Source organism: Rhinopithecus roxellana, chromosome 5 (genome assembly GCF_007565055.1).
Source record: "Rhinopithecus roxellana isolate Shanxi Qingling chromosome 5, ASM756505v1, whole genome shotgun sequence".
NCBI lineage: Eukaryota > Metazoa > Chordata > Mammalia > Primates > Cercopithecidae > Rhinopithecus > Rhinopithecus roxellana.
The window spans coordinates 154,174,026-154,318,204 of record NC_044553.1 but is presented as its reverse complement, the minus strand read 5'-3'; the positions used below and the strand labels follow the sequence as shown (position 1 = coordinate 154,318,204).

The window sequence follows — 144,179 nt, the reverse complement described above, 5'->3', positions numbered from 1 at the left end:
CCAAAACAGAACTCATGCTTTCATTCACCTCCCCTACTCACATGAACATTTCTTCCACATATTTCTTCACCTCAGTAAGTGGCATTCCATTTATTCAATTAAAGAATGCAACTTTATCTCCTTTCTTTCCTTCACACCCTCATCCAATCCATTAGCAAGAATGTTAGCTCTGCACTCGAGATACACTCAGAATCTGAGCACACATCATTTTTCCAAGTTTACTACTGCCTCCATGGTCACCTGGACTGCTGCAAAACCTCCTTACCAAACCCCTTATATGAAAATCTCCTGGCAACAATTAGAGTGACTTTAAAAAACTGTTAATCTGTCATCTTAATCTATTACAAATAAAATGTAAACTCTTTATCATGAGCCACAAGATTCTATATTAGAGATGGGCATCTGATTTTATTCTTCTGTACATGGATATCTAATCTTCCCAGCACTATTTATTGAAGAGATTCTTCTTTCCCAAATACATGTACTTCACACCTTTGTCAAAAATGTATTGTACACTTCAAAATAGCTGGAAGAGAGGATTCAGAATGTTCCCAACACAAAGAGATGATAAATGCCATCTATTTTGAGACGATGTACATGCCAATGTACATGTAAGAGGCGATGTACATGCCAATTACCCTGATTTGATCATGATACATTGTATATGAATCACAATATCACTTGTGCTTAATAAATAAGTACAATTATTACAAGCTAATTTTTAAAAAGATTCTGTGTTAGGAGACCTAGCCCATGCCTATTTCTGTAAACTCGTGTTCTAAGACTCTCATCTTATCCTTCTACTAGAGTCACATGGATCTTCTTTCTATTCCTTGAGTACATCAAGCTAATTCTGACCCCAGGGCCTTTGCCTCCACTCTTCACCCTGCCCGGGGAGCTCTTCAGATGACTTGCTTTATTATTTTGTCTCTGCTCAAAAGCCATCTCTACAGAGATGTGTTTCTCAGACAATCTCACCAAAGTACCTCCCTAGAACCATCACTCTCTCTCCTACTAACTCCTTCTGTGGCTTTGTTTTTTAAAATAGTACTTCTAAGTCTTTGATGTTATCTGTTTGCCTACTTATTTATTAGTTTGTCAGTTCCTCTCTCTCCCAAGAATAGAAGCTCATAAAATCAAACCCTTTATCACGTTCATCACCCTGCTCCTAATGGCTTAGCACAGTGCCTCACATGTGATAGGAACTTGATAAAGAATGTGCTGAAAGAATGAATGTGTGGCTTCGTTGTCCACACCAGAACCTGAGAAGCACTCTATCAGGTGTTGTTCAATTGAGAAGACAACAGGATGTGGCAAAATCAGCCCTCTGGGAGGAGCCAACAGTCCTAGGTCCTAGTTCTGGCTCTGTCATTAGCTGTGGGACCACAGGCGAGACACACCCCTGGTAGAAGCCTCTGTGTCTCATTTGTGCAATGAAGATGCTAATTTAGATATTTTCTCAGGCCCCTTCCAGCTTGGATGTCAATGTATGAAATTGAACTGAGACACTCTAATGGAATTTCAGGATCAGCAGGAGAGGGCCACAGGAAGCAATTCAGTAATACCTTTCAAATGACCCCACATATTCCGAGCAGTCTTGGAGCTTGTGGAAGCAAATCTCCTTAATGACAACAGCACCTCAGGTGGGCAGCCTGAGCCCACATGGCAGTGAACCCTGTATCAATGAGGGAGAATAATAATGACTTCAGCCCTTCCAGATAGAAAGCCACATGCACCCAGCTTTTGCAATGAATCTTGAAGATCATGAAGTGATTCGAGTTGCTGCCAAGAAAGCTTTTGTCCTATAAATATGGCTCAGGAGTACAGGTGAATCAGCTGTGTGCCACATCTTCAGGAAAATAAAATACAGTGCTCAGTTAGAGTTTAAAGCCTGCAATTGAAGTGAACATGTCACTTAAATTTATTTGCTGTGATATCACCACCAGATTGCTATAAAAATGGGGAAGGAATGTCAGTCAGTGCAGTAGAGATCACCTTCAAGAAAAGCCACAGAAAAATGTCTTGGCTCTCCTTATTAAAACTGTAAGTTCTGACCGGGCACAATGGCTCGTGCCTGTAATCTCAGCACTTTGGGAGACTGAGGTGGGCGGATCACGAGGTCAAGAGATTGAGACCATCTTGGCCAACATGGTGAAACCCCATCCCTACTAAAAATACAAAAATCAGCTGAGTGTGGTGGTGCACACCTGTAGTCCCAGCTACTCGGGAGGCTGTGGTAGGAGAATTGCTTGAACCCGGGAGGCGGAGGTTGCAGTGAGCCCAGATCGCACCACTGCAATCCAGCCTGGTGACAGAGCAAAACTCTGTCTCAAAGAAAACAAAAAACAACCTGTAAGTCCTGGCATTTCCAGGTTTCTGAGGATTTCTCAGTCCTGCTGCTTGTCAAGGCAACCTTTCAAAAGGATGAACTCAAGGAGTGGACTCAAGGCCTATTACATACATGTGTAGACAGCTTCACACACATATGTAGACAGCTTTACAGTTTACTATGCATGTTCTCACTCATCATCTCATGGGCTGTAACTTTTGATGTCTCGAGGAAATGTCTGACCCTAAGCTTCAGTGTTTTATCTTCTTTGCTATGTGGACTTGGGAAAATCCCTTCCCCACTCTGGGCTTCAGCTTCCCCATCTGCAATCTGAAAATACTCAGAGTCCCAAGCGGGCCTTCCCAGACCCCCAGAGGCATTTGAAGGTCAAAACTGAGATCCAAGAGCTGTTCTCAGATTTCAAAACACCCCCCGAGCATCCTGCATATGCCCATGACCAGGCCAGACAAGTTAATTAAAATGTCAAGCTTCTTTGCTTTGGATGGAATGATATTGGCTCAGGTGTTGGCTCCGATTATCTTGCAATGATCAGAAGCTCTGATAGGCTGTAAGTGATATCACAGGAAATCCTGGGATGTTGTTTTATTGCCTGCTTGGCTGCTATGTGTCGGGTTCATAAGGTGGGGAGGGAGAGAAATTAGCCACTACACACCTGCAGACTTGTAGTCAAAACCTGCCAAGGAAAAGGTGTGTGAAGAAGAGTGGGTGGTGGAAGTATCATGGACGCTGAAAACGTCCCCCCTCCACCATGCTGATCCCCAGATAGTCTCTGAAATTCCCTTTCCAGTGCTAAATGCTATGATTCCAACATTGTGTTCATTTGAGAATGCATTTTTTTCCATCAGGGAAACGTATTGAAGAGGACATTGCTGTCTGTTTTTTTAAAATAGCCCTTTCTACGATAAAGTCACCCCCTGGTACAAGCGGAAAAAGAAAGCAATTCATTACAGTGTATAGGATAGAAGCAGCAAGGACAACGTCCTGAAAAAAAAATCAATATGGCACCAGTTTTAAAGAGAAATCTTGCAGCATGCCCTGAAGTTCAGCAGTTGTTGGCTACCGAGAAAGGACAAAGAAACAGATTGCACCAGTGACACCCTTTGGCTTCAAGGATCTGTGGATAAAAATAAGGGACTTGGTGACAGTAGAGCTCCAAACTCAGGAACTGAGCCATGTGACCCTCAGCAAGTCCTTTGTTCTCTCAGGACCTCAGTTTTCCCCTCTGTGGGGTACAAAACAATTGGGTGGTGATGGAGGCTGTGTGCACCCCACCAAATCCCCTCTACTCTGCCATGCCTCCAGCTCCTACCTTCTCCAAGAACTGGCAGCTAGCAAGTCACAGCTGTACCTTCTCTGGAGAGCTGTTTTCAGTTGAAGGAAGCCACCTGCTCTGAAATGGTAGCTCCCACCCCACTCCCCAGGAGGAGCAGCCTGCAGCCATTAACAGACTGATAAGAGAGTACAGCAGTCCAACCTTTGCCTCGAGGTGGGACCAGCTCAGCAGAGCCAACAACTGCTGAACTTCAGGGCACGATGCAGGATATCTCTTTAAAATGGATGCCATGTTCCTGAGCTCCCCATGGGACTAGAGGAAGCTAGACTTCAGCAGAGGCCACATCCTTGCCTGTTTCCTTCCACCATGTCCTACTTCTCCCAGTCCCTTGATCCCTCAATGTATTCTGTCTCTGAATCCCTGTCCCGGACTCCACTCTTGATCTAAAGCACCAATGCTTGAAAAATACTTGTAGCTATATTGACTGACTCCTCAACTATTCTAGGTGAGGACATTCTGGAGCATGGCTGGGCTTCCCTGGAAGCATGTCATCACCATCCTTTCTCCATGCAAGGTTTTATCTCTTGGCCTAGCATAATTCTCTCATCCTGAATACTTCATTGTACTCTAACTAGCTGGTTAATATCACTATGGCTGTCACCCCCTTAGGCTCTTCAGTATTTGCTTCCTATGTTTATGTAATTAAACTTTCAGATTAGTCCTCCAGAGAGGACACAACTTGCTCCTTGTCTCTCCAAAACCTGTTTTTCCCAGGGATGACTTCCAGCTCACTCAGACCTGGTAAAGTGGAGAGAGACCTGCTGTAAAGTTAGAAGGCACTTCAACCCATGGCCCGACCCCTCATGGATTGAATAAGCCTCAGCTTCATTATCCGTATGAAACAAAGAATAGGTCAATATCTGTTAGCCAATATTGATTGGATCAATATATATGGAAATATATAAAAGCCACATGCATTCAAGTCATCTGGGGAACGTATTTTAAATTGAGATTCCCAAGTTCCATTTCAGATCCGCTGTGTTAGAATTTCCAACATGTGCATGTTGAGGGGAGTGTCAGGAGTGCATGTCCAACAAGTACCTCCAGGTGACTGCTAGGAACACTGTTATAAGACCACCAAGCTACGTGACTTCCGAAGCTTGTTCCCACTCCTATATCCTCTACATTTACCATGGCCATTTCTCAGTTGGGTAGGGCAGATATTAATGCTACATTCACACAATAGTCTCCCTTTAAAGTGTTCAACCAGAAACTTCTTTTCTAAGCAGATCTTTCTTTAAGCACAGAGTCTCTAGGCTACCTGACCCTCATGCATCCACCCATTCCCACCTATGGCACTATCCACAAGATTGCAGCACAAGATCTCTTCTGCTTCAAATTCATTTGCTCTCACTGGAGGCTTTTGTGGTTGCAGAAATCCCATTCTGATACAATTAACTCAATTCTCTATGATCCTAGGACCTAATCACAGGACATCTTGAATGCTGGCCTAAGGAATGTGGACTTCGTTCTTTAGGCCACATTTCCCCACACTGTGTTCGATGGAATTCTACTTCCACAAAAGAGAGAGGAAGAAGGTGTTTCCAGTAAACTAGGGAACGGTGGCCCATTCTCCCCTTCTGGAATTTTCACCATACCACCTGCCTGGTAGTGGTGCTGAGAAGTCCATCTACGTGGAAGCTTGCCTTTGTTGCTGTGCCCAGCAGTTCCAATACAATTTGGGCATGGAGCCTGTTTTCCAAGGAACACTATTAATATTTTGCAGGAACTAGTTTGACCTGGAAGATCATTTGGCAGTGTCTGTAAGGAGACCAATTTGAAAGTTTACAAGCCAGTTAAAGACATACTGAGATGTGCCTTAACATGGCCCAGCTGAAAGCTGTTGGAAATGAATGGAGTAGTGGAGACTGCAGGCTGGGGGCCAGTGATGGGAAGCTGTTGTAATGCTCCTGCACTGGGCCATTTTTGTTTGCTATAAAGGAATACCTGAGATTGGGTAATTTATAAAGAAAAGAGGTTAAATTGGCTCACAATTGTGCATGTTGTACAGGAAGCATTGTGCCAGCATCTGCTTCTCAGGAGGGCCTCAGAAAGCTTCCAATCACAGCAGAAGGCAAAGGGGGAGCCAGTGCCTCACATGATGAGAACAGGAGCAAGGGGCATGGGAGAGGACACGCTCTTTAAACAACCCTCTTGTGTGAACTCAGAGAAAGCACTCACTCATCACCAAGCGGATGGTGCTAAGCCATCCATGAGGGTCTCGCCCCCACAATCCAAAGACCTCCCACCAAGCCCCACCTCCAACATGGGGAATAACATTTCAACATGAGATTTGGAGGGAACACACATCCAAACCATATCAGGTTCACGTGAACTGTGATGGGGCCTGAACTAGGGCAGACTGGGGTAGGAAGTCTGTGACAAATGGATGCAGGGAACACTGGAGAATCAGGATGCTCAAAGCCTGGGAACCTTGTGCTTTGAACCTCGCTGCCTGCACAGTCTTCAGGCCTCTCCTGGGTGCTTATTCCAAATGCCATTTAGCCTGACTCTGCTTACCCTTTGGTGCAGCAGGAATAGCATCACGCTGGTCCTCAGGGTCTATCCTCTGCAGGGATAATGGAAACCATGAATCCTGGACCATTGGCTCTGCCCTGACACTAGTATCTAGGGGCTCCCCCTCCCAGACTCTCATCCTCCTGATCTCTCCTCTCATCTTCTCTCTTAGCCCCTTTGTCTGGCTGCAGAGCTGAGCAAGACAGTGCACTGGGCTCAAGGTTAAGCCTGATGCCCTAAGTCCCCATCCACCATGCTGATGTCCAACTGCTCCTGGACTAGCTTCTCAGTGTGCAGGACTTTCCAGTCTGCCTAGCACCTTCATTTACCTTCTCCAAATTAACCCTTCCAGCAACACTTGAGAGAGGACTGTTATTCCCATTTTATAAATTAGAGGGGAGAGGGGAGCAACTTCTCTCAAGGTCACACCACCAATGAGTAGCGGAACCAGTCCCTAATCCCTACTTTACTTCTTGGTCGTATGCACTTTTACTGCAATTCTAAAGTACAACGAAGTCAGCCAGTCTGTCTTCTGACTCTATTTGCCCCTCTCTCTCCATTTCTCTCTTTCATTCTGAAGAACCACATAGGCCCTATGCCTCCCTTTACAAGTTTGAAGGTGCCACAGGTGTGCGGAGACCCCAGCTCCATCCATGAGTCTATCTCGCAGATGCTTTCAGATTGCGTCACTCCTCTAAGCAAGAGTCTACCCAGAACTCCTGCCTATGAGTTTCAATAAATTCTGAGTGTTACAAAACATTTAAAAATTGCTTCCCCTAAGAGATCCTCACTGGGATGGGGATGGGAGCTGCCACTCCCCATGGGGACAGAGGCATAGTTTTTTCTAGGCTGGGCAGGCCTGGCTCCATGCCAGAGCCTGGCATCAGTAGGTGACCACTGCTCTTCATCAGGTGGGAAGTGCTTTCTTGGTGCTGCAGGCTTACATGTCACACTGAGGAGAGGGGAGTACAGGGGACTCTTTATGCAGGTGGAAATTTCTACTGTTTGCAGTATGTACCATTAGACTCCACCAAGAGGTCAAGGCTATTGGGCCCAAAGTACTCATGGAATATATTTGAAGAGAGACAGCATGCAGTTAAAGGGAGCCTTGAAGGTCACGGCTGAGGATATGGAGAGCAGGGCAGGACTGTGGCAGGCTGAGGGCAGCTGTGTGCTTGTGCAGGTCATGGGCGATCAGGGGAGCCAGAGAGGGCAGGAGCGGAGCATGGGCAGTCAGGCAATAGCACCAGGCTGGCTCCTCTCTTTCCACTTTGCTAATATCAAACCCACGCTAGCTTGACCATGGCTTCTGCTTCTATCAGCTGCTGCCTGGCGGAGGGAAACCACAGAAAAACAGTTTGCACGAACTTGTCTGATTGGCATATTCGGGGATCCATAGTGAGTGCAGGAGGGTGGTCTGGGCTGGAGGGGGAGTCTTGCCATAGAGGTCACAGTCAGGTCACAGCACAGCTGGAATCCCCACTTGGTTCTCTGGACTCTTAATGAAATCTTTTCAGAGTGTAAGTGCTGTCTGCCATTCCAGAGATCCTGGAAGCCTGCAAACTCTCCCAAACCCGGCTGGTCTTCCTCAGTTTTGCAAAGTAGTAGAGTCTGTAGGAAGTGAATGGAATCCCTGTGGTTACAGACTGACAGAATTTGGATGTGTGTCTCTGCCCAAATCTCATATTAAAATGTAATCCCCAATGTTGGGGGTGAGGCCTGGAGCGGGGTGATTTGATCATGGGGGCTGATTTCTTGTGAATAGTTTAGCACCATCCCTCGGTACTGTCCTCATGATAGTGAATTCTTATAGATCTGGTCATTTAAAGAGTGCGGCACCTCCCCTCTTGCTCTCTTGCTCCTGCTCTAGCCATGAGACTAGACTAGCCTGTGCCCCCTTTGCCTTCTGCTATGATTAGAAGCTTCCTGAGGCCTCCACAGAAGCAGAAGCCACTACTTCCTGTAGAGCCTTCAGAGTCATGAGTCTATTACACTTCTTTTCTTTGTAAATTACCCAGTCTCAGATATTTCTTTATAGCAATGCAAAAATAGACTAATACAAAGTTCATGTATCGTTATTTTATGGGAATGGTACTATACCTTCCCTGCTCCCAACCACCATCTTAACATCTCCCCTCTTACCTGCAGTTGGAATTTCTAACTATGCTGCCTTCCTCTGGCCCCTCCCAGAATGCTGCTGCCAAGTCCTCAGCAGCCCCTGGAAATGCCCACTTTTATGGCCAACGGAGCCTCATAAGACTGTCGCGTTTGAAAGCCAGATCAATTGGACGAAGCCTCTGGTTCCTGAGCTCCAACTTTTAGCAGGTCTTGAAAGCCAACACCATGTGGACTGACAGCAGAGGCAGCCCGAACCCAACATTTCAACAGGCACTTACTGAGTATCTATTATGCGACAGCTGCTGTGCTTGGGACAAAGGAATGAGGCGTCTGCAGACACAAAATACTATGAAATGCCACATGATGATGTCAATAAGAGAAATAAGTTCAAAGTGTTTTTGAGAACCCAGAGGAAAGCACAGTGAACTCTGTCTGGAACTGACAGGGTGTTGCAGTGGCCTGGTGAAGAATCACTGGTGGTGTGAGCAGTCAAGGGGGCTGCAAACAGAGAGAAACAGAACATTTCAGAGTCATTAAAAAGCCAGACTGGCTAGGCCTGAAAAATTCGTTGAATGAGGTGAAGGGTGCTTGGGTGACTGGGTGGGTGAGTGTCAGGGTCATTTCTTGCTACAGGAAACCCAGGAAGGGGGAAGATTTGAGGCAGCAAGAGGGTTTTCTGTCACTTGCTTTGTGAGAGCCACCATAAGACCAGAGGCATTTGAGTCCTTTTGTTAGAATAAAGTGCACACTTCTATTTGAAATGACCTTAACACTTCCTTCTCAGGCTGTCAAAACCCCACCCTTTCCCAGCCCAGCTCAAGCTTCACCTTCTCTGAGAAGCTTTCCTTAAACATGTGGACCCCTCGTTCCTTGTTTGAGGTCATCTTGGTGCCATCTTTTTCATCAGTGACAGCACTGTGGCCTTGCTTGCCTGGGGATACAGCAAGCTGCACACAGGTGTGTCTCTCTCTCCAGGGCCCTGGACCTGTTTTTCTCACCCTTCCTTCATGTCTTCAGGTGCCCAGTGCCACACCCAGCACAAAACAGCATGAGCAAATGAGTGCTACATTAAGCCACATTGCAGGGCTTCTGCTTAACTAGGGCAAGGAGCAGTAGAAATTTCTAGACCTCTCACCTGAAGCTTCAAAAGAAACCAACCTGCAAGATGCAACAGCCAGACAGAAACTCCTCCCTCTGATGCACAAATAAAACCAAGCCTGGAGGAGGGAGCCTGGCACCAGGTCCACCTCTCCAGATCATCTGCCTTCCAGAGTTTTACTCTGTGAAGGGGGCTGGTCCCTAAGTGGAGGTGACAGTTGGCTGGCTCTGGCCACCCATGCACACAGTCTTTGCCCTGTTTCTGTGGCAGGCAGAATTTGCAGTCTGAATCCAAGCATTGGGGGCAACCCTGGGCCAATCTGAAGCAGTGAGGCTTGTCATCCTTCATTCTCAACTCGGCTGTCCCTGACCTTCGGTGAGTACCAGCTCTATCCTATCCTCCTCCTGTTTCTGAGCAGCCATCTGCCCCCATCAGTGTCCTGCTTCCAGTGCAGCTATCAAAGGATCTGTCCTCAGACCTTGCTATGAACCCTGCCCCTCACCTAGTGTTACCAGCCATGCCATTCAGCAACGAGTCTCAAGGGATCCTTTATGAAGCCAAGCCCCAAGCCGGGCACCATACAAGAGTGAGAGACCCCATCACACCCACAGAACTGCAGCGGCCACCATAGCATCTGACACATGCTGTGCTCAATGGAGGCACTGGATGCATGTCCGGTGCTCAATGGATGCATGTTGAATGAATGTTGGGTGCAATAATAGACAGCCCCTGTCCTGCAGCAGTCCAGGATCTGGCAGAAGAGACACTGGACAGAGAGGCTGGCTTGGGAGCTGGGGTCAAACCACAAGGTCTAAGTACACACTCTGCTATGGATGTGCGGGGTGGCTTTGATTTGTCTGTGCCTCCATTTGCTCATCTGTGAAATGTGGATAACTTTGAAACCTGCCTCCCGGATAGATGAAGAGAGTAGGTTACATCTGATAAGTGTATAGCACAGTTCCTGGCACTCAGCAAGTGCTCAAGAGACTCCCTGAGAGGATAGGTGGTAAATCAATGAGTGAGTGAGTGGGTGAGTGAAACCATGAATGAAGTACTGATGTAGTACAAAGTGCCGCTGGAACAGGCAGCATTTGGGGACCTTAGCGGAAGGTGGTGTTTGATGAGGAGGGTCTCTCTAGGTGGAGCTAGGGAAATGGCACCCCAGGTGGAGGGCACAGCCCAAACAGAGGCAGAGGTGGGAATGAGCAGGGCAGTTTGGGGAACAGGTGGCTCAGGCTGGCTGGGCCATGAAGGGCAGGGACGGGAGCCATGGAAGATACTGAAGGGGAAAGTTGGGCCCAGACACATGGGGCCCTGAATGCCAGGCTGGGAGATTGGCAAAGGAGAACTTTGCCATAGGGGAGGGAAGAGCATGCCCAGGACAGGAGGCAGATGATGCCTAGAGAGACACAGAAGGAGCTGAACATCAGTTCTGCCTCCCTCATGCTGCTCATAACCCAGTTCAAGCGGAGGTGCTCTGATGGGGATGAACCAGCACATGGGGAGAAAACCCTCAAAGCCTTTACTGCTTGTCCATCAGTAAGCGTTACTGGGTTTGCTGGATCCAAGAACATCCATAAGGCATAGAATTTCAATCTCCGTCTCATCTGACTCTCCCAGTTCCATAGATGAGAAACCCAAACGCAGGCAAGGGATTTGCCTGAAGCTAAGAGCTCCTGGGCCTCTGTCCCTAGGATCTATTTCCTTTTAACATGAATGCAACATCGGCAAGTTAAACCCATCTGAGGCAAGAAAAATGAAAATAAATGTCTACCAGTCATCCCAACACCAATCCTGAAGAACTGGTACTTTACTCTTGAAAAACAGAGGCAAAGAAAAGTGACATTGCTTGTCCCAGATGCTGATGGGGCCTGTCTTTCAGGGCAACATGGCATGAGACATTCTTCATTCATTGACTCATTCACTCAACAAGTGTTCATCGAGTGCCTTTGCCACGTGGGGCTCCATGCTGGATGCCGGGAGCCTAACTTTGGAAAGGCCACAGATTTGGCATCTGACCTCAGGCTAATTCTGGCCATGCCTGACCCATCTGTATGGCCCTGGGCAAGTCACATCATCTTTCTGAGCCTCAGCTTTGTCATCTGCAATGTAAGGATCCAGCATAGAGCTCCTGGCATTGCATTCAGTGTTAAACAGGATCATGTATGTAAAGTGCCCATTGCCATCCCACAGAAGGAGGTCCTAAGGCAGGTTCCCAGCCCAGATGCCTCGCTCAGATACATTTTTGTTACTACCCCCATGAGCTCCAAGGGAGATTCCAGATTCCGGGGGACTTAATTGTTTCCTTCTGATAAATATCACGGTGCACAAAAGCTGAGAGCTGCAACAGGTGCATCTGGCACTTTGAGACGTGGCATCTCCTTGCAGAAGCATCGCTCACAACTCTGTGAGCCAGGGAGCCCAGCCCACGCTGTTGGCAGAGAGGAAGGAGCTCTGACAGCAGCTGGGACACAGTGACTGATAAGGTGCTGTCACTTTCCATCCACTGCTGTGTTCAAGTATCAAAGTACTTGGTTGAAAATGCCAGGCAATTTCTCTCCTCCAGAATTCATCAAAGCCTGTGGGGGTTTGGGGAATAAATAGAAGAGATGCTGAAAACAATTAGAAATGTTCTGGGGAAATGATGCACTGGGGACTCCTGTACATCACACTTTTGCCTTTTCTTCCACCCCTCACGTGGCGGAGAGCTTTGGTCTCAGGTCTCAGATGAGGAGCACTTACAGACTGGATGACCTGGGCTGAGGCATTCAACCCTCTGGGGCCACTGTTTCTTCATCTGGGAATAAGAAAATCTATTTGGGTTTATTGTGAGTGTTAAATTATGGGGGGAGTCTTAAGTTTTTGTGCCGAAATGACCTTTGTCAGTCAGGGATTCTTAACCCTGGCTGTACATCTTACCCACCTGGGAAGTTAGTTATTTAAAATATCTTTGTCTGGGGCCCACCTCTGGGTAGTTTTATTTAATTGGTCTGGTCTAGGGTCTGGGTACTGTCTGTCAGGTTGGTTGGTTGGTTAAAGCTTCCCAAGGGATTGAAATCTGCAGCCAGGTTTGAGAACTCTGTCACTGAATCTGCCTTCTCATAGCAGGTCTTAAGCATGGAAACAACACTGTCAGTTTTATGCCCTGGAAAGATCACTCTGGGGACAGTGAAGATAATGGGTTGTGTGGTAGGTGTAAGACTACATTTAGGGACCCCAGTTAGAGCCTTTCTATTCACTGTGTGGTCCATGGAACTGCAGTATTGACCCTCCTTGTTAGGGAGGCAGAATCTTAGGACACATCCTGAGCAACTACTGGCTGAGAGTCTGCATTTTAACAAGATCCCAGGTGATGTGTACCATCATCCCTCGGTGTCCACCAGGGATTGGTTCCAGGACCCCAGAGGATATCAAAATCCACAAATGCTCAAGTACTTTATATAAAATGACATAGTATTTGCATATAGCCTATGCACATCCTCCAGTATACTTTAAATCATCTCTGGATTGCTTATCAGACATACCTAATACAATGCAAATGCTATGTAAATAGTTGCTCTACTGTGTTGGTTTTACATTTGTATCATTTGTATTGTTGTGTTGTTACTTTTGTTGTTTTTAAAAATATTTTTGGTTTGCTGTTGGTTGAAGTCACATATATGAACTCATAGATACAGAGGGCCAACTCTTCATTCATGAAAGCTTGGGAAGGTCTGGATTAGAAGACCATGCACTGCAGGAGTCCAGGCTGGAGATGGTCACAACCCCACTCAGAGTGGGGTTTTAGAATAGAAGGAGACATATGGGAGAAGAATTTACATGGTATAATGGCAGGGCTTGGTTTGGAGTTTGGGAAAGAGATATCGAAAACAAGAACATATTTCTCATTTGGCCCTTGGGGGAAGATAGTGTCTCTGTCTGCAGGTTATTAGGGAAAGGCTGATGAGTTATCTTCTTTAACTCAACTATTTTTGCACAGCATCTTATGCCAATAAGTAGCTTGTAACTTTTGTGCCTTATTTAGTAAGAAGCATCTACCCAAACATGCTCATTCTGGTGTAGATAGAAAAGGGCAGTTTTTCATTGCAAGTTTTCACATTTGGAAACATGCTAGGTGCTTGCTCTTGGTCACATACCTAGGAACTGGTGGAATGAACCCTGAACTCAGACCTTCTGCTGTTGTTATCGTCCATTCACTTCTTAGTGTCCAACTAAGTCAACGTAATAGATCCCTCATGGAATGCTTTTATAGAATCTCCTATATTAATCACTGGTCTTTTAAAAAATCACTGCATATAATAGGCACACAATCAACACATAACATCTCTGGTCACCAGAACATGTGAGATTTTTTTCCCACACTGATCTCACAAGACTGCCCTGACTTGAGATTCCACTCTTAAGTCCAAGCCTCCCGTATTTCTGGCCAACTGGCTATGAATTGGGGATTCCCATGACCCCCTCCTCAGGCTTGAACATACGAGTATATGATGGGAATTGGGAGAGGAGGGTGGAGAGGCAGGGAGGTACTCTATTTTGGGCGTCTCAGATGCCTTGGCAGAGGTTTGGACCTTGTCAAGGGCATGAGACTACTAGATCTGTGCCTTTAAAAGATCACTGTAGCAAAAAGATGGAAGAATAATTACATCAGGGTTAGAAAAACATAAGAAAACTTGGCTGAAGAAAAAGTCCATGTGAGAAATGAAGTCAGCTGAACCAGTGCCTCTGGCATAAAGAACAAGAGCAGTGGTGATCAACCTTTCAGGACCACGGACAGATCCCCCTCTTAGTTCAATCCCCTTTAACGAGAATATTGTATAAATATCCTATCCGACTATTTTCAAAATAGCCACCATTTACTGAGTGCCAGGATCCTTGCATACATTATGTCTTCAATCCAAATAACAACTCTGAAAGGCAATGATTATTGGCCCCATCCTGCTGGGGAGCAAAAATTGAGTCTCACTGAGGAATCCCTTATCAAGAGCACACAGCAGACCAACGACACAGCGACTTCATTTTGCTACACTGACCATTATATCAAGCTACCACCACTAAACATGCTCTAACTTTGAAGTGGCAATTAATTCTTTTTTCCATTTTAATTAATTAAAAGCACAGATCCAGCCAGGAATTTTAATTGGTCATCCAGAACTGCCACACAGTACTGCTTGTACTTCTAGCCCCAACCAAAGAAATTTGGCATCCTTGTTCTCTGTGCTGAATATTGTGAGTAACTGCAAGGATATCTATGTAGGATTTGTTTTGAATATTGGAATGGTTTCTAACACCCTTCAATCCTCCTTCAAGGATGCCTAGGGATGTGGGGAGCCAGGACATGGAAAGGTGAAGAAGGCAGACCCTGGGAACCCTGGCACCCTTGTTAAAGTTTTAAATGGGTCTTCTCCAGGAAGCTGAGAAAATACTCAGCCCTACCAGCTCCTTTCCCCATCTTGGGAACATTTCCTTTCATTTTCACAAAGTCAGGCTTGTGATTATTTTCAGTTCCAATATGAGTTTGTCACCGTGCGTGGACTGGAAATGAGGTGGATGTCAAATAAATACCTGATAGAGTTTCTGCCTCACAAACTGGGGAGTGTTGAGAGAACTTTCAACACCAGTGAGAATTCTATTACAGTATTTTCTGGGCTGCTGTTTGTTTCTTTGGTCAGAGGGTCCGAATTCAGGGCCTCACAACCTCCCCCTGGGAAGCTGTCTCTAATTTCTCCCCCTTTGATGTGTTGTGCATACAGCATTAGATTAATCTTCAGTAGAGCAACTCTATCTAATAAAGTTACTCATCTGCTCCAAGATTCTTAGTGGTTCCCTATCGCCTTCCAATATAGTTCATAGTCCTTACCTGGCTATTGAGGGCCCTTCACAATTTAGCCATAGCCTGTCATTCTAACCTCATATCCTGCTGCATCTCTCTGCAAACATTATGATCCAGTCGCATGAGTTTAATTTCTATTCCCCACTATAATAAGAGGCTTCCTCAAAATCACCATTGAAAGCAGTCTGCTAGCAAGACAGAAGTCAGAACATTTTGTAATTTTATCATGGAAGTGACATCCCCTCAATGATGCAGTGCTTTGTTTTTTAGGAGCAAGTCACTCAAGGGGAGGGGATTACATGAGGTTGTAGATATCAGAGGGTAAGAACCACTGGGGACCATCTTAAAAGCTGCCTACTACAATTCCTGTTGAAGACCTACCATCCCTTTAAGAGTTAAATCAAATCATATTTCTCAAAGATCTTTCTATATGTCCTAATCAGAATAATTCCTCTCACTTCATAATATCCTCGTTCTACATTGCTTTATTTGTCCTTCTAGAGGAACACTTGTCTTAAGGCACTTAAAGATGTCTGTCTTTACCACCATTTTGGGAGTCCCTGGAGGGCAGGAATCACATCTGTTTCTGTCTCTGCATTTTATGCAGCCTAATGGAAGAGAGGTGTTGTGTAAATGTTTGCTGAAGTGAGTTGGCCAACTCTTCTGTTCCTTTAGAAATAGCTTTTAGCCTCCAATTTCAAACACAGAAAATAATTCACTGACAGGGTGTTTGTCTTGGGTGATAAGGGAATATATGCTTTTCTCAGAGTTTACAAAATCCAAGATTTGACAGGTTAAGAAATAGGAGTTTACCGTAAACTGGAGCAGAGAGAAGCAACTTTCTCTGAAGGCATTCATGTATACAATATATGACCATATATAAAAATTCATAAGGTAAGGCCGGGTGCGGTGGCTCAAGCCTATAATCCCAGCACTTTGGGAGGCCGAGACGGGCGGATCACGAGGTCAGGAGATCGACACCATCCTGGCTAACACGGTGAAACCCCGTCTCTACTAAAAAATACAAAAATCTAGCCAGGCGAGGTGGCGGGCGCCTGTAGTCGCAGCTACTCAGGAGGCTGAGACAGGAGAATGGCGTAAATCCGGGAGGCGGAGCTTGCAGTGAGCTGAGATCCGGCCACTGCGCTCCAGCCCGGTCGACAGAGCGAGACTCCATCTCAAAAAACAAACAAACAAACAAACAAACAAAAATTCACAAGGTAATAATAATAATAAATAATGCTTACCATGTCAAGTACTGTATACTTCACCTACCTTGGACCACTTAATTCTCACAATAGTCCTAACATGTTGGACAACTTGTCCTCATTCTACAAACGAGAAAGGCTACACTTCAAGAGGTAGGTAACTGCCCCAGGATGACAGGGTCTGATGACAAAGGCTATGCTCCTCACTGCTCCCCTGGGTGCCTTTTTCTTATTTTCTTAAATAAAGAATTGCTTTTCTCTTATTACTATTTAAAAGCTGTAATTTTACCACAGTGAACTTAGAATTGCACTGGGCCAGTTCTGAAGCATAGCTTTGTGAATGACACATAGGTCTGCAAATCAGGAGCGCAGAATTTTTCTTTTGGTTATATCCCAAACTTGCAGTACAACCCTGGAAAGGTCGTTTGCTATCTCAGGATCTTCTTTTCTAAAACCAGATGCAAATTATATAATACCTAAGGTTCATCACAATTCTAACAGTATATAGGATTTAATTATAAATCATTATAATTTAAATTGTATTGCTAAAATGTACATTAAAATCAGATCATTGCTATTTTGTCAAAATCCCTCTTGTTTGTTTTTTATATATAAAGGAGTAACCATTTAAAGTTACATTTCAAAATGCCATCATGGAATAAAGAGACTAAGCCTCAGTAATATCATTTGGGATACTTTTTTAATGAGGTCTTTTTTTAGAAAATCTTGTCAATAAGTCATAATGGACTATATTCCCTATTACAGACCCAGAGGTTTCATTACGGACTATTTAGGAAGATGAAAGAACACTCCCTCTGGAGGGAACTTGAGTCTCAGAGCACCTAGGATATCACATTAAGCATCTGAAATACTCATTTTCGGTTTCTAACAGTGGATTAATGAATCTACAAAGAACACACTTATTAAAACCAACATATGCTGAGGGATAATAAACCTAGTCCACATTTTCATCTGTCTGTTTCTGCCTGTGAATGAAGGGAAAAGGAACATGAAAATTGAGTTGCTGTCCTACCCAACGCTCTTCTCTTCCTCCTTGTGCGTGATGGGGTAAGTAGTGTCATGGATTGGACACTGGTCTTGGGATCAAGTAACCAGGGTCCAAACCCTGACTAAGCCATTCACCTTGTACAAATCATTTGACCTTCTGTGGGCCTGTTTCTTCCTTTTCAAAAGAGGCTAGACCAGGGATTTTCAGAATGTGCCCCTGAGAGCTTGAAGCATTTCTTCCTTGGTGCCCGGGGAACGCTGCCGGGTGATGACTGGATGAAGGGGTTTCTCAACATTAAATGCTGTTGTTAAAAAACCACTGGCTGAGGCCGGGCGCGGTGGCTCAAGCCTGTAATCCCAGCACTTAGGGAGGCCGAGACGGGCGGATCACGAGGTCAGGAGATCGAGACCATCCTGGCTAACACGGTGAAACCCCGTCTCTACTAAAAAAATACAAAAAACTAGCCGGGCGAGGAGGCGGGCGCCTGTAGTCCCAGCTACTCGGGAGGCTGAGACAGGAGAATGGCGTGAACCCAGGAGGCGGAGCTTGCAGTGAGCTGAGATCCGGCCACTGCACTCCAGCCTGGGCGGCAGAGCGAGACTCCGTCTCAAAAAAAAAAAAAAAAAAAAAACCACTGGCTGGTTGATGTGTAGAGTCTTTCCAGTTAGATTTTGGAGGTGACAAGGAAATATCTATTGATGTTTCTGTATTCTTGAATTACTTTAGCTTATAATTCAAGTTTTTAAAATGTTAATACACATGCATACATGCTGTTATGGCTAAAATAACATATGAATAGGTACCATGTTGTCAGATTGAGCCTTCCTGGAGCCTTAGTAGAGTCAAGGTCAGAACTCTTTGGCATAGGTAATATTTTCTGATCCCAGAGCTTGAAAGAAACAGGAGATTCATTTAAAAAGGAAGCTGAGACTCAGAGGTTATGCAACAAAGAGAGGAGTGGACACCAGGTTTTCTGTCTCCTGTTTCAGGATGTTCTCTGCTGTCCCGTGCTCCCTGCCCTGCTGTTCTCCATCCTACAGCATCTCTGCATTGTGCTACAGTTGCTTGTGGGCATCATGCCATTCTTCCTAAACCATAAGGTTCTGGGGGGTCCGGGCTGTTCCGTCACAATGACCAATGGTGTGCATTTCATCCCATCATCCCCTGAGGGGGACATTTGTCATCATCAGGAGAAGAAAAAGAAAGCTTTAGGAAGATAAATCATGTTTTTTTTTTTTCTTCACTAAAGAACTCTTTAAACTGGAACCCATCTCCACAAATTATGGAACGTACATACCGAAGTGTCATTTTTTGCAGAAAACAATGATTCACTGAAGTTTTTCCTGACTGGAGATTTAAATTAGGCTGTCCATCAACTTGCTATCAATCAGCTTCTCCTATCCTGAGCTGCACATACAGTCAGAAATAGAATCACAAGGTCTTTTCTCTGAGGGGAAGCAGGGCTAAGTTTCATCCCTTGTGATTTGCCTCTGAATTTAGTCTGTTGGCAAACATGTGGCAAGCACCTACTATGTGCCAGGCTTTGAGAAGGTGGGAGGGAAGCTAAAGACGACGAAGGCATGGACTTTCCCTGCATCCATTTTCTATTTTCATAACAAATTACCACAAAAAGAGCAACTTAAAATAACACAAATTTATTATCTCACAATTTCTGCTGGTTGGAAATCTAACACCGAGCTAAAATCAAGGGTCATCAGGGCCACATTGCTTACTGAAGTCCCTGGGGAAGAACCTACTATTGCACTTATTCAGGTTATTGACCTGACTCAGTTCCTTTGCTATGGTAGAACTGAGGCCCTATTTCTTTGTTGACCATGACCAGGGGGTCTCCCTCAGCTCCCACAGGCCTCTCCCCAGGCCTTGCATGTGGTGGCCACTTGCACCTCAGAATCAGCCATGATGTGCCAAGTCCTCAGACCCAGGCTCTCTCCTTCTACTGTACCTCTGTCTCCAGCCAGAGAAGGTTCTCTGCTTTTATGGGCTCATGTGGTTAGCTTGGGCACATACAGATGGCCCAGAATAATCTCCCTGTCTTCAAATTTCTAATCTCATTTACATCTGCAAAATTCCTTCACAACAATACCTAGACTCATGTTTGCTTGAATAACCAGGAGATGGGAATTGTATTAGTTCGTTTTCACACTGCTATGAAGAAATACCCAAGACTGGGTAATTTATAATGGAAAGAGGTTTAACTGACTCACAGTTCCACATTGTTGGGGAGGCCTCAGGAAACAACAATCATGGCAGAAGGCAAAGGAGAAGCAGGTACCTTCTTCACAGGCTGCAGGATGGAGTGAGTGCAAGCAGGGGAAATGCCAGACACATAAAACCATCAGATCTCATGGGACTCAGTGACTGTCATGAGGACAGCATGGGGAAAACTGCTCCCATGATCTGATTACCTCCACCTGGTCCTGCCCTTGCCATGAGGGGATTACAATTCAGGATGAGATTTTTTGGGGGGCGGGGGACACAGCAAAATCATATCAGGAATGTCAGGGGATGTGACAGTTAATTTTATGTGTCAACATGATTGGTCTACCAGGTGCCCAGACATCAGTCGAACATTATTCTGGGTGTGTTTGTAAGTGTGTCTCTGGATGACAACAGCATTTGAATTGGTAGATGGAATATAGCAGACTGTCCTCCCAATATGGTGGGCCTCGTCCAACCAAAGGCCTGAATAGAACCAAAGGGCTGACGTGCCTGAGAGGAAGAGGGAGCTCCTCCTGCCTGACTTCCTTAGAGTTAAGACATTGTGTTTTTCCTGTCTTTGAACTCAAACTGAAATACTGACTTTTCCTGGTCTCAAGCCTACAGGTCTTTGGACTCATCGGCCCTCCTGGTTTCCAGGCCTTCCAACTCAGGCTGGAACTACACCATCAGCTCTCCTGGGTCTCCAGTTTGCCAGTTTAACATCTTGGGTCTTGTCCCTCCATAATCATGTGAGCCAAATATATATCTATACACAATACACACACACATACACATACACATACATACATATATATATAGGCACACATATATATATTCCCATTAATTACCTAACTCATGTATATATGTATATATAAATATATATTCCCATTAATTACCTAATTTATATATATGTGTGTGTATATAGATATACACACTCACACAAGAACTGTGCATACACACATATACACACACACACACACACACACACACACACACACTTGTTTTCTAATATATATCCATGCTGGTTCTCTTTCTGTGGAGAACCCTAATATACAGGCGCATACCTCTATGAACAACCTCCTTCAAAACTCTATCTACTGGAGCCAGGCCCTTCAACAGGGATTGCAAGCTCAAAAGCCTCCAGGGTCAAGGCGAAAAATCAAAATATCGGATGGACATGGTGTCATACAATAGGGCAGTGGTGGTTCTGTGGTAAACTGGAGTGTACAAGCTCTACCTACCTTTAAGTTTTCTAAAATCACAATGCTGGCCAAACAAAACACAGCTAAACATGGTCAGGACCCTTAGAGTTTTCAAAGAAATGAAAACTGTTATACTAGAGGCTTGCTGGAAAACCACAAAGAAAGGAAGGATAGAAATGTTTTTATAAAAAAGATGACATTTGCATTGAGCCTTGGTGGTGAATTATAAGTTCTCCAGGCCTGGGAGGAGGAAAGGCACTCCAGACAGAGAGAAGAGCATAGCAAAGCAGCAGAGCCCTGGTGGTGCCCACGTCTGCTGTGAAGTGGGTAGGAGCACAGGGCCCAGGCAAGCAGCTGGAGAGTAGGTGGGGGCCAGACTCAGGAGGGCTCTGCTGTTAGGAGAGCAGCCGTACCACCCACACACTCCCTGAGACTGGTGTCAGGTGCAAGGCAGGCCTGGGCTGGGAGCTTCAGATCAGCCAGAGATCCATTTCACTTTCTATACAGGGATTTCATCATGAGAGACTGAGGAACACAGCTTGAATAGCAATGAGGGCCTTACCTCCTTTTGTGCACAGCAGGCAAGGCTGCCCTGAACACCAGGGCCTGGGCTGGGAGAGCTGGACCCCTGGAGACTGAGGCCCCTGCCTTCCCCACCTTGCTCATTCTCACAACTAGTACCCCTTTCCCATTAATTACCTAATTATTGTTTAAATGTCTGAGGCCAGGTGAGCCATCCTCCAATTCAAGCCAAGGAAAGCCTGCAGCCCCCCAGGTGGTCAAGGGGAAGCACCTCTGGGGTAAGGCCCCGACTGGCAGGCAGGATCTGTGAGCTGCGTTCAGCTTCACTCTTCACCACCTGCCTTTCTGGGATCCCAGTTCCATCCTCTGAGGAACCACAGCATTGGGCTGGTTACTGCACAGTCCTGTCCAGGCTTCCGAGGTCTACTCTAAGTCCAAGTCCAGACTTCTGTAGATCTTCAGTCTGAAAAAGGTTTTCTTCCTTTTCTACCCCAGAGACACAAAGCCCTTAGAAGCAGCAAAAGCACAATGAAAAATTGCAGAAAGGAAACTGGGTATCACTTCTGGCTAAGGTTGGAGTTTCTCTTCCCCACCCATGTTCAGGATAAATGACAGGAAAAGGGCACAGGCATGAGGCAGGGGGAGACAAAACCTCCGTTGAAAAAAGTAAGGTTGGGGCAAGTGGCTTAATTGCATGGGGTCCCTAAAATTTTACCTCTGAATCAGACATCTGTGCCTACCCAGCTCTCAAAGAGGACCCAGAAGGTACTGATCCCAACATGCCCAGTTCCTTCTCCCAGGCTCACCAGTTCGGTAAATGCTGCCACCTTCCTTGGGGAGGCGCGAATAAGGGGAAGAGTGTGTGGCAGAAAGAAACCAAGGTGTCATCCTAGTCGAGGTCCCTCCACAAAGAAACATAAGGAGTAGGGGAAAAATGTCCCCCCATAAGAGATAGTGATAACAATAATGAATAATATATACTGAAGGCTGAATGTGCCCGACTCTAAAAATGTATTGTTTTGTTTCCTGAAGACAATTTCATGAGGTAGGTAGTGGAGAAACTGAGGCACAGAAAATGTCACTGGCCCAAAGGTCACACACTAGGTGATATAGTTTAGATGTGTGTCCCCACCGGAATCTCATATTGAAATGTAACCCCCAATGTTGGAGGTAGGGCCCGGTGGGAGGGGATTGGGTCATGGGGGCAGATTTCTCATGAATGGTTTAGCACCATCCCCTGTGGTATTGTCCTCGTGATAGTGAGTGAGTTCTTGTGAAATCTGGTTATTTAAATGTGTATGGCACCTCCCCTCACTTCCCTTGCTCCTGCTTTCACAATGTGATATGCCTACCGCACCTTTGCCTTCCGTCATGATTGGAAGCTTCCTGAGGCCTCCCCAGAAGCAGAAGTTGCCATGCTTCCTGTACAGCCTGCAGAACCATGAGCCAACCAAACCTCTTTTCTCATACATTACCCAGTCCCAGGTATTTCTTTATAGCAATGCCACAACAAACTAACACACCTGTCAGGCAGTGATACTGCACAGCTCTCTTTCCCAACTGTTCACTCTAGACCAGTTCTCTCCTGACAGCTGTGGGACCTGGCGCAAGGCCCTTGACCTCACCATGTCTTGGGTCTCTCACCTGCAAAGAGTCATGGCAGTCCCCAGAGCACAGGGTTTGGTGAAAATCATGCCCCAGATGTACTTCTATTTTGAACTTACTCAGTTTGGAGAGGCCGGATAATGTAGTGGGAGGGGCATAATGTGGTGGAATCAACCAGGAGGTTCAAATTATTTCCCCTTAAAAAGGATCATAATAGGCCTGGGCACGGTGACTCACGCCTGTAATCCCAGCACTTTGCTGGGCCGAGGAGGACGGATCACCTAAGGTTGGGAGTTTGAGACCAGCCTGGCCAACATGAAGAAACCCCATCTCTACTAAAAATATAAAAAATTACCCAGGCATGGTGGCGCATGCCTATAATCCCAGCTACTCAGGAGGCTGAGGCGGGAGAATCGCTTGAACCTGGGAGGCAGAGGCTGCAATGAGCTGAAATTGTGCCATTGCACTCTAGCCTGGGCAATAAGAGCAAAACTCTGCCTCAAAAAAAAAAAAAGAAGATCATAATATCTACATCATGCAGACAGACCTAACATCTGTGGTATAGACCTACATCTATGGCACAGGAGTCTTATGAGCTAAAGCTGCACACTGCCTAATAGCTGTTGTTTTGTTGCTGCTGCTGTCATAATTGCTTTGGGGCCTCCTGCTCTCCTTCCCCCACTAGACTCTGGTTTTTGTCTCCCAGAACCATCGCAATGTCTGGCATACAACAGCCACTTGTTGAGTATGAAGCGGGGTGGATAGGTGTTATTTCTTCCTCCCGCCCACCTTCCCACACCGCCCAGGTGAGTTCTCCACGCCTTGTTAACATCCTGAATGTCCCTGTTAGTGTCCTGTCAGCATCCTGAATTTCCACTTAGAAGAGCACTCATCACTCTTGAAATAGATTGTTGAATTCTTTGCTTTCCCTACTAGATTATCAACACCATTAGTGGAGGGCTGTGACTGTTTCATTCACCATTTACACCCACCTGTGGTACAATGGTGGGAATATGGAAGTCACTCAATGGATGTCTATAAGATGGATGAATGAGAAAATGCATTGAGTGAGCGGGTGGATGATTTCACAGAGCTGCTGAGTCCCAAACCAAATACAGGATCAAACCTTGACCCTGTGCAATTCCAGATATGACCAACAGAGGGTACTCTGCTCTGAGGTTCGTAAAGATAATGCGATTTCTGTCCTTAAAGCTTGAAAACCAACTAAGTGACCGATGCTATCCGGCACATGGCTTTAGGTAATGCCCTATTTAATGGCCTCAGTTGAAGCTGCCCACTCTCCACAGCTGAGCTCCCAGCCAAGCTGGGGCAGTAAGACAGCCCTGTTAGGGCTAAAAAGCCTTTTCTATATTTCGAAGATGTAGGTAAAATCCCAGTAAGGCATTCAATGGCATAACTTTATTGGCCGAGTCAGCATGTTTTTAAATCACGTATTAAAGGTGGTGGGACTCACACTGGCCTGGAAATCCTGATTCTGTGCTCACCTGTATAAAACCTTGAACAAGGGGCTTTCCTCATTCATTCACCCACTCATTTCATTTATTGGACAAACTTTTTCTGAGTGTGAAATATGCCAAAAGCACACAAAGGTCTGAGTTGAAAAGTCAAGTCCTTGTCCTTGGACAGCTCAGAGTTTAAAGGGGTGAGATAGGCATGAAACAGACATTTCAACACCAGAGCCATCATGTGGACTGGGTTGAATGGCACAGGGGCACAGAGAAGGAGCACCCAATTCATCCCAGGAGATGTGGTCAGGAAACAGCTCTAGAAAGAGGCAGCCTTCAAGCTTTGTCTGAAAGGACGGGTGAATGAACAGGTGCAGGGATGGAGCTCCTGGCAGGAGGACCAGCAAGAGCAAACACAAGGAGGTTTGGAGGTATGTGTCTTGCTTGAAGAAGTGCACTAAGGGCAGTTAGTGTGCAAAGTATTCATGCAGGGACCAGATAAGGGTCTTTTGTACTGACAGCAGAGGCCCTACTTCATCCAGATGGCAAGAGAGAGCTTTTGAAGGATTTTAAACAGGGAGGTGACAGGGCCAGTGTTGTATTTTGAAAGATCACTCTGTTGACCAAGCAGGCAGTTGGGGTGGAAGGTGGCTGGTGGCAGGAGGCCTCTCTGAGCTCAATTTTCTCACCTGAGATGTCTGAGAGTGGAAGAAGATGGCCTAGAAATTTCCTTTGGGTTCAATGTCCTATTTTTTCTATACACACAGATATAGACACTTTAGTCCTTCAGCATGAACAGAGGTTATCAGAAACACATCACAACTAGGGGTGGGGGGTGGTGAGGGGAAAAGGTTTCCAGCAAGCTGGGGTCTAAAAATACCATGATCTAACTGGGTCTGCCTGTCACCCACTTCAGCGGGTCTGACGCGGTGTCGAGAAGCTGTTGTCTGTATCTGTCTGCAGCCCTAGTTAAGAAAAGCCTTCAGGAAGCAATTAAGAAGGGAAGATGCCACTCACCTTGTTGGACGGGTGTCCTTCTGAGGCACTTTGCAGTTAACAAGGTGTCTAACAAAGTGTCCGAAGGCAGAATTCAAAATCAGACACTTTCCTGGAGTTGTCCCTGACCTTCAGAAAATGGGACCACTATGGCCTTTGTGGAACCTACGTTTTCCTGGTAATGCCAAGGAAAGAACCCAGAAAGAAATGCTCTCTGTTCCTCATCCCAGGAACCCCATGCTCAGGAGGGTTCAGTTTTGCTCATGAGGCAAAGGCAGAGGAGACAGGGAGATTTATGAGAAAGGGACACAGTCCTTCATAGGCAAGTTCACTAGATACGGATGGCAGAAAAAGTGTTCCTAGAAGAGGACACAGCCTAGATAATGACCTTGAGTCAGGAATCGTAGTAACTTAATGCAATTGTGTTGGAACAGGTCTTGAGCGTTGCTTTTTCAGTAATTGGAGACATCTCTAATGTCAAAGGGGACAGCTTGGGTCTCGATGGTATATTGATAAGACTGGCAGGACTGGTATCAACAAGGGATTCCCTAGCCCTTGCAATACTGTAAACATTCACCTGTAGAACCCCCCTGGGCCTGGCAGTGGTTATTTGTATGTGCACATTGATTTTAAAAACTTATAAGGGTATATGTAGTTGATACTATGTATGTGCATTTAAAAATATATAAGACAGTGCTGTCAATTGTTTAGGTATTTATCCTTAAATCATGAAAGTCTGGGCAGGAAGACTCCATGACAACTTCGATATAGAGGTAACCTCTGGGAAGAGGGAGGCAAAGGTTTTACAATATCTGCAACATTTTTCTACAAAGAGAATATGCTGTTGAATTACTTTTCTGTATGTGTTTTAAGTGTTTCATAATTGGGTATTAACATATAAAAATGGAAATCACTACCAGCAACAAAAAAACTAGGGCTCTTTTCTGGAATCCATTCATTCGGTGCTGGTTCATCAGGGCTCTGCCTCCTGCAGGCCCCACTCTCCAATCTGCCTCTCCCTGACCCAGACCTGCTCTCTTTCACCCAGACCGGGTGGCACCTTAGAATCAAGTTGCTTTATCCAGACCACTGACCCATCACTGCCATGGGCCTTCCTGAGTCTGATTGGTGCTGCAGAGATGGGATCTGAGGCCTACATTGCCTCTGGGTTCACTCTGCTACCTCCTACCCAATCCTGGCCCAGACCCTACTGTGGCCTTCTATCTGATTGCGGTTTCAGAAGTGGAAGAGGAGAAGCTGCCCCTCCCTGGTGTAGGATCACCTACCCACTGCAGGCTCAGGTCAGTCCTCCATGCCTCTCAAACCTGCCTGCTTGGTCACCATCCCCAGTGGAAACTCCTCCAGGCACCCAGTTTTTTCTACCACCTCATGTTGCTCCCTGACCCAAATTTCCTCTGCTCTCCTACCTGCCCCTTACCCCACTGTGCATTCCAGAATCCCGCTGTAGAGCAGGAATGCCCTTTGTATTAGTCTGCTCTCACGCTGCTAACAAAGACATACCCAAAACCCGGTAATTTCTAAGGAAAAAGAGGTTTAATGGACTCACGGTTCCACGTGGCTGGCAAGGCCTCACAATCATGGTGGAAGGTGAAAGGCACGGCTTACAAGGTGGCAGACGAGAGAGTGAGAGAAAGCAGAAACCCATTATAAAACCATCAGATCTCATAAGACTCACTTACTACCATGAGAACAGTATGGGGGAAAATGCTCCCATGATTCAATGATCTCCACTGGGTCCCTCCCACAACAACGTGGGAATTGTGGGAGCTACAATTCAAGATGAGATTTGTGGGGGACACAGCCAAACCATATCATTCCTCTACCCTGAACCTCTCATTCAGCTCCCTTCATCCTCCCTGCTGAGGCTCTGCTGTCCCCTGAGGGTGCCACTTCCTGACAGGCTTGTTCTCACAGGAGGGGCAGACACAGGCTGAAATTCCTCCTAATCCCCGCTGCTCCTCCTAGACCATTATGTCTTCAACTTCACATACAAAGCCCATTCTTTCAGGATCACATCCTCAGGCCAGATGGTCATATGCTGTTCCTTCCTGCTGTTGTCTTCAAAACCCTGGACATTCCTCTTTATCTGCAGAGCATTTTGGCACCTGAACGCTGGACCATGAATGCCTTTGAGTATTACAGGCTGCAAACTTGCCACTGGCTGAATCAGCCCGCACACATTATTTATTTGTTTGTAAATAGGAATGTGTATTAGCCAGCTCAGGCTGCCATAACAAAATAGTCCAGATTGAGTGGCTTAAGCAAGAGATTTATTTTCTCATAGTCCTGGAGACTGGAAGTCTGAGGCCAGGGTGACAGTAGGATTGGTTTCTGCTGAGGGTGCTCTTTCTAGCTTGCAGATGACCATCTTCTTGCTGTGTCCTCACATGGCCTTTTCTCTGTGTGCATGCAAGGGACGCAGGAATAGGAGAGGGAGAGAAAGAGAGAGAGAATAAATGAGCTCTGTCTCTTGTTATAAAGACACTAATCCTATTAGATTAGGGCCCCCAACCCATGACCTCATTTAACCTTAATTACTTCCTTAGAGGCTCTATTTCCAAACAGAGACATACTGGGGGCCAGGGCTTTGCCCTGTGAATTTTGGGGGGATGCAAGCTGATATGGTTTGGCTCTGCATCCACACCCAAATCTCATCTCAAATTGTAATCCCCACAATCCCCAAGTGTTGAGGGAGGGACCTGGTGGGAGGTGATTGGATCATAGGGGTAGTTTCCCCCATGCTATTCTCATGATAGTGAGTGAGTTCTCATGAGATTTGATGATTTTATTAGGGGCTCTTCCCCCTTCACTCCCTGTCTTTCCTGCTGCCTTGTGAAGGAGATACTTGCTTCTCCTTCACCTGCCTCCGTGATTGTAAGTTTCCTGAGGGCTCCCCAGCCATGTGGAACTGTGAGTCAATTAAACCTCCTTTATTTATAAATTACCCAGTCTTGGAGAAGTTTTTTATTGCAGTATAAAAACAGACTAATACACAAGCATTCATTCTGTAAAATAAGGTGGATGTCTTTGAGCATGCATGCCCTCTTGTTTGCTACCGTCCCTACCATTCCCTATTTCTTTCACCCTTCCTGCTGCAGTCTCTTGCATGTCTACTACGCTGAATGATCTTCACTCTCCTCTAACTCAGCAGCTAAGTTCAGCTGCATCCTGAGCCATGTTGTCACGCAGAACCTTTGCATCCCTGAAGCCAGTCCACAACCTTCTGGTTACAGTTTCCTAACTTTCTGTCCTGCTGAACTGGGTCCACTCGATCAGGTACAAAATCACACTTCTACATCTTGGGACAGTTTTTGAACCAAGAGCTCTGTTCCCCAGAGGCTCTGCCACACCTGAGGAAGACAACGAATCCAGCTCACACCCCAGAAGAGAGCATGGAAAGAACTGGAGTTAGAAAATGGATACAGTCAGGGGCAAGTAACTTAGCTTTCTGGGCCTCAATGTCCCCATCTGTAAATGGGAATATACCAATTCCTTCTTCCTAAGGTTTTTGTGTAAACTAAACTTCATGTCCATGGAAACACTTTGTGAACAGCAATCATGGAGCACAGGGAGTCAGTTGTCACCTGAGAAGCACATGTTCCCCTAATTGATACTGGAGACACCATCTCCTTGTATGGACGTATTAGTCAGGGCTCTCCAGAGAAACAGAACTAACAGGATATATATGTGTGTAAATATTATGAGGAATCAGTTCACATGCTTCCAGAAGCTTAGAAGTCCCAAGATCTACAGTTGGTAAGCTGGAGAATCAAGAGAACTGATGGTGTCATTCCAGGCTGGAGACAGGCAGGTGCAAAACCCAGGAAGAGCTGAGTTTCAGTTCAAGTCAGAAAGGCAAAAAATACCAGGGTCCCAATCCAAGCACTCAGGCAGGAGGAGTTTCCTCCTACTCAGACTTTTTGATCTTTTAAGGTCATCAGTTGATTGGATGAGGTCCCCCACCTGCTTTACTAAGTCTACTGATTCAAATGTTATCCAGAAACATCCTCCCGGATGCACCCCGGATAATATTTGACCAAAGGTCTGGGCACCCTGTGGCCCAATCAAGTTGACACATAAAATTAATTATGTGGACACAGATTTTTCAAGGTCAGGAATTTCCTCTCCTTTTGTACACGCAGTTGTAGTTGAGAATCCTAGTGATTTAAACAGCCCTGCAGGGTGCTTTGCTGATAGCCTTGGACTTTATCTGTGTCCAAGGATGACAGAATGAATGGATCCAAGACAGTAAAAGCAAGAATGTTTTGGAAGAGTGGAAAGTTTCATAGACACACTAGCAGGTGTTGGTATCATGGTTCAAATCGGTACAGCTTAATCATTATTTTCTGAGAACCAATCACAGGCAAGACCATGGGCCTGGCCCACTAGAAGCCCAGCAGGCGAGAGATGAGGGTTTTGGGATCCCTGAAGCATCCCAGTTCCATGTGCAGCATGAGTCTGCCTAAAAGCATGTTGACAGTGTGACCTTGGGCCTCTCCCTGGGCGTCAGTGTCCTCAACTGAACAAGCAGTTTCTGAACAAGGTGAGGATGTGCAGAATCATCATAAACTAAAGCCCTGAGAAATGGCAGGCAAGTTCCTTACATCTCTGAGCCTCAGTTTCCTGGTGGGTAAATGCAATGGTCATCGGTGCCCTCCTAGTTAGTGTGAGTGTTCATGAGACAGTGTCAGATGATGCTTACCATGCATGATGGGTGGCCAGGAGAATGTCACAGGTGCCATTTATTCATGAGTTTGGACATTGATACTTACTGAGGGCCTGCTACGAGCAAGGGCTGTGCCAGGGGCTGGAGAAACAACAGCAAATCAACGAGAAGTCAAGGTCCCTTCCCTGAGGGGGACAAAGAAGAATCAGCTAAGTCGATACTGAGCAGCCATCCCATGTGATTACTCATAGGCAGGTAAGACAACGCTATGGGGCCCAAAGGCAGTTATCAAACCTAGACTGGGGCTGCATCACAAGAAAGGCTTCCCAGGAGAAATGGACCTGGATCTGAATTTCAATAATGAGTAAAATTTAGGACCTAAAGACAACATAGTTAACTCCCCGTCCTGTTTCCTCTTCCACTTGTGCTGAGATAACTAAGACTTCCTTTCCTGGGGCCGTCTAATGTTAGACACTTTCAATCAACATACCTGAGAAAAAACCTCAGGATGCACTCAGGCTCACAGCAATGTCTAACTGTGTCCAGCTTTAACCTGCACTTGTGTAGAACTCTGTGATCACATGGAGAATGAAGTAGGGAGCCAAGAGAAAAGCTTCTTACATCACATATCAAAATACATTCCAGCTGGATGACAGAGGTTAGGTAAGTGTGAGAAAATCTGTACACCACCAAAACTAGACTTGAATATCTATGAAACATCTGGAGGGAGAAAAGGCTTCCTAAGCACAGCAGCACTGGAAACAAGCCCAAGGGAAAACAATGGGGAGAAGGGACGTCAGCAAATTTTGACTTGTCAAGTTTATTCACGTATTCTTCACCCATTCGACATTTAGTTATTGAGTACCTACTATGTGCAGGATGCAGAGCTATCAGCATTACTGGAACAGCAATGAAAGACAGCCAGGGTCTTTTAGTCAGCTGGTCCTCTGGCCAACTAGAGTGTGGTGCAGAAAACTTCCAGCAGCTTTGCAGTGTGCTAGAGTCATCCCCTTAGCATCTGAAAGACTTAGAGAGGCATCCAGTCTTGCAGAGCCAAGACCCTCAGTCATTAGAGTCTCTGCACTTGGAGGTGGGATGGGGAGAGGAGAAAAATAGTAGGAAAAATATTTGCAGCTAAGAGTTAATATTTTTATTATATAAAAAATTCATGGCCGGGCACAGTGGCTCACACCTGTAATCTCAGCATTTTGGGAGGCTGAGGTGGGAGGATCACCGGAAGTCAGGAGTTCGAGACCAGCATGGCCAACATGGCGAAACCTCGTCTCTATTAAAAATACAAAAATTAGCTGGGCATGGTGGCAGGTGCCTGTAATCCCAGCTACTTGGGAAGCTGAGGCAGGAGAATTGCTTGAACCTGGGAGGTGAAGGTTGCAGTGAGCTGAGATCACACTACTGCACTCCAGCCTGGACGACAGAGAGAAACTCTGTCTCAAACAACAACAAAAAAAAATACACATAAATAAGAAAAACTGAGCTTTCTGTAACTAAATGAGTAAAGGATACAATTTCCAAATTAGTAGGGAGACATAAAGGAAAATGCACCTCCCCTCCTCTGTAGCAACAAACCACATGTAAACTGAAATAAAGACGAACTACCATTTATCCTTAGCAAAGCTCTGACCATAGGAGAGTCCCAGGGCTGGCAAGGGATGGAGCAGAAATCTTTCTGCTCTTTGCCTGTGGGTTTGCAGATGGCATTGTCTAGTGGTACGACTTGTCCCTATTTAAAGGCCTTGATAAAGATGATATATTGAGGGCTTTACGTTATAGACAAGAGGGAACAACTAAATATCTTTCTCTAGAGTCCAGAGGGTTAGTTAAGAGGGATGCAGGGACTTGTCAAGGTTATTCACGTATTCTTCACCCATTCGACATTTAGTTATTGAGTACTTACTATGTGCAGGATGCAGAGCTATCAGCATTACTGGAACAGCAATGAAAGGCAGCCAGGGTCTTTTAGTCAGCTGGTCCTCTGGCCAAGTAGAGTGTGGTGCAGAAAACTTCCAGCAGCTTTGCAGTGTGCTAGAGTCATCCCCCTAGCATCAGAAAGGCCCAGAGAGGTATCCAATCTTGGAGAGCCAAGAGCCTCAGTCATTAGAGTCTCTCATTAATTTGGGATAACACACGCTCCTTGGGGACATTCGTCTAAGGAAGAGGCAGTGTCGGTGGCAGGATGTGGAGGCCACACACCTGGATGCTGGCCTTGCCTTGGCTCCTTTCCCACTGTGGTCTCGACTGAGTCACCGAACCTGCAGCTCCCACCGTCAGACCTACACAAGGGGTTAGCAGAGGAGGGTTCAGGTCCTCCTAGGTGCGAAAGCATCTGTCAAACTGACATGTTGGACAGACAAGAAGTACATTCATTACGTAGGACACCAGAGCTTCTCTGAAAGCAGGTTATCTATTTCAATTAGCAGCGCCTCAGAATCTTTCAACCCCTCCTGTTTGGGCTGCAGCATTCCAGGGGAGGGATGGGTTTCTCCTTGCAGTCTGGTGCTTGGAGAAGGACTGCCCCACGTGGTAGTGACTCCACCCTCCTTTCAGCAGTTACAGAAGTCTAATGACCTGATGGCTAATTTTGTTCTGATTCATATATTGCTTAATTAGGATTTTTACCCTGTAACAGATGGCTGTCTTCATTAAATCATGATCCATTCGCTCTGACTGGAAGCAGCTGGTTTGGGGGTAGATGGCAGTTTATTTTCTCCGTGTCAAAATGAGCCACGAGGAAAGGAATTCAGATGAAAATAATGCAGTTTGTTCCAGTTAGTTTTATCCGTAAAATTAGAAGTTTTTTTTGTTTTGGTTTTTGTATTCCCTTGAGTCTGTTAGAGGTCTGCACTATGATCTTTATAAACCTTAAGCAGTAGGGGAGTTAAGCAGGAAACTGGGTCACCCCCTGAGAGACCCCTAGAGGCAGCAGACCTTGCAGCTACCGTTCTGGTTCCCAGAGCTGGGTGTGCAGCTGCAGAGCCAGGCAGCGCCAGGCGGACCAATAGTATCACACCGAGAAGCAAATCTATGCTCTTGGAAAGTAAATAGTTCTTGTTTTTATTTTGCATTTCTTTGTTTTGTTTTACAGATGGGAGAGTAAGCGTCAGCGAGGGAAGCTCGCTTGCCCAAGAGCACCACGTGGTTTTGGTCAGCGGGAGCTCCACAGCCGAGGTCATCCCTACTCAGCAGGGACCCGGTTCAGCAGCGTCGCTATCGCCCAGACACTTGTGAGAGATGTGGCATCCACTCCCAACCCCCTCAACCTGTTGAACCAGACTCTGCCTTTTATCCAGATCCTTGGGTGATTTGTGCGCTGGCAAATTTTAAGTAACTCAGACAACTCCAATCGTATCCAAGGCAGGGTGCTGACTTGAATATGACTTTCTTGGAAGTTGTCATTTATGTAGCGCATACGAGGGACCAAGAACCTTGCAGCTTTTGCAAGGTGCTTCATGTATTGCATTTCATTTAATCCTCAGGAAAGTATTGAATGCAAAGCAGATACTTTATTCCCGTTTTGCTGGTGGAGAAATTAAGGGCCTGAGAGATTGAGTGGACTTATCCAAAGCCACAGCTGGTAGATGAGATTTAAACCCAGGTCTGTCTAAAGGCCAAGCCTGTGCTTTCAATGCTAAGCCAGTTGCTATCGTTTGAATGTGTCCCTTCCAAATTCATGTTGAAACAATCTCTAATGCAATAATATTAAAAAGTGAGGCCTTGTAGTCCCAGCTACTTGGGAGGCTGAGGCAGGAGAATGGCATGAACCCGGGAGGCGGAGCTTGCAGTGGGCCGAGATTGCGCCACCACACTCCAGCCTGGGCGAATGAGCAAGAGGCAGGAGAATGGCATGAACCCGGGAGGCGGAGCTTGCAGTGGGCCGAGATTGCGCCACCACACTCCAGCCTGGGCGACTGAGCAAGACTCCGTCTCAAAAAAAAAAAAAAAAAAAAGTGAGGCCTTTAAGAGGTGATTGGGCCACGACAGCTCCACTCTTATCAATGGGACTGGTGCCTGTATAAAGAGAATTCCCTGTACTAGTGTGAGGGAAGCAGCCCTTCACCATTCACCGTTCCTGCCATGTGAAGATGCGGTAAGAACCGCCATCTTGGAAGCAAAGAGAGAGCCTTCACCAGACGCTGAATTTGCTGGTGCCTTGACCTTGGACTTCCCAACCTCAGGAACTGTGAGAAATAAAATTCAGCTCTCTATATAAATAACCTAGTCTAAAGTATTTTTGTTGTAGCTGGAGGAACAGAGACACCAACATTATCACTAAGCACCAATGACTTGTCAACCATTGTGAGAGCTAAAGAAGTCTTCAGCATCATTCTAAATGCATTACATGCATCCCTGCTCTCTGAAACGAAATAGTCTGAAAGTGTCACTTTTTCAAAATCATAAACTTCAAAATGAATATGTGTTATTTTAGAATACAAGGAGACACATAGATTCTGAGAAAGAGTACAGAACCGTTTGTCTCTCCACTGAATGAACCCAGTCAGTGGAATTTTTAAAGTAAACTTTTAATTTTAGAATAGCATTAGATATAAAGGAAAAAAATGTGAAGATAGTACAGAGTTCCCATATCCTCCACACCCAGTTTTTCCTATTCTTAGCATCTTACATTAGTATGGTACATTTGTCACAGTTAATGAACCAACAGTGATAACTTATTATTTATTAACATCCATACTTTGTTCAGATTTCCTTAGTTTTTAACCTGTTGTGGGTTTTTTTTTATTTCCAGTTCCAAGATTCCATCCAGGATGACCCATGGCTTTAGTTGTCACGTCCCCTTAGGGTCCTCTCGGCTGTGATGGTTTCCCTGACTTTCCTTGTTTTTGATGACCTTGACAGTTTTGAGGATTACTCTCAGGTTTTTTGTTTTTTGCTTTTTGTTTTTTTTTAGATGGAATTTCACTCTTGTTGCCCAGGCTGGAGTGCAATGGCACGATCTTGGCTCACCGCAACCTCCACCTCCCAAGTTCAAGCGATTCTCCTACCTCAGCCTCCTGAGTAGCTGAGAGTACAGGCAGGTGCCACCATGCCTGGCTAATTTTTTGTATTTTTAGTAGAGATGGGGTTTCTCCATGTTGGTCAGGCTGGTCTCAAACTCCCAGTCTCAGGTGATCTGCCCACCTTGGCCACCCAAAGTGCTGGGATTAAACACATGAGCCACCACACCCAGCCTACTCTCAGGTATTCTGTAGACTGTCCCTCAACTGGGATTTTTCTGATATTTTTCTCATGATTAGACTGGGGTTATGAGGTTTTGGGAAGATCACAAGGGTCCTCACATCATACCAAGGGAGGCTGCATGCTGTTCTCACTACGCATCACTCTGGATGCTGATCTTGGCCACCGGGCAATGGTAGTGCTTGTTAGATTTCTCAATTGTAAATTACTCTTTCCTGCCTCCCCCGTCCATGCTATGCTCTTTGGAAGGAAGTCACTATGCGCAGCCCACACTTAAGGAGTGGGGAGTTGGAGAGTTATGTTCTACCTTTTTTTTTTTTTTTTCTTTTCGAGATGGAGTCTCACTGTGTTGCCCAGGCTGGAGTGCTGTGGCACAATCTCGGCTCACTGCAACCTCCGCCTCCTGGGTTCAAGCAATTCTCTTGCCTCAGCCTCCCAAGTAGCTGGGACTACAGATGCGTGCCACCACACCCAGCTAATCTTTTGTATTTTTAGTAAAGACAGGGTTTCACTGTGTTAGCCAGGATGGTCTCAATCTCCTGACCTCATGATCTGTCCGCCTCAGCCTCTGAAAGTGCTGGGATTACAGGTGTGAGCCACCGCACCCGGCCTTTTTTTTTTTTTTTTATTTTTGCTGCTCCTTGCAGAGCAGGGCTAACTCCTACTCCTAGGCAGTGTTCTCAGAGTCAGCCATGCTCTACCTTGTTAAAGGCAGAACATCTGTATAAATTATTTGAAATGCTGCATGTGAGATGTGCCTGTGATGTCTCATTCATTTATTTATTCAATCACATATTTATATCAGTATGGGCTCATGGGAAGTTATTCTATAATTTGGATTATAATTTAATACTTCTTTATTTATCACGTTGCTCAAATTGTTTGAGCATTGACCACTGGGAGCTCCTTCAGTTGGCTCCTGCCTCCCTTTGACACACCCTCATCACTGTGGGTTTCCTTTTGCACACTTCCTTGCTCTCTGACGCTGCAGGATGCTAAGATGCTCCAGGCTCATCTTGCATCCTCCTTTTCTAGCCCAAGAATCAGTCATTTCTGTAAGGGGCTGCTTTGTGGCTTGTGTCTGTGTGTGCTTTATGTAGCTGGTTGGGTTTCCCCTGACATCAGCTTCACCCCCATTACTACCTGCTGTGAGCTAATTCCCTGTGTTGAAATTTCCCTCTCCTAGTTCATGACTTCTAATCAGCTGCTGATTGAGAATTGGCAGCCTTGTCAGATCAGAGCCACTCCCACTTTGTGTTCCTTACCCTCTTCACTCACTGCACCCCATAGTCAGCCTTCTGTTGACTCCTCTCACACACCAAGCTTTCCACTGCCTCAGGCTGTCCCTCCCCCTTGGACACTCTTCCAAGGCCCCTTCTCACGCTTCACTCAGATACTTCCTCCTCAAAGAGTTCTCCTCTGACCACCCTATCTAAAAAGGGTCTCTCAGACTAATCCCTGTCTCAACACTTGTCTTCTTTAAAATTGATTTTGTTTGTCAATTGATTTTGAATCTCAGAACCTCTCCACCATTAGTCTGTAAACTCAAATGGAACCATGTCTATTTTGTCCGGGGTAATATGTTGTAGCAGTTAAAATGACGGCCTTTGGAATCCAGGTGCCTAGGTTCAGATCCTACCTCTGACACTTACTAGCTGTGTGATTTTGGACAATTCACTTAACCTCTGCTTGCCACCATGTCCTTATCTGGAAAATGGGTGTGATGATAGACTAATATATAATAAAAGGCTTAGAACAATCCTGAAATATAGTAAATGATTGCAATTCTGTGTTATTATTTTTTCCTAAGTGTTCAGATAGGCAATTTCGTTAGCTGTAGTGTCTTACTGACTGAGAGTCCATGGTGTAACAGAGCTGGACAATTAGCAGGAAGCATGCATTGCAACCACTTCAAACTGCACCTCGGATCAAACTGCTGAACACTGGACACTTGCGGTGAACGGGCACTTTACAGGCCTCACAGTGGCCGGGATGTGGAAGATCCTGTTTCTGAAAATGACACGATCCCTTAGGAACTCCTGGACATCCAGACTCCTTCAGACCACAGGGGAGTCCGTTCCTCCAAACATGCGTAGAGCATTCCTGCCCGCATCCCTCTATTTATGCTGTTCAGCTGAAACAGCTGCCACACCCATCTCTCCCTTCCATCCTTTCTGGGAACCCTCTTGTGCCTGGCACCTAGTTGGCCACTGAGCATGGGGGATGTGCAATATCAGGGCTTGTTCCTGCCCTTCCAGGGGCACAAACCTACTGCCTGATTCCTCCCCAACTGGGAGTCCTACTGGTGCATGGAGCTGGATCCCTAAATAAGCCCCTCCCAGCATGGTCTCTGGCCGTTCCTGCCTCATCTACCTGTATTATACCTTGCCTTGTATATCATTATAGTAATAACTTTATTAATACTAATAATGCACAATGCTCAAAATACTCCTTCAATCCCACCAAGTGCTTCCCAGACATCATCTCCTCAGAGCCTCATGTCAACCCTTGAGGCTGGTAGAGATGGGGCTGCACATCCTTGTTATAACGTTGGGGCTTACAAGCACCCCTCCAGCACACAGTCAATGCCCAACAAATGCCTGCCAAGTGAACGAGGGAATACACAAACACAAGAAATACTGGCTCAGGGGACTCACTCACTCTCAGCTGGTAAGCATGTGTCTGGGACATGACTCCCAGGCTTCTCCTCCGAGCCTGTTCCCCTTTGCAGAGAGATGGGGAGGAAAGGCTTCTAGGACAAATGGTCAAGCTACACGTCCACAATGGGGACAACGGAGGGACAATGTCAGGGTCTTGATTCTCTGACTACTTAAATGTTATTATTATTTAATAATAACTGTCACCCATTAAGGGGCTTCTGTGTGTTAGGTAGTTTTCCTATCCATCTTATGTCATCTTCTCAACAGCCCTGCAAGAGAGGCAGCCATATCCCTCCTTGCAAGAATGGATCAGAAGAGAGAGGTAGTGGGGAATGCGCAGCTAGTGAGGATGGAGTATTTGAATCAATATCTGCTTGCTCCAAAGCCTTTGCCATGTATACTGACTTGTCTTGTTGAAAACGGGGGCAATCTCTCAGGGTTCTACATTTGAAGCATCCAAGAGGCTCTTAGGGAGGCTGAACACACATACACACACACACACACACACACACACACACACACACACACACACCGAGACAGGGTAAGAGGAGAGAGGGGGTTTGATTAGAGTCATCGGGAGGTGAAAAGAAGATTGTGGTACTGAGATTCCTGTACCCACAGTGCACACACAGAAGCTTCCGTCTTCTTCAGCCCACTGTTCAAACCACTCTTCCATATCTCCTCTCTTAGCTCACCTTCCACGGAGCCCTGTAATTTCAGTTCTAGAAGACACACAGAAATCAAATCGTCAACTTTCCTCCTTTTACAAATAAAATAATTGAAGACCAGAGAAGGCAAAAGGCTTGTTCAAGGGTGAACAGCAACTTGACACCACAGTGGGCGGTAGGATTCATGCTCTCTGACTCCTAAGTCATCCCCCTGGGTGACCTTGATGTACACGGTAACCTGGTTTCCCCTGGTTTTACTTGGGAGTTGCCATGAGGTTTGGCATAATTCATCCCCTGTCTCATCTCTGTGCATGTCCTAGGCTTGCAGAGCATGTCCTCTGAAGATGGAGATCTTCAGCTCTTAGTCACTCAAGGACTCTCCCTTACCCCCACAGTTAGGCTTTAGAAGAAGAATGCGAAGATTTTTTTCTCGAAACTCACTCTGGATCCTCCTTCTGCATCGCCCTTTGATACTCCCCCAAATCTCGGCCAGAGCAGCGGGGACTTGGCTGCAGAGCCCAGAGCTCCAAATTACAGTTGGATCAGACTCCCTGGTTCATTAGCCCCTGGCACCCAGTGTTTGGTGGGGACAGAACGCAAGAAATGATGAATAGTCCCGATTCATTTCCAGCCTGATGGCAGTGGAGCCATCCACCTTGCCATTAAGAGAGCCCCATGCCTGGCAAGGGAGATGCAGGCAAACAGATATGAGTATTTTTATGATCCAGCTCTGGGTAAATTCATTTCAGGACCTGTTTAGTTTCAGGGCAAGCAGGAAGAGATTAAATAAGTTAATGGATGTGATAGCACTTTCTAAACTGTAAAATGGTTGTGAAAGCACTTTCTAATGGTGAAGTGTTATGTAAATGTGCGCTGGGAGGAGTGTGTGAGCCATCCTGAGAGGGTGTGTGTGCAGTGTGGGCAGCAGCATTCCTCAATGCCACCAACCTCTGCTCAACTATTTCTAGCTATTTCATTAATTTAGGTTTATAATCTTTGCTATCAAGCCAATGTTTTTTCTCCCCCTTTGAGGAACTTTCCCTTGCAGCAGGCTGGGCTGCCCTACTGCATGGCTTCAATTTAAAAGTGCATCACGCCTGTAATCCCAGCATTTTTGGAGGCCAAGGAGGGCAGATCACAAGGTCAGGAGTTCGAGACCAGCCTGGCCAACATGGTGAAACCCCCATCTCTACTAAAAATATAAAAATTAGCTGGGCATGTTGGCAGGCACCTGTAATCCCAGCTATTCGATAGGCCGAGGCAGGAGAATCGTTTGAACCCAGGAGGTGGAGATTGCCGTGAACCAAGGTCACTACACTCCAGCCTGGTTGACAGGGTGAGATTCTGTCTCAAAAAAAAAAAAAAAAAAAAAAAAAAGTGCACGCTGATGGAAGGAAGATTTTTAATCACTCCTGTCCTTAATCAAAAGTAGAATTTTCTATAAAATTAGTTAAATCTGGTAAGTCTTAGAAAATGCTGAATGACCTCATGAAGCTTTATAAAAGACAAACACTATAGAAAGAATTTGATATTTTTCTAATCAATAATTATTACTAGTGATTACATGACTGCATACGCTTGTCAAAATTTATAAATTATACACTTAAAATTGGTAAATTTTATTGTATGTAAATTATGCCTCCATAAAGCTGATTTTTTAAAAAAGGGATAAATACCCAGGGACACTGTGGCATTTCCAAACAATTATTATTAAATTTAACCTAATGCATTTCTAGGCACTGTAAGGCAGGAAGAATCTATCACTAAATTCATCTATCACTAAATTCGTGACCGAGGCCTCACAAAGACAGATTAACAAGAGAAAAGCATACAGATTTATTTCATTTAAGTTTTAGGTGACATGGGAGGCTTCCTAAGGAAAAGGAAGAACTGAAGAAATGTGTAAGGTTTTACAATTTTTATGCTAAGTTTGATGAAGACTTGATAGCTTTGGAGAAATATAATTGGACAAAGACGGTATGAGCAAATGGTGACAAACTGGAAGAACTTAGCAAGTCCTGTTCAGATTCTTCTCTGTGACCCTGTGTCTTCAAAGGTAAGAATGTTCCTTCCTTCCGGTACAGGGAGGGGCCTCTCAAAGGAGACCTGCTTCAGTGGGAAAGGGAGGCGGATGGTGAGAATGACCTTCCTGCTTCGGCCATTTTCTCAAACACCAAGGTGCCATATTTTGGGTTAGCATATCCTGAACCCATCAGTCTAGACTGTACCTTCCTACATTATTTCAAATCTTATCTTCAAAACAGACAGTCTTGAAAAGAGTCCTGAAACTTCAGGCAGGTTTGATGTGAAACTTCACATCATACCCCCCTAATAATTTTCTATTTTCTAGTTTTGCACTTCAAATTTAAAAGGCATTCTTTTCTGTCATAGCTTCCTGCTGATTACAAGAGAGCCCTTGTCTCCATTTTCTAACCCTAATCAGCTAGAAAATTCTCCCTGACTCTGCTGCCACAGTCCTCACTGGGCATATTCTCAGTGAGGAAATGTAAAGGAGGTCATTTTCAACCAGGGTGCAGGGAGAGGGTGTCCACTTTGCCAGCTGTGTTCTAGTTGGAAATTCCCAGGGATGTGTGACTTTAAAGTTAGGCAAGAAAAACATTTTCTTTGCAACAATACAGCATTGACAGTGGGTCCAGCATTTTCAGTGATTCTTGCTGTCACATGGGAACTCTTATTTCTGTTTCTTTTTTTTTCTTTTTTTTTTTTTGGAGACAGAGTCTCACTCTGTCACCCAGGCTGGAGTGCAGTGGAGTAATCTTGGCTCACTGCAACCTCTGGCTCCCTTGTTCAAGCAATTCTCCTGCCTTAGCCTTCCGAGTAGCTGGGATTACAGGTGCATGCTGCCACACCTGGCTATTTTTTTGTATTTTAGTAGAGATGGGGTTTCACTGTGTTGCCTAGGCTGGTCTCGAACTCCTGAGCTCAGGCAATCCACCTGCCTCGGTCTCCCAAAGTGCTAGGATTACAGGAGTGAGCCACCACACCCAGCCAGGAACTCTTTTTTTTTTTTTAATTTTTTTTTAATTTTTTTTATTTTTTATTTTTTTTCCTATTTTTTTTTTATTATATTTTAAGTTCTAGGGTACATGTGCATAACGTGCAGGTTTGTTACATATGTAAACTTATGCCATGTTGGTGTGCTGCACCCATCAACTCGTCAGCACCCATCAATTCATCATTTATATCATGTATAACTCCCCAATGCACTCCCTCCCTCCTCCCCCCTCCCCATAATAGGCCCCAGTGCGTGATGTTCCCCTTCCCGAGTCCAAGTGATCTCATTGTTCAGTTCCCACCTATGAGTGAGAACATGCGGTGTTTGGTTTTCTCTTCTTGTAATAGTTTGCTAAGAATGATGGTTTCCAGCTGCATCCATGTCCCTACAAAGGACGCAAACTCATCCTTTTTTATGGCTGCATAGTATTCCATGGTGTATATGTGCCACATTTTCTTAATCCAGTCTGTCACAGATGGACATTTGGGTTGATTCCAAGTCTTTGCTATTGTGAATAGTGCCGCAATAAACATACGTGTGCATGTGTCTTTGTAGTAGAATAATTTATAATCCTTTGGGTATATACCCAGTAGTGGGATGGCTGGGTCATATGGTACATCTCGTTCTAGATCCTTGAGGAATTGCCATACTGTTTTCCATAATGGTTGAACTAGTTTACAATCCCACCAACAGTGTAAAAGTGTTCCTATTTCTCCACATCCTCTCCAACACCTGTTGTTTCCTGACTTCTTAATGATTGCCATTCTAACTGGTGTGAGATGGTATCTCATTGTGGTTTTGATTTGCATTTCTCTGATGGCGAGTGATGATGAGCATTTTTTCATGTGTCTGTTGGCTGTATGAATATCTTCTTTTGAGAACTGTCTGTTCATATCCTTTCCCCACTTTTTGATGGGGTTGTTTGTTTTTTTCTCGTATATTTGTTTGAGTTCTTTGTAGATTGTGGATATTAGCCCTTTGTCAGATGAGTAGGTTGCAAAAATTTTCTCCCATTCTGTAGGTTGCCTGTTCACTCTGATGGTAGTTTCTTTTGCTGTGCAGAAGCTCTTTAGTTTAATTAGATCCCATTTGTCAATTTTGGCTTTTGCTGCTGTTGCTTTTGGTGTTTTAGACATGAAGTCCTTGCCCATGCCTATGTCCTGAATGGTACTACCTAGATTTTCTTCTAGGGTTTTTATGGTATTAGGTCTAACATTTAAGTCTCTAATCCATCTTGAATTAATCTTCGTATAAGGGGTAAGGAAAGGATCCAGTTTCAGCTTTCTACTTATGGCTAGCCAGTTGTCCCAGCACCATTTATTAAATAGGGAATCCTTTCCCCATTTCTTGTTTCTCTCAGGTTTGTCAAAGATCAGATGGCTGTAGATGTGCGGTATTATTTCTGAGGACTCTGTTCTGTTCCATTGGTCTATATCTCTGTTTTGGTACCAGTACCATGCTGTTTTGGTTACTGTAGCCTTGTAGTATAGTTTGAAGTCAGGTAGCGTGACGCCTCCAGCTTTGTCCTTTTGACTTAGGATTGCCTTGGCAATGCGGGCTCTTTTTTGGTTCCATATGAACTTTAAAGCAGTTTTTTCCAATTCTGTGAAGAAACTCATTGGTAGCTTGATGGGGATGGCATTGAATCTATAAATAACCTTGGGGAGTATGGCCATTTTCACGATATTGATTCTTCCTATCCATGAGCATGGTATGTTCTTCCATTTGTTTGTGTCCTCTTTGATTTCACTGAGCAGTGGTTTGTAGTTCTCCTTGAAGAGGTCCTTTACATCCCTTGTAAGCTGGATTCCTAGGTATTTTATTCTCTTTGAAGCAATTGTGAATGGAAGTTCATTCCTGATTTGGCTCTCTGCTTGTCTGTTACTGGTGTATAAGAATGCTTGTGATTTTTGCACATTAATTTTGTATCCTGAGACTTTGCTGAAGTTGCTTATCAGCTTAAGGAGATTTTGGGCTGAGACGATGGGGTTTTCTAAATATACAATCATGTCATCTGCAAACAGGGACAATTTGACTTCTTCTTTTCCTAACTGGATACCCTTGATTTCTTTCTCTTGCCTGATTGCCCTAGCCAGAACTTCCAACACTATGTTGAATAGGAGTGGTGAGAGAGGGCATCCCTGTCTTGTGCCAGTTTTCAAAGGGAATTTTTCCAGTTTTTGCCCATTCAGTATGATATTAGCTGTGGGTTTGTCATAAATAGCTCTTATTATTTTGAGGTACGTTCCATCAATACCGAATTTATTGAGTGTTTTTAGCATGAAGGGCTGTTGAATTTTGTCAAAAGCCTTTTCTGCATCTATTGAGACAATCATGTGGTTCTTGTCTTTGGTTCTGTTTATATGCTGGATTACATTTATTGATTTGCAAATGTTGAACCAGCCTTGCATCCCAGGGATGAAGCCCACTTGATCATGGTGGATAAGCTTTTTGATGTGCTGCTGAATCCGGTTTGCCAGTATTTTATTGAGAATTTTTGCATCGATGTTCATCAGGGATATTGGTCTAAAATTCTCTTTTTTTGTTGTGTCTCTGCCAGGCTTTGGTATCAGGATGATGTTGGCTTCATAAAATGAGTTAGGGAGGATTCCCTCTTTTTCTATTGATTGGAATAGTTTCAGAAGGAATGGTACCAGCTCCTCCTTGTACCTCTGGTAGAATTCAGCTGTGAATCCATCTGGTCCTGGACTTTTTTTGGTGGGTAGGCTATTAATTGTTGCCTCAATTTCAGAGCCTGCTATTGGTCTATTCAGGGATTCAACTTCTTCCTGGTTCAGCCTTGGCAGAGTGTAAGTGTCCAGGAAATTATCCATTTCTTCTAGATTTTCTAGTTGATTTGCGTAGAGGCGTTTATAGTATTCTCTGATGGTAGTTTGTATTTCTGTGGGGTCAGTGGTAATATCCCCTTTATCATTTTTTATTGCATCTGTTTGATTCCTCTCTCTTTTCTTCTTTATTAGCCTTGCTAGCGGTCTGTCAATTTTGTTGATCTTTTCAAAAAACCAACTCCTGGATTCATTGATTTTTTGGAGGGTTTTTTGTGTCTCTATCTCCTTCAGTTCGGCTCTGATCTTAGTTATTTCTTGCCTTCTGCTAGCTTTTGAATGTGTTTGCTCTTGCCTCTCTAGTTCTTTTAATTGTGATGTTAGGGTGTCAATTTTAGATCCTTCCTGCTTTCTCTTGTGGGCATTTAGTGCTATAAATTTCCCTCTACACACTGCTTTAAATGTGTCCCAGAGATTCTGGTATGTTGTATCTTTGTTCTCATTGGTTTCAAAGAACATCTTTATTTCCGCTTTCATTTCGTTATGTACCCAGTAGTCATTCAGGAGCAGGTTGTTCAGTTTCCATGTAGTTGAGCGATTTTGATTGAGTTTCTTAGTCCTGAGTTCTAGTTTGATTGCACTGTGGTCTGAGAGACAGTTTGTTATAATTTCTGTTCTTTTACATTTGCTGAGGAGTGCTTTACTTCCAATTATGTGGTCAATTTTGGAATAAGTGTGATGTGGTGCTGAGAAGAATGTATATTCTGTTGATTTGGGGTGGAGAGTTCTATAGATGTCTATTAGGTCCGCTTGGTGCAGAGATGAGTTCAATTCCTGGATATCCTTGTTAACTTTCTGTCTCGTTGATCTGTCTAATGTTGACAGCGGAGTGTTGAAGTCTCCCATTATTATTGTATGGGAGTCTAAGTCTCTTTGTAAGTCTCTAAGGACTTGCTTTATGAATCTGGGTGCTCCTGTATTGGGTGCATATATATTTAGGATAGTTAGCTCTTCCTGTTGAATTGATCCCTTTACCATTATGTAATGGCCTTCTTTGTCTCTTTTGATCTTTGATGGTTTAAAGTCTGTTTTATGAGAGACAAGGATTGCAACCCCTGCTTTTTTTTTGTTCTCCATTTGCTTGGTAGATCTTCCTCCATCCCTTTATTTTGAGCCTATGTATGTCTCTGCATGTGATGTGGGTCTCCTGAATACAGCAGACTGATGGGTCTTGCCTCTTTATCCAGTTTGCCAGTCTGTGTCTTTTAATTGGAGCATTTAGTCCATTAACATTTAAGGTTAATATTGTTATGTGTGAACTTGATCCTGCCATTATGATATTAACTGGTTATTTTGCTCGTTAGTTGATGCAGTTTCTTCCTAGCCTCGATGGTCTTTACATTTTGGCATGTTTTTGCAATGGCTGGTACCGGTTGTTCCTTTCCATGTTTAGGGCTTCCTTCAGGGTCTCTTGTAAGGCAGGCCTGGTGGTGACAAAATCTCTAAGCATTTGCTTATCTGTAAAGGATTTTATTTCTCCTTCACTTATGAAACTTAGTTTCCAGCCAGGAACTCTTATTTCTAACTCTTGATATTCACGCTGTTAAGAAATGAGTATGATTAACGTAACTCCCAATGGCTTCTGTTTCCTTCCATGTGGAGGGAATTTTATTAGAAGTCTTTCTCTGCTCCTTTATTAAATCTCTCTGGGGGCTGAGGTGACTTATTTGATTGGCAAATATGAAAAAGTAAAGCAGGCAGGCTGAGGTTGGTTCCTTGTCTTTATCTTGAGAGTGAAACTGTTTGTGGGAACATGAGTTCTCTGCTTCTCCACGTCCTAAAGCTAATCTGGGCAGACCCCTCTCCATATAGACCCAGTGTCCTGTCACACTCCAGCTGCTGGGACTGGGAAGTTAAGCCAGTCCAACTTTAGGGTTTAAGTTTAGTAAGCCTACTTACCCAAGGATATAAGCCATGCCCTCCAACCTAGGCTTTGTGACAGCTTGATGTTCCATTGACCCCTTTTGGACAGAGAAGGGGTTGTCATTACTGAATTACACTCAAATACCCCAAGACTTGGAAGAGAAGGCAATGGGCATGCATTGAATTCTCAGTCTTATCAATTAACTAGAGTGTGACTGTGGATCTGCCACCTGATCTTTCTGAACTCCATCTGTGAAATGATGGGAGAATCATTATGGAGACTAATGATACCAGCATCATCGAGCAGGTGTGAGTATCAAATGAGTAATGAATACGAGACAGCTTGGCCAACTGTGACAACCTTTATAAAGTGAGCCATGCCTAAAAACACTGTAACAAGATCTTTAGTAAACATATACAATGCACACATGCACATAGAGATCCAAGCTATTTACAGTGACACCTGTTCACTTAGCACTTCATTGATCATTGTCCACTTTGTAGTCTTGGCTCTGGAACTAGCCCTAGCAAGACTTAGTAGCAGGTGAAGGCACCACTTTGTCGGATGTCACATGAATGTGGTAAGGTGGCTGAAAGCATAGATTCTGATACCAAATATAACTAGTTTCACTTCCAGGTCTGCCACTCACTAGCTGGGTGTCTGTGGGTGAATTACTTCATACTTCACTCTTCTTAGTCTTGAATTCTTTTTTTTTTTTTTTTTTTTTTTTTTTTTTTTTTTTGAGACAGAGTCTCTCTGTGTGGCCAGGCTGGAGTGCAGTGGCGCAGTCTTGGCTCACTGCAACCCCCACCTCCCAGGTTCATGTGATTCTCCTGCCTCAGCCTCCCAAGTAGCTGAGACTACAGGTGCGTGCCACCACACCCAACTTAGTCTTTAATTCTTTGTCTGAAAAATACGAATAATAATAACTGATGGGGATAATGAAACATGCTTTGTAGGGTTATTATAAGGAGCAAATGAAGGAAGGCATGGGATGAATCCAATACAAGTCTGGGCACATCATAGGAATCCATTACATGCTAACAGGCATTATGATGTCTACCCACCGCCTCCACCATGGCACCTATGGCACACAACCCCAAGCTGGTCCAGTTTCTCACCATAGCTCCTTGTCTGAGCCCAGCCTCCTTCCCTGCCTTTGTTCCCCATTCCTCTCAGCAACTCATATGTTCTCAATTCCCCCAGTCAACCACCCCACCCCATCCCACCCCACCATGCCCTGTTTACCCCAAGCTCCTGGTAGGTTAATAGGAACTATGCTCACTTATTTATTTATTCAGTAAGTGCACACTGGGCACCTCCTCCATGCCAAACCCTGGGTGGGAGTTGGGGTCACAGAGGCATATCAGCCTCATTCTCCCATTCTTGAGGAGCTCACTCATGAGTGGGTAATGAACACAAATGGCTCCACTCCATGGCAAGGTGTGACGGGGCAACTCCAGAGGGACAGGCAGTGCATTGTGAGCACAGGACATGGTTCCTTCCAAGGAGGTCACATTTAACTAGAACTTCAAAGGCAAGAGGTGATGAAGAGGAGCTTGTGAAACAAAGGAAAGGGTGAGGAAAAGGACTAAGATAAACAAAGGCATGGAGGAAGGAAACGACAAGGATTGTGAGATGAAAGGTTATAGCAATCCAGAGCCTAGGGTGCTTGGGAGGAGACGACCAAGAAGAACTTTGTGATCAGAGGTAAGGTTAGGCAGGTGAGTTGAAGTTAGGCTTTGCAGAGCCCTGGATTTTGTCCCTAGGACTTGCATGTGCTATGGAAGTCCATTAAAGGTGTTTGCACCAGGGCATGCAGGAATGAGGGCAGCTCCTCAGGACAATGATGCGATCAAGTAGGAAGAATGGATTGTGGAAGGGTGGGGAGGATCAGAAACCTTCTGAGGTCACCAGTCGGCAGTAAGAGCATCATCACCTGTTTACTAACTTATACAAGAAGTGGCTGTTGAGTTCCCTATGTCAGGCAGAACCTGTGTCTTTGGATGGGACACTTGAACCTTCCTGGGCGTCTGTTTCTTCATCTGTGAAAGAAGGGTGTCAATATTCAGGAACAAAGGCTATGCCTCTGGTGTCAGATCTTGGGGATGGGTTGTTCCTGCTGCTTTCTGGAGTCTTCTGCAGCCTTTGAGATGCACTCCCTAGGACCCTGCTTGGCCCAGCCAACTCTTCTGGACTTGAGGACTAACAGTATCTCCTCATCCTTTCCCAAGCTACACTACACTGTCATGTCCTGAGGACAGAGGCAGACGTGTCTGTATTATCTGGACCTGCCTAGTAGGTGCTTGCCCTGAAATTGAATGTCACGTGAACATCAGCATTCTCTGAAAAGCCATATTCTCCAGTCAGATGAGGAACCTTGGGTTCCCGGGATTTCATCTATCGAGCCTTTACTTCATGCATAGAGACTGTGGCTGGGGTCTTTAATGACCTTTGCTTAGCCCTCCAAGAGGCTTAGGAGATAGGTGTTTGTGCTCTCATGTTCCCAATGACCAACTGAGGGCCGGAAAGATAAGACATTTGCCTGAGGTCACGAAGTAAGGACACAGCAGAACTGGGACCAAACACAGATGGGGCTGTCTCTTCACCCAGTGTTCTTTCAGCTACATCCCACCTCAGACTCACATTAGCCCCCATCCCCGCCCAGCACCTCTCATTCTCTAGGGCTTTCGAGTGGCCCCTGCATATCTCAGGATCCTCAGCATGATGGTTCTCTCCACCTCAAGGAGAATGGCAGCAACATATCTGGGGAAGAAATAGCACATGAATGCATCTCGTCCATCACCCACTCCAACAGGGAAACCAATTATTAAACATGCTCTGTGTGCCCTTTCCAGTCCTGGTGGAGGATTAAACAATTAAAACTTCTCATTGCAGAAGTTGCCCTAGAGACAAATGAAAGGAAATTGAATGTGAAAATGAGGGGAGAGCAGGATCTCCATAGAGGATCTGGGTAACTTCGGGACTGTTCAGAGAGATGATCATTTTAAAGCAGCCTTAGCTGGCGGTCTTCAGATGCAAACTCAGGAGCAAGCCCAAAAACATTTCTGGAGTGGTCAGTGAATAAAGGCTTTTCTAATATAAAATAAGTATGTGTGTATATACATATGTGTATATATGTCTACCCACACATATATATACTTATATATAAACACTTATATACATATATAAGTATGTGTATACATATTTACATACATATAAATGTTTATATTTATAAACTTACAAGTGTTTTATGTGTGTAAATACTTATATGTATGTACTTACGTGTATACACACACTTACAGAAATGCTTTCTAAGTTAAAACATAAGAGATGTTCATTAAAGAAAATCCTGGAAGTAAAAGAGGAGAAATCTTTGGTCCTACCCCCTTGCTTCTTTCCCTTCTTGCCCAGTAAACAGGTTGTATTAGTCTCTTCTTATATTGCTATAAAAGCTACCTGAGACTGGGTAATTTATAAAGAAAAGAGGTTTAATTGGTTCACGGTTCTGCAGGCTGTACAGGAAGCATTGCAGCTTCTCGGGAGGCCTCAGGAAACTTTCAGCCATGGTGGAAGGGGAAGAGGAAGCAGGCGTGTCTCACGTGGCTGGAGCAAAAGGAAAAGCCAGGGTGGGGGGTACCATACACTTTTAAATCACCAGATCTCCTGAGAACTCTATCACAAGAACAGCACTAGGGGGATGTGTTAAACCAGGAGAAACTGCCCCCATTATCCAATCACCCACCACTGGGTCCCACCTCCAGCACTGGGGATTGCATATCAATGTGAGGTCTGGGTGGGGACACAGATCCAAACCATATCACAGGTCCTCTCCAAAAGAGAATCATGGGTAACAACTGATTCCTTTCATTCCATTTCTTTTTTCACATAGTCAAAACTATGACTTTATAGGGAAAGGAGGTGTTTGTTTAACACCTACAATATGCCAGGCAAGTGTCATTGCTTTGCCTTTGCTGCCTCATTTAATTCTCACAGCAATGCTGGGAGGTTGGTATCATTATCCCTGTTTCAGGGTTGAGGAAACTAAAACTCAGAGTGGTTCAGAAACTTACTCAAGTCACACAGCTTCCAAGTGGTGAAACTGAGATTCCCACTTGACTCTAACTATAGGCCCCCCATTACCTCAAAAGAAGCAATGTGGAAAAACATGAAGACTTGACTGCTACTCCCAATTGCTCCCAGCATAACAGGGGAGGTCAGATGTGCATGGCATTGACCAGAAGCCCAGAAAAAAGGCTATAACTGTGTGAAGTTTCATTAAAGTCCTTTGAGAATTTACAAAAGGAGTATATTACTTTTAGTTGGAGAGAGGCAAAGGGAGATTAGATTAATGGAAGGGGTGACATTTGAACTGGTCCTAAACAAGGGGGTGGGATTTTAAAGGGCATATTGGGGGAGGCAGAAGACTTTCTAGGCAGAAGCAATAGCCCAAAGAAAGAAAAAGAGTTAGAACACTCAGAAGCTGCAGACAGGAGATAGACTCCTTTGGCTGGAAGTTGAAGATGTGTGGATAGAAGATACAGACAATGAAGCTGGAAATGAGGTTGGAGGCAGATATTGAAGGGCCTTGAATACTTGGTTAAGGGTTCGAACTTCTGTTGTTGAGCAGAAAAATGGCATGCTCTGAGTAACGGTTTAAGGGAATCACTGTAGGAGCACCTTGAAGGCAGAATGAATGGAGTGGGGGCAGCTTTCCATGGTAGGAAAACCAGGCAGGCTGCAGTTACTGTAATAGAGCAGAGGCCCATGAGGGTGAAGTGGTAATAGTATTGGGGAGATACAAAGAGGAGAGCACTGGAATATGAGATATATCAAAGACAGAAATGATGAGGCTTGTATTGGGGAGATTTCTGACTTGAGTTATTGAATAGGTGGTGGACCATTAATTGGGAGAGGGAGCCCAGGAAGGGAAGCAGGCTTCAGGGACAACACAATGAAATCAATTTTTTATCTAGTTGAGTTCACAGTGATTGTGTGACATCTGGGTGAGATGTTCAGAGTAGGTGGAGGTATACCTCAAGCGCTGAAAATGCTGGCTGACACCTTCCAGCACATTCTATCACAGACCCAGAGGAGGCCATGGAAGTCATCTATTCCAGCCTCATCATCCCTGCAGCAGACCCTGCAACACCTTTGCCTCCAATTCATTGACCTTTCACTAACTATTCCCTGAGCCACTTCCTTTATTTCCTCATCCCTGGGATCTTCCTCCCTCTGAAGTCATAATGTCTAGTATTCTCTACTCTGATCTAACGATCCCATCTTCTCAAGACTTTATTTCAGATTGGCCTTATCAGCACTCTTCCCCCTTCAGCCTGTCCTTTTTCTCCCAGTCTTTGGGATCATTTGTGCCCATTTTTCATCCCGCTGGTGCTTTTACCCCACATGGACTTTCTAAGCCATTCTTTAACCAACATCCTTAATTCCCTTGCGCCTCTCTTGTGCCCTGCAACCAGCTGATGAAACTCCATCACTCTATCAATGCAGGGCCCCACCCTCTCTATTTCTATGCTAGATTGCCAAGCAGGAGGAAAATCATGCAACTACATTGATCAAATATACTAAAATTAATGGTCTTTCCTCAGTTGGGCTCCCTACTCCATTGTCAAAACCTTCCACTTGTCCTTTTTCAACTCTCTAATTCCATCTTTGCTCTTGTTGTTCTATAAATTGTCCCCTCTTTTCCTGCACCTTTAGCCTCCCCTTCTTCACTGGCTCCATACTTAGATCTTTCTCACTTCAGTGTCATCCCATCTCTCATATTTTTCTCTTCCCAGCTTGTTAAAGGACTTGCCTTCCATGACATTCACTGACTTCCATTCACTTCCAAGTCCATTAAAATCAGCCTTCCTTCACACTGACCTCCTGGAACCACTCTCAGGAAGGTATCAGGGAGCTTCCAACATCCAATGGCCACATCCTTCCTCCATGCCTCATCTCACTGTGCCTGTCTCTTAGATTTGACTCTGTGAGTCACTGTATTTTTCTTAAATTTCCCACCCCCATGACTTCTATGGAGCAACAGCTTCTGGGTTATCTCATACCACTTTCATTCTTTCTCAAAATTCTTCATGGGTACCTCCTCCCCTTTCCGCCCCTTGAAGTTATTGCTTAACATTATAGTAGCAGACCATGACTCTTTTAACTTTACACATACCCTTGTCTGGGGGCTCTTATTCAAATCACCAACTAAAAACAGACAACTCCAAAGACTGTAACATCAACCCAAACTTCTACCATGAGCCAGACTCAAATCTATCTGCATACCTGACCTATTCCTTGACACATCATTGACTCCTCAAAGTTAACATATCAAAGTGCTCTTTCTCTTAGTTGGTAAAATGACCATCCACCTGATTTAACCTGGAAGTCATCCTTGACTCTTCCTTCCCTCACTCATCACATCCAATAGATTTCCAGGTTCTGATTGTTTTATGTCCTAAATATCTCTGAAACTGCTTACTTCCTAATATCTCCTAGTGTTGTGTGTATCCTTAGCATCTCTCCCCTGAATTCCTGTAACCCTTGCCTCACTAGTCTCCTATATACAGCCTTATTTCCTTCAAATCCATTCTCCACACTGTTAAAGATAAATCCTATAGAATCACTCTCTTCTTTAAGACCTTTCAAAGACCCTGGATTGCCCATAAGCAGTGTTTACCAAAGAGGTTTTTAAAAAATGGCTTTTCAGAATGTTAAAAATTGTTACCAAGTTAAGAAACTGAATAGTTTTCTTCATTGGAGGACTTCTCAGTGCCCAGCAGGCTACTGTTTATTGGGAATCTCTAAGATATTATCCAAACATACTTGGCCTCAGGACTCTTTCCTAAGGAGCATTTCAGAGGACTGGCTTTCTAAGAAAAGTATTTTAGGACTCATTAGTCTACATCATAAAGTCAGAGCTCCAGAGGTCAGCATCTAAGGATGCCATGATATTGACCAAACTGACCACTCCAGTCTGACTCCTACTACTCCCCACCTTACCTCCTGGGCTGTGGAAACAGCAGACACGTGCCCATCCCTACCTTCATCATCCCATCTCTCACCTCCTTACTGCTCATTCCATGCCCTTTGTTTGGATGGCTCTTCCAATGCATCTTCTCTTTGCTGATTCCCAGTAATTCTTCACATCTCAGCATAGCTATCATCTCCTCTGGGAAGCATAAAGATCATGGAATATACACAATGGGAAAGCCGGGTATGCAGAGCAGACACTTCCCCAAGCAGCTGAAGGAGAACTGAAACTGACTCCTACCTGATTAACCACAGAGGGGCTAAGAAAGGGGCTAATCCTAGCTTATTAATCATGGAGGGGCTAAGTCTTGAGTTGCCAAGACTGATTTGGGTTTCACCTAGGTTTGCTTACCCTATGGAGGACAGGAGCGAAGGGAAAAGCATATTATCTTAGACTGGATATGCTGATAGGGAGAGCCCAGAAGAACCCAAGACACCTATGCTCATTCCCTTTGCCCATTGCTCCAGACCAACTTCCTATCTACAGGAGTCATGAATTGATATGAGTGAACTAACAGACACAACCTCTTTCCATGATTTCCAAAAAGATAGAATTTCTTAGTTTAAGGACCAAAGTAGAAAATGTGATCAAGGAAGAAAATGAGTTATCCTCTACAGGAAACATTGCACATGCTTAATTACATAAAAGAAACAGGCCATTTGAGTGCATCAAAAGAGTTACAGAGAGACTGTGACCCTTCCAATCTAATTAAGGCAGCTGATGCCTTCAGAAATTCCTATGGCTCTGAGAAGAGAGACACAATGGAGCCTAGAAACAGAAAGTAAATAGAGATCCACATGGTCTCCTTTCCTGGCTTTGCAGAGAACTGGATTTCAAACATTCATCTCAATGAGCTTTACCACTGACTGAGTGCCAGAAATCACTGTCACTCCCCAGTTCTTGTTTTCTCTGAAATCTCTCTGGTTATTCTGGTTAGGCTGGCACTTAGACTGACATTTAGCTTCTATTTCTCCTTCTTAAAGGGCATCCTGGTTGCCCCCCATTTCACGCAGTTGTCTGCTCCCTGAGGATGTGTCCTCCTTCCAGTTCTCAGCTTCCTTCCCATCTTGCCGCTACCCACTTCTCTGTTTCCCAGAAATCTAATTAGTCTCTGTCTCCCTCACCTTACACTGCCCACAACCAAATGCAAAATGTCAGGAAATTGTTTCTTCATTGAATGCATCAGCAACCTGTCTCCCACGCAAAATGCATCGTCTATCTTTTGGCCTAGAACCCATTTCCGGTTGTTGCACTTGATTATGATCAAGGTTGAGATACGGCCTGGTGCCATGGAAGGGGCAGGCCTGGTTTTCCATACAACTTTCTCAGTAAACACTTGCTTTGTTTAAGTTTATGGCCCTTAACTTGTCTGGGCCTCAATTTCCCCACCTGTCAAATAGGGATAATAATAGACAAGTCTCAGAATTTGTGATAATCAAATAAAAGACCTCATACACCCAGAAAGCCCATAAATATGTTGGTTTAATGGAGACATAGGGGATTTTCAGGCATTCCTGGAGAGCAGCTCCTTATCATTGGGTGTTGAGAGGGTTAAACATGAAAATGAATGCAATGCCTATAGTTCAATTCCAGACTGATAGGAGCTCCCTTCCATCCCCCATTTTCCCAATAATCCACATATCCCATTGTCTTGCTGCCCCTGTACCTCCAGGACCATTGGAAAGATGTGGGTGACTCTTCCACTTCCCTTTGTGCTGGATCCCCCACCTCCATGCCCTCTATTTACTTTGTTATGTTGCCAGTTCACTGAGTTCTAATTGCTTGTCTCATTAAAAATTGCTAATCTAATAAATACTAATTACTCTGAAATAAAACAAGAGCATCCTCTGAAGAACAGCATACTCAAAAGCGTCCAAGGCAATAGGCGTGGGGATGAGCCACAGAGCGAGGGCCTCTCTTCTTTCCAGAACTAGTGAACTCTTTCCAGATTTTAATTACATTTCTCAAAAACAAAAACAAGACCTACTCCCCTGTGAGGGAATTATCCCTGTTTTATGGAGAACAGAACCAGCTGTGTTGAATAGCAGGATAACAAAACCGCCCTGGACAAGAACAATTGCACATGTTGTCCTCACCACATGCATAAGAACAAGCACCGCCACCCCACTCCTCAACCCCTCCCCTGGCCACTGGGTTCTTACCCATCCCCCAAGTATCCTTCCTAAGGGAGGATAAGAGGCATACATTTTCTGCAAACCCTGTGTCCTCACCAGGTTCATCATGGCAAATGGCTGGGAATCTAACAACTCCAAATTTCCACCTAAATTTGCATTATAAACAGCAGTCTGCAAACTGGAAACACTTGGGTTGCTTGGACTCATCTGGTCCATGATATAATGATTTGAGTTCTTGGGAAAAGTCACTCAACCTTAGTCTCAGTGTCCTCATCCATGAAATGGGGCCAATGCTTTCCAGTCTACCTTCCAAGGTTGTTGCTGAACTGAAAACAGAAAGGAGACACCAAATGTAGAGTCATGTTGCAGAGAACCCTTTTCCAAAGTAAGAGAGTTACACTGAACAATGCTCTCTTCTCTCTGAATTAGGGTCATGGGGCAGAGAAGCCAGGCGATGACCGTCCAACACCTGGTGACCAGGGAGGAATGCCAGCTTTTCTATCTCATGTTATGACCAAGTCCTCTCTACTGACCTAGGCCCACTGGGAGAGAGCCCCTTCTGAGATTCCATCAGAAGACTCCCTTTGTGGATGCCACCTGGTGTGACATGTGGCATGGAAAAATGTTGCTGGAACAGCCCCCTTTGAGGCAGCCTGAACTGCTCACCTCATCCCTCCAACCTGACATTTTGCTCTGTGCTGGGGCTGGAAAGTGACAGCTGAGATACTGTTCATAACCACGTTTTCCTAAAACATAACTGAGGTGCGTGCAAACGCCTTGTCAAAAACGATAGTGCTTGGTGATCCATGCCGCTGCTTACAGAGGGTGCGAGAGAGAGCTGGGAAACATGGTCCTTGCCTCTGCACCCTTCATCAGGAACTCTCTAGATTAGCAATTCTCAGCCCAGAGTGATTTTGACCTCCAGCGGGTGTTTGACAATGTCTAGAGAGATTTTAGATTGTCATAACAGTTGGAGAGCAGCTACTGGCATCCAGTGGGCAGAGGTCATTGACGCAGCTAAACACCTTACAATGTACAGGACACCCCCACAACAGAGATCCCAACCAAAATGTCAGTAAGGCTGAGGCTGAGGAACCCTGGTCTAGATAATATTTCAGGGCTTTTAAAAACATTGGGCAGCTGTTGTCACCCCCACTAACCTTTGCCTGTCTTTCCCTAATGGCAAATGACTCTTGAGGGGGCTTCCTGATCAACCACATAATGAACCCAATAATGACAGTCATTACCAAAGAAAAGGTTCTCTCTTTTGAATAGAACGATGATGTTTGCCATCCTATTTTATTTTTGCCAAAATAACACACAGGCTAGTTTACATAGTCTGTCTGCCATCCCATGAATAACGGTGCTGAGACTTGCTCGATCATCAGAACAAGTTGGTTTCCAAGGGAAAGAGGTTCTTCTTTTCCAAATTAGAGCCCTTCATGTACACAACTAAGTGTGACATTTGCAAATCACAATGCTAATCCAAAAGAATATAAAATTAGATGGAGATCCAACCCAAGTCTTCATTGATGCCTTCATCTGTCACCCAACAGAAATGTGTCAAGCTCCTTTTATGCCCAAGACCTTGTGTTCCAGCATGGGATTCCAGTGTGAAGTGGCCTCTGCCCTTTAAGGGCACACTCTGATGGGAACAGACATTTGCAGAGAAGCAATTTCAGGAAAATGGGATTGAGTGTGGAAGTGTGCAACAGAAACTTACCAGTTGTTCTCCAAACCTGCTCCCTTTCCTCCTGCACACATAGTCATACCCTATTTCCCAGCCTCCTCTGAAGCCAGGGTCTCTGCATTCTGGACATTGGACTATGAGTCAGAAGTGATGGGACTCACTCACAGCCTGGCCCATGGGAGCCTCCCATGGTTGGCTCCTGTCCTTCCCTGTCTCCTACCCAGATACAGAGGATCCAGCAAAGGATTCTGAGACCCCATGGGATTGCACAGCCACAAGATGAGAGGGACATGGCTACCTGGAGAGCCTTGGGAACGACCACCTCCAAACAAGAGTATCCACCATATTCATCAGAGTTCTCCAGAGAAACAAAATCAATACAAAATCAGTATGATACATACACACACACACACACACACACACACACATATTAATTTGTTGTTATAGAGGCTCAGAAGTCCCACCATCTTCTGTCTGCAAGCTGGAGAACCAGGAAAGCCAATGATATAATTCAGTCTCAGTCAGAAGGCTTGAGAAGCAAGAGAACCCACAGTATAAGTTGTGATCCAAACCAGAACTGGGGAGGCTGATAGTGTAACTCCTGGTCTTTCCAAAGACCTAAGAACTTACAGTGCTGATGTCTGAGGGCAGGAGAAGATGGATGTCTCTGCTCAAATAGAGATAGTAAATTCACCCTTCCTCTACCTTTTTGTTCTGTTTAGGCCCTGGACAGATTGGATGGTGCCCACGCACATTGGTGAAGGCAATTTTCTTTATTGATTCAAATGAGGGTCTCTCCAGAAACAACCTTCCAGACACACCTACACCCAGAAATAATGTTTAACCAGCTATCTGGGCATGGCTTAGCCCAGTCAAGTCAACACGTAAAATTAGCCATCATACCCACAATGGACTGAGACATCAATTTGCATTTGTTAACGTACTGGAACTTGGGACTTTAGTTGCTACAGCAGCTAATGTTACCAATATAAACTAACGTAAGTTTTGTGCCCAGGGCATCATCTTAAGTGGAGCTGACTTGCCTTTGTGTCTGCCTTATACGTTATGGAGACCTTTATCTCAACACATGGGAGGTTTTGATGCACTAGTGCATTTATCTCTCTGTCTCTCTACAGGGGTTGCCACAGACTTACTTGACAGAAGGGACTTAGGGATGGCAGTTAGACTAAAAGGGGTGCTAGGAGATTTGTCTTGAGGGTATAACTACCCAGAAAGAGTACTGTTGCACTCCTGATATAAAAATAAAAGAGTTTCTAGAGTGGTTTTGACACACTGCAAAAGAATGAGAAAATGGCAATTGCTCCATTTCAAAGAAAGGGTAAGGAGTTCCCCTACCAGCTTGCTGAAGAATAACTGGGTTGAATCTAGGGTCTGCCTTTTACCATTTGTGATGTTAGATAAGTTACTTAATCATGTTCAGCCTGCTTCTTCATCTGTAAAATGGGGGTAATGAGATCACCTGCTTCATAGAGTTAGGATTACATAAGATGATGCGTGAAGAATGCCTCTTGTACGTTCTGGCACCCAACGCCAGGCATCCTGATTATTATTATCTCCAAATCCCCAGCACTTCACCACAGTACTCAAAAGCATAGTAAGTGTTTGCTGAGAGAATGAATAACTGAATTTTTAAAATCACCCAAGTCAGAAGAAGATAAGAGGAAAGATATTGCTCATCCAATGCTGATTCAGCTATCATAATTAATTCAGAGATACATTTGCTGGCATCTTTTCCACAAGGATTCTCCCCTAGATTTAATTAGGAAGGCAAAGTCAGCATCCTACCAAGGTACTTATCCTTTTTTTTATGCTCCTCTTAAAAAACAAAGCAAAAACAAAAACAAACAACAACAACCAAAAAAACTGTGATGCTATTTAGTGCAATGAAAGGTATTGTCCAGGGTTCTCACTGTAGCAGTGCACATTGCACTGAAGAGCCAGTCAGCTGTGCTATCTACCTTTGCAGAGAGAAAAGAGGAAGGGCTCTGGGGATCTAAGAGCCAATGCAAGGTCAGAAGACAAAACGATGGGGCTCAGAGGCTACTAAAAACAAGAACCTTAGGAATCATCTCAAGTCGCAGATGGGTAAGCTAAGGCCCTGGGAGGGGCCGGCCAAATTGCCCAAGATTACAAGCCAGGAAGCAATAGGTGTGATTCCAATGGCTTCTCTCTTAAGCATCTCCAGAGGGTTTGGGTGGGTACATTTTGAGTCTTCTTAAGCATCCTCTCCATCCTCTGTCCCCAGGATCTGGTGCAGAGTAATTTCTTCTGGCTCCTCCAGAGGTAGATATGGGTATCTGAGGGCAGTGGACACAGTCTGGACCCCTTATGTCACACTGGAAGGCAACTGGACCAAGGAGCTGAGTAAGACTCACAGCAAATGCATCCACTCTTCCAGGAAAAATAACCTCCAAGTCCTTGGAAGAGTAGTCAGATGTGTCAGCTCCATCTGCAGAGAGCAGTAAAATCAACAATATCCTTTGGGGTCAAATTGGGGTTACAGTACATTTTAGGGTCCCCTTGGGGTCAAATTGCCTGCAGAATAACTCAGAGGGGGGCAGTGGAGGTAGGGGTGGGAGTTAGGACAACAAAAATCTTGCTTGATGAGCTGCCATGGGCAATATGTCCCATCAATCCAACCCCAATCCAACATCCAGCCCAATGCCCATTCATCCAGAGTGGCCACACATGCTGGAGGTGAAAGCACAACTCTGAGGGCTAGACTACCTAGGCTGGAATCCCGGTTCTCTTGCTTATCTGTAAGACTGTGGGCAAGTCACTTACCTGTGCATGACTCAGTACCCTCCTCTATAAAATGGAGATATGAATTGTCCCCACCTCATAGGGCTGCTGAGAGGGTTACATGCCGCCTAGCTCCTTGTGTATACCACCCTCTCCAACACACACACAAATCGTGATTACTGTTTCTGAACCATCTCTTCTGGGTCTGGCACTGATCTCAGCACTTCAGAGAATACAAAGATGAATGGTTCGGTCTCTGGACTAAGACAAGCGTCAGAGGACTCTTGTCAGAGTCCTGAGTGAGTGGGGCCCCAGGCAGGCTCACACCATGTGTTTTGGTCAAAGGAAGGTGCTGAGCCTGGTGGTCAAGAGCCAGGGCTGGCAGCTCATGGTTGTGGGTTCCATGCACAGCTGGCCTGGGCAGAGGGGATCCCAAGGAGAAAGGTGGCAGGTGGCAGGTGGCAGGTGGCAGGTGTGGAGGCTGGAGGAATTATGCTGAGAGCTGGATGACAGGGAGTGTGGCTCACAAGGCTGATTCCAGAGCCTCTTTGGAGGGCAGATTTTAAAAGGGGAGGGCTTTGTGTAGAGGAGCATGAGTGTCTCCCATGTGGTAGCTTTGCCTGCCTTGCAGTTCACAGTGTTCATTTGATCCCACAACAGCCTCGGGGCAAGGCTGAGTGATGCCTTGTATTTTAGACGTGACTTCTCAATGCCCCTGTACACTAGGCCCCTTCCTCAGCACTCAGCCTAAGGTAACACATCCAATCCTCCCGACTGCCCTTATCATCATCTCCTATCTACAGCGGGGAAACAGCAGTGAGACGCTAGGTGCTTTGTCCAAGGCCCCTCAGCTAGTGGAGGAGTCAGTCCCACATGAAGCTGGCTCCACAGTCCACACCTTTAACCAATAATCCAAACAGGAGAAGTGGGGCTCAGAGCCAGGGAATGAGTCCTCAGGGGCTCTGCCATGAGCAGGTGGAAAAGACAGACCTCAAACCCCATCCTCAGAGGTACAGACAGTGTCTTCCCACCACACCCTTGTCCCCCTGGTTCTTGGGGTGATTCTGTGAGCTTGTTTATTTCATGATCTCACTTCAGGCCTGGCCCACCTGCCCTGGGCCAGGCTCTCTACTCCCACTTTTGACTCATATCTTCAAATATCCTCAGCTCTCTAGAATGTAGCTTCTGTCACAAGCTTCTGTCACCATCTCCCATGGCCGGCCCAGGAGATGTGGTCTCAAGGAAACAAACCTTTCCCTCCATGTCCAGAATCAGGGTGAACATCACAGTGGACAGTGGTATGAGTGGCAAGTGCTTTTAGCTGTGAGGAATCCTTTTCCCCCCTATAGCCTAAAATAAATCTTTATAGAGGGAGGAAATTACCGACGGTAAAACTGAGTCTGTTTAGTGGTGCCTGACTCACTTGAGGACAGTGCTGGAATGCCAACAGGCCCAGGCCTTGCTGGTCATCCTTCTTCCGAAGCAGAGTGCAGAAGGGAGATTCGCTAGCCATCAGCTGCCCAGTGGCCTGCAGTGGCCCCACTGCTGATCCTCTAGATGATCTAGGGTAAAGATGCTTCACCTTTCTGTGCTTTTGTTTCCTCTTCCATCAAATAAAGATGACAATGATGATTCCTGCCTTGTATTATTAGTATCAGTTAAACCACATTTGTAAATGCCTTTGCAAAAATGGCACGGTAACTGTATACAAAGGAGTGTCATTATGACCAACTTATGACTCATCTGCCCCCCTCCAACTCATCAGATCCAGTATCTACTCCCTTTGATCATTCCAAAGGGTTTAAACAGTTTGCATCTTGGCTGTATCACCTACTGGCTCATGACTTTGGACAATGTATCACCATGCCCTCATCTGTGGACTGGGGATAATATTAACTCCTGATAGGATGGCTGTGAGAATTAAATGAGTGAATTTACAGTAAAGCACATACTTAAAGTAGTGCCCCGCAAAAGTAAATAGATATTTATATTCATGGCAGTTAGCAGCAGCGGCACTCTCCCCACCTTGCTGTGTAACTTGTATTTAAATATCCTCCTTCCGGCCGGGCGCGGTGGCTCAAGCCTGTAATCCCAGCACTTTGGGAGGCCGAGACGGGTGGATCACGAGGTCAGGAGATCGAGACCCTCCTGGCTAACACGGTGAAACCCCGTCTCTACTAAAAATACAAAAAACTAGCCGGGCGAGGTGGCGGGCGCCTGTAGTCCCAGCTACTCGGAGGCTGAGGCGGGAGAATGGCGGGAACCCGGGAGGCGGAGCTTGCAGTGAGCTGAGATCCGGCCACTGCACTCCAGCCTGGGCGACACAGCGAGACTCCGTCTCAAAAAAAAAAAAAAAATAAATAAATAAATAAATAAATAAATAAATATCCTCCTTCCAAGATTGTGGGCTTCTCAAGTTCAGGGATCATTTTCTATTTTAGTACATTCATCTCTGAACCGGATGTTGGATCGCTCTCACACAGCTCTCTGAGATGGAGTCCACTGCTCTTGCCCTCTGTGCCATCTCTTTCGAGCCACTGCTGTGATGGCCTGTTCCACCGAGCTTCAATTGGCTTTGTGCACGTGCCATTTGGCAGTGCCTTTTCTCAGGTTAGGGCTGTATGTCTCTTGTGCCCTATCTCTGGGCTTCTCTCAGGCTGTCATACTCCTGGGCCCTCAGACCCATGCAATCAAAAGTGTAGGACGTTAACTCTACAGGCAGCTTTGAGCCAACAGGGATAGGAGTTAATGCCTTCCTTCCACTTTCGTCATCTGAGGACAGGCCTGAGATGCATTTCATAAAGTGACTCAGAAGTTCTGTGGGATTGAGCAACCATTCACTCATGGTAGTGGCCAGTTGTATAATGTCTCCTTGCCTTGGGTCTCTCCTTCCCATTTCACCCCCCGAGGCCCTCATTCCTGACTTCCAGCATTACATTCTCAACTAAACAACCCCACTGTGAACTTTTCTCTCATGCTGGAGGACCAGGGGTAGGGGATGGTGGGGCAAGTTAAGAAAACCTGCTCCTCTCGCTGTGCTCCTATTACAGTAAATAGCATCCTCAACCACACTGTTTCCAGGAAAGCATCTGGGAAGAAAGTCTACTCCTCCTTTCCCTTCTTCATCCCCCTGCCTAGCCTTCAACCACACACTCACACAGACAACAATCAGCTGATTTTCTTCCCATTGATTCTACTTTACTTCCTGTTGAGTCAACCTTACTTCCTGTTGATTTGACTTTATTTCCTGCAGATTCTTCTTTACTTCCTATTGATTCAACCTTACTTTCTGTTGATTTGACTTTACTTCCTATGGATTATTCTTTACTTCCTATTGATTCTACTTCCTTAATAGCTTTTTCAGCAGCTCATTTCTTACCTCCTGGCTGCCACTGCCTTTGTTTGAACCACCATCATCCCTCTCTCAGCACACAGCAACCATCCTGATGGTCTCTCTGCCTCCAGCACTCTACAAGGCCAGATCTCAGAGAAACTTGTACAGTCTGCCCTGGAGCTGGCACTTTATCCCCATGGCAGTGACCTGTTCAGATTCCTGTTGTAGAAGATCTTACTTGGTAGAGGGCATGATAAGAACATTCTAGGTACAGGGAGATAATTTAGCCTAAATAATTTAGAGTAATTAAGTCTAATATGAAGCTGCTACCAGGAGACCAGGAGAGAGGTGGTACAATCCCAAGGAGCAGCAAATTAGGCAGTAAAGGCTTTGGGTTCACTCTCCATCTCCTGTATCCTGGGATGCCTGTAACTCATGACATTGCACCTCCAGGATTTCAGCAGGAGGGAGCAACCTTGCAGAGTCTGACAAAGCAAGCACATTTGGTATGGGGGACTCACAAACCCACTGTGAGCCAGCTTCTTGTCCTCAAATAAAAGTGCTGCTTCATCTCTAGGCAGGGCATGGAGCAGCCAAAGGGAATTAAGTCATAAACTGTATAATGACCATAGACCCACTCCAGTCCTCTCTGTGAATCATCCCAGCACCAATACCCTCAGCCTCTGTGCTGATGAACAACTGTTCCAATTTGGAGACCAGAAGCCTGAAGTTGGCTGTTTATATATTTATCGATGTCACCCACAGGTTCTTGGAGATGGGAGATCTAGAAAAGGCTTGCTATGGTTAAACCCAATACATAATACACTGTTTATTTAGGGACTAATAAAGGCTGTCTAGGGTTCTTTTTTTCCCACATAACAGTTTCATGCCAACCATCATATTTAACACTCATAACCCTCTGAAGTGGCATTATTTTTCATTTTAAAGATGAAGAAACTGCAGCTCAGAGAAGCAAGTAACTTTATTAGGCTCATAGAGGAAAGTATGCCTCTCTCCATACCTACTACATCACACTGAAATTTCTTTTTAATCCTTTTCTTCAAAATTACACAAGGCTGTTCAGAAATTTCCCTGCATGGAAAGAACTGGTTATAATCATCAACTTATTTTTCAAAGGTTATATTTTTACATAGAGCCAAAGGGCTTCTTCCCATTCATCAAAAGCCCAGCTATCTTTCAAGGCTGTTTAAATGCTCCTATTCAAGAAGACCCCTGGGACCTCTCCAGGCCACACCAACCACCTGTGTTCATCCTTTGTTTGTTGTTGTTGTTGTGTGTGTATGTGTGTGGCTTTTTTCTTTCCTTCTTTCTTTTTTTTTTTTTTTTTTTTTTTTTTTTTTTTTTGAGTCAGGATCTCATTCACTCAGGTAGCCCAGGCTGGAGTACAATGGTGAAATCATAGTTCACTGTAGCCTCAAAATCCTGGGCTTAAGTGATCTTCCTGCCTCAGCCTTTCCAGTAGGTGGGACCACAGGCATGCACCACTATGCCTGGCTAAGTTTCTTTTTTTTTTTTTTTTAAACAGAGTCTCACTTGTCACCCAGGCTGGAGTGCAATGGCACAATCTCTGCTCACTGCAACCTCCGCCTCCCAGGTTCAAATGATTCTCCTGCCTCAGCCTCCCAAGTAGCTGGGATTACAGGCATGCGCCACCACACCCTACTAATTTTATGTTTTTAGTAGAGATGAGGTTTCACCATGTTGGTCAGGTTGTTCTTGAACTCCTGACCTCAAGTGATCCACCCACTTCGGCCTCCCAAAGCACTGGGATTACAGGCATGAGCCATCGTGCCCAGCCTCTTTTTTTTTTTAATTTTGTAGAGATGGGGTCTCACCTAGACTGTTCTTAAACTCCTGGCCTCAAGCAGTCCTCCTTCCTCAACCTCCTAAAGTGCTAGGATCACAGGAATGAGCCAACACCCCTGGCCCCTTTAGTTCTTGATGGTCAGCGTTTCAGACAACTTCTCTTTATTATTTAACTGCTCATTGTGACACACTATTAAAAGGATGAAAAGGCAACCCACAAAGTAGTAGAAGATACTTGCAGTACATGTGTCAAAGACTATTATTCAGAATATATAAGGAACTTCTACAAATCAACATGTAAAGACAAACAACCCAATACATAAGTAGGCAAAATACTAAGAAACTTCACCAAAGATATGAATTTTAATGTTGATAATAAAAACGCTTTAACTGAAATATAATAGACATACAGCATAGTGCAAGTATTTTGAGTATACAGCATGGTGAATGTTCACAAATGCACCTGTGTGACCAGCACCCAGCTCAAGAAAGGAGATCATAACTAACACCTCCATTATCCTTCAACTTATACACCCTTCCAGCTACCACCTCTCCCCACTGAGGGTAATCTCTCTTCTAACTTCCAGCACTACAGATTAGCTTGGCTTGTTTTTGTGTGTTCTGTAAATGGAATCATGAATGGAGTCATACAATGTATACTCCTTTGAGCCTGTTGGCTTTTGCCCACAGAATGTCTGTGAAGTTCACTCATGGCTGATTTCTTCCCCTCAACCTTATGTCTGAGTTTCAGCCATCTTTTTGTGCATAGCTGTAGTTTGTTCATTCTCATTGCAGAGATGGGCTTTCAGGTACTTACCAGATTGAGGCTATTTTGAACAGCACTGCAATGCACCTTCCAATACATGTCTTCTGGTGGACGTGTGCACACATACCTGTTAGGTAAGAAGAGTAGGTCCCTGAAATCTGGAATAATACTGAACCCAGTTGCTGTCAATCTGAACATGATTCTGTTCATGTATTCCACCCACAAATGTCATGCCTTTTCTGCCTTCATTACGCACTTATCATGTGCTGTGGCTGTAACTTTTGCAGTTTGAGGTGCGACAACAAAAGTAGCATGAATTTCTTTTTCTTCTTTCACAATTTCATGGATAGAAGATTTGTTCTTACTGTAGATCTTAGCAACCTCAACATACTTTTTTTTTTTCTTTAAGTCAAGAACTTTCACCTTTTCCCTTAAAGAAAGCACTTTAAAGCTTCCTTTTGGCATATCCAAATTGCCAGCATCAATACTCTTGCACTTTGGGGCTATTATGAAGTAAAGTAAGGGTACCTTGAACATGAGCACTGCGATACCCCGACAGTCAATCTGAAAACCAAGATGGCCACTAAGTGGCAACTGGAAAGGAGTGTAGACAGCGTGGATATGCTGGGAAAAGGGATGATTCACATCCCAGGCAAGACAGAGCAGGACAGTGAGAAATGTCTTCGCAATACTTAGAATAGCATGCAGTTTAAAATTTAGTAGTTACTTATTTCTGGAATTTTCCATTTAATATTTTTGCATTGCAGTTGACCATGGATAACTGAAAATGTGGAAAGCAAAACCACAGCTTTAGTAGAAATTGCCAGTTTTCCAAAGTGGTTGAATAAATGTATACTTAACAAAATATGAAAATCCAGTTGTTCACATTCTTACCAACACTTAGTATTTTCTTTTTCATTTTAGCAATTCTGGTAAGTATGTAATATTGATGTCTAACATTGGTTTTAAACTCCATTTTCCTGATGTCCGGTGAGGTAGAGCTTATTTACGTTTATTGGATATCTCGATAACCCTTTTGGTGAAGCTCTTATCTGAGTGTTTTGCTCACCTATATATTGAGTTGCTTGTCTTTTGCATGTTGATGTCTAAGAGTTCTTTATATATTCTGAATAAGAGTCTTTTTTCTGACACATGCAGTACAAATATCTTCTAATACTCTGTAGAAGAAGTAGGTTGCCTTTTCACTCTATTAATGGTGTGTCATGACGAGCATCTTTCGTTTTATCCAAATTTAGCCCAGATTTAGAAGATTTTCTTTTATGGTTAGTGATTTTATGTGCTCCTTAAGAAATCTGCCAACTTCAGGATTATGAATACGTTCGATCACATTTTCCTTTAAAAGGTAAAAACTTTTCTTGTTTAAATCTGCAATCCATTGTACATTGTGTGAGGTAAGAATTGAAATTCATTTTGGTCCATGCATCTATGCCTGGGAAGGCCATCCTTTCCCCCACTGCTTGTGGTGTCTCTTTTCTAGGTCTGTTTTGGACTCTCTATGCTGTTCCATTGTGGAGTTTTTCTATCCTTGAGCCTACCAATCTGTGTTTTTGTTGTTGTTATTGTTGTTGTTTAGGCAGGAGTCTCACTCTGTCCCCCAGGCTGGAGTGCAGTGGCGTGATCTCGGCTCACTGTAACCTCTGCCTCACCAGTTCAAGTAATTCTCCTGCCTCATCCTCCCAAGTAGCTGGGATTACAGGCAAGTACCACCACGCCTAGCTAATTTTTGTATTTTTAGTAGAGACAAGGTTTCAAAATGATGACCAGGCTGGTCTCAAACTCCTGACCTCAGGTGATCCACCCACCTTGGCCTCCCAAAGTGGGAGGTTGGGATTGTTAGATATGAGTTCTAAATTTCTTTTCAAAGAATCAATATGTCAGTATGTTCTATTCTTTGCCTTCTACTTTTAAACTTAACTTCCTCAAAAAGCAACCTTTTTCGATTACCTGCTCCACCCTGACTTATTCCGATTACCTATTTCACCTTGACTCACTCCGACTACTCACTCCACCCTGACTTATTCCGATTACCTGCTCCACCCTGACTCATTCCGATTACCTCTCTGTCATAACCATTTTTCCCACCAAACCACTCACCCCCCACCTCCCACTCTCTTTAAATTAGACAATCGGAATTAGTTTAGCCTGTGCGGTCTAACCCTAGCCAATAGGGGAACGACACAGCAGCAGGGGCCACGTGTGTCCGGGATAAGAACCCCTTCCCCTCCCTTGTCCAAGTGTGCGCTCACCACTGCTACAGAAGGGTGCACCTTTTTATAGAATACCTTGCCTTGCTGAGAATTAAAAAGAAAATTTTATATTCAAGTGCTATTTATTTTGTGGCACTGAAACTTTATTTGTAACAGGATTACAGGCGTGAGCCACCACACCTGGCCCATACTGTCTTAATTATTGTAGCTTTTCATCTGGTAATCCTCTAGGTTTGTTCTACTTCAAAATGGCCTGGCTGTTCTTGGTTCTTGCAGTTCCATATGAATTTTATAACCACCTTGTCAATTTCTGACAAGAACAACAACAAAAAAGATTAAACTTGCTGGGATCTTGATTGGGATTGCTTTGAGTGATGTCTTTATAATATTGAGTGTTCTGATCCATGATATATTGAATCATTCCATTTATTTAAGTTTCCTTTCTGTAATGTTTTGCAGATTTCAATATACAATCTTATGCATATTTTGTTATATTTATATATGAATAATATGCTATTTTAATAGTACCTTTAAAATTTTACTTTGTTTCTTGCACATAGAAATACTATTGAATTTTTTGTATATTGGTTTTATACAAACCAATCTAGCAAGATGGTTGCTTAAGTTTCAAAGCATGTATTTTATTTCCCCAACAGGCTGTAATTTCTAAAGGAGATCTTGACACTGGGCTCCCAATTTGACATACCCTAACTCCCTCACCAGTCCTTGAGATAGGTATAAATGGCCCCAATTTAAAGATACAGCAACTGAGTATCATCAATGACTCAGTTTGCTGAAGGTCACATGGTTTTTTGTGCATGACACAGCCCAAGGCCAATGCTGGAATGTCTGATTCCAAGGTCTATATTCCTTCTGCTACAGCAGACAGGGTGACTGATATCGTACCTGAGTAAATTTCTCTTTCCTCAGCACAGAACTAGGGTCACAGAAGGTGCTTAGTTGTTTTTTGTACAAGGGCAAAAACCTTTCAAACTCATCACTTACTCTCTCATTCTCTGTCTTCCATGAGAGCAACATATACGTGCCAAGCTGCCCAGTTCCTCCTCTAAAGAGAGTAATTCCAGACAAAGCCCTTGGGGCTTTAATTTTGCTGCTTTCTCATGTTGCAGATTAAATTTTGTCTGAGAACTATACTTTCTGCTCCCAGAGGCTTTCACCTTGTGTTACAGACACATGGCATTGGGCACTTTGTTGGGAGTGGAGACTGGTCAGCTAAATGGATGCACAGAGGGAGAAAGAGGTTATTCAAGGCAGGGAGGAAAGGGAGCTGGGAGGCAAGAAACAAGGAATGGAGTCCTCCTCTGACCACTTTCTGTACCAAGAGGTGGTCTGAAATTTTGGGAGGTGGGTCGTTTTTAGGAGCTCAGGTGCACAGAACTGAGTTCCTCATGGTCACTTCCTGGCACATTAGCACCAGTTTTGTCAGAGGCATTTGAACCAGAGAGACTCCATCTTGAATAGGGGCTGGGTAAAATAAGGCTGAGACCTACTGGGCTGCATTCCCAGGCGGTTATGCATTCTTAGTCACAGGATGAGATGGCATAAGATATAGGCCATAAAGACCTGGCTGATAAAACAGGTTGTGATAAAGAAGCCAGCCCCAACCCACCAAAACCAAGATGGCGATGAAAGTGACCTCTGATTGTCTTATTTGCTCATTATGCACTAATTATAATGTATTAGCATGCTCAAAGACACTCCCACCAGCACCATGACAGTTTGCAAATGGCATGGCAACATCAGGAAGTCACCCTATATGGTCTAAAAGGGGGAGGAACACTCAGTTCTAAGAATTGCCCACCCGTTGTTTAGCATATAATCAAGAAATATATATCCTTAGTCCAGCAGCCCAAGTTGCTGCTCTGCCTATGGAGTAACCATCTTTTATTCTTTTACTTCCTTAATAAAGTTGCTTTCACCTTACTGTATGGACTCACCCTGAATTCTTTCTTGCGTGAGATCCAAGAACCCTCTCTTGGGGTCTGGATTGGGACCCCTTTCTGGTAACAGTTTTGGGCAAGAAGCCCCTATGGTATCTCATTATTTCTCTCCTCCATCCTCCATCCATCATCCCAATTCTGTCGATGTTATGGAGTATCCAACCTAGTGCCTATGCATCCTCCCAATTTCCCTTCTAATATTTGTTTGGATGTATAACTTTTTAAAAAAATAATTTGAGGGGTGTGGTTTTAAAAATTACATGAATGAGATTTTTTTCAACAAATCTGATTTTGTTTTTCACTTGCTTCCTTTGACAGGTGCTTTTGCAGTCTATCCAAGAGGCTCCACGTAAATACAGTTTGCTCCTTGTAACTACTGTAGTATCCTCTTCCCTCATAGGAATATACCACATTTTACTTATCCATGCCCACAGGTGCAGTTTGCTTACTTTCTGCTCTCTTTGTGACATCCATTCGACACTCATGCATTTCCTGATTCACAAACATCTGTTGAGTGCTTTTATCCTTCAGGCAGTAATCTAGATATTGGGGTTAAATTATACTAAATTGAACACCCTTATAGCAACTATTACTCTGGGGGATTACATCTTTGAGTGAGATTGCTGGGTCAAAGGAGGTACACATTACTTAATCTCAGAGTCCTGCCAGATGGATCTCCAGAAAGGCTGCATCCGTTACCCTCCTACCAACTACGCCTGCAGGTTTTTATTCTTTGCAGATTCCCCAGAATTCAGTATTAGATGACTTCCTATTGTTTTTCAATGTGATGGGTGTGATATGGTATTAAGTTGCTTTAATTTGCATTTCTTTGACTAGTGCTATGATTAAACACCTCTTTTCAAGCAATGTGGTTTCCCCATCTGAATTTTCTGTATGGACTTTGCCCATTTTCTTTAGACTTTTTGTCTTTATATTGTTGATATAAAAGAGCTCTTGGAATGCTCTAGATGTTAATTCCTCACAGGTTTTAGATACTGCAAATACATTTCCCTGTCCTGGTACCTGCCTGTCATTTTTGCTGATAGTTTTCTTCCCAATTTTTTTTTTTCCTGTATGCTTTCTTTCTTTTTTTTTTCTTTTTTTTTTCTTTTTTTTTTGAGATGGAGTTTCACTCTTGTCCCTCAGACAGGAGTGCACTGGCATCATCTCCGCTCACTGCAACCTCTTGTCACCTGGGTTCAAACGATTCTCCTGCCTCAGCCTCTCGAGTAGCTGGGATTACAGGCACCCACCACCACGCCCAGCTAATTTTTTTTTTTTTTTTTTTTTTTTGTATCTTTAGTAGAGATGGGGTTTGACCATGTTGAGCAGGCTGGTCTCGAACTCCTGACTTCAGGTGATCCACCCTCATTGGCCTCCCAAAGTGCTGGGATTACAGGTGCGAGCCACCATGCCCAGCCTCCTGTATGCTTTCTAATTTGAGGGTTAAGGAGATTCTCCTGCACTCCTGAGTTATAAACATATATATTCTTTTGCCTTTCATGTGTGCCTCTTTAATCCATTTCGAGTTTTTGTTTTGTAGTTTTGTTTTGTTTTTAAAATATTGTGAAGGATAGGAACCTAGCTTTCTCCATATAGTAAGGCAGTTTCCAAAATACTGTTTATTAAAAGGCTCATGCTTTCCTCATTAGATGATACCTTGATCTTATACATAATCTTCATATATATTGGGTTCACCCCTCTATTCCTTTTATTTGTCTGTTGTTGGAAAAATTGTGCCCCATTTTATCATTATGGCTATTAGAATATTTTTAAAATGCATAAGGAACACCCTCTTTGCTTTAACTTTGCTGTTAGAAGAACTCTATTCTTCCATAAAAAATTTAGAATATGTCAAGCTTTTATTGTGATTGGAATCACACTGAATTTGTCAACCACTCTGGGGGAAAACTGACATCTTTACAATACTGAGTCATCACATCCATCCAGGTGAAACAATCTCATTGCCCAAGGCATCACTCAAAGCTCTTTGTTTCACAACCAAGAAAATTGAGCAAGAACACCAAGGGAGAGGTTGGAGTAAAAGTTTAATAAGCGAAAGAAGAAAGTGTAAGAGTTAAAGAAAGAGGAAAGAAACAGGAAATGTGGCTGGCAGTTAAAGACAGGTTTTCTTTAGATAAAACCTGAGAGAGACTCCTGGCCGATTTTGGTGAGAAGTGCTTTCTCTTACAGACTGTAGGGAAAAGAAAGAGAGATCAGACTGTTACTGTGTCTATGTAGAAAAGAAAGATATAAGAAACTCCATTTTGATCTGTACCCTGAACAACTGTTTTGCCTTGAGATGCTGTTAATCTGTAACTTTAGCCCCAACCCTGTGCTCACAGAAACATGTGTTGTATGGAATCAAGGTTTAAGGGATCTAGGGCTGTGTAGGATGTGCCTTGTTACCAATATGTTGACAGGCAGTATGCTTGGTAAAAGTCATCGCCATTCTCCATTCTCGATTAACCAGGGGCACAATGCACTGCGGAAAGTCACAGGGATGTCTCTGTGTCTTATTTCTTTCCTCAGTCTCCTGTCCCACCTGACGAGAAACACCCACAGGTGTGGAGGTGCTGGCCCCCTTCAACAGACTAAGAGTATATATTGGTCTTAGGGTGAGGGGGCTTATCACAAGCTTGGAATGTTTATGTGTGTGGAGAAGTTTATGGTGGGGTTGGATGCTTTCTGAGAGGAGAGGAGTTTATCTTGGGATAGACATCTTTCCAGCCTGGAGTGGGGTTATCTTGGGGCTAGTATCTGTGGATGTGCCTGGTTCTGTGTATCAGCTGCAGGCATGTTTTAGGGAAAACATTCTGTGCAAGTTCCCTTATCTGAGTATGCCCAAAAAAGATAAGGGGTGTGCTCATTGAAGCTCACTGGACCTCATTTCCTTATTTGTGTTTGTAGCTTGATCTTCCAAGCTGCTCTTTTTGTTAGAAAAGAATTCTTCTGAGGCCTTGTCCTAACTATCTGCCTAACTTGTTCCTTCCTCTCTCCTCTCTCACAGGCATATGGTGGTGTCTCTCCATTTACTTGGGATTCCTCTTACATCATTTCACAGTATTTTCTTTGTAAAGGTCTTATACATTTTTTTTTTTTTGAGATGGACTCTCACTTTCGTCACCCAGACTGGAGTGCAATGGCATGATCTCGGCTCACTGCAACCTCTGCCTCCCAGGTTCACGCGATTCTCCTGCCTCAGCTTCTCCAGTAACTGGGATTATAGGTATGCAACACCACACCTGGCTAATTTTTGTATTTTTAGTAGAGATGGGGTTTCTCCAAGTTGGCCAGGCTGGTCTTGAACCCCTGACCTCAGGTGATCCACCCACCCCAGCCTCCCAAAGTGCTGGAATTACAGTCATGAGCCACTGTGCCCAGCCAGGTCTTAAACATTCTTTAACAGATTAATTCCTAGATATTTACTAGATTTGTCTTCATTATAAATGGTGTTTTATTTTCTATTACTTTTTCCTTGTTGGTTATTACTAATATAAAGAAATGCTACTGATTTTTGTATGTTGATCTTATATCTGGCAACATTTAATTTGACTGCTTCCAGCCCTAGAAATAATGTGTCTCAAAGTTCCCATTAAGTGCAATATCTGCTGTTAAACAGACTTCAGATAGATGTTATTAATTAAAATAAATTCCGATGTATTTCTAGTTATATTGTCATATATATCATGTCTCAAAAGATCTGTAATTTACAAAATACATTTTCTGCATCTATAGAAAAGTTCATTGGACTTTTCTTAGTTTCTCAATTTACTGTCATTATTGTGATGAATGATGTTGAGAAATTTTCCTTTTTTTGCATTTAAAATTTTTGTGTTCCTTTTCATTTTTAAAATTTTCTATTGAGGCATAACTTCACATACTAACAGGCACAAATCTTAAGAATACAGGTCAATAAATGTTCACATATTCATACGCCCTTATAACCACCACCATGCCCAAGATAGAAAACATTTCTAGTACTCCACCAAGCACTCTTATTTCCTCTGCCAGTAGTTAGCACTTCCCCCTAAAATGCTTGCCATTTTGAATTTCATGTACATAAAATCACATATTTATTATTGTGTGTTTGGTGTCTTTTACTGAACATTTTAGGTAGAGTTTAGTGACTCCTTGTGCTACCCTCTGCCCCACTCTGGGTGGCCCAGTGAGCTTCTGCCATTTCCCAATATAAAGTTTCTTTCTGGACAGCAGTTCATTCATTCAAGTATTTCTTAAGCATCTCCTGTGTGACAGGCTGTCTCCTGGCTGTGTAGGATTCAATAAAACAAAACAAAAGCTTTGCCCTTATACAGCTTACATTCCAATAGTCCCTATTGGTTAGAAAAGCATAAGTCTGAAATCTTCAATGTGAGTAATGAAATAAATCATCAAGACTGCTGAGTGGGTTGAGCTGGGATTAGACATGATGAATGTATAAAATCAGAAAGATGCTATGACCTTCTCCAGCAGCGCTCAGAAGCCTGGGAAGAGATAAAGTCGGCAATAGAGGGTTGGAAATTAAAATGAGGAAAAAAAAAAAAAAAACCAGCAACTCTTTGGCTTGATTTTCCAGCAATATATTCTAATCTCTAGAGGTTATTGCCACAACTGTTCTGCTCAATTTTAACACAATATAGCAATGCCCAGACTAATCCAGTGGTCAGCTTTTTGGCACAAACAGAAACTAGGAAATGAAAAAGATTTTAGTGAGGCCTCTAAGCTTTAGGAAAAAATGGGTGTTATCCAGCCTTTGCCATCCCTAGCATCTCACTCAAATAAGAGCATGTAAAATTAGACAACAGATTCAGAGAATGAAGATGCACAGAGACCATCAGAAAGTGACGGCTAACAGGAAGAGAAGAGAAAGTAGATGAATACCTTGCAAGGCAAATGGAGCTAAGAAATACAGGAGTCGGGGAGCACAGACTTTAACTCTTAAGGGGTGAGCATCCTGATTCAGGCTCCTTGTGAACATTTCCAAATTATTACATGGTGCAATAACTTGACATGATAGAGCCCGGAAAAGAAGAGTTATTTATATTTAGTCTACTTCATTTATGAACTCAAGGATAGACGTGATGTTGTCCTCTAGAGAGAATTCTCTGCCCCACCCCCTACTGCCAATGATATTTTTAAGTTGTCATAATTGGAGAAAAAAACTTAAATTATTATGAATATAAACCACATGATCAGTAGTTCTTAACTTTTAGGGTCTTAGGCCCTCTCCCTATAAAAAGAAGTCATTTATTTACACATAAAGAAAATTTTGCACACAATTACAGGACTCTGATGCCTAGCTTTGAACTTCAGCCTGCAATTTCTGACTTATATGTAATACTCTCATTTATTAGTGATACAAAAAATAATAAATACTGTTACTATTCTTATTCCACTTTGCCAAAGTTAGTGAATCTTCCATGATACCCTCTCAGTTATACTTCTTAATAACAATGAGCTTAAAACCCATGTTTATAAATACAGTGTAATCCTGGTTAATCTTCCCCAGCTCCACTTCATTGCTGAGTAATTTATGCAAGGCTATATTTATTCTATATTTACTCATCTGTTCAGTGCACCACCCTGTGGCCTCACCCACCTGGAGACACCCTGGCCTGATCTCAGCTTCTTCCCATCCTCAGGCCTGTGGACCCAGGTCAGAGCATGCCTCCTGCCCAGGTGCACCTGACTGCTGAATCCCTACTTCCCACCTCTACCCAAATTCCCCTACAGTTTTCCTAATTCCAATTTCTTTATTAAATGTAAGAATAATGTCCTCCTTTATGGAGAGGTACTGTGACATCATCTCTGCCCAGAGTGTACTTGAACAGCAGCCCTGATTGTCCAGGAGAGTTTCCAGGACTCGACAGTCACTGAAAAGCTCTCCGTGCAGCTTTTAGATGACTTAATATCTGCATATTACAGCTCATGTCTCTGCTCTAATGGGAGCCTCTCAGGCTCTGCTCAGAGCCCATCTGCTTGCACAACACACAGAATCCTAAGAAATTCATCAATTTTTTGTTGACAAAGATTAAAAGCAAAATGAAGAAAGCTGGTGTATATGGGGATATGAGTAACACTACATTGCCTGTGTGTGTGTGTGTGTGTGTGCACGCATGTATGTCATATTTGAAATCCAGGGCGCATTTCACACATATAGTATATCTCAATATAATGGCCATATTTCACATGCTCAATAGCCACTGTGGACAATGGTCACATATTGGATGGCACATCTTTAGAAAGTTAATCACACAAAGGCCTTATATATAAGGCCTCTTAGAGGAATTACTCCATGAAGAAGTGAATCTAGGAAGGAAAAATGGATATAAGAAGTAAATGTAGAGTGATGTCACTTAAGATAGTGGAGTAGGAGAAAACAGCCTTCACCCCCAAACAACAAAACAAATATAGACAGTTATCCACAAACCAAAATAGCCCTGGGAGGGCTCAAAAGCCCATTACCCAGCACTTTGGGAGGCCAAGGCAGGTGGATCACAAGGTCAAGAGATCAAGATCATCCTGGTCAACATGGTGAAACCCCATCTCTACTAAAAATACAAAATTAGCTGGGCATGGTGGTGCATGCCTGTAGTCCCAGCTACTCGGGAAGCTGAGGCAGGAGAATTGCTGAACACAGGAGGTGGAGGTTGCAGTGAGCCAAGATCGCACCACTGCACTCCAGCCTGGGGGATAAAGCGAGACTCTATCTCAAAATAAAATAAAATAAAATAAAGCCCATTAAAGAATCTGCAGCAACACAATAGAGAAAAAACAAACAAAAAAACAAAACAGAATATGTACACAGAAAGGATTGCTTGTGAGACTGGCAGAACAGAGATGCCAGAAAATGGTTAGAAACAAAGAAGAAAGGCAGAGGCTACTGGCATCAGCCATATGGTAGAAGCCATCCTGTCCTCAACAGCCTGCTTCTCGGGGTATAACAGCATCTTCTGCCCTGATGTTAACCACAGCCATTACCACTGGCAATAGGAAAGAGGAAAAAACTCTTGGGTTTTCCCTGCCCGAGAAACAAATGCTGTTGTGTGCCTTCAAGGCAAAGCCACCATCCCCCCTCTTGGGTGTGACCCTGACACATAAGCCTCAGCTGCCTCATAAGTGACTACACTCCAGACACCAGGCTCTGTGGCTGCACCTCACCCACCCGTGTGTCAGACACCAGAGACATAGCCATAGAACAAGCTTACATCCCAGAGCCCAGAATCAAGGTCTCTCTGCACATGTACGTGCCCATCCTCCAGGCACCAGCTCAGCTGCCATAGAGAACTAGGCCCTGCCCTGACCCCGGAGCCACTGTAACTCTGACCATGCCTATGCTCCCATTCTTGGCTGACACTTCACAAGCGCTCACATCTCATATACTGTTACCAATGCAGCAGCAGGGGTGCCTTCTCCCAGGCACCAGCAGACCCCAGAGCCATAGTTCCTCCACACATGTCCAAGCTTCAGATCTCAGCTCTAAAGGCTACTCCAGGGTACCGTTCATCAATTCTGATGCTGCTGCCAGTGCAAATCAGCCCACAAGCTGGACCCAGTACCAAAAGAGAATTCCTCTCCACAACTTCCCCAGTTGGAGAAAAAAAGTTGAGAGGATCTTAGCAGCTATTACCAGTGAAACCCCTGACAATCTTCACCACCACTGCAGACATCCACACTGTTGGCCACTTGCAATCTTCAGCAACATCAACACCTGAGCTTACAGAGCTGCAGGGAGACCACACAACAGTGGCACCCTCGCTGGTGTCAGAACTGCTACACAGCATCCAGGAAGTGCCTTCACACCTCCAAGTAGAAGAAGATCTTTCCACATTGAAACTAGCCCATAAAGTCTGAAAGGGATTGACCTTAACAAATGTGCAGAATTCAACATAAGGCAGCAAGAAACACGAAAAGCCAAGAATACATATCACCACATATTAGTCCATTTGCATTGCTATAAAGGAATACATGAGGCTGGGTAGCTTATATACAAAGAGGCTTATTTTGGCTTATGGTTCTTCAGACTGTACAAGAAGCATGGCACCAGCACCTGTTTCTGGTGAGGCCTCGGGAGGCTATTACTCATGGCAGAAAGCAAAGGGGGAGCAGATATATTACTTGGCAATAGGGGGAGTAAGAGAAAGATGGAGGTCTCATACTCTTTTAAACAACCAGGTCTCATATGAACTAATAGAGCAAGAACCCGCTCATTATCATAGGGTAGGCACCAAGTCATTCATGAGGGATCTGCCCCCATGGTGTAAAACCTCTCCCAAGGCCCCACCTCCAACATGGTGAATTACATTTCAAAATAAGATTTGGAGGGGACAAATATCCAAAATATATTATTCCTCTCTGTTCCCCCAGATCTCATCATGTCTTGCTCATATTGCAGAATACAATCCGTTTCCAGTAGTCTCCCAAAGTCTTAACTTGTTCCAAACATCAACTCAAAAGTCTCAATCTCAGAGTCAAGGCAAATTCCTTAGAGTTATGAGGCTGTGTGATCAAAAATAAGTTATTTACTTCCAAGATACAATGATAGTACAAGCATTGGGTAAACATTCCCTTTTCAAAAGGGAGAAATCTTCCAAAAGAAAGCGACAACAGGTACCATGCAAGTCCAAAACCCAACAGGGCAGACATTAAACCTTAAAGCTCCAAAATAATCTCCCTTGACTCCATGTTCCACATCCTGAGCACATTGGTGCAAGAGGTAGGCCCTCCAAGCCCCGGATAGCTCCATCACCGTGGCTTTGTTGGGTACAGGTCACGTGGCTCTGCTTTCATGGGTTGCAGTAGAATGTCTGCAGCTTTTCCAGGCTGAGAGTGTATACTGCTGGTGGCTCTACCATTCTGGGGGTCTGGAGGGTGTTAGCCCAGTTTGCACAGTTCTACTAGGTAGTCCTCTAGTGGAGACTCTGTATGGGGGCTCCAATCCCACATTTCTTCTCATCATTGCCTTAGTAGAGGCTCTCTGTAGGGGCTCTGCCCTTGTGACAGGTCTCTACCTGGGCACCCAGGATTCCCCATACATCTTCTGAAATATAGGTGGAAGCTGCCAAGTCTCCATAACTCTTGCATTATGCGCACCTGCAGATCTAATACCATGTGGAAGCCCCAAGGCTTATGACTTGCACTCTTTGGAGTGGCAAGCTGTATCTGGGGCTGTTTGAGCCAAGGCTGGAGTCTGTGCTGCAAGTATGTGGGGAGCAGCATTGCAAGGTAAGACAGCACAGGGCAATTGTGCCCTGGGCCTGACCCCTAAAACCCGTCTGTCCTTTCAGGCCTCTGGGCTTGTGATGGGAGGGGTGGCCTGGAAGATTTCTGAAATGCCTTTTCCCCATTTTACTGAATATTAGCACTTGACTCCTTTTTAGTCATGCTAATCTCTCTAGAAGAGTTTGTTCCCCAGCCTGCATGGATCCTTCTCTTTTGGATTCCTCTCCTGAAGATGGTCTTTCCTTCTCTACCATATGAGCAGGCTGAGGATTTTTGCTCCCATATCTGACTGTAGGTTGTTAGAAATAGCCATGCCACTTCTGGAATGCTTTGCTGCTTAGAAACTTTTTCCGCCAGATATCCTAGGTCATCACTCTTAAGTTTAGCCATCCATAAAGTCCTAGGACATGAATAAAATGCAGTTAAGTTATTTGCTAGGGAGTAACAAGGGTGAATTTTGCTCCAGTCCTCAGTAAGTTTCTCATTTCCATCTGAGACCTTGCCAGCCTAGCCTTTACGGTCCATATTTCTGTCTGCATTTTGGTCACAACCACTTAACCAGTCTCTAATAAGTTCCAAAGTTTCCTGTATCTTCCTGTCTTCTTCTGAGCCCTCCAAACTCCTTCATTCTCTGCCTGTTACCCAGTTCCAAAGCCACTTGCACATTTTCAGGTATCTTTATAGCAATACCTCAATACCCAGTACTAATGTTTCTGTATTAGTCCATTTTGCATTGTTATAAAGGAATGTCTGAGGCTAGGTAATTTATAAAGAAAAGAAGTTTATTTTGGTTTATGGTTCTGTAGACTGTACAAGAAGCATGACATCAGCATCTGCTTCTGGTGAGGCCTCAGGAAGCTATTTCTCATGGTAGAAGGTAAAGGGGCATGTCACATGGTGAGAGGAAGCAAGAGATTGTGGGGAGGTCCCAGACTCTTTAACAACCAGATATCACATGAACTAATAGAGCAAGAACTTACTCTATAGTTCTTTACTCATTACTGTGGGAAGGCCACCAAGCCATTCATGAGTGATCTCTCCCTGTGATCCAAATACCTCCGGGCCCCACCTTGAAAACTGGAGATTACATTTTAACATAAGATTTAGAGGAGACAAATATCCGAAGTATGCCATGCCATAAAACAAACAAAAAACCAATAATCTCCCAGTAGCTGACCCAAAAGAAATGGAGATATATAAATTGCCTGACAAAGAATTCAAAATAATTGTTATAAGGAAGCTCAGAGAATTTCAATAAAAATACAGAAAAATAATTCAATTAAATCAGAGAAACATAAATGAACAAAATAGATCAAAATCATATATAAAATAAACAGAGATTGAAATCATATGCAAAAATAAAAATTCTGGAGCTAAAGAATTTGGTGAATGTAATGCAAAGTGCAACAGAGAGCATCAACAGCAGAATTAATAAAGCAAAAGAAGAATCTGTGAATTCAAAGACAGGTTATATGAAAGTATAAGTCAGAGGAGAAAAAAGAAAAAACTTTAAAAATGAAGAAAGCTTAAAGAATGTATGGGGCAGCATCAGGAGAACAAATATTTAAATTATGGGTGACCAAGAAGCAGAAGAGAAGAACAACAACAACAACAACAACAAAAACCAGAAAGCTTATCTAAAAAAATAAAAGCTTCCTGGGGCATAAGGGGCACCAAAGAAAATAAATAAACAAATAAATAAAAGTTAGAAATTTCCCAAATCTGGGGAAAGATATAAATATTGAGGTATAGGGAAGTCAAAAGTCTCCAATCAAATTCAATCCAAATAAGACTGCACCAAGCCATATTATGATCAAACTGTCAAAAATCAAAGACAAAGAGAGGATCCTGAAAGCAGCAAGAAAAAAGAAGCATATCACTTATAAGAGGGCTCTAACAAAGCTGGCAGTGGATTTCTCAGAAGAAACCTTACAGGCCAGGAGAGAGTGGGATGATATAGTCAACATGCTGAAGGGAAAAATTCCCTGCAAACCAATAATACTTTACCTGACAAAGCTGTCCTTTAGGAAATGATAAAGACTTCCCAGAAAAGAAAAGCTGAGTGAGTTTGTCACCACTGGACATACCTTACAAGAAATGCTAAAGGGAATTCCTTAACCTGAAAGAAAAGGATGTTAACAAGTAACATGAAAACATATAAAAGTATAAAATTCACTGGTAAAAGTAAGTACAGTCAAATTCACAATACCCTAATACTGAAATGGTAGTGTGCAAATCACTTATACCTTTAGTATGAAGGTTAAGGCTGGGCATGGAGGCTCACGCCTGTAATCCCAGCACTTTGGGAGGCCAAGGTGGGTGGATCACCTGAGGTCAGGAGTTTGAGACCAGCCTGGACAACCTGGTGAAACCCATCTCTACTAAAAATACAAAAATTAGCTGCATGTAGTGGCACACACTTGTATCCCAGCTACTCAGGAGGCTGAGGCAGGAATCACTTGAACCCAGGAGGTGGAGGTTGCAGTGAGCCAAGATCATGCCATTGCACTCCAGCCTGGGTGACAAGAGTGAAACTCCATCTCAAAAAAAAGCAGGGGAGGGGGGTGAAAAGACCAAACTGTTAAAAAGAATAACAACTACAACGATTTGTTAAGGGATACACAATATAAAAAGATGTAAATTATTACACAAACATATAAAATGTAGTTGGAGGGGCACTGGAGTAAAAGCGTAGAGGTTTTTGTGATCAAGGTTAAGTTGTTATCAGCTTAAAATAGCCCATTGTAACTATTTGATGTTTTATGTAAGCCTATGGTAACCACAAAGCAAAAATCTACAGTAGATACAGAAAAGATAAAAAGTAAAGAATCAAAGCATGCCACTAGAGAAAACCATCTAATCACAAAGGAAAACAGCAAGTGAGCAAGAAAGGAAGAAAGGATCTACAAAATAACCAGTAAACAATGAGCAAAATTACAGTAGTAAGTCCTTACCTATTAATAATTACCTTGAATGTAAATGGATTAAATTCTCTAATAAAAAGAGTGGCTGAATTGATTTAAAAAAAGAAAAAAAAACAGACTCAACTACATGCTACCTACAAGAGACTCACTTTGCCTTTAAGAACACACATAAATTGAAAGTGGAGGGATGAAAAAAGATATTTCATACAAATGGAAACCAAAAGAGAGCAGAGATAGCTATATTTACATCAGATAAAATAGACTTTAATTCAGGAGAACATTGACTACATAAAAAAGAGACTAAGTTAAAAACTATAAAAAGAGACAAAGGTCATTATATAATGATAAAGGAGTCACTTCATCAAGATGATAAAATAATTACAAATATATATACCCTCAACCTCAGAGCATCTAAATATATAATGCAAATATTAATAGACCTGAAGAGAGACATAGACTGCAATACAATAACAGTAAGGGAACTTAATACCTCCACTTTCAACAATGGACAGATCATCCAGACAGAAAGTCAATACAGAAATATTGAACTTGAGCTACACTTTAGACAAAATGGACCTAATAGACATATACAGAACATTCTACACAACATAAGCAGAATACATTCTCAAGAGCACAGAGAACCTTCTACAAGATAGATTATATGTTAGGCCACAAAACAAGTGTTAACAAATTTAAGAAAACTGAAATCATATCAGGTATCTTTTCCAATCACAATGGCATGAAATTGGAAATCAATAGGAGGAATTTTGAAAATTTACAAGTATGTGGAAATTAAACAACATGCTCCTAAACAACTAGTGATTGAAGAAGAAATTACAAGGAAAATTTAAAAATATTTTGAAACAAATGAAAGTGGAAACACAACATGCCAAAACATATGAGATGTAGCAAAAGCAGTTCTAAGATGGAAGTTTATAGCAATAAATGCCTACATCAAAAAAGAAGGATCTTAAATAGACAACCTAACATCATACCTCCACAAACTAGAAAAAGAGAACAAATTAAGGTTCAAATTAGCACAAGAAAGGAAATAATAAAGATCAGAGCAGAAATAAATGAAATGTACTAGAAAAACAGTAGAAAAGATCAAAGAAACTAGGAGTTGATGTTTTGAAAAGAGCAAAATCAACAGAGCTTTAGTTAGACTAAAAAAAGAGAAGACCCAAATAAACAAAATCAGAAATGAAAGATGAAACATTACAACTGATACCACAGAATATAAAGGTTCATAAGAGCAGGCTATGAACAATGATGTGCCAACAAATTGGATAAACTAGAAGAAATGGATGAACTCCTAGATATATATAACCTAGGAAGACTAAATCATGAAGAAATAGAAAATCTGAACAGAGCATAACAAGTGAGAATATTGAATCAGTAATAAAAAGTCTCCCATCAAAGAAAAGCCTCATAACCTGATGCTTCACTGCTGAATTCTACCAAACATTTAAAGTACTAATACCAACCCTTCCCAAGTACTCCAAAAACTTGCGGAGGAAGGAATACTTCCAAATTTATTGAATAAGGCCAGCATTACCCTGATATGAAAGTCAGACAAGGACACTGCAAGAAAAAAATATATTACAGAAATTCCAGGAGGGTGAGCGAGTGCTGTGCTTTCATGGGCCTCTTCTTTATGAGGCAAAGTGTGTAAAGGTTGCCATAAAGGACAAACAAGTGAAATACTTTTTACATTACAGTGGTTGGAATAAAAATTGGGATGAGTGGGTTCCAGAGAGCAGAGTACCCAAATACGTGGACACCAATTTGCAGAAACAGCGAGAACTTCAAAAAGCCAGTCAGGAGCAGTATGCAGAGGGGAATATGAGAGGGGCTGCCCCAGGAAAGAAGACATCTGGTCTGCAGCAGAAAAATGTTGAAGTGAAAACAAAAAAGAACAAACAGGAAACACCTGGAAATGGAGATGGTGGCAGTACCAGTGAGACCCCTCAGCCTCCTCGGAAGGAAAGGGCCCAGGTAGATCCTACTGTTGAAAATGAGGAAACATTCATGAACAGAGTTGAAGTTAAAGTAAAGATTCCTGAAGAGCTAAAACTGTGGCTTGTTGATGACTGGGACTTAATTACCAGGCAAAAACAGCTCTTTTATCTTCCTGCCAAGAAGAATGTGGATTCCATTCTCGAGGATTACGCAAATTACAAGAAATCTCATGGAAACACAGATAATAAGGAGTATGCAGTTAATGAAGTTGTGGCAGGGATAAAAGAATACTTCAACGTAATGTTGGGCACCCAGCTACTCTACAAATTTGAGAGACCACAGTATGCTGAAATTCTTGCAGATCATCCTGATGCACCCATGTCCCAGGTGTATGGAGCACCACATCTCCTCAGATTATTTGTACGAATTGGAGCAATGTTGGCCTATACATCGCTGGATGAGAAGAGCCTTGCTTTATTACTCAATTATCTTCACGATTTCCTAAAGTACCTGGCAAAGAATTCTGAAACTTTGTTTAGTGCCAGAGATTATGAAGTGGCTCCTCCTGAGTACCATCGGAAAGCTGTGTGAGAGGCACTCTCACTCACTTATGTTTGGATCTCCGTAAACACATTTTTGTTCTTAGTCTATCTCTTGTACAAATGATGGGCTTTGAAGATGTTAGTGTATAACAATTGATGTTTGTTTTCTGTTTGATTTTTAAACAGAGAAAATAAAAGGGGTAATAGGTCCTTTTTTCTTTTTGTTTTTCTTTTTTCATTTCAAATTTGCTGCCAGTGTTTTCAATGATGGACAACAGAGGGATATGCTGTAGACTGTTTTATTACCTAGTTGACAAAGCTGCTTTTGAATGCTGGTGGTTCTATTCCTTTGACACTACATACTTTTATAATACGCATTAATGCTATATGACAAAATGCTCTGATTCCTAGTGCCAAAGGTTCAATTCAGTGTATATAACTGACCACACTCATCCATTTGTGCTCCTTTTTTTTTTTTTCAATGGTGCTTATAGAGCCCATCATTTGCAAGTCATCCATGTTGTTACTTAGGCATTTTATCTTTGCTCAAATTGTTGAAGAATGGTGGCTTGTTTCATGGTTTTTGTATTTGTGTCTAATGCACGTTTTAACATGATAGACGCAATGCATTGTGTAGCTAGTTTTCTGGAAAAGTCAGTCTTTTAGGAACTGTTTTTCAGATCTTCAATAAATTTTTTCTTTAAATTTCAAAAAATATATATATTATATATATTACAGGCCAATATCCCTGATGAATATAGATGTAACAATCCTCAACAAAATAATAGCAAACTGAATTCAACAGCACATTAAAAGGATCATTCATCATTATCAAATGATCTTTATCTCAGGGATACAAGGATGGTTCAATGTACACAAACCAATAAAAGTAACATATCACATTAACAGAATGAAGGACAAAAACCATATGATCATCTTAACAGATGCAGAAAAGGCATTTGACATAATTGAATATCCTTTCAAGGTAAAAACTCTCGACAAATTAGGCCTAGAAGGAATGTACCTCAAAACAATGAAGGTCATATTTGACAAGTCCACAACTAATGTCATACTGAATGGTGAAAAGGCTTTTTCTCTAGGATCAGGAACAAGAGAAGGATGTTCACTCTCACTACTTCTAATCAGCACAGAACTGGAAATCCTAATCAGAGCAACAGGTAAAAGAAAGAAACAAAACACATCCAAATGAAAAGGAAGAAGTTAAATTGTCTCTGTTTGTAGAGGACATGATCTTATATGTATAGAAAACTCCTAAAGATTCCATCCAAAAGCTGTTAGAACTGATAAATGAATTCAGTAAAATTGCAGGATACAAAAACCAACATACAAAAATCAGTAACGTTTCTATACACTAACAATGAGCTATGTGAAAAAGAAATTGTAAAAATCCCATTCACAATAGCTATAAAAAGTAAAAAAAACACTTAGGAATAAATGTAACCAATGAAGTGACAGATCTGAACACTGAAAACTACAAAATACCCATGACATAAACTGAAGAAGACACAAAAAAATGGAACAGTCTCTCATGTTCATAGATTGAAGGAATTAAAATTACTAAAATGTTCATCCCACTCAAAGCAACCTACATATTCAATGCAATCCCTACCAAAATTTCAACAACACTTTCACATTAACAGAAAAAATAATCTTGAAATTCCCACAAAATTGCTGAATAGCTAAAGCATTTTTGAACAAAACGGAAAAACAAAAACAAAGCTGTAGGCATCATAGCATCAGTAGGACAGTAACATCCAAGGTGTGGAGTAATCCCAGGATTGAGAAATGTTTCCAATACAAATGTAGGTCAACTTTAACTTGCCTCTGGCAAATGGGAGCCACAGTTGTAGCTCAAAGTGTCCAGTGCAATTCTATCACATCTTGCTTACTCACTAGCTTGGCAGAATCAACTATTTGGTGCATTTTGAGTAGCGGTTGTGAGTTGTGTTTTTCATTTGTGTTTTGTGTGGGTGTCAAGGGTAGTATGGGGGTTAGTATAGGACCTTGCTACCCAGAGGTGATTTATAGACCATTAGTACCTGCCTCAACTCCAAGGATATGAATATGTTACAAATTCAGAATCTGGAGAATCGCCTCGACCCTACCAAATTAGAATCTGTATTTAAATAAAATCTCCATATGCACCTTAAAGTTGGAGAAGCTTTAAGTTTCTTAGAACTGTTAAGTTTAAAGAGAGAGAAGATAGCTATGTAGTGGGCAGAGTAGGATCAGTCCCTAATTTCTACTTGAAATATCCTTGTCTCAGATTCTCCATTAATTTAGAGATACCATTTCATCCCTTATGAGTAAAGGCTACATCTTTTTTACCCTCAACTCATTTGATCAGCAGCCTTAATTATTTAAACTATGGCCCAGACATACAAATAAAAAAACAAACAAAAAACACGTTGGGCGCGGTGGCTCATGCCTATAATCCCAGAACTTTGGGAGGCCGAGGTGGGAGGATCACCTGAGGTCAGGAGTTCGACACCAGCCTGACCAACATGGAGAAACCCCGTCTCTACTAAAAGTACAAAATTAGACAGGCATGGTGGTGCATGCCTGTAATCCCAGCTACTCGGGAGGCTGAGGCAGGAGAATCGCTTGAACCCAGGAGATGGAGGTTGCAGTGAGCCAAGATAGCGCCACTGCTTTCCAGCCTGGGCAACAAGAGGGAAACTGTCTCAAAAAACAAACAAATGAAACACTCCAGGCATGGATGCCTTAACAGCTACATATATATCACAGAATCTGTGTTTTACACATTAGCAAGATCTCAAACCTTTATGATTCCAGTAAACTTAGGGCTACGGATCCCTGACCACAAAGGATTGGAAGCAGCAAAGTAGGGCAAAGGGAAAGAAGTAAAATATGGAGTTGGGGTGAAGTTTACAATGAGAATTGATGGTAGAAAGAATAGCTTTGACATTTTCATAGTTACTTAGATTTATAAATCTGTGCACACATCAAAACAATCACTCAGGTCTTAGAGAAATTGTACTCAACCCTGCCTGCATGTTAGAATCACCTACTTTTCTCAAGCCTCAATCTCAGAGATTCTGATCTAATTGGTTTGGAGTGGGATCCAGGCACAGGTGTTTTATTAAAGCTTCCCAGGTGATTCTCAGTGGTTTAGGGTCAGTCATCATAGGGCCCAGAGGCCTAAACATCTGAGTAGCCTCTAAATAGGCTCTTTACAGCTTGCTATAATCATTGACAATCAAAGACCCCAGGGTTGGTTAGGATGACCTTGCTTACAGGATTTTCTTTTAAGAGGAAAACATTCTATATATTAGAGGTGATTTTGACAGAAAATAAGATAGCCTGGAACTAAATGATAAACATCAATATAAGTCCTGTGTCATAGTTGGAGAAATCTAGAGGGCACTGGTGTGTTGAATCAGACACCCCCTATCTCCTCTCTCCCTCTTGACCCTCCCTCCATGTAGCCCAACATTTACCATGCCCATGAATCACCTGGGGCTCTTGTTCCAATACAGATTCTGACTCACTAGGTCTTAGGGGAGGCTCCAGATTCTATCATTTTTATGAGCTCCAGATGATGCTATTGCAGCTGGTCCAGGGACCACACTTTGAGTCAAGGCCATCCTGATGGCCTTGACTACCCCTCAACCCCTTCTTTGGAACCCAAACAAGAAGAATGGCTTTCATGAATTCCACTGGGGTCCTTGATCCAGAACCACTGTGCCCAAAACTGTTAATAGTTAATTCCCTCCTCCCACTAGGCAATGTTATGGGAGGATTGGGGCCTACTGAGTTAGTAACAGGCTTAGAGAGCAGGCAGTTTGGCCCATTCATTACAAAACTATGGCTCTGAGGCCAAGTTGGCAAAGGATTGGCCTAGTTCACAGGTGACCGTAGTAAAGGCGAAACTAGATCTAAATCAGGACGTGAACGCATCCATTAAGGATTCTGTCAAAATGACTGCTTCCTGTAGCTTTCTGTGTGAAACATAGGGAAATCAGACTAATAAAGACTCAGAAAGGAACATAAAATTCTAAAGCTAGGCTTATGGCCTTTATAGCCCTTGGATGGGGCAGATAACATGCCATGGAGGCTCAGAGACAGCTCTGAGACTATGCAATAGCTACTGTTTCCCCTCTTGTGGACTGTTCACTTAAAAAACCTCTATAAGGGCTGGGCGCGGTGGCTCAAGCCTGTAATCCCAGCACTTTGGGAGGCCGAGACGGGCGGATCACGAGGTCAGGAGATCGAGACCATCCTGGCTAACATGGTGAAACCCCGTCTCTACTAAAAATACAAAAAACTAGCCGGGCGAGGTGGCAGGCGCCTGTAGTCCCAGCTACTCCGGAGGCTGAGGCAGGAGAATGGTGTAAACCCGGGAGGCAGAGCTTGCAGTGAGCTGAGATCCAGCCACTGCACTCCAGCCTGGGCGACAGAGCAAGACTCCGTCTCAAAAAAAAAAAAACCTCTATAAGTTGCCCAATGAACTCCACGGTCATCCTTAATTCGTTTTCATTTATTGGAACCCTTTCTCAAATAATTTTCCAAATCCCACACAATAATGATATATATTCCTGCTCAATATTAAGAAGCCCTCATGCAAAATTGAAGAAATAAATTGTTCTTACAAAAGAAGGAAAAAGGAATTATATTCCCAGAACATTCTGCTTACCCAGACACACGGACCTGATTCTTGCTCCATTGTTTGTAGCATTCTGGGTCCTAGGGCCATTGATGTGGCTGGGTCAGTGGCCACACTGGCTCCTGGGTATCCCTTCCCTGGCCACAAAAGTCTGTCCCAGCAGCACTATTTAAACTGGACTTGTTATTTCTCACCTCAAAGCTCTGGCCTGGGCTGAGACCTCCCCAACAGAGCTTATCAGCAAGCTTTTCATCGTGCTCTGAGGCTATCTGGGTCTGGAATCAGCCTGAAACCTATAAGTTTGCATATTAAATATTAACACCACTAAGGGCTACAGTGGAAACGAGGTTTGCTGAGCTTAAGGGCTCTCACTCCACCCCCAACTGCCCTTGACTTTTCTCTTCTATGTTGTATTCCTGGTAAATCCCATAATATCTCGACTACCTTAGGCCACCTCAGCCCCATCTTGGGATTAGGCTGTCTGGATAGGCAAAGAGGCAGCTATCCAGCTGTCAGGTGAATCAGATGTCCTCATCAGATCTCGTAATTTCCACTTTTGTGATATTTCAAAGGATCACATATTATTTTCTTAGTGCCTGGTCAGAGAACCGGGAAAGAGCTAGAAGGTGAGACACCAAACTCCATCCCATGGTGATGTTTGAATCAGGTTGGAGCTGGTTTCACATGTTTTTCATTGTGCATGACTTTCTTAATTGCCTTAGTGGGAATGCATTACTGCAAAATAAAGTGAAATTGTTTTCCTTATTGCTTGTAATTTACAGAGGGGTGGTTTTGATAATATAAACCAAGGACTTTTCAAATCCATTGATTTAAGGGTGGAAGGAGGGGTTTCTTTTTAAGTGTTCATTTTGATCTATGCTTTCAATACTAAATTCAAAGCCCAAGGGGAAAAACCCATGTTTCTCCGTTTTGTAATAGCTATTAGATGTCCACAGCATCATCAGACCTGTGGAAAATGCATGCTTTGTGTATGGAAGACGGCGCGTCAGGAGTTGTCCTTTGCCAAGAAATGGACTCTGACACTCTAAGGCACAGGCTGGAGGAGATCCAGGGAACCCGGGAAAGCCCAGGCCTAACTCAGGCCCGCGTGGGTCTCTTCTGATCCCAGAAGATGAGAAGTGGGTCCTGGCTCTGGGCATCCTGGTGTCGACTGTGAGTTCCCAGCAGAGGCCCATAGTCCCGGTCCGGCAGCCGAGGGAAGCGGCGGGGTCTCCCAGAAGAAGAAAGGGCCAAGGTCACCCCGGCCGGCTCTCCAGCAGCAGCGGAGGGCGGCGGTCGGGGTCGCTGCTGGCCGGGGCCTCGAGGAAGCCGCACGTCAGCTAGGGCTAGGTCTCCGTTCCCAGGCGCTGCCACCGTTCCAGAGAGCAAGTCAGGCCGGGACGTAGCGCCTGCGTGGGACCCTCACTTGCCACCAAGACCCCCACAAACCCCGCCCCATCCTGCCTTACGCCCCGCCCCAAGGTCTTCCTCCCGACCCAGGGGCCCGCCCCAAGGCCGTCCTCCCGCCCCGCCGCTTGGTGGCGGCCGCATGCTGCCCGGATATAAAGCGTCGGCCCCACATCCCAGGGACCAGCGAGCAGCCTCGAGAGGCTCTGGCTCTTGCTTCTTAGGCGACCCTAGGGCGCCATGGCCGAGTGCCCGTTACGTGGGGAGGAAGTCACCGACCACCCGGACCGCCTGTGGGCCTGGGACAAGTTCGTGTATTTGGACGAGAAGCAGCGCGCCTGGCTGCCCTTAACCATTGAGGTACAGCCAGCTCTGGAGCGGATGGCGAGGCAGCAGGGGCAGCCCCCGGGAGTTTGGGATGCCCTAGGAAGGGTGAGGCCTTGAGGAGCACCCACTGTGGGGCAGGGAGGATCCCCACAGATGAAGCCACTTTGAGCTGGGCTCTGGAGGATGAATAGGAGTTCTCCAGGCAGGGAAAAAGGGTGGGAAAACCGCAAAAGAATGTCGGCCAAAGGAGGGGACCCAGTGCCTGTGGAGTGTGACTATAATGTTGACTACAGCACCCTTTTCTGGGCTTCGGGGTCCTAATCCTTAAAAATGGGTATCTCTAAGTGACTTATCCATATGGCCGATTATCGGAATCATCTTAGGTGGGTCCCAGAAATCTATTTTAAAAAGAACCCTCAACAGCTCAAAAGAGCACCTCAACCAGGCATAGCAACCACTGCCCTAGAGTGTGAAGTATTTTCCATGACCTCTGTGCTTTATTTAGAAAACAAATTGAACAAGTGATGTCGTAGTATAAGCGCTGGTATTGAATCAATATTGACTTTGTTTTTTGTGTGATGCCTTAAGATGGGTCCTTAGTCCATGTGAAGTTTTTGTTAAAGAAATACATAACTCTTTTACAAGTATTTGGATTTACTCAATGAAAAAGAGTCAAAAAATGTTAAAACTCTTTACACACACAGACTGAAGAAAGCATAAAAATTAAAACAAATTAGAACATGTATGTCCAGTAGCAAACAATCAAAAGTTATTGAGTGTTAACTGTGTCTCTACAGATGGGAAACTGAGGCACAAAAAGTACATTTGTCCAAGGTAGGCGTGCTAGTAGGTAATGGGGTTGGAATTCTAGGCTCTTAACCACCACCAAAATTTGCTTTTTTATTGGCACTTCAATTTTTTAAATATGTTTTTACTTTAATAATCAAGTTAAACATTTACTTTTTTAAAATCAAAATTTGAAGAAATAATGTGCAGATTCAGTGAATTTCTTCTTTTAAATCTCTGGTTGAGAAATCTCTTCTTCAACGTGACACCAAAATCACAAACCAGATAGTTTTTCATGTAATCATGATAAATGCCACACAGGCCGGGCGCGGTGGCTCAAGCCTGTAATCCCAGCACTTTGGGAGGCCGAGACGGGCGGATCACGAGGTCAGGAGATCGAGACCATCCTGGCTAAGATGGTGAAACCCCGTCTCTACTAAAAATACAAAAAACTAGCCGGGCGACCTGGCGGGCGCCTGTAGTCCCAGCTACTCGGGAGGCTGAGGCAGGAGAATGGCGTGAACCCGGGAGGCGGAGCTTGCAGTGAGCTGAGATCTGGCCACTGCACTCCAGCCTGGGCGACAGAGCAAGACTCCGTCTCAAAAAAAAAAAAAAAAAAAAAAAAAAAAAAAAAGATAAATGCCACACAAAAACCCACTAGCAAACTGTGGGACAGATTTTGCCTCACATCATTGAAAAGGCCAGTACTCTTTTTCTTTCTTCTTTTTTTTTTTTTTTTTTTCCCCCTGTAGAGACAGGGTCTCGCTCCATCACCCAGGCTGATCTTAAACTTCTGGCCTCAAGCGATCCTCCTGCCTCGGCCTTCCAAAGCACTGGAATTACAAGTGTGAGCCACTGCAACCCACCAGAAAAAAAGCGTGCTTTTCATGGCCCTGTCTGGGTGGCTAGACACGTGTGCGTGTCTGGCCCAGCCAGAGTCCTTGAGAGGAGCATGCATGGCCTAAGGAAGTGAGCTTCAGGGAACAGTGATGACTGTCATTTCATACTCGGACTCCTGCCCAGACGGGTGGGTGGCTGGCAGGAAGGACTCTGGTTTTCTGTGCCTGGAGGAGCCCTGGCAAGCGGAACCTGAAAGTATGCCCTGTCCTTTTCTTCTCCTCAGATAGAGGATAGGTTACGGGTGCTCTTGCGTCAGGAAGACATCCTCCTGGGGAATCCTATGACCCCCAGCCAGATAGGCCCAAGCTTGCTGCCTATCTTGTGGCAGCTCTACCCTGATGGACGATACCGATCCTCAGACTCCAGTTTCTGGCGCTTAGTGTACCACATCAAGGCGAGTGTGTTTCTCCCAGGGATCCATCGGGTGATCTTGGGTTTCCCTTCCTCCGTGTCTGGTCTTAGTGGTTTATCTTCCCTCCATCCCAGTCCCAAAAGCATCAAAAATTGGGGGAAATGTACAACTGAGGATTTCTAAAGGACTTTCCCAGAGAGAAGATAGATCCTCCGAGGTATCTAACAGAACCCTACCTCCCCTTCCTCCCAGCCCCCCAGCTGGCCGCAGGAAGACATCTCTGGTGGACAGCCACAGGCTGAAGGCTGGTGGGAGGAGGAGCCGTCTCCGAGAGCCCCTGAAATTCACACTTGGGTTCCTACCTGCTGTTTCCAGCTAGGGGAAGGTGCAGGAGTGAGGAATGGAGGGAGTGGAGGGCTCTGGCTGATCAATGCCTTCTCTGTCTCTCTGCCTCTCAGATTGACGGCGTGGAGGACATGCTTCTCGAGCTGCTGCCAGATGACTGACTGTGGCACGGTGAGCTCCACTGACTGGGGCTTGACCCCTCTTAGTCCACGTGGCTGTACCAGAAGGAAAGACCACCCCTTCTCCATGAAGGCAGTGCTAACCCCTCCCCGACTGCTGCCATCTCAGGGCTCCCAGGGATGGGAGAGTCTTCCTGGAGGCACCCGTGTCTCTCCCTTACCACTTGGGGAGCCAAGGGCTTTGTAGGCAGCCCCTTTTATCGCAGCTGCTCATATCTATACAGTACTTCACAAGTTTCAGCCAGCACTTTCATTTCCTATTGCCTTTCTTTTCTGAGACGTAGTCTCGCTCTGTTGCCCAGGCTAGAGTACAGTGGTGCAATCTCAGCTCACTGTAAGCTCTGCCTCCTGGGTTCACACCATTCTCCCGCCTCAGCCTGCCGAGTAGCTGGGACTACAGGTGCCCGCCACCATGCCCGGCTAATTTTTTTTTTTTTTTTTAGTAGAGGCGGGGTTTCACCATGTTAGCCAGGATGGTCTCGATCTTCTGACCTCGTGATCTGCCCACCTCAGCCTCCCAAAGTGCTGGGATTACAGGCTTGAGCCACCATGCCCGGCTTTACCATTGCTTTATTAAATAAGCACTGGTGCTTGATAATATAACTGAGCCAGATATTAGATATGTTATTGAGTTTTGAGGAAATAAGATTACAAAACTCCAAAATGAGTTTTGAGGAGTACAGTGAGTGACATCTTCAGATTGCAGAGCCAGGTGTCAAAACCGTATTCTGACCACAAGCCTTCTGCCCTGTTCAGAATTTGCCTTGGCTCAGAAGGCCTCTGGGGGCCATCCCTGACCACGAGGCTTCCCACTTAGACTTGCTCGCCACTGCCTGGTCCTTTCCTTCACCCTTGACTCTGTCTTCTCTTGTCCTTTCCCAGGTCTCGCAGCACCTGTCTCCTTTCGCCCCAGGGCCTGAGCCTGGCCAGCCTACAATGGGGGCGTTGTGTTTCTGTTCACCTTCCTTTACGATGCCTGTGTCTTCTCCTCCACCACGCTGGGGTCTGGGAGGGAACGGACAGACAGAGGATGAGCTCTCCCCAGGGCCTGCTGGACCTGCCCGTAGCCCACTCTGCTCCCCTCAGCACTACCACTCCTGCCAGGGAGGACTCCATTTGGCAGAGCTTCTTCCAGGTGCCCACCTTTACCTGTGCCTCAGCTTTTCTCAGCTGGCTGATGGTTTTCAGCCTCTTTCCGCCCCTGCTGTCCCTCACAGCACTACTGTTTCATGTTGCACAGTCACTCAGCTCCGTGAACTTGTGAGAACCCAGCCGATTCACCTGAGCAGGGCCTCTGAGACCCTGGACTAGTGGTCTCACATGGTGCTTTGCCTGCAAACCCTGCCTGAACACAGGTTCAGGTGCAGCTCAAGAAAAGGCCTGAAAGGAGCCCTTGTCTGTGCTCAGGACTCAGAAGCCTTTGCGTCAGTGGTCCACAGCCCAGGACGCAGCAGGAGGCCAGGCCGGCGAGCCCTGTGGACGAACCCTCAGAACCCTTGGCTTGCCCACGTGGAAAAGGGATAGAGGTTGGGTTTCCCCCCTTTTATAGATGGTCACACACCTGGGTGTTATATGAGGTTGTATGTGTCAAGAATACTTTTTGTAATGATTGATTAAATGCAAGATAGTTTATCTAACTTCATGCTGAATCAGCTTCTATCCTTGACTTAGATTTTGGTGAAGAGAAGTGAGAATAGGCAGCCACCAAATAAAAAATACTCATGGTTTTATTTATTTTACTTTGGAGATAAGGGACTACGATTTTTTTTCCATGTAATCCAATGCTTCAAACCCCAGTGTTCTTGGAGGCATATGTTGAGAACCACTGGAGTAAGCAATCTCAGAAACGTCGGCAATGCCTGGTATTCAGGAGCCCCTCCTGCCTCTATCTGGTCCTGCCCTCCTCACCCTCTTCATTCCCATGTGCCCTCGGCTCCAACCAGCGCTGCCTTCTCCTCGCCCAGGCATTCACCGGGCTCTGTCCTTGCACGGATACTTCTGTCCTCTCTGTTCACAATACCAGCAGAAGCCCCTCCTGCCTGAAACTGTCCCTGACCACTCAGGCCCCAAGCAGACTCCCTTCCCCACCTCCCATGACCTGCAGTCACAGCAGATCCCACCCCATGCCCTGTCCTCTTGCTCCCTTCTCAAGGCCCCCCTGCCCCTCCTGTATCTCCATAGACAGTAGCTGGACCTCAAATATTACCAGGGGATGCCTTCCAGAGAAGGGAATCCATCCTGTGTCGAATCCTGGCCCTCCCATTTCCATGTATCTCTAGTCCACAGCTTTCTTGTCACAGATGAACTTAGAGGGTTCTTCTGAGGATTCAGCGGGATGTATAACTGCAGTTGTTTTAACAGAATTGTATAAGAAAAACACTGCTTCTCCCGCTTTACAGTCTCTGAACCCAGGTTTCTTAACCAGCACTAGACAGAGAAGAAACACTTGATGCCCAATGTGCCAGGGTTTGTGTCTCCTGTAACCCAGTCACCCTGCACAGCCCATGGCAGCAATGGAGTTTGGTCTATGGGAGCAATTACTGTACAGATGCCTCTCAGCAGGGCCAAAACATGGAAAGGCAGAGCAGGGGGGCCATAGGCGATCAGGCAGCCCCCTCATTTTAGGAATAGGAATGCGAGGACCCAGGAAGAGGAAAGCTTTTGTGCCAGATTCTTTTGTTGACCAAATATTTGACCATCACCATGAACAGTGTCAGGAACTGGGACGTAGCAAGGACAAGGCGAAGGCCCTACTCTCATGCAGCCTTAGTTCTGGGAAACGATAAAATGAAGGTGCGAAATCCCAGAAGAACATAGAACAGGGTAACAGAGTGTAGGGAGTTCGATTGGCTGGTAAGGAAATTCCTGTCTGTGGATGTGGTATTTAAGATTGGGCCTTGAAAAAGAGGGAGCTAGATTCTCAGGAAGAGGGGATGGCAAGCGCTGTGCAGATTTGATTTGCTGTGGAAATTAAAAACATAGCAAAAGGATTACTTCTTACTAAAAGAAATGCTGTTTTGTAAGAATAAATGACCCCAATAAATTAACTAAATGCAATGCAGAATCTCAGTTTTCCACCAGACTGACTCTAGGGTTTTGGCTGGAAACACAAAGTTGTTTTGCCAATGCATTCTAAATACCTCATAATTTTCCACATATATATTTATATATATATAGAGAGAGAGAGAGATGGAGTTTCACTGTTGTTGCCCAGGCTGGAGTGCAGTGGCGCAATCCTGGCTCACTGCAACCTCCACCTCCCAGGTTCAAGCGATTTTCCCACCTCAGCCTCCCAAGTACCTGGGACTACAGGCACCCACCACCACGCCCGGCTAATTTTTTTTGTATTTTTAGTAGAGACAGGGTTTCACCATGTTGGTCAGGCTGGTCTCCAACTCCTGACCTCAGGTGATCCACTCACCTTGGCCTCACAAAGTGCTGGGATTACAGGCGTGAGCCACTGTGCCCAGCCTCCCTCTACATATTTTATTGCATACACATTTATTTATATTTTTTTAATTTCTTTCAGTAACATGTTGCAGTTTTCAGAGTATAGGTTTTGCATTTCTTTTGTTAAATTGATTCCTAACTTTACTTTTTTTATTATGATAAAATCTAATTAACCTGGCATGGTGGTATGTACCTTTAGTGCCAGCTACTTGTGGGGCTGAGGCAGGAGGATTGCTTGAGCCCGGGAAGTCAAGGCTACAGTGAGCTGTGTTCCTGCCACTACACTCCAGCCTGGGTGACAAAGCAAGACCCTCTCTCAAACAACAAAAAAGCGCAAACAAAAAACTAACATGAAATCTGCCCTCATAACAGACTTCTAAGTGTACAGTACAGTATTGTTTATTATATGAACATTGTTGTACAGTAGATCTCTAGAACTTTTTCATCTTGCATGACTAAAACTCTATGCCCTCCAAAGAGCAACTCTTCATCGCCTCCTCTTCCCCAGCTCCTGGAAACCACTACCCTTCTTTCTGCTTCTAGGAGTTTTACAACTTTAGCTTCCTCATCTAAGTAGGAATCATGCAGTATTTGTCCTTCTGTGACTGATTAATTTCACCTAGCGTGATGTCCTCAAGGCTCATCCATATGGCAGGACTTCTTTTCTAAGGCTGCATAAAGTTTCATTGTATGTATGCACCACCATTTCCTCCTTCATTCATCCACCAGTGGATAGGAGGTGGTTTTCACCTCTTCGCTATTAAGTATGGTGCTGAAATGAATGTGGGCATGCAAATATCAATTCAAGATTGTTTCCTAATTCTTTTGGATGAATACCCGTAAGTTGGATTGCTGAGCCATATGGTAGTTCTATTTTTAATTTTTTGAAGAGTCTCCATACTGTTTTCCATAACAGTTACAACATTTTACGTTCCTACCAACTGTGCACAAGGGTTTGCCACAGCCTCACCAGCATTTGTTGTTTTCTGGTTTTTTGATAATGCCCATCCTCACAAGTATGATGTGATATTTATTTTACTTACTCTGTTCCAATCTGGATGATTTTTCTTTTGTCTTCTTGCCTAATTACCCTGGCTAGAACCTCTAGAATTGTGTTGAATAGAAATAGTGAGAGTGGGCCAGGCACGGTGGCTCATGCCTGTAATCCCAGCACTTTGGGAGGCCGAGATGGGTGGATCACCTGAGGTCAGGAATTCAAGACCAGCCTGGCCAACATGGTGAAACCCCCGTCTCTGCTAAAAACACAAAAATTATCCCAGTGTGGTGGCAGGTGCCTATAGTCCCAGCTACTTGGGAGGCTGAGGCCAGAGAATTGCTTGAACTCAGGAGGCAGAGGTTGCAGTGAGCTGAAATCATACCACTGCACTCAATCCTGGGCGACAGAGCAAGACTCTGTCTCGGGGAAAAAAAAAAAAAAAGAAAGAAAGCGTGAGAGTGGACATCCTTGCCTTGGTCCTGATCTTAGAAATCTTCATCTTTCACCATTAAGTCTGATATTAGCTATGGCTTCTTCGTAAATGTCCTTTATCACATTGAGGAAGTTCCCTTCTATTCTTGGTTTATTGAGTGTTTTTTTCATGCAGGGATGTTAGATTTTGTCAAATGTTTTTTTCTGCATCTGTTGAGATGATCATCTATTGGAATGTTGGTGTTTGTCCTTTATTGTACTGATATGGTGTGATACACTCATTTTTTTTGGTATGTTGAACCATTTTGCATTTCTGAGATGAATTTTAATGGGTCCTAGTGTATAATCCTTTTTATATGCTGTTGGATTTGGTTTGCTAGCATTTTGTTAAGGGTGTTTTTTTTTGTTTTTTTTTTTTTTTCCTGAGAGTCTCGCTCTGTCGCCCAGGCTGGAGTGCAGTGGCGCGATCTCGGCTCACTGTAAGCTCCACCTCCCGGGTTCACGCCATTCTCCTGCCTCAGTCTCCCGAGTAGCTGGGACTACAGGCGCCCACCACCGTGCCTGGGTAATTTTTTTTGTATTTTTAGTAGAGATGGGGTTTCACCGTGTTAGCCAGGATGGTCTCAATCTCCTGACCTTGTGATCTGCCCACCTCGGCGGGATTACAGGCATGAGCCACCGTGCCCAGCCTGTCCTTTTCATTTTTATTCATATAATTTAAGCAGGAGGGAAGGAATTACTACTGGTCTGCAACTAAAGAGATCAAGAATGTTGCAAGAATAACACAATTTGCTGTATTATTAAAAAATCAGTTGGCTTGAGATGCTCACCTTAAAAAATATGACATATAATCACAAATAATTAGGTCGATTTTTGCTCAAAGTTACAACTGCCTTTTTTCAACATCTCTACTTTCTTTGGCAACTGTTCAACAGGGTGACAGGCACCCCCACCTACGTTTGCTTCAGGCTATCTCAGAATGAATGTAGTCAGATGCTAATGTCACAATAGGAAAAACTAAACTTGAAGTAAAACTGTATCATTAGCTTAGTAATTACTTATAACAAAGGTCTTTGTATATATAAGGAAAACAGTAAAATATGTATATTATGCATTTTTCTCCTTGAATTTCTAGAAAATCCTTTCGTAAAGATGGATTTGTACATACCATATTCTGAATTTTATTAATCTGTTTCTTGATATTTTTAAAATGAACATCACCACCTTTGTTACAAGAAGCTTAGGGGAATGTGCCCAGTAGTTGGCAATGCTAGGCTGAAAGTGTGTGATGTCATACAGAATCACGAAGCTGGGGTTTTATTCACTCCTAACCATCTACGATCTTACCCCAGGAGAAAGCCTGGCCAACCTCATTTGGCACCTAAGGTCAAGATAATAAATTCTGGATTTTTTTTTTTTTTTTTAGGAGGCCAGGGGTGACAAGTACATACTGTTGTGTAATGGTTACACTAAGCAAAAAACACCAGTCACTCAGAATCCTTTACTGTAAAGTGTAGATAACATTGTGTGGTATGCCTTGATTGAGGAATTAAAGGTAGTTTAACTGAAGATGTTGAGGAAACCTGGTTCTGGTTTTAGTATACCAGAATAACTTTTTTTCAATTTTAGAGGTTGGAAAAACTAGAGGAATTAGGGGATACTTTTTTATGGGTTCATTTATAAGAAGAAGAGAACTTACCATAAATACTTTGTGAGATTTGTCCTGTCTTAAACTTGAATTATAATATGAGTAATGCTTAAGGGAATTTAATAAAGAAGGAAAGCTAAAAAAAAGAGAAAGGCAGTTGGTCCAAAAAGTGAACCCAGTGGACTAGCTAGTGTGATGTGTGATTAACACAGATTATCTCCTTTAGGCCTTACGAAGAAGTACGTACTCTTGTTACCCCCAAGTTCGTGGTGAAGAAACAGGCTCCGAGACTAGAAGTTACTTGCCCCAAGTTAGTAAGTGGTGTGGTCTGGATGTTGCCAGAATCTACCGTTTCTCCCTTCTGGTATTTGTTTATTCAACTCAATCTTTGGCCCTGAGCTAGGTGCAGGGGGTATGCATTCTAGTACAGAGGGAAGTCCCATGATGGAAAGAAACAGAGCAGAGTGATCGGGAAGGCAGAAGAGCTTTGTGTGGACCCTTCAGGCAAGGCCCCTCTGGGAATTCCCAATTTGAGGTCTCTTTTTCAGCCAAGTAGAACAGATGGACTGACACAGCTATCTCTGATCCAGGGGAAACCAGCTTACTAGAGAAACTTAATAGAATTGCTGAGCAGATCTGGCCTTTTGAGGTTTGCAGGCAGGAATTCAAAGTGGAAATTGTCAGCCTGTTTTTATGAGTATTTTGTCTATCAATATTTTTCTGTCAGGTTTAGAAAATAAGAAGGCAAAGTGGGTTCCACCACATGTGGCATTTCACCTGGCAAGTGATACAGAAGAGTGGGGCAGACGGTCTCCCGTGTGTGAAGGAGTTTTTGGAACACAGAATCTAAGCTGGTGAGGGATGAATGAAGTGTGGGAACAGCCATAAAGAATTTAGATATTCAGGAAAGAAGTCCTTTGTGTCAGTGTTTCTCCACATACTTACCTGTGTTTTCGCCATGGTTACGTTGTTTTGTACTTTATTTTGTTGTTGTTTCTGCTAGGCAGAAATGTTTTATTTTTTAACATTGTCGTCATATATATTGCTTTTCTTTTGTGTATTCTGGGTTTAGGTTTTTCTTTTTTTTTTTTTTTTTTTTTTTTTTGAGACTGAGTCTTGCTCTGTCTCCAGGCTGGAGTGCAGTGGTGCAATCTCGGCTCACTACAACCTCCGCCTCCCGGGTTCAAGCGATTCTCCTGCTTCAGCCTCCCGAGTAGCTGGGACTACAGGCGCCCGCCACCACGCCCAGCTAACTTTTTGTATTTTTAGTAGAGACACGGTTTCACCATGTTGGCCAGGATGGTCTCACTCTCCTGACCTCGTGATCCACCTGCCTCAGCCTTCCAAAGTGCTGGTATTACAGGCGTGAGCCACCGCGCCCGGCCCAAGTTTTTCTTAATAAGGACTTCTCTGCTCCACAATAACAAATTTCCTTCATGTTTTTGTCTATCTTTTTGTCGTTTCCTTTGTTTAAGTCATTAATCTATCTGGAATTTACTTTTATATGAGAAATGAAGCAGTGATCCAACTTTTTTAGGTAAATGGCTAGCCAGGTGTCATGACACTGTTTAGTGACTAATGTATCCTTTGGCAGTGCATTGAAATGCCACCTTGATTGTGTAAGCAAGGCAAAAGTTCACTGGTACCCTCTTAGCATTTTCGGCTGGGCTAGAGAATTCAATTGACGTAAAACAGATTCATAGGAGAAAAGCGTATTGATTTAACACAAGTTTTCTGTGACACAGGAGCCCTCATAGGAAAACAAAGACACAAAGAAACAGAGTTAAACACTAATTTTGGACAAAGAGTAGTATATGGTGAAAATGTGACCAGGCAAGGGGCTTTGGGCTAGGGGAGTTACTTGTGGCTGAAGAGAAAGGTTCATTTATAATGTTAGTTTATACAGAATTCTCTCAGCCTCAACTCTCAGCCCCAGTGATGTGTTACTTTCATTCTGATAGAGGGAGGACATCTTCCACATGGAGGTTTCTCTTTTGCTTTCAGGAAGAGAAAGGAGAAGGCAGAGTGCTCTTCGTGCATCTGTTCTTTATCAAGAGCCATTAGCATAAAATAATCGTTATGCCCAGGTGGCAGTTCTACCAGCCTTCATTCACGTGCTAAACTTCCACTTGTATTTTCAGTTCTCTCTCAGCCTCTGTTCCATTTTCACTGCTCTGAGGCCTGCACCTACGTGAGCACCACCAGGGTTAGTTGCTGCAGCTTTGGGTTGCTTGTTGATGGCTGCTAACCCTAGTGTGCCTTCACAGCTCTCCTCGTTCAGATTTTTCCCAGCTTTTCTTACATCTTAAATTCTCCATATCAATTTGAGGTTCATATTGTCCAGGTACAAAACTCTTAAGTTCTTTGTTGTGATTGCATTACATTCATAAATAGGCTTAGGGAGATATATCTTTGCGATAACGAAGCCTCCGATTGATTTAGGCAACACTTTTCCATAGCCCTATGTACCACTAAGAGCTTTACAAATGCTTACTTAACCCGATATGTTCATCTGTACAACAGCCCATGAGATAGCTATTTTTATTGTCCCTGTTTTACAGATGAGGAAACTGAGGCATAGAGGTAAATTGTTCAATTTACATTACTATTTTAAGATTTTTAGGTTTATTCAAGACTTGTTTACTGTCCTTCAGAATTTTAAAATTTGCTTCCTGTAAGTATTTTACATGTGATCACCTATTTTTTTTTTTCTAACTGACTTGTGTCTATATAGTAGAAAACTGTTGGGGGTTACATGTTAAATGTATAAACACTTGTTGAATTCTCTTACTGGTTCAAATATATTCTGGAAAGGTTGTTTTTCTTATATAATTCAGAAGGTCTGCATTGCACTTTTAGAGGTTTTATTTTTTTTGAGACAGGGTCTCACTCTGTCACCCAGACTGTAGTGCAGGGGCGTGATCTCCCCTCACTGCAATTTCCACCTCCCAGGCTCAAGCAATTCTGCTGCCTCAGCCTCCTGAGTAACTGGGATTACAGGCATGCACTACAACTGCCCAGTTAATTTTTGTATTTTTAGTAGAGATGGGGTTTCACCCTGTGGGCCAGGCTGGTCTCAAACTCCTGACCTCAAATGATCCACTGGCCTCAGCCTCCCGAAGTGTTGGGATTACAGGCGTGAGCCACCACGTCCAGCCCTTTAGAGCTTTTATATGGCCGTTCTGTTTATTGTTCTATGACCTCTCCCAACTGTCCCCTGTGAAGGATGAGGATATAGTATCCTTGTGCTTTCTCTCTCCTCCTGTCCATATCTCCTGCTGCCAATTTTGGTTAGTTTTCTTATGAGTCTTATTTCTTCTAGTTTTTCCTTTAAATAATATGTTCCTAGCTCTGTGACGTGATCTTTCAACTGTATTTTCTGGACTTCTTTCCACGGGAAAACCTATGTACTTTACCTCTACCTTCTCTCTTCTCCCCTTCCCAATGTTTGGAAACACTGTTGTTATTTTTGTATTTCCTGGAGGTCAGAAGGGTGGGACTAGAAGTTCCAATCCTGTAATCACATGGTAGGTTGAAGGGGGTTTATTATGAAGAACAAAAGATGCTCCTCTCACTCCTATCACTTAGAAAATTCCAGAGGTTTCAGGAGCTCTATGCTAGGATCTGGGGATGGAGACCAAATCTGTATTTCTTAATGTATCACAATGTTACAGAAACTTAACAGCAAAAGGAGCCTGGGCCAGAGCCTCTGGACCCAGGCAATGCAAAAGAGTCCACTATTGAAGGGGCTACTTTGTCTGGGGTATATACCCTGGAGTTCCTTATACGACACAGACACATGAGGAGTTTAAGAGCAGAGGTCTAATAGGTAGAAGAGGAGAGAAAGAGAAACAGCTTCCTGTATATAGGAAGGGGTCTCCAAGTGGAAAAAAGACAGTTGGTGGTGAATGCTCCGAGTTTCATGACCCAGTTGAGGAGGTGGTATCCGATTCATATAGGACTCACACATTAGTTTTGGCGGGGAAGGCTGGTCACCCCACACGATCTTACGCAAATAGGCTTCCCAGTTGATTGGCCCCATCTTGTCTGCTCCTTACAGTACATGTGGCTGACAGAGAAGTCTGCTACCTTGCACATGTCTAGTCCTTCGTTCCTGCCAGCATTCACCCGTGCAAGCTCCCGGCTTGCAGGCTGCTATTAGAAAATGATTTGGGGCTGCTTTCATTAAAAAGAAAAGGCTGGGCTGGGCACGGTGGCTCACGCCTGTAATTCCAGTAGTTTGTCAGGAGATCACCTGAGGCCAGGAGCTCAAGACCAGCCTGGCCAACATGGAGAAACCCCATCCCTACTAAAAATACAAAAAATTAGCTGGGCGTGGTGGCACATGCCTGAAATCCCAACTACTTGGGAAGCTGAGGTAGAATCACTTGAACCCAGGAGGAGGAGGTTGTGGTGGGCCGAGATCGCGCCATCGCACTCCTAGCCTGGGCAACAAGAGCAAAATTCCATTTCAAAAAAAAAAAAAGAAGAAGAAAAGCCTTACTGACGACTCCCATGCCCTTGCTATCTGCCTAAATAATTCCTTTTTAACTCCTATATCACTACGGTGAGCTGGGGTGAGAGGTTCTCTGGAGTGCATCTTCTGTGGGGCACCGCCATGCCCCATCCAGCACTGATGCCAAGTGCCAGGGCTGACCTCAGCAGAGGCTTGGGCGTGGACCAGCCACATGGCAGCTGGAAAGGGGTCACAGCAAATAGCTGGGGCAGAACAAGCAGTAGGATCCCAGGTGAAGCCAAGTCACCCAGGCCCTGGGAGTCACCAGGCACAGAACATGCTTTGTTCTGCTGCAGACCTCAGCAGTGAGGCCAGGAGAGCACACAGACCACCAGCAAGTGCAGGATGGCACCCAGGAGGGGCAGCATATCCCAAAGTGTGCTTCCCTGGGGACCAGCCTGGGGCTGGGGGCCCCTCCCAATGCTACAGGACTAATGGCACTCTAAGGTCAAGGAGCAGAGGTGTCCTAGGTGGCAGGGATGAGGGCCTATTTCCCAAGGAAGAAGCAGCACCCAAGCTCTGCTTCCCACGGAACTGATGGCTTCCTTCCCTCATCCTGGGAGCCTGAAACTTCCCATATGAAACTTTCCCCCTTGCAGTTTGCATGCTGGGTTCTGGACAGAAATAGTCATAATTAAGCATTGATCAGGCTGCACTTAGCCCCACTTTCTTGTTGCTGAAAGTCACGTAGCACTCTAGATGGTGACCATTTGCATACCTGATGTTTCTACAGATAGGATTTCTGACTTTAGGATTATAAGACTGTTTAATAATTTATTTGTATCCCCTTTATTCCTATAGACAGGATCTCTGACATTAGAATAAATCACTTAAGATGTTTTTCAGAGTCTAAATTCCAGCAACCAGTTTGAAGACCCCCACAGAGGACCAGATCAGCATGAGAATACAGCTGCTTCATCTCCCTGTCCCACGATGTCATCCTGCACTTTTCAACCAATCAATAATCTCCACACTTCGGCCCATTCCTAATCCAAACTTCTCTGGGAGATGGATTTGAGGTTTCCTCCTATCCCCTCCTTCGGTGACCCTACCATTAAACTGCTTTCTCTGCTGCAACCCAGTGTTGGGATATGAGGACATTTGACAACAAACCTATTACAATTACACATCAACCCCAAATATCCAGGCACTGGACGGAGCATTCCCAGGCCCCACCCACCTGGGAGCCAGGAAGTCTGTGCAGCCTTCATCATTGCACTTGTGCCCAGCCTGCCCTATAAGGCGGCAGCTAAGGGACTGAATTCTCTCTCCTGGATGCAGACACCCACTGTGTGTCCAGCAGAGCCCGCTCCTTTCTGGGGGCACAGTTTCTGTGGGTAGGTAAACAATGCCTCCTTCCCTCTCTGGCTCTGTAAATTTCCCATTTAACAATAAAAACCTTCCCTAGGCCGGGCACGGTAGCTCACGCCTGTAATCCCAGCACTTTGGGAGGCCAAGGCGGGCAGATCACGAGGTCAGGAGATCAAGACCATCCTGGCTAACACAGTGAAACCCCGTCTCTACTAAAAATACAAAAAAATTAGCCAGGCGTGGTGGTGGCCACCTGTAGTCCCCAGCTACTCGGGAGGCTGAGGCAGGAGAATGGCGTGAACCCAGGAGGCGGAGCTTGCAGTGAGCCGTGATCACCCACTGCACTCCAGCCTGGGCGACAGCGCGAGACTCCGTCTCAAAGAAAAAAACAAAAAATCAAAAAAAAACCTTTCCTAACTCTTGACTGGTGTCATCATGAAATCCTTCTCTGTTGACTGGGATGCATGCTGCATGACACACCCTCTCCTGCATACCCCCGACTCAGGCCAGTGGGAGGGAAGGCAGGCTAGGGGAATAGGGTTCCTGAAAGACCAGGCTGCCAGATCAACATAAGCTTCTCAGCAGAAGGTTCCATGCCAGCCTGCAGTACTCACCCCAACACCTGTTCACGGGGCCTCCCTTTAACCATGCCAACACTGTGGAATCTCAACTCTTACCCCAAGGCTCCCTCTTCATGCCTCTTGTGTACACCACATGTGCAAGTGTTTATCTAGGGTAGTGATTCTCAGTCAGGGCAATTTTGCCCCCTCAGGAGCCATCTGGCATTTTTGGTTCTCACAAGTTGGGGTCAGGGGATGCTTCTGGCATCCAGTGGGTGGTGGCCAAGGATGCTGCTAGACATTCTACAATGCCCAAGACAGCCCCTCGCCGCAACACCACCAGGCTTGAGCAAATCCGCTCCAGGCAAACACTGGCGTGCCTTATGTACCTTGCTAAATTGTGATTGACGCTTCCTAATATTTTGTCATACAGAAGTGCTTCACTTGAAAAAGTTTGTCTTACACTGTCTTTTTGCTTACACCTGTGTCTTACTTGGGTTTTTTGTACCCCACGTTCATGAACATATTTCCCCAAACTTTCTATGAATGCTTTTACAGATTGATTTTGTAAGGTTGGGATTTTTAGCCCATGGGTGATTTTTTCTTGTGAATGACATGAGGGAGGGAATCCCCTCTCCTTGCCACCACTGCATGGTCACCCTGACCTGCACTGTATCGTCCACTTCTTCCTGGTCACAGTAGTGGCCCCGCTCAGTGCCTTGGCCCCCTGCCCCATCCCTCCCTGCTCAAGGACTCTGCTCCTCTGTCATGTCATCTCTCCCGCACATGGGCCCTTCCTCCCTTGCACCTGCATTCTGCATCTCCTGCACTGACACGCTGTTGCACTGTCTCGCGTTGGAAGCTCTCCCTTGCTCCCGGTTCTCCTGTGACCACCACGGGCCTTCCTGCCCTTTCACAGCAGGGCTTCACCCAGAGCCTGCACAAGTCTCCTCCCCTTCCTTACCTCCCGCCGGTGTCCTGCTGCTGAATGGATCAATTACAATTTCCTTCCCAGTGTGGAAAAGTATGAAAGGAAACATTAAAATGTTACCTTAACATTTCGGTACCAGAAGCTGCACTTCTATGCTAGAAAGAGGCCAAAGAGAAGCTCCAATTCAGCACAAAAGTGGACAGTGCGCAATAAAGTTTAATTAACCAGTACTGCAAGGCCACCTTCATGGACTGGCATCCCTTCGTGAGCTGAAAAACTGAACAAGCAGAAGCACAGGCCAAACCCATCCTTCCACGCTCCCCACTGTGCAGATGGGCTCACTGAGGCTCTGGGTACACTACTGGCTCAGCACTGGATCTATTTCGGGCCAAAGTGTCAGCAGAACTGATACCCACAGGGCATCCGAGTCCACATCCAGACTGGGCTCCCTCTGCGGCCATCTCTTAAACCGAGCCACTGCCTGCTGATGGTGAGTTTCCAATCACGAGCTGCACTGGGGGTGCCGGAGGCCTGGCTGGGCACACATCCCAGTGGGTATGAAGGGAATTTGGGAGTGGCATCTAGAAGATCAGCATGAGGGGCACAGAGGAGAAAGAGAACCCACAGCTTGCAGCCAGCAGGGGAAACTGGCTCAGCGCACAGACAGGGCCCCTAGTGAAGTCCATCCAGGCCAGTTGCCCGAAGTGCAGATCCGAGTAGGACAGGACAGGACGCATAACTGAGGAAATGAGAGAAGCTGAGTGTTCAGGGGCCCCACTGCCTCCTGCCCTCAAGGAAGCTATGCTGGGTGTGCAAACAGAAGAGCAGGTACATGAAGATCCTGAGGGGGCACGAGGAGACACCAGGCCAGAGAGGCAGGGCCCGCGGGGCCTGGGAGAAGACCAAAAGAGATAGTCAGTGAACTATGGAGGAGCCTGGCACCCCATCCAAGCTGCTGGGGTCAAAGGCAAACCCAGTGCCAGCCCCTCCAATGGACCAGGCCCTGCCTGGCCTGCTCCAAGCTGCAGCCCATCTGGGAGGAGCCCTCTGTGGGTCAGTGCTGGGTCCTCGAAGGCCACCGTCACATGGCACCTCAGTGCCATGGTTAAACCTAGGGACCCGAGATCATTAGATGTGAGCTTGATCACTGCTATTTCCTGGCTGTACGGTCTCGAGGAAATCATTCCCATCCCCAGAGTCTTAGTCTTTTCATTGTGAAATGGGTCATTAACATGTACACCTCACAGAATTCTCACAAGGATTAAATGATTAATCTTATTCGATGAGATCCCATGCTTTAGGAACTTAGTATAGGGGCCCACCCACAGTAGACCATCACATCCAAGGGGCTGGGGAGCAGAGGTGACAGGTGGCTATGTAAGAAAAATCTCAGGAAACAGCAGGGAGGAGAAGGAGGCCATGCCGTCTTTCTGAAAAGAGGAGAGGTATTCGCGCTTTCGTCTGATCCCTGCACTGAGAGGCACGGGCCCCCAACATACCAGCCACTCCACTGTCAGTCTTTCCTCTCCGGCTGATATGTGAGGACCAGCTGCTCCATGGAGTCGATCTGCAGGAGAGGGAGCAACCAACAGAACCTCTGGGAGATGCTCCTCCAGTTGGCCTTAAGGGCCGCCCATGCAGGCTGGCAGCAGCAGGCAGGGGTGAGGCAGGTGGGAACTCCGGCTTGTGGATTTCCTTAGCCCAGGGAAGGCAACCCTCCCTCCCTCACCCATTCTGCCTACATCCCACATGGGAACTCATGTACTGATCCACCCATCCACATTCAGGCCTCCTTGAAGGAAGACTTGAGCGACAGGAAGAGGAGAGACAAGAACCCCAAGGGGGCCAGGGGTACAGAAGAGAGAGGGCCACGGCAGTCACCAGGGGGCCACCTATCGCTTTCACCTGGAACCACCACACACTTGCCTGGCCATGGTCCACTATTTCCCAGAAACTGGAATCCGCTGCTCGGTACTTCCTCCCGGGGTAGAGCTGCCACACGGCGGGCAGCTGGGAGAAGGGCATCTGGCCAGAGGAGAGTGGCTCCCGGGTACGCACTGCCATCTGCCACAAGTGCACCGTGATGCTGGGTTCATACTGAAGGGACCGGAGAGGAGGCGGCAGATCAGGGATAGGGTTCCCTGCCAACTGGGCTGCATACTAGCAATGCAGGCCTAGATGCCCCAGCCCGGCCAGTGGACTGCCAGGGTCAGAGGTAAATGTTTTCAGAATTCCAGACCAAGAGCCTTGGCACTGGTGCCTGTGGCTTCATCTAGGATGACTGGGGCTCTTCTGGCCCCCTCTGACATGCACCCTGCCTTGCCCCACTGCAACCCCCAAATTTAGCCACTGTTTCCAACCTGTCACCACCTTGGGTTAAAGCTAAGTATTCTCTTGGGGCTCCATCTCTGCCATTGCCATAATTTTTTAAATCTTCGTTTTAAAAACAAGATATCCATGGACTCCTGGATCTGAGGGTGATAGATTTTCCCCCCAAAATATACTGCAGTTCTGATCATGACCTTCACATACTTTTTTTTTTTTTTTGAGACAGAGTCTCGCTCTGTCGCCCAGGCTGGAGTGCAGTGGCCGGATCTCAGCTCACTGCAAGCTCCGCCTCCCGGGTTTTACGGCATTCTCCTGCCTCAGCCTCCCAAGTGGCTGGGACTACAGGCGCCCACCACCTCGCCCGGCTAGTTTTTTGTCTTTTTTTTTAGTAGAGACAGGGGTTTCACCATGTTAGCCAGGATGGTCTCGATCTCCTGACCTCGTGATCCGCTCGTCTCCGCCTCCCAAAGTGCTGGGATTACAGGCTTGAGCCACCGCGCCCGGCCAGACCTTCACATACTTATAGTAAATATACAAAATAAGGCTGGGAGCAGTGGCTTATGCCTGTAATCCCAACACTTCGGGAGGCCGAGGCAGGAGGACTGCTTGAAGCCAGGAGTTCAAGACTAGCCTTGGCAACATAACAAGACTCTGTCTCTACAAAAAATAAAAAATTAGCTGGCCATGGTGGCATATGCCTACAGTCCCAGCTACTCGGGAAGCTAAGGTGGGAAGATTTTCAAACCCGGGAGGTAGAGGCTGTTGTGAGCTATGATCACATCACTGCACTCCAGCCTGGGAGACAGAGAAAGACCCTGTCTCAAAATAAATGCATAATAATAAAAATAACAAAATTAGGCTGGTACTGGAAGTTAGAAAGATGAAAAGTAAAAACCAAAGCTTCCTATGTTATGCAACAAAATGGAAAGTCTTTTACACAATTTTCTAAGTGTTTGTCGTTAGTGATAAAACATCTTTTGAATTAAGAATATTAGCGCTAGGCCGGGCGCGGTGGCTCAAGCCTGTAATCCCAGCACTTTGGGAGGCCGAGACGGGCGGATCACAAGGTCAGGAGATCGAGACCATCCTGGCTAACACGGTGAAACCCCGTCTCTACTAAAAATACAAAAACTAGCTGGGCGAGGTGGCGGGCGCCTGTAGTCCCAGCTACTCGGGAGGCTGAGGCAGGAGAATGGCGTAAACCCGGGAGGCGGAGCTTGCAGTGAGCTGAGATCTGGCCACTGCACTCCAGTCCGGGCGACAGAGCGAGACTCTGCCTCAAAAAAAAAAAAAAAAAAAAAGAATATTAGCGCTTTATCAAAAAGACATGTTGTGAATGATTTTTCTCAGTCTGTTGTCCTAGCTTTTTTATGGACTGCTTTTGCAAAGAGAAATATTTTAGATTATGTGGCAAAAATCTCTCCTTCTCTGTGTATTCTGACTTTAGATCAGAGATCAGCAAACGAAGTCCGGCTTGCCATCTGCTTTTGCAAATAGAGCTTTATTGTAAATAAACTAAGGCTCCTTCCCTCATTCCTTTACCGTTGCCTTTAGCTGCTTTTGCACTGCAACAGCAGAGCTGAGTAGCTGCAAGAGCATAGCTCTCAAAGCGGAAAATGTTTACCATCAGATCCTTTACAGAAAAAGTTGGCTGCTCTTTGCATTAGATGTGCCCAGGAAGCTTAATTCCCACCCTAAGACATCGATCTATTTTTAAGAAAGAGGGAAAAAAATACTAAGTAGGTCCCTTATCCCACCCATGGCTAAGTTACTTGAAGAATCCATTGTATTTCCCCTGAATCATTTAAAAAAAAAAAACAAAAAAAAAAACTTAGAACTGTTTTTAAGAGTACAGTTCGGTGGCATTAAGGGCATTGACATGTGGAACCGTCGGCACTATCCACCTCCAGAACTTTTTATCTTCCCAAACTGAGACTCCATACCTGTTATTAACATTAACTTCCCATCCCCGACTCCCTCCAGCCCCTGGCAGCCACCATTCCACTTTATGAATGAGACTACTCTGAGCACCTCATACAAGAGAATCTGTCCTTCCGTGACTGGCATATTTCATTTAGTATAATGTCTCCAAGTTTCATCCATGTGTCTGACTTTCCTTCCTTTTTAAGTGTGAATACTTCATGGTTTGTGTTTTGTTTACCCATTCATCTATCAATGGACACTGGGGCTGCCTCCACCTTTTGGCTAGTATGAATGATACTGCTGTGAACATGGATGTACGAATACATGCTTAAGTTCCTGCTTCAAAGTCTTGTGGGTATACACCCAGCAGTGGCATTGCCGGATTGTGCCGTAATTCTCCTTTTTGAAGAATCCTCATCCTGTTTTCCATAGTGGCTGCACCATTTCACAGTCCCCTCCATTAACACTTTCTCAGGCTTTTGAAAAACTTAAAATATTTGCTCCACAATTTTTGCATGCTTTATTTAGTGTATGTACAGAAAAGCCTTTCCATGTTCTCTACCAATGTTTTTTGAAAGAACCTATTTGAAGATTTTTTAGGAAATGTGTTATATTGTTTAAAACGTCAGTGAACTGGCTGGGGGCGGTGGCTCGCCTATAATCCCAGCAGTTTGGGAGCCAAGGTGGACAGATCACTTGAGGTCAGGAGTTCAAAACCAGCCTGGCTCACATGATTAAACCTTGTATCTCCTAAAAATAACAAAAACAAATAGCTGTAAAAAAAAAAAAAATAGCCTGTAATCCCAGCTACTCAGGAGGCTGAGGCATGAGATTCACTTGAGCCTGGGAGCTGCAGGTTGCAGTGAGCCGAGATCACACCACTGCACTCCAGCCACACTAGAGCAAGACTCTCTCAAAAAACAAACAGGCAGTGAATTGTTTACAATGACCTAAATGTTTGGGTTTTTTTTGTTTTTGTTTTTTTGAGACGGAATCTTGCTCTGGTGGTTTGTTTTTTTGAGACGGAATCTTGCTCTGTCACCCAGGCTGGAGTACAGTGGCGCTATCTCGGCTCACTGCAAGCTCTGCCTCCTGGGTTCATGCCATTCTCCTGCCTCAGCCTCCTGAGTAGCTGGGACTACAGGCGTCCCCCACCAGGCCCGGCTAATTTTTTTTGTATTTTTAGTAGAGACGGGTTTTCGCCGTGTTAGACAGGATGGTCTTGATCTCCTGACCTCAGGATCTGCCAGCCTCGGCCTCCCAAAGTGGTGGGATTACAGGCGTGAGCCACCGTGCCTGGCCCTAAATGGCATTTTAAATATCCGGATAAACTTTCACCATATTATACTAAGGTACAGCCAGCTCCCCATTTCCGTGGATACTGCACCCATGAATTTAACCAACCTCAGATTAAAAACATTTGGGGGAAAAAAAAATTCCACAAAGTTCCAAGAAGCAGAGCTTGAAGTGATGTGTAGGTGTAGCATTAGGTGTTATTAGTAATCTAATTTCTAATTTCAAATATAGGAGAGGATTGTGCTGAGGTTGTATATAATTACTACCCAGGTCATTTTCTATCAGGGACTTGAGCATCCACAGTCGGTCCTGGACTCAATTCTCGCCCTCACCAGAGACTCTACTGTATTTACTTTATTCCTCAAAGACCGGCTGTGATCTAAAGCCCTCATCTAGGGCCGCCTCCTGAGTCATTATCGTTATCACCTGGGGAGCTTTTGAAAAGTAAAGAATCTAGGACTCCACCCAAGCCTCCTGAATTAATTTCCAGAATCTGTTATCAGTCAAATGCTTCCCCAGGCCAGTCAGGCGGTGAGCCACGTACAGGAGCATGTCTGTGACTCAGTTGCCACAGAGGCATGTAATTCTCGTTTTGCAGATTAGTAATCTGAAACCAATCTCACATTCATCCTATTGGCCCACCTGGTGCCTCCAGGTTGCAATGCTTTTGCTTATACTACTACTGCCTCCTTTCTAGACCTGGAGAACTCCTACTCATCCCACAAAGCCCAGTTCAATAGCTGCCCCATTTGTGAGCCTTCCCAGCATACACTGGGAATGGCACAAAGCCCTGAGCTACCTTAGCCTCGGCTTCACCACGCAGTACCATATTACCTCATGTGGATAAGTTTGTGCCTGTGGTCCCTTCACGGGGGTGTTCCTGGGGCCAGGGCATTGCTGCTCTCCTAGACCTGCACGGAAGTGTTTTCCAGTGCGGGTAAGAACGGCCCCCTCTGACCCCCACCGCGGTCCCACACGGGCAGGGGTCAGTGCGCAGCGCTCCCACAGCCTCCCCTCGTGCCCAGGACTCACTGTGCTGCCCTGGGAGGCGCTGCCCTGGGTGTTTGAGGCCCTGGCCCATTCCCTGTGCGAGGGATTGAACCGCACGACCACAGTCACCCAGGTCCTCCCCTCCTCGTCTTCGTAGATGCCAGGCTTCTGGATCCACAGACGGTCAGGGGGCGTCCCCAGACGCACAGAAGCTTCGGAGGCCATGGCAAGTCTGCACCCGGAGCCCGCCTCGAGGCTCACATGCGTGGACCTTTCCAGGTGGGCAATCTCCTTAAATGCAGCAGTTCCGGGGTGGGTGGGGGCGGGGCCGGCAGTGGAGGCGGGGCCAGTCGGGGAAGGGGGAGGGGGAAGGAGGGGAAGGAGGGGGAAGGAGGGTGAGGAGGGCTGAGGAGGGGGAGGAGGGCCGAGGAGCGGGGAGGAGGGATAAAGGTTGCTTAATATGTGGGGAGCCCCTATGCCATGTCAGGCATTTTCGTAGGGTATCTCACTGACATCTCCCAACAACTCCATAAACTAGAGACTGTCACCCCCATTTCATAGATGAAGTATCAGAGGCTTGAGTGGCTTAGTAACCTGAATGAAGTGGGTAGCAGAGGAAGGGGAGGTAGCAGAAGCAGAGGAGGGGGAGGGGGGAGGAGGGAGGAAGAGGGGGAGGAGGGAGGAAATAAAAGCAACCTGCATCGGGGCTAGGCAGGGACGAAGCCAAAGAGCAGTAGGGTTAGGAACCTGGCCTGGGTCTCCTGGAGGGGCAGGGGCTGGACTGGGAGCTGCTGGGGGCAAAAGGGCAGCTCCCGGGGATAGAGCTGCCCAGGCTTCACCCCAGGCCTCTGCAAGGAATTTGGCGCCAAAGACCTATTCCACCTCCCTTCCACTGGTCCCAGTCCCTCCTCAGCTTCCTCTCTGAGCTCCCCCTGCCCAATTTTCTGGCAAGTGATTCCCCTCCTTTGCTCCTTGCGACCCTCTGCCGACCATCCTGCCCCAGATCCTGAGCTGGCATGCACGACCCTAGTCTCTCCCACCCCTGTGGCTATTCCTTTAACAGGACTCCGTGTCAGGGATCCTTCTTTGAGCTTAGAGCTTAGAGGCATGGGGGGCGGGGGGCGCTGTAACCTCTGTGGACTCTTGCCCCTGGAGGTATCTGGTGAAGGCGCATCCTGCACAAATCAAGCTCCCTCTCCTTAGAAAATAAGCCATGGCCCTATCAGCATCTGAGATCAGGATCAGATAAAACCGACAGAAATGAGGCCATGTGGCCACCTGGCCAGCCCATCCTTGGCCACGGGACCCAGAGTGCCCACTTGGCCTGGTCGTCTTATTTGCTCAACTTTGTCAAGAGGCCACAGAAGCTCAAGAACATAGCAAGGTCCGTTCTATAAGCACCCTGGGCTGCTCCTAAATGCACCATGAATAGGAACCTTTTCCTTTTGAAATCCACATGCATGATTCTTCTAGTTCAAGTGAAAATTAGTATTGAGATGATGCCATTCTGCTGGGGAGATGTGAAAATGATTTCTGGACAGTCCTGATCCAGTGTAAGTGGCAGGTAGGATAACCACTTTTGAAGAACTCACCGGGCAGCTTCTGTGGAGGTCTGAGCCTTGTTTTCATGGCAATTCCACCTCCTTCCCCAGTGTTTTTCCAAGAAACCAACACTTGGGGTGGGAATGCAGTAGGCCAGGAAGACAAGGGACAATCACAGTCTCATATAATGTGATGTGGAATCACATTATATGTGGAATCATGTACGTATGTCACCTTTGCCGCATTCTATTGGTCAGGGGTAGGTCCTACCCTTACTCAAGATTATGAATACTAGGAGGCAGGGATCATGGGGACCCCTGGTCTCCTGGGCCCCCCGTAGCCTGTTTGCTGTAAGTACCTACCCTATGGGACTCCTCTGAGGATCAGATGAGGCTGTGTGTAAAGTGTTAAGGCCTGACACATAGTTAATACTTGAAATACCCTGGTCAATAGTTATGTTCTCAGACGAGTTCCCTCTCCCAAGCAGAATCCATCAGTCCTACCCTTGTAACCCCGATGCAGTTACTATTTATCTCTATCACTTTCTATTGCAAATATATATATTGATATTCTCAACCTCATTCCCTGATGGGCAGGTGTGTAGCTGTCAGTGGGGTTGGAGGTAAAGGTTGCTTAATATGTGGGGAGCCCCTATGCCATGTCAGACATTTTTCATAGGGTATCTCACTGACATCTCCCAACAACTCCATAAACTAGAGACTGTCACCCACATTTCATAGATGAAGTATTAGAGGCTTGAGGGGCTTAGTAACCTGAACGAAGTGGGTAGCAGAGGAAGCATATGGACCCAGCTGTTCCTGGTTCTAACATGCATGCTACTTGTTGTCTGCCTTTGCCAAGTTTGGCTCATTACATGGAAGAGGCAGAACCTGGAGTAGGGAGATCCACAGTGGCTACTGAAGAAATGTTGGTGGGCTCTGAAGGTGCAGACAGAGAACACCTTCCCATGAGTGGGTGGTCAGAAGGTAAGTAGAGTTCTCCATAGGCAGAAAGAAATAACTACCAGTTAGCCTCAAGGTGGAAAATTGATTGCTTCACTGATCACCCTCCTTGGCCAGGTCTCCCACTCCTCAACCCTTGGACCTGCTCTGAAAAAAGCCCCGGAGCTGCAGGTGAGAACAGTTTGGTCCCTGGTCCTTCAGCTGGCCTTTGTCCATGTCATGTCTGAGATAAGGCTATGTCTTCTGGCCAAGTTGTCCATCTCTGGTACCTGTGACCTGAAGGATTCACTCTTGGGGGTAGGTGCCACCAATGTCTTTGAGAAGCACTTTGATCTCTCCAGAATTTCTCCCAGGATTGCCTGGTACTGACAGTGCACTCATGCCTGGGCGCAATGCTCTCCTCTTCCAGCAGAGGGAACCCTTCACAAGCCCCAAGCCCCCGGGGACATGGAGGCTGGACACCCGCTTGCTGGAAGGATTCCAGACCACAAACAAGGAAGCACTGTGCAGGGATTGGAAGGCTGGGTAAGAGTCACTGATACCTCTGCACAGTTCTGTTCAGCTCCTCCTAGGTACTGGACCAAAATGGCAGGGCAGACAAGATGCCAAAGGCAGACAGCCTAGACAGAGCGTGGTATAGATGGAACTGGCAAAGTTATCCCACCAAGGAAGCAGCATGAGTAGACCTGGACAAGAGGTAAGTCACGGTGTGTCTGGAGATCAGGAATAATGAGGATTATCCAGGCTCATATGATAAAGAATAAGAATGTGGTGGTGGTGGGGTGGTGGGGGCAGGGGTGGTGCTGATGCTCCATTGTAAGGATCAAACACGCCAGTGCCAGCGGCTGGTTTTGAATGAGGAGCAATGAATGTCTGAGACAAGGAGTGACATAAGTATGCACTTAATGTTTGAACTAATGATGAAACCAAAGAGTGGCTTAATAATCAAGTAGATCATGACTACTAGAGAAAAGACTGGATGGAGACTGTGCAGATAATAACAAAATAGGGAACAGCTAGAATTTGCAGAAAAGGAGATGAAAATGGCCAGTTGCTGTATGAGAAGATGCTCAGTCTCACAAGTAATCAAGAAAATGCAAATTTTAAAAGTGAGATACATTTTTAAAATCTATAGTAGTGCCAAACAAAAGCACTTGGCAATATCAAATGTTGGAAAGTGGCGTCATTTGCCTTATTGACCAGGTCCCTTCTTCACAGGAGCTGGTGAGGGAGAACCAGGCTCTTCCTCCCGTGACCACCCTGGCCGGTCAGTTTCCACAGAACTAGCACACCAGGCTGGGCAGGCCAGCGCAAGTTTCTTTACTGAAAGTTGGGTCCATTTCAAAAGGACAATTTGGACACAGAATAGACAAATGTTAGAGTTTGAGAGTTTTCCCTTGAGTTTTGCAAGACAAAACATCTAGTAACTTCAGTATTCACCAGGAAAAATTCCCCAGTGGCCTCTCCCTCCAGCCCTTTCTCCTGCCTGCCTTCAGGATCACCCCTTGTCTCATAGGCTTTAATTTCTCAGGTATCCTTCTTGGATAGATTCTATCCTGCCCACAGGTGAGCCCTCTCTTCCCATGCCAAGTTTCCACCTAACCCTTGGTCTGGAGCAGGTGCAGGCTTCGGCCAGGTGGAAGCTGCTGGGTGGGTGCTATCTAGCCTTGGATGCTTGGGTAAGGAGAAGCGGGGTGAAATTAGGGTGATGGGCTCCAGCCTGTTAGCCAAGGTTGAGCCTGGCTTCTCTCATTCAAGTTTCCTCATTGGCAAGAACTATAAGCCTGCCAGTTCTTTTATTAATAGATCTATAAAGTTGACACCTCTCCCAAGGGCAGACCTTTTCTTTCCCATAGGACAAGACAGTCTAAAACCAAATTGAGGAAACAACACTTTCTCCGTTAGCACGGGCTTGTCCTGCCCTTGCAAACTTTGGTCTCATTATTGTCAGAGGGGCTTTTGATTTCTCCCCAGCTCCACTGAGAGGGGGTGGGGAGAGCTGGATTTATCCTTCATAGCTGAGCTTTGTTGGAAGAGGACCAAGGGATAAATTCATTCAGCCCAGCCATTCTTTCTCCTTCCCCATATAAATGGAGAAAGACGGTTCCTACAATACAATAGTATTTTCCATTTGCAAATGAGTTGGGAAGCCAGGGGCACATAGCATCAAGCCTATGGCAGGAACTCTTGCCTCCCTTTCAGTCAGAATAATTGTCTCCCACCTTTTCTTCAGACTTCTGTTATCACATCAGCCTCACTCTGACTTGGCTTACAGCATGTAGGTTTATATTGCCTGGATCCTATTTCAGGCTTTCTATCTCTGTCTCCACTGGACTCTGGGTCCCAAATGAAAAGGGGACCTGGAATATTTGAAACTGAAATGGGAGAGTTCCCTGACCCCTGTCCCATGACGTGTGACAGGGGCATAGCTCTTATGTTCAGCCACCACATCCTCAAACCCCTTACCGGAGGGGAAGCACACAGATGGGCAGGTGCAGGAGCCAGGGTGAGCACTTTTTGGGCTCCGGCCCCACGGTAGCATCTATGGGTGGGTGTCTGTGACTCCCGGAGTCCAAGTGGGCACATGTTACAGCGTTCTGTTAGCCTTGCTGTCCATGGATGACTTAAGTGTTAGACAGTTCAGTGGGCCCTCTTGGTACCCAGGTCTTTGTCAAGTGTCCAGGAAGAATCAGGTCACACATAAACTTGAAGGATGAATGCAGGGGGTTCATTGAGGGGTGGAGGTGGCTCTCAGCAGGATGGATGGGGAGCTGGAAGGGGGATGGAGTGGGAAGATGATCTTCCCCTGGAGTTTGGCTGTCTAGTGGCTAATCTCCTCTCTAACTGCCCCCAGCCAAATTCCTCTCAACATTCAGATGTTCCTTTTCTTCTCTCTACTGTGCTATTCTGCCATTCTGCCATTCTTCTGCTCTTCTGTTTGTCTCCTCATCTGCCTCTGGAGCCTGGGGTCTGGGGTTTATACAGGTATAGGATAGGGGACATGGCAGGCCAACTTTTGGGCATGAAAACAGGAATGCCTCTTCCCATTTAGGGCTGCAGGTTTCCAGGTTTGAGGGTAGGGCCTTTGCCAGGGAACCACCCTCTTCTACCCAGTATTTCCGGGTCTCCTGTCTGTATCAAAAGCATATAGGGTTTGATGGTGAACAGCCCCAAATCCAAAGGTTAGTTTTACCTCTGACTAGTTGTGTGACTTTGACCTTATTACTTAACCTTTTTGAACTTCCTACTCCTCACCTGTAACACAAAGATGCCATCTACCTTACTATGTTGTTGTAAGAAATGGTAATCACATTTGTAAAGTCCCTGGCACACGGCAGATCATCAATGATAATTGATAATTGATAATCAGTTGGGGGACAGAGACCATTTCTTGTTCATCTCTATGTCCTCAGCATCAAACCAGTGCCAGAAACATTAGAAGGGCCCAGAGAGTATTTGTTGGATTGAAATATCCTTTAGTCAAATTGTTTCCTGGGTCAACATGAACCCAGAGGTGTGCTGAAAATATAATTCATTCTGACTCCCTTCCTGCCAACTCCTCATAGAAAATGTACTCAGGAATGAAAGTGTTCACAGCAAAACAAAGGCCCTGGGTATTGAGAGTTTTCAGTAAAATAGAAAGGTCTGAGGGGTCAGGAGAAACAAAGCATCAGTCCGCACAGACGGTCCCCCGGGGTCTCTGTAATTATCATGTCTTCTTTTGCAGGTCTGCTGTGTGACTGGTCTATTTAGGTTAGCAGAGTTGCCGAGGTGAGAGGTGCGCTCTGATTGGCCATGGAGCCTGCCCTTGTGTGCCTGGAGCTTTTCCTGACCGTGGTACGAAGCTTCCTCACGCAGTGCATGAAGATCCACCTGCATCTTCCCTCTGCTGCCTCTCCCTCTGGCTTTTTGGGCTATGGTTTTAAATGGTTCCTCATTTAATCCATCAGAATGACCCAGAAGGAAGCAATTGTTTGTAAATGGGTCACTCCCTCAAGCATGGTGGCAGCCTTCTTATGATGAAGAAATTGGGTCTTTGCAAATATTAAGTATCTAACTGAAGGGTAAGGGGAGAGAGGCCCCCATGTGTTACGAGCTCTCCATGGAAAATGGGCAGTGTTCCTATCTTTGTTTTAGAGATGAAGAACCAAGGCTCTGAAGGCAACCATCAGGCTGGGCGCGGTGGCTCACACCTGTAATCCCAGCACTTTGGGAGGATGAGGTGGGTGGATCGCTTGAGCCCAGGGGTTTGAGACTGGCCTGGGCAACATGGCAAAATCCCATCTCTACAAAAGGTAAAAAATTAGCTGGATATCATGGCGCGCGCCCCATAGTTGCAGCTACTCAGGAGGCTGAAGTGGGATGATCTCTTGAGTTCGGGAGGTTGAGACTGCACTGGGCCATGATCATGCCACTGCACTCCAGCCTAAGAGACAGAATGAGACCTTGTCTCAAAAAATAAAAATAAAAAAATAAAAATAAAAAAAAATAAAAAAAAAAAAAGTGACCATCACTTAGCCAAGATCACAGAGGTAGCTAGCGGAGGAGCTGGAATCTGAACTTCAGCATGTTTGATTCCAAAGTTCAAACTCTCTTCTACTATACCACAGGTACCTGGTGGACACTGTAAACCCTGTTCACTGATCGACAGAAGTCAGAAGTCAGGGTGGTACTCATGAGGTGGGGACATATGCCCCAGTAACTCAGCAAGCCTCTCAAGTTACATTGCCAAATACTAAATGACTCATCTAATCCACACAGAGCATCTGGGGCCCAGCTCCAAGCTACTCCATAACAACAGAGGGTACCATCTTATTTATACTCAGGCCCTGTAGGATCCAACTTGTCTAGGAGATATTCTGGGGATGAAATGGAGGGGACCTCACTACACAACTCTAATAAATAGAATGCCTGATTTCCAAGGCCATGGTTGCTTGAATATCTGAGGTCCCAGGGATGCCAGCCAACATGCCTGGCTTTCTGGGGTTGGGAGAGGAAGTAACCCACCTCTCCCTACTCTCTGTAAATACAAATATTATGAGGACCCTCCCATCCTTAGAAACAAGCCTGCCCACCACCATCTTTTCATGATGGTCAATATAGTATGTGGGTTAAAAACACAGATTCTGGAGCCAGATTGCCTGGGTTCAAATCTCAGCTCCGGTATTTACTAGCCATGTGAATTCCAGCAAGTAACTCACCTGTCAAAAAGGTATAATGAAAAGACTACATACCTCATATAGTTGTAAGGAATTTATTAAATGAGCTGAAATGTGCTGAGTTCTTAGAACAGTGCCTGGCACATTCTAACTGCCTTAGGTATTGTTATTACTGAGTATTGTGCTAGCTCTCCAGCCTTCCCTTCAAAGCCAGACTTCTCAGAAAAGTCTAGAGGCACTAACCCTCAAGCCTGATTCCTGACACAGACCATCTCATAATCTTGTTTCTGCCAACCTGACCACAGCCTCCACTGAAATTGCTTTCTTAAAGGGCCCCAGGCGCCTCCTTCCTGAAGGTGATGGATGATCAGTTCCTTTAGCAGAAGTCATCCCAGTAACTCTGCTGTCTGCCACACTGCAGCCCTTCCCACCTTCTCAACCCTCTGGTTTTCCTTTGGTTTCCGTGCCTTGACACTGGCAATTCTCACCTTTTGACATACCAAAGTTTAAAATGTTAGGTGGAATTAAAATTAACCATCATCCATCTCCTAAAAGCTTTCCCCCCAAACTTCTTTTCCTTTTTTAGACAGGGTCTCACTCTGTCAGCCAGGCTGGAGTACAATGGTGCCATCATAGCTCACTGAAGCCTCGACCTCCTGGGCTCAAGTGATCCTCCCACCTCTGCCTCCCGAGTGGCTGTGACTACAGGTGCATGCCACTGCACATGGCCCCTGCCAGACTTCTGGTAACAGCATGTATTTTGTCCCCACCATTCACCTTTCTCATCAGAGAGATCTGGTAAATGAGGCTTCACTGAACACACAGAGCCCAAGATGTGATCGTTTAACAACCATCCATCTTTATCCACCAAACTAGATTCCCTAGTGTCCAGAGAAAAGGTTGTTCCCATTTTCCTTATGCTATAGGGACCTGCTATGGGAGGCGGACAGGCATAGGGGCAAGACAGAAGCAATGAACAGCCACTGGCTGGTCTCACTGGGTTATAAAGTGTGTTAGCTGGACTCTCTGGGCAAAAATCAAAGGTCTCAACTCAGATCTTACACAGACGTCCAACATACAGCCAAGTCCATGATCCTGTGACCCGCCAGGTTCATCATCCAGCCCTTCTCCTTTCTAGTGTCTAGAACCATTCATCTCCCTGCATCCTCAGCCCTGAACCAGCCCTGAGTCCAATTCTACCCTGATTTAGAGAAGGAGAGTGGATTAAAGACCTAGTTTAGAATTCAGCAACTCCAGCCTGTCTGCTGGCCATACTAGTGTTCGAAGTCCCCACTTTGAAACTAGGATTCGAGTCCCCACACTCTAGTCACTCCATCAAAGATTTGCCTTAATACCAACAGTTCAGGGAGAATTTTCTGCCCCCAACCCCCAACATACACATACCCCTACGCACAATGCATGCATACATGTACACACACTCACTCATCCTTTGCAAACACCAGAGGCCTGCATCTGACTCACAGCTGTGCCTCAGGCCTCGAGTCCTGATCACAGTCTCTCTGATGCTGAATGGATAGACACAGACCATGTCACCTTGGGGTTTACAGTAGGCCTGGCACATACCAGGTGCCTGAGAAATGTCAGGAGAGCCAAATTCTTGCTCCCTCATGCCTGCTGCAAGAAAAGTCCTAAGGAACAGGATAAAGAGTATGTCCTTGGGGATGAGACAGCCTAGCTTGGATTTGGGTTCTGGCACTTCATCGGCTTTGGGATGGTGAACACATTCCTCAACCCCTTTGCACCTAAGTTTCCTCAAGGTTGCAAGGATTAGCAACGACATATGGAAATGTGTGCTGTAAAAATGCCTGCCTGGGTTTGATCTTGAGAAACGGTGCTATGAAAACAGAATATTATAATTCCCTCCCCTTTCAGAGGGGAAATAAATCAGAAATATACATTTTTCTTCAGGAAAATAATTACTTATAATGAAAATAAACTAGGAAGAAATTATCGTACCTTTGTGTATCCAGTGCAAAAATGCCGCGTCTGCTCTGAAATATTTGTAAGGCCTTCTGGGTTATAAAATGCGTTAGCTGGACTCTCTGGGCAAAAATCAAAGGTCTCAATTCCGAGCTTTCTTCTGAGTTTTTACCCTCCCTAAGCTACCTGATGCTCAAGGTCCAGAAATGCAAGAGATTGCTCAGCTGTGCACTCCATCTTTGCCTCTTGATAAAATATAAATCAGGCTGGGAGTGGTCGCTCACACCCGTAGTCTCAGCACCTTGGGAGGCCAAGGCAGAAGGATCGCTTGAGCTCAGGAGTTTGAGACCAGCCTGTGCGATATAGTGGGATCCTATCTCTACAAAAATAAATAAATAAATAAAATATGAATCAGAACCCTATATTCTGTGCAGACTCCTAGCTTTGTGAAGCACATTTTATATGCCTCCATGAAGCCATAAAACCTGGCAAGTGTAGGAGTTTGCTGAATGTTACACATGTACTCACTCGAGATATACGTGTACAGAGTTCAGTTTTGTTTGGGATTTTAAAAAAAATGTTCTCTCCCTCTGTCCTCCTCCTCCTCCTCCTCCGGTTGTTTCCCAGCACTGTGAATAACTCCAGGAGCCTTCAGTGTTTGAGGGGGCAGCTTCCTGTGTGGATTCTCCCTGTTGGAGGGAGGTGTAACAAGTTTCTATTGATAAAAGTGCTTTGGACAATTTCAGAGACTAAAATTCATCTCAAAACAAAATAGCGATTTTTACTGCTGTCGTTATTGTCAAGTCCTCGTATATCAGCTTTCCCCCAGACAGTGGCAGTCACCCACTTGCTAAGATACCAAATTTACCTCTTCTTGGAGTCTCCCTCCTTCTGCTTTCTGTCACCTTTCATTTCTTCAATAAATATTTCTCGGGCTCCCACTTTGTGCCGGCATGGTCCTGGACGCAGCAGATCCAGAGGTGAATGAGACAGGCACGTGCCTCCCTGCTTCATCCATGTCCTTTCTAGTGGGGTGGCAGATGATGAACAAAACCAACTGATGTTACTCTAGATGGCAATAAAAGTGTTATGGCACTGTAATGGGCTGGAGGGATGGCGGAGGGTACCATGTCAGACCACAGGGCCAAGGAAGACCCCTCGGAAGAGGGTATTTAGGCAGAGAGCCAGCTGCATGATCTGGCAAAGGGGGCACAGACTCCCAGGAGACAGAAAGACAGCATGAAGGTCCAAGAGCAGAACAAGCCTGGAGTGTTTGAGAAACAGAAAGGCCGGTATGAGGAGGGGAGGGGGATCTTAGATGAGGTTAGGAGGTAAGGACAGGCAGCAGGTCACACAGGGCTGCAGGCCAAGGTTTCATTCCAAGGACTGTGAGAAAACAAGGAGAGCAGATTAAAAAGATCTGTCTTGTGGCTCCGCAGAGAAGGCACTGCACGATTTGAGAGCAGAAGCCAAGACCACTCGGGAGGCTGTTGTGAAAGTCCCAGTAAGAGATGAGGTGGCATGGACTGGAATGGGGGAGAGAGAGGTGAGAAGGCGCTGGAGAGGCGCTCTATTTCAGAGCTGATAGGACTTGACAGTGGGTTGAGGTGGGTGTGAAGGAAAGAGAGGAAGGAAAGCAGGCCCTCTGCCTCCCCAGTACGTGCTTCGCCAGCCTTCCTGACCAGCCAAGACCCTGGCCCAGCTCCCACCTCCACCCAAGCACCAACCTGATTTCCCTCCTCACAGGCTACATGTTCCAGAGCCCCCCTCCTCTCTCACCTGCACTCTCACCTCCCCAGCTTCTGTTGTAACTCCAAGAAGGAGAAGGAGGGAAAAAAAGGACGTGACTCGAATCTGCAATGGCAGCTGCTCTTGGCCCAGTGTGAATGTGTCTGGGATGTAAATCTGTTCTCTCTCTGGATAAAACAGGAAACAATTACTCATGCAGATGAAAAACTTTTATTCCCCTCCTTGACAGCTAACATCTCAAGGAGCCTTTACTATGTCAGTCCTCAGTTGAGATAGAAGCAAATATTTAACATCTATAGTCTCTGGGATAATGTAAGACAGCTCCTGGTTTAATAATGAGCTTCTGATTTTTGGCAGGACCACGGAGATACAAGGCAGGGAGAGGAGGAAGGCAAAGAACAGCGAGAGAGGTTCTAGGGAAGTGCACCTGAGAATTGCATGTGAAAATTATTTCAAAGTCGGGGAAGTCGATATGGTACTGGGTACTGGTCTAGTTACTGAGATGATACAGGGGCTCCTGGGAGAGATGAGCCCTTAGCCCCTGGGCAGGGGACAGGGACCAGAACTGGAAATTACAGCCCTGGGTTCCAAGCTGGAGCTCATTTCATTCAATCATTCACTCATTTAACATATCTTCATTGAGCATCCACAATGTGCCAAGCCCTGTGTAGATTTTACTTTAGGTACTGGCAGGAGTGGGAGGGGATTAACAAGTAAACAGAAAAATTATGATGCAGAGTAAGCATTAGAATAAACCAGCACAGATTTGGATGCTGCTAATAAGAGCCCAAAGAAATTGCATCTAAGCAGAGGCCTTAGGAGGAGGTGGGCAAAGGCAGAAGAGATGGAATTCCAGGCAGAGGGAACAGCATATGCAAAGGCAGAAAGGCAAGAGGTGCTCAGCAGGCCCAGGGAGTTGCTAAGAGCTCAGTGTAGCTGCAAAGTAGATTGTAAAGTGTGGAAGGCAGCTTCTAAAATAGCTCCCAAGTTCTTCACCTCCTGCAGTTTATCCTTTGCATGGTCCTTGAATGTAGGTATGACCTGTGCGTTGCTTCTAACCTGTAGAAAACAGGACAAAGGTGGCCGGGCGCGGTGGCTCACGCCTGTAATCCCAGCACTTTGGGAGGCCGAGGTGGGTGGATCACGAGGTCAGGAGATCGAGTCCATCCTGGCTAACACGTGAAACTCTGTCTCTACTAAAAATACAAAAAGTGCTGGGTGTGGTGTTTGTTTATTTATTTATTTTTCAACTGAAAAAGCTTAGTAGCCCAGCCCTGTGGTTATCCACTAACTCCAAAGTTATCAACTAGTGCTTAAGCTAGTTACGGGCTTATAAACACCAGAATTCTAGCTCAGCTCCAACAGAGATTAGTCAACAGCTGGCAAAGAGAAACACAGACAGGTGGACAAGAGCCAGAGAACACCAGAGACAAGAGCGAGGCTGATTAGGAAGCCAGAGCTGCGAAGCCAGACAGCCAGCAGCCTCTTTCCAACCCTGTTCCTCCACTACATCGTCACTCAGGTTTCTCTTTTCTTTGCTGCTTTCCTGGCTCACTTGAATCAATTCACAGGTGACTCCATACACCTGTCTGCCTCTGCACTTCCGACCCCAGTGGGGTCTTCATCCCTTTCCAAAGGAGGCTGGAGAGTGAGGATTGCTTATCCAACTCTGGCTGAGGGCAGCTTCTGGAACAAAGAGGCTGCTTAGAACACTCCCATGGAAAGAAGTTTAATTGAATCCTTTGGAATTCCCCGCTTGTTGATGCTGGGGTGAAGCAGAGATATTCCATTCCATGAGGCCCATTTTGTAGATGGGGAACTGAGGCTAGAAAACATGTCCCTTGAGCCCTGTTTTTAATGATGACAAAGAGACAGTGGTGTGTAGTGCAAAAGGCCTTGAACCACAGATGCAGAGATCTGGGCTTTACTTGTACCACTGTCAGGGACGCCCTGGTTGACTGCAGACAAGCCACTTATTCTCTGAATTTAGGAGAAAATCAGAAATTGCTGATTCATCACTCACTCAGCAAACATTTCTGGAGCCTCTTTGACGTGTCAGGCCTGGGGATAACTATTGAAATATGTGGGCTCCAAACTGTAGCCAGATCACATCATGGAAATCGGGTTTGGCCCTGGCTTTCGGTCACGTTTTCTCACTTGCTGTGTCTTCTTCACATATGTGTAAATGAAAGAAAAGCAGGCCTGTTTTTCAGGCTGCTATGCAGATTGAATAGTAATGTAGGATGGTGCAAAGAGCAGCCCTGGCCTGCAGAGGCCCTCAAGCTGTAGACAGCATTGGTCAATGGACTGCTGCAAAGAACCAGCAACAGGCAGGACACTCAGTAGACCAGGGTCCACTCTGGAAACACTTCGTCCAAGCCACACACCTCTGGAAACTTAGCAGGAAGGCTTAATTTGAAACATTTGTGGTCATACTTCAGGAAGTCACTTGTAATTTCCATGATCTGTAAAAAGGTGAACTTTCACACTCACATTTAATAGCTTCATTCTAACACCTCAGGTACCCCATAAACACATCACTCTGCACCCACAAAAATTAAAAATAAAAAAATTTTATATTGTTTTATGATATAAAAATAGCTTGAATCTAATCAAAACTATAGACAAAATCATGAGTTTGATATTCTGGTAACTTTTTGGAAATACAGAAATGCATATTAATCATTACAATTCTCTATCTTTGCAGCAGTTATAGCCTATTGGGAAAAATTCCGAGAAATAGAAAAGCATTACAGATGGGATGGAATCATTAACAAGAGGTAGATTATGAAAATTTCCAAATGAGGGGCATGAGTAGTAGGGGTGACCTCAGCTTCCAAAGGGGTCTCTGGCCATAGAGTGAGGCAGGAGATTCCAGGTGAGCCCAGACAGGAGCAAGGAGGGGGTTGGGCTTGTGACCAGAGCTGGAGTCTGGGAAGGGCCTCCACTGGCCACCCTGAGCACGACGAAGCTGTGGTACAATACCCAGCAGGGGCCTCACCACGCGCAGACATGGGCCCTCACCCCCTCCTGAGCTTCGAGCCCCCAGGGAGGCAGGCAGGAAGTGGTGTTTGCAGAGAGCGTTCAGCAGAGTGCCCAGCAGATGCCCTTTGTGCAGATGGTACATTTCCCAGGAGATCTCTCTCTGTGCCCTGCCCTCCAGCCCCACCCCTGGTTCCAGGGAGGGCCACACCAGGGCAGGATCCAGCAGGACAGCAAGCAGCCAGCTCCCTGCCTGCCTGACTACACGGTGCCTGTGGCTCTCAGACAGTGCAGTAGTGGAGCAGTGGAGCTGCAGCCAGCCAGAACCCGGTTCAAATTTCAACTCTGCCTCTTACTAGCTGGTTGACCTGGGCACTTCCTTCCTTTTCTGGCCTCTATCGCCTTCTCTGTAAAACTGAACATGAATACCCGTCTCATTGGACATTGCATCCACCCGATGTTTACTGGGCATCAGTTATGAGTTAGGCACTGTTCCTGCTGTGAGATCCCAATGACACCTGGGGAGATCGATCATCATACTCAATAGAGCTTTCATTTATCATGTGCGTGCTTCCTCTATACCAGACCCTGGATGAAATGGTTTACAGCTACTATCTCATTTAATCTTCACCAAAACCCAAGCAGAGGTCGAATCATCCCATTTAACAGTTCAGAAAAAGAAGGCTCAGGAGGTGAAACAAGCTGCCCAAAGAGTTTCAGCTTAGCACAGCACAGCTGGGATGGAACCAAGGCCTGTGGGACACCAGCCTGCCTCGCAGTACCTCCCAAGGAGTCCACACCTGGGACATTCTGGGGAAATGCCTGGGATTAGCCAAGGTCCTTGATCCCCTTCCCACACTGTGTTGCACACAGGATGGGGCACACTAAGTGTCCATACCCAGTCAGGAGTGACTGGTGGAGGGTAGAACAGCATAACCAGGCATTCCACCTCACATCCAGGTCCTGCCCCTAAATCTCAGTGGGACCTCAGCCAAGAGGCTCCCCATCTGGGCCTGGGCAATGAAGAGATGACAGTTGATAAAGATCTTTGGAGAGTTCTCTGAGCACTGATCAAATATAGAGTCACCATTTGGATCAGAGGGAGCTCGTGTTTCTGGCCTTGGATGCTGGCCTGCCACTCTCTAGCTTTGTGACCTTGGGTAAGTGACTTAACCTCTCTGAGCCTCGATCCAACTCAATTTTCCTGTCTGTATTCTGGGGATAGTAGTAATGCCTTCCTCACAGTGCTCAGAGGTTAAAGGAGATGATAGAGGCAAAGTGCCAGAGCAGGGTGCCAGGCCCCAACGGGGTGCAATGACATGCTGTGATCATAAGAAGAGTGGGCATGGTGGTAACCCCATATCCCTGCATCCTCCTGGCCCCAAGCATGGGGGGCAACACCCAGTAAACCTGTGGAATTGAGTTGAATCTACCAACCCCAGATAAGAACCCATGTGCAGTGACATGAACCCACTTGTAAAGACCTTGTAGGAAAAAAATATGCTTTGTCCACAGTCCAGGATGGGAGGCCCAGTGGGGGCTTTATTGAGCAGGGCAGAATCTATTTTCTTTTTTCTCTTATTGTGTTTTTTTTTTTTTTTTTTTTTTGAGACGGAGTCTTGCTCTGTCCCCAGGCTGGAGTGAAGTGGCACGATCTCGGTTCACGGCAAGCTCTGCCTCCCGGGTTCACGCCATTCTCCTGCCTCAGCCTCCCGAGCAGCTTGGACTACAGGCGCCCACCACCATGCCTGGCTAATTTTTTGTATTTTTAATAGAGACAGGGTTTCACCATGTTAGCCAGGATGGTCTCGATCTCCTGACCTTGTGATCCCCCCGCCTCTGCCTCCCAAAGGGCTGGGATCACAGGCATGAGCCACCATGCCCGGCCCAGTGTCTATTTTCTTTCCCTCCATGTTAGAGTCAAGCCCATGTAGGGAGCTCCAAATGCCATGCCTTTCCCTAGCCGGTGACTGCTGTTATGCCGAACCCCTATCTTCTCCAATGGGGATGGCAGCAGGTTCGAGAGGCTGAAGAAGGGACCCAGGCCTGGTGAAGGAGACACGGAGTTTTACTGGGGCTTACATGCAGGGGAGAGCATTTAGCAGTGGTAGGCTGGGCAGGAGAGCCACACAACTTGCAAAACGCATGCAGCGTATATAGCATCTTCACTTAGCACCCGCCCCCAACAGTCTCCACCTGGCAACATTTACCTAACCCAAAACAAGGGGCCTTGATCCCCTGTACTGTCTGTGTTGCACAGGACCGGACAGGAGCTCAGATGTTCGTCATAGATAAGGAATGGGAATGAATCTCCAGGTTGGCCACTCCCAGATTCATTAGCTCAGAACTCCAAACCACATTCACCTGCACCTGCCACAAGGGTCATTCTTAGGGGATGCTTAAGTTATTGCTATCAGGTGTGTTCACCGTAAGCAGCTTTTGGGGAAATCGCCTGCTGGGTCTGGATGAGCAGGACCATCATAGGAGAAGGTCCCCCATGGTCAGAAGAGCCTGGTGATCTCAAGCACATCAGCTCTCCGGGCCTTACCTTCCCCATGCATCCATCCAGGGACCTCTTCCTCTGTGTCACTCTGGGCTCCATCCTCTTGGTGCATTTGGAGTCAGATGAGACCTTGGTTCAAATCCTTGGCTGGAGGGATGCAAGATGCACATGGAAGGAGAACCAATTCACCCTGTCCAGGCTCTTCTAGAGCAGCTGGTCCCCTGCTGAACTGTCTAGCTGACCCTAGACACCAGAGCAAGCCCAGCCAAGGTGGGCCAAGCCAGGCCCTGATAGGCAGAAACACTCAGCTGACTTGAGACATGTGGGCAACAGTAACTGCTCGCTACATTTCTTGTGGCTTGTCATGGAGCAATAGCTCACCGGTGCAACCAAGAGGCAGCAGGGCAGTGCGTGCGGTAAGCAAACAGCCGTCCAACTGCCAAGGAACATTTCATATAGGAAGGCAGTATACAAAGGCAGGAAGCCTTGACAGCACCTGCACTTTACCAGCAGCGTAGCTGTGAGGCCTGGTGCTGTGGGGGTCCTTCTACCACGAGAGAAGCCAGCCTGGGGACAGAGGATGGAGGAGACTCTGTTCCCCACTTGTCCCCTCGTGTGCTCCCATACGGCACAGATATTTGATGCTCAGAGCTGTGCCAGGCATCTTACAAAGGTGAAGGAAAGGAAAACTATATAAATGGGGATGCCAGCTCAGTGCCCTGACCTGATGAACTAGTGCTGGAAGCTTCTGTTCAGGGATAAAAATAAGTGCTTCTTATTTCAGCTACACTAGCAGGCTGTCTTTTGCCTGCTGCTAAAACTCCTATCTGATGCACAGCGGCTGCCTGGTCCCTGCAACTCCCTGATTTCTGCAAGACCAGGCCAGACACCAAGAACCTCCCATTCTGTCCCCATGCCAGAGGTCTGTGCCTAGTTGGTGCACTTCTGAATGCAATTAAAAAGCTGGTTTGAGGCCAGGTGCCATGACTCATGCCTGTAATCCCCACACTATGGGTGGCCAAAGCAGGTGGACCGCTTGGTCAGGAGTTCAAGACCAGCCTGGCCAACATGGTGAAACGCCGTCTCTACTAAAAATACAAAAATTAGCCTGGTGTGGTGATGTATACCTGTAATCCCAGCTACTTGGGAGGCTGAGGCAGAAGAATCACTTGAACCCAGGAGGCGAAGGCTGCAGTGAGCCTAGATCGTGCCACTGCACTCTAGCCTGAGTGACAGAGTAAGACTCAGTCTCAAAAAAAAAAACCATTGTTTGGTGCTCAGCCCAAATGTGGGACATTTTGTTTCTATTTTATTTTTTTCTCAATTGATTCTTTATGAAAAGTTCTTAACCTGCTCTGCCTTTTAAAACACTCTGTGTCACCGCCCCCCCCCCACCCACAAACAGCACAATCCAACAAGGTGCTGGTACTATTTCAAATTGCTGTCCACTTAAGATTAAAGTCCAAAAAGAAAGAGAGAAAATAAATAATCACAAGGCATGAAACTGACCACACCACTGTTGTCCCCTCTTTGGCTCCACACACACTCTCAGACTTCCTGTTTCTGATTGCAGGCATATAGCTGGAAGGTGAACCGAGATAGTATGAAAACAGGTGGAACCGACTGCAAAAAGAGCACTGGGGCAGGAAACCTGGATCCTGTGCTGCTCGGATGGACTCGGCTGTGTGACCTTGGACTTGGCCATCCACTCTCTGTGCTTCAGTTTTCTCCTGTGTTCAGGGCATCCTCACTAAGTCCTTTTCCCACTCTGCTCCTCTGTGAATTGAGTGAGGATCTTTCTCTTTCATTTCAGCCTCCATCTTGTAAACCAAAAAGTATCTGAGACAGGTCTCAATCGATTTAGAGATTTGTTGTGCCAAGGTTAAGGACATGCCTGGAAGTAAAAAAAAAAACAAACAAACAAACAAAAAAACACGAAATTCCAGCAACAGTCTCTAGTCTGTGCCTTTCTCCAAAGATGATTTTGAGGGCTTTGATATTTAAAATGGAAAAGCAAGCTGGAGGGGAGAAAGGCAGGATATGGTCACATGACTGAATCCACATGTTACAAAGGAAAAGGAGCAGGTAGGGGATAGTCAATTATGTATTTGTCTCATGCTCAGCAATCAGCAGTTTACGTAAGATAAGGTGAACATAGAGAAGCTACCTGTGGAGCTATTTAACCTTTTATCTGTAGCGATCTACTTAGAAGCAAAAGGAAAGGCAGCTTCTTGCATGACTCAGCTTTCAGCTTTTTTTTTTTTTTTTTTTTTTTTTGGCCTTTTTGGCATAGTGAATTGGGTTCCCAAGTTTTAATTTTCCTTTCAGAATCTGCAGCTGCAACCATGTCCCATGAGTGTAGTAAGGCTTAGGGTGTTTTTGGAGATGAGCAGGCCCAAGTTTTAATCCAACTATGATGCCCAAATGCTAAGTTAATGTTGGACAAATATTTAACCAACCTGATCTTCAGTTTGTCATCAGTAAATGGGGAATAATAATAATACCTTCTTTTGATAATTAGAGACAATGCATATGAGATATAAGCACACAGCAGATGTTCCATGGCTGGTAAATATTCTCCCTCTTCTTCTTTGTGTAGTCTGCTTGCTGTGTGTCTATGGAAGTCAGATGAGCATTTGCCCAGAGGCTGGGTAGATGGAGCCCACAAGCTCATAAGAATAAAATAACTAGAATGGAAACAGAAAATTAGATGTTCCATATGTTGTAACTCATTTTTGGCTGGAAATTATAGAGACCTCGGTTGAGAGTGTCATTAGATACTTGGAAAGGATGGGCAATGATTAGCACAGGTGGCTGGAGATGAACTCCCTGAACCGGCCCTGACATCTTGTTAGAGAGAGAAAAGCTCACATAGGTATGAGCCTAGAATTTCAGTTAATATGCATTTATTCCGTATCTTGTCATCACAGAGTTGAGTTTCGCAGTCTGCTAAGAGCAAAGAACTTCCCAGTAATATTGAAAGGTAATAGTCCTAAGGACCTTGAAAAGCCACATTTGTTAGGGAGTTTATTGCAGAATAGCATGCTTATTCAGTAAAAGTGGAAAATCACCTTTGTGATTGATTTCACCGGACAGCGCTAGTGATACCTCCCCCCATCATGACTTCCACTTTCGCATTCAGTCACCTCCACCTGTTGTGCATCTGGCAGAAACAGGAAAATGGCTAATGATATCTTTCCCCAGATGAGTATTTGTTTTGTATATAAGAATAATGTGACCAGATGCGGTGGCTCACACCTGTTGCGGGAAGTCAAGGACCCCGAACGGAGGCCAAATTAATACTTTTATAATTTCTTACACCTGTCTTTACTGTAATCTCTGAACATAAATTGTGAAGATTTCATGGACACGTATCACTTCCCCAATGAATATCCTTGTGATTTCCTATGCCTGTCTTTACTTTAACCTCTTAATCCTGTCATCTTCTTTGTAAGCTGAGGAGGATGAATGTCACCTCAGGACCCTGTGATGATTGTGTCAACTGCACAAATCGTTTGTAGAGCATGTGTGTTTGAACAATATGAAATCTGGGCATCTTAAAAAAAAAGAACAGGGTAACAGCGATGTTCAGGTAACAAGAGAGGTAACTTTGAACTGGCTGCTGGTGAGCTGGACGGAACAGAGCTATATTTCTCCTCTTTCAAAAGCAAATAGGAGAAGTATCGCTGAATTCTTCTTCTCAGCAAGGAACATCCCTGAGAAAGAGAATGCGCCCTGAAGGTAGGCTTATAGACGGCCCCTTTTAAGGCATTCCGTCTTTTATGGTCAAAGCCCAAGGGATGAAATAAGTCCCAGTCTCTGTAGCGCTCCCAGGCTTATTAGGTGGAGGAAAATTCTTGACTAATAAATTTTGGTCAGAGGTTGTCTGCTCTCAAACCCGGTTTCCTGATAAGATGTTATCAATGACAATGCATGCCGAAACTTCATTAGCAATTTTAATTTCACCTCATCCGGTGGTCCTGTGATCTCACCCTGCCTCCATTTGCTTTGTGATATTTTATTACCTTGTGAAGTATGTGATCTCTGACCCATACCCTATTCGGGCACTCCCTCCCCTTTTGAAAATCGCTAATACAACTTGCTGGTTTTACAGCTCGGGGAACATCACGGATCCTGCCGACATGTGCTGTCTCCTGCAGACACCCAGCTTTGAATTTCTTTCTCTTGTGCTCTTTCCCTTTATTTCTCAACCCAGCCGAGACACTTAGGAAATAGTAAAGAACCCACGTTAAACATTGGGAGCGGGTTCTCCTGATAACGCCTGTAATCCCAGCACTTTGGGAGGCCGAGGAGGACAGACCACGAGGTCAGGAGATGGAGACCATACTGGCTAACACAGTGAAACCCTGTCTCTACTAAAAATACAAAAAAATTAGCTGGGCATGGTGGCAGGTGCCTGTAGTCCCAGCTACTTGGGAGGCTGAGGCAGGATAATGGCGTGAACCAGGAGGTGGAGCTTGCAGTGAGCCTACCTAGATCGTGCCATTGCACTCCAGCCTGGGCGATAGAGCGAGACTCTGTCTCAAAAAAAAAAAAAAAGAATAACGTAACTTTAAACGAGTATAGAATAACAAATCATCTCAACCACAGTAAAGCTCCTGAGAAGAAGTGAGCCAACAGCAATCAGGTCCAGCTGCTGAGGCCACAGGGACTTTTTGTGGGAGGCCTCAGAGACCATCTGAGAGGAAGGGTGTCCGAATGAAGAGTGGGAGAATATCTCAGCCCAGAAGCTACTCCATTTCTTAATCTAAAAACACAGAGGTCTGTGCTTTTGTGTGGATTTGTGCCGGGTCAATTTAGCTAAGCACGTTTTCCAGAATTTCCTTTCCTGTATAGCTGCAGGTTACCAGGGGCCCAAGAGAAATTCACTGTGAGATTTGCAAGCTGAAACAGCAGTCACATTCTTCTTGCACTCAGAAGGAAATCTAGCCGAGCATTCAGCACGGGTACTCCACAAGTAAACATCAGGGGACGGAGCAGAGAGGGGCCAAGGGCACACTCGCTAGCCTCAAGGTTCAGGGTTAGACCCCTGGGTTGGTGTGGTCTGCTGCATGATGTCCCCACAGATCTAGCCAGGTCTTTGTCTCTGGAACCTATGAGTGTTACTTCATGTGGCAAAATAAACTTTGCAGACACTGCTTAAGATTAAGTTATAGATCTTGAGGCCAGGCACGGTGGCTCATGCCTGTAATCCCAGCGCTTTGGGAGGCCGAAGCAGATCACCTGAGGTCAGCAGTTCGAGACCAGCCTGGCCTACACGGCAAAACCCTGTCTCTACTAAAAATACAAAAAAGTTAGCTGGAGGTGGTGGTGCACACCTGTAATCTCAGCTACTTGGGAGGCTGAGGCAGGAGAATCGCTTGAACCCAGGAGGCAGAGGTTGCAGTGAACCGAAATGGTGCTACTGTACTCCAAGCTGGGTGACAGAGTGAGACCACATCTAAAAAAAATATTAAGTTCTAGACCTATAGATGATCCTGGATCGCTGACATAGGCCCTAAAAGTCATCACACAAGTGTCCTTATAAGAGGGACAGAGGGACATCTGACTGCAGAAAAGGAAAGGCAACGTGAAGATGAAAGCAGAGGGAGATCTGAGGATGCTACACTGCTGGCCTTGAAGAGGAGGAAGGGGGACCATGGGCCAAGGAATGCAGCTCTCCAAGCTAGAAAAGGCCAGGAAGCAGATTCTCTCCTAGAGCCTCAGGAGAGAGGACGGCCCTACCTTGGTTTCAGCCTAGTAAAACTCATTCTGCACCTCTGACCTCCAGAACTATCAGACAATGTTTACAGGCACTCAGTTTGTGGGATTTGTTACAGCAGCCCTAGGAAGCTAACATCCCTGTTAAGGTTCAGGGTCGTTCCCAGACAGGGGACTAGGAGTAGGATCCATCCAGCGCTGCTCCGATCTTGCTGTTACCTTTAGGAGATCCCAGGGAAGAGTTTGGAAAAGGGGAGGCTTTGGGTGTGGAATAGTTAAGTGACGTGTCATACAACCATACCAGAGGACGCTGTGTGTGTGTGAAAAATGACATCCCCTAGAGGTTGGATGATGCAGGGAAATGCTTAGGATGTAATGCCAAACAAAAAGAACAAGGAATTTTTTTAAGTATACGTAGTAGAACTCGACTGTGCTAAAAAGGGGGGCAAGTCCAGGCTGAGAGCAAACAAAACAAAATATTGCAAAATGTACCCAAAGGCTATCTCTGGCTGGGGGGACTCAGGTGATGACTGTTTACTTTGTACTTTTCTGTGTAGGGTCTCATTTAGGAGGATTCAGGCCTGCAGAACAGCAGCTGCTAAATGAGCAACTTATAGCCAGAAGATTTTCAAATGTCAGCAGATCAGGAGCTCTGAGATAACATCGGAGGCCTCCCAGCTGCTCGTGGGACCCTCAGGGTTGGACCATGGGAGGGGAGGAGGGGGAAGAAGAGAGTGTTGGAAGAACTAAGGAGGCAAGTTACAGACAATAATCTGCCAGCAAACAGGTTTTCTAACCCGCCTTGCCTGTGGCTGCGCCTTGCCTGTGGCTGCGGCACTGTTCTCTTTTTGCGAGGGAAGTGGGAATACAATGTTTGCCTTTCCCATTCTCTAGGTCTCTGAATTGTTGGGAAACACACATCCAGGCCAACAGCAGGCTCATTTTAGCAAGCACCATTTCACACTGCTGCCAGCTGGGGCTGGATGGGGCTGGCGGGCATGGCAGCCTTCTCCCTGTCTCCAGAGCCGGGCTGAGACTACGCCACTGCCTCCAGGCTGGAAGGTGACTTTTATCTCCAAAAGAGCTGATCCTAGTTCTCTAGTTCTCCACGTGGTTTAGACATGAAGAAGCCCAGGACTGCAGGAAGAGAGAGCAGTGCCGGCAGATCGCTGGGTGAAGCTGTGTCTATCTGGTGCCGCTGTGAGTCATATATTGGCAGGGTCCTGTGTCCAGAGGAGCCCTGGGCTGCCCAGCGGAGAGAGCTGTCAGGACGGACCCTTCTAAACCAGAAGCATGGGTCTTGGCTGCTGGGTGAGGAGCGGATCTGCCAGTTCCAGGCAGCGGGATCAGAGTGAGGAAGGGGCTTCTCCAAGCTTTGTACTAATGGGAATTAGGCTGAGAAGGGACTTCCAACCTAGTGGAGCTTGGCTGGAGGCCTGGAACAGCAAAACTGTCTTTTGGCACTAAAAAGTAATAACGTGGAAAGCTGAGAAAGAACGAGGCTCTGAGCCTGCCTACCAGGCAGCCTGGGCAGAAGTCAAAGAATTCTATTTTTATCAAGAAGTGCCATGTTCTATTACACTACTCTAAAGGAGATGCTCATTTTTAACATGGCAAGGAAGTCTCGGTCAGGGGTAGCTCTGAAAGGAAAGGTCTGAGTTGCAGGGTGTGTGTGCACATATGTATATGTGCATATGTGTGTGTACATCTGTGTGCATGTGTGTGCATACATATATAATATATAAATATATTTAAATATAAAAATATATAAATACATTTATATACATAAATATATCTAAATATATGTATGTAAATGTATACACATATATGTGTGTGTGTATATATATGCATGCATGTGTACATGTGTGAGCACCTACAGGGGCTGTTCAGAGAAGCCAGAAAACGTGACTACAGAGATTTTTAACACCTGCAGCCTGGCTGGATTGGAGGCATGTGCCTGCTGGTCACTTCCCCTAGGCCAGATAAACAGCCCAAGTGTCATACCCAGGACCCTGCATATTCACTGCAAACTCCAGAGGTCCCCAGTTGAGCTCACTGTCCTCCTGTCCAAGTCTGCCTCTCCTGTTCTGGGTCCTACTTAGCCCTGCACAAACTGAGGCACATCCGAGATGCTGGTTTCCCCTTGCCCTGCATTCAAAGTGGGGCCAAATCCTCTCCACCCGTTCCTCACCTCCTTCTTTTGACCCACCATCAAAATAAACAGGACACACTACCATCTACCACACTCTCCTCATTTGTTCCCTTTCCTCACCACGCATGGGCTACCTGAACCCCACACCTGAGCCCCATCCCTAAGCATCCTCCTTCCTTCCTCCTGGTCTTGTACTTCCAAATCTCAGCAGCCACCATGGCTTCCCAGCTCCGCCCACTGATGCCCCAAAATAGGGCGGACTCTGGACAAATGTGATAGAATAACTTCCCGCCTCTATCTCCTCCCTACCTCCTAAACTCTATGAAAATGACAGTAAGGGAATGAACAAAATAAAAGCTGTTAACCCACAGGGATGGAGAGAACATGACCTCAGGCAATGGCAGACAGGATCAAAGCACCCAACACTTGGGAGCAGCCTCAGAAGAGTTGAGGACAGTGTATGGTAAAGGTGAAGGGGGTGTGGGAAAGTGGAGGGGCAGGGTGGGCATCGATAACAGAGACTCTCCAATAAATCCTGGGTTTTCAAACATCAGGCACCAAGAAGAACTGGCACTGAAAGCATGAGGTTGACTGAAAGTCAGTATACTGGCTGGGCACAGGGGCTCACACCTGCAATCCCAACACTTTGGGAGGCTGAGGCAGGAGGATCACTTGAGCCCAGGAGTTCAAGACCAATCTGGTCAACATAGGAGACCCCCATCTCTACAAACAATAAATTAGCTGGGCATGGTTGTGTGCGCCTATAGTCCCAGCCACTTAGGAGGCTGAGGCAGGTAGACTGCTTGAGCCTAGGAGTTTGAGGCTGCAGTGAGCTGTTATCATGCCTCTACACTCTAACTTGGGCAACAGAGTGAGACCCTGCCTCTACAAATGAAAGTCAATATATGGTTACCAGCTAGCACCCCAATCCATTTCCCTCACCTGCTCAAGCAGACCACACCCCTCCTCCCACCTCCCTCAGGAGACCCCAAATGATTGTGTGGTGAAACCACACCTGTCCAGTCTTGAGGACACAAAGCACAGGGGAGGAAAGGGTGGGATCCCAGCTGAAAGTGGGGCTGTGTTTAAGGGAAACACTACATTGTGAACTGCGGGGGCCTCTGCTCCCTTCCCTCCTGGCAAGTTCACAGCCCTCGCAATCCCTTAGGATGGAAATGGAAAGGTTCATTTCTGGAGAAACTGAAGGTGCCAGAAGGAGATACTCTGCCCGCTGATATCTGGGGATCCCCAACAAGAAGTTGGGCTCATCATTTTTGCTAGGCAGGGTTCTCCAGAGAAACAGAACCAGTAAGATACATAGATGATAGATGGATGGCTGGATTGGTCAACAGACTGACAGGTAGATAGACAGAACACAAAGACTGATGGATATAGATTTGTTATAAAGAATTGGCTCATGTAATTATGGAGGCCGAGAAGTCCCATGATCTGCCACCTTTAAACTGGAGACCCAGGAGAGCCGATGGTGTAAGTCCTAGTTCACAGAGAAGAGAAGACCAACGTTCCAGCTCAAGTGTTCAGGCCAAGAGAGCAAATTCTCCTGCCTTTCTGTTCTATTCAGGCCTTCAAGGGTACGGTGCCCGCCCACATTGAGGAGGGCAGCTTGCTTTATTTAGTCCATCCATTAAAACGCTAATCTCATCAGGAAACACCCTCTTAGGCACACCCAGAAATAATGTTTAACCAATTAACTGGACACCCTAAGAACCTGTCAAATTGACACATAAAATTAATTATCACACCATCCAATTACTCTCCAAAAAAAGCACTCTAGGTGACAATCCCACCCATATACAGTTTGAAAAGTTCCTAAGAATCTGCTCTGATCTTAAAAAGAAACAATGGTTCAGGAGAGATTGAGGAAGAAAGTCAGAAAGAAAGTAATTGGGAAAAGTAAAAAAAAAAAAAAAAAGTATCTGCAGAAAATTAAAACAAGGGAGAAAATACAACCTTCAAAAATGAGATATAATATGCTCAGAAAGAAAACAGGAGAGCCCACACATCAAACAACAATGGAATGTTTTTAAAAAGGGAACAAAAAAAAAGCTCTTAGATTTTTTTAAGGCATGAGCAGAATGAAAAATTCCTCGACCAAGAGTTGAGGAGAGTAGAATGAAAAGACAAAAAGATGGAAAACAGGAAGAAAGAGATCAGATAATTAGAGGATCAAGGCAGTCTGGCATCTGACTCCAGTGTGTTCCAACATAAATAAATAAAAGGTGCACGTGCAACAGCACAACTCCAGAGGATGCCATTCATAGAACATGGGGTGAACAGTGCCCTGGAGTCGGACGCTGCAGAGGCCCTGATCAGAGGGAGAGAAATCAGGCAATCAATGCTACAGATATTTTTGCAAAGCCAAAGGACACACATTTCCAAGTTGAAAGGGCCAGTGAATACCCAGCACAGTGGGTAAAAGAGACTCACACTAGAGCACATCATTGTCAATGACAATCAGAGACTGAATGCAGTGGCTCATGCCTGTAATCTCAGCACTTCAAGAGGCTGAGGCTTGAGAATCCTCAGTAAGAAGTTGGGTTCACCTTTTGTATTAGTCAGGGTTCTCCAGAAAAACAGAAACAATAAAATAGATGGATGGATGGATGGATGGATAGATTGATAGGTAGAGAGACAGACATAAGACATATACAGATGGATATAGATTTATTGTAAAGGATTGACTCATGCAGTTGTGGAAGTCAAGAAGTTCTATAATCTAGAAAGATTGCTTGAGGCCAGGAATTTGAGACCAGCCTGGGCGATATAGCGAGATCACATCTCTACAAAAAATTAAAAAATTAGCCAGCCATAGTTGCACATGCCTGTTGCCCCAGATACTCAGGAGGCTGAGATAGGAGGATCATTTAGGCCCAGGAATTCGAAGCTGCAGTGAGCTAGGATTGCACCACTGCCCTCCAGCCAGGGCAAAAGAGTGAGACCCTGCCTTTTAGAAAAAAAAATAAAAATATTAAAGAATGTCAGAGAAAAAAAATAGTTCAATAATAGTGATAGCTAACATTAATTCAGTTCATTAAATTCCAGGAACTATTTTAAGTATTTTTTTTTTTTTTTTTTTTTTTTTGAGACGGAGTCTTGCTCTGTCGCCCAGGCTGGAGTGAAGTGGCCGGATCTCAGCTCACTGCAAGCTCCGCCTCCCGGGTTTAAGCCATTCTCCTGCCTCAGCCTCCAGAGTAGCTGGGACTATAGGCGCCCGCCACCTCGCCCGGCTAGTTTTTTAAATTTTTTTAGTAGAGACGGGGTTTCACCGTGTTAGCCAGGATGGTCTCGATCTCCTGACCTCGTGATCCGCCCGTCTTGGCCTCCCAAAGTGCTGGGATTACAGGCTTGAGCCACCGCGCCCGGCTATTTTAAGTATTTTATGTATAACTTCTAGTGAGAAAAAAACTGGTCTCGTTAATAAACATATTGGAATTTAAAATGCCATCAAATCTCAATGGCCAAGCTGAGTGCTAGAAGATGAGGGGACAATGCCTTCAAAGTTCTGAGGGGAAATATTTCCCATCCTAGAGTTAGTGAACCAAAAAGTATCCGAGACAGGTTTCAATCCATTTAGAAGTATATTTTGCCAAGGTTAAGGACACGCATGGAAGAAAAGGACACAGAATCATAGAAACAGTCTATGATCTGTTCCTTTCTCCAAAGATGATAGTGAGCGCTTCAATATTTAAATGGGGGAAACAGACATGGAACAATTCATCTCTGGAGGGGATAGAGGAAGAGTATGGTAATCCACATGTTGCAAGGGGAAAAGAGCAGCTAGGGAATAGTCAATTACATGTCTGTCTCCTGCTCAGTAAATGGGCACTTTACATAAGATAAGGTAAACATAGAGTAGCTACCTGTGGAGATATTTAACCTTTTATCTGTAGCCATCTACTTAGGAACAAAAGGAAAGGCAGTTTCTTGCATGACTGAGCTTTCAGCTTCTTTTTCTTTTTTCCTTTTGGCATACTGAATTGGGGTCCTAAGTTTTTATTTTCCTTTCACAAGTTCAACATCCAGTCACATTATTAATCAAAGGTGAGGGTCAAACAAAAACATTGTCAGATAAGGAGGGGCTCAGAAAATGGGCCTCCTGTGCACCCTTTCTTAGGAAGCTACTGGAAAACAGGCTTTAGCAAAAGAAGATAATAAGAAAGAGAAAAATGCATGTTAAAAGATAATTTTCAAAAACAAGTTAAATGATAACTCAATATAGATATAAAAATGAATATGTGCTGTATTAGTCCATTTGCACACGGCTATAAAGAACTACCTGAAACTGGGTAATTTATAAAGGAAAGAGGTTTAATTAACTCACAGTTCCACATGGCTGGGGGAGACCTCAGGAAACTTAGAATCATGGCAGAAAGCAAAGGAAAAGTGAGCACCTTTTTCACAAGCTGCCAGAGAGCGAGAGAGAGAGAATGAGAGAGAAGGGGGAACTGCCAAACACTTTAAAACCATCAGATCTCCTGAGAACTCATTCACTATATGGGAACATCATGGGGAAACCCGTCCCCATGATCCAATCACCCCCTACCAGGTCCCTCCCTTGACACACAGGGGGATTACGATTCAAGATGAGATTTGGTGGGGACACTGAGCTAAACAATATCATGTGCTAAAGATTATATTTAACTCCCCAGTGAAGAAACTGAAGAGGTGTGACAGCTAATTCAAATGAGAATCTGAAGGTCAGGCACATTTATTGATCAGAAATACTGAAACAGGCTGGGCACAGTGGCAAATGCCTATAATCCCAGCAAGTTGGGAGGCCAAGATGGGAGGATCACTTGAGCCCAGGAGTTTGAGACCAACCTGGGAAACACAGAGAGCCCATCTCTATAATTTTTTTTTAATTAGGCAGATATGGTGACACGTGCCTGTAGTCCTAAGCTACTTGGGAGGCTGAAGTGGGAGGATCTCTTGAACTCAGGAGGCTGAGACTACAGTGAGCCATGGTTGCACCACTGCACTCTGACCTGGCACAGAGGGAGACACCCTAAAAAAAGAAAAGAAAGAACAGAAGAGAAATATTGAAATGAATGTGCAAAATGGAAGCAAACTGGGGGATTTGGGGGGAAGTGAGGAAGGGTTGTCTCTCTTCAGAACACAGGCATTTGCATGTCCATAGACAAGAATTATTTTTCATTGCTATCAGTTATCTGTAGCTTTGAGAACTGTAAAACAGGTCCCATAGAATTGGAATCAGATAACCTGGAGGAGTATGCCCTAGACACAGAAAGATTCTGTTCCTTGCCTCCCACTGAAGCAGAGTGTTTTCTACAAATGCAATCC

At 45.1% G+C, this 144,179-nt stretch overlaps 2 protein-coding genes, 2 long non-coding RNA genes and 2 pseudogenes across 8 annotated transcripts; 3 read left to right on the top strand and 3 right to left on the bottom strand.

The window, feature by feature from the left end:
• Positions 1-27,230: 27,230 nt before the first annotated feature.
• LOC115897601 lies at positions 27,231-89,734 on the bottom strand. The gene is made up of 5 exons (XR_004057354.1): positions 89,499-89,734; positions 66,033-66,108; positions 32,081-32,456; positions 30,272-30,350; positions 27,231-27,898 (listed from the first exon to the last, which is right to left on the bottom strand). It is a non-coding gene; the product is annotated as an uncharacterized LOC115897601 (long non-coding RNA).
• Positions 83,931-84,950, top strand: LOC104654521 (annotated as a pseudogene). The gene has a single exon (XR_004057353.1). The product of XR_004057353.1 is annotated as a mortality factor 4-like protein 1 pseudogene (transcript).
• A 1,251-nt stretch (positions 89,735-90,985) lies between the features above and the next one.
• TCL1A (T cell leukemia/lymphoma 1A) lies at positions 90,986-105,884 on the top strand. Of its 3 annotated transcripts, none has more exons than XM_010353695.2 (4): positions 90,986-91,235; positions 93,112-93,282; positions 93,699-93,756; positions 94,647-95,401. In XM_010353695.2, the coding sequence occupies exons 1-3, from the start codon at positions 91,116-91,118 to the stop codon at positions 93,744-93,746; spliced, it is 339 nt and encodes a 112-aa protein (XP_010351997.1). In that variant the 5' UTR covers positions 90,986-91,115; the 3' UTR covers positions 93,747-93,756; positions 94,647-95,401. The 3 variants fall into 3 exon arrangements, with proteins under 3 accessions (XP_010351997.1, XP_030786345.1, XP_030786344.1); XM_030930485.1 differs by lacking the exon at positions 94,647-95,401 and adding an exon at positions 105,643-105,884 and having other exon boundaries at positions 91,033-91,307; XM_030930484.1 differs by having other exon boundaries at positions 91,033-91,307.
• Positions 105,885-107,807: 1,923 nt separating this feature from the next.
• TCL1B (T cell leukemia/lymphoma 1B) lies at positions 107,808-114,411 on the bottom strand. Its single transcript, XM_010353696.2, has 4 exons — positions 114,189-114,411; positions 109,536-109,706; positions 109,109-109,176; positions 107,808-108,500 (listed from the first exon to the last, which is right to left on the bottom strand). The coding sequence occupies exons 1-3, from the start codon at positions 114,369-114,371 to the stop codon at positions 109,123-109,125; spliced, it is 408 nt and encodes a 135-aa protein (XP_010351998.1). The 5' UTR covers positions 114,372-114,411; the 3' UTR covers positions 107,808-108,500; positions 109,109-109,122.
• Positions 107,975-120,918, top strand: LOC115897500. Of its 2 annotated transcripts, none has more exons than XR_004057296.1 (6): positions 107,975-108,099; positions 114,304-114,425; positions 116,550-116,674; positions 116,768-116,947; positions 117,063-117,347; positions 120,378-120,918. It is a non-coding gene; the product is annotated as an uncharacterized LOC115897500 (long non-coding RNA). The 2 variants fall into 2 exon arrangements; XR_004057295.1 differs by lacking the exon at positions 107,975-108,099 and adding an exon at positions 109,684-109,824.
• A 3,386-nt stretch (positions 120,919-124,304) lies between these two features.
• Positions 124,305-132,751, bottom strand: LOC104654486 (annotated as a pseudogene).
• Between the last annotated feature and the right edge of the window lie 11,428 nt (positions 132,752-144,179).

What these genes read in the sequence shown, in the direction of transcription:
- TCL1A (XM_030930485.1), top strand. Translation starts at nt 91,116, where the DNA reads ATGGCCGAGTGCCCGTTACGTGGGGAGGAAGTCACCGACCACCCGGAC. An exon ending in TTTGGGATGCCCTAGGAAGG is followed by an intron (nt 91,308 to 93,111) that starts GTGAGGCCTTGA and finishes TCTTCTCCTCAG; the next exon opens with ATAGAGGATAGGTTACGGGT. An exon ending in GCTTAGTGTACCACATCAAG is followed by an intron (nt 93,283 to 93,698) that starts GCGAGTGTGTTT and finishes TCTGCCTCTCAG; the next exon opens with ATTGACGGCGTGGAGGACAT.
- TCL1B (XM_010353696.2), bottom strand. Translation starts at nt 114,371, where the DNA reads ATGGCCTCCGAAGCTTCTGTGCGTCTGGGGACGCCCCCTGACCGTCTG. An exon ending in GCGCCTCCCAGGGCAGCACA is followed by an intron (nt 109,707 to 114,188) that starts GTGAGTCCTGGG and finishes CGGTCCCTTCAG; the next exon opens with TATGAACCCAGCATCACGGT. An exon ending in AAATAGTGGACCATGGCCAG is followed by an intron (nt 109,177 to 109,535) that starts GCAAGTGTGTGG and finishes CCTCTCCTGCAG; the next exon opens with ATCGACTCCATGGAGCAGCT.